This window comes from Felis catus, chromosome B1 (genome assembly GCF_018350175.1).
Source record: "Felis catus isolate Fca126 chromosome B1, F.catus_Fca126_mat1.0, whole genome shotgun sequence".
In the NCBI taxonomy this organism is placed as follows: domain Eukaryota; kingdom Metazoa; phylum Chordata; class Mammalia; order Carnivora; family Felidae; genus Felis; species Felis catus.
This window is the reverse complement of record NC_058371.1, coordinates 79,667,764-79,811,942: the sequence shown is the minus strand read 5'-3', so window position 1 is coordinate 79,811,942 and position 144,179 is coordinate 79,667,764. Positions and strand designations below refer to the sequence as shown.

At 37.9% G+C, this 144,179-nt stretch overlaps 1 protein-coding gene across 1 annotated transcript; it reads left to right on the top strand.

Moving 5' to 3' along the window:
* Positions 1-82,319: 82,319 nt before the first annotated feature.
* Positions 82,320-143,727, top strand: EDNRA (endothelin receptor type A). The gene is made up of 8 exons (XM_003984961.6): positions 82,320-82,899; positions 86,913-87,398; positions 114,883-115,010; positions 129,702-129,900; positions 132,999-133,151; positions 137,371-137,504; positions 137,931-138,039; positions 141,278-143,727. The coding sequence occupies exons 2-8, from the start codon at positions 86,979-86,981 to the stop codon at positions 141,416-141,418; spliced, it is 1,284 nt and encodes a 427-aa protein (XP_003985010.1). The 5' UTR covers positions 82,320-82,899; positions 86,913-86,978; the 3' UTR covers positions 141,419-143,727.
* Positions 143,728-144,179: the final 452 nt, after the last annotated feature.

The window sequence follows — 144,179 nt, the reverse complement described above, 5'->3', positions numbered from 1 at the left end:
AACAAAAGTAAGATCTAGTGAAGAGAAGTGACTTGCCCAAGTTCCTTAGCAAAATATATGACAAAAATAGGACCAGAAACCCCCAGTCCTCAGGCTCCCAGAACAGGGCCTTCTCCTACTCCATGATGTGGCAATAATTTATGATGACGTCTTCTGACATTTACACTTGGCTCAAGGACAAGGAGAAGATTTTGAAGGGATAGGAAATAAGGATCAAATAGCATCTTTTTCAGGGCCCTTGCAATAATAGAAATAGAGAATATTGTGAGGACTATTATCTATCCACCTGGCAGCTATAGAAGCTGGGAAACAGAAGGCCACCTTACTGCCCCACACTCAATTCCTGGACACTGGCAGACCACTGCTTCCTGTGTCAGAACCCAGACAAGCCCAAAATGAACCAAGATTCATGCCAACCTTAAAAGGTTGTAATAATCTCTTATGCTTATTTGAATATTACTTTTTTCATACCAAAATAACAATAGGAATCTAACATAAATGAAATAAAGACAAAATTACTAGGAAAAAGTAAAATATACTACATTTCATTAGACCCATTTCTAGATTTTTCTTAGATTTAACCTAATTTCTCTTGCAGGTCTATTAGAAAATCATTTTCTTCTGTTGGTAGAAATTATCTAGAACTCTGTTTCTTTGTTGTTGTTGTTGTTGTTGTTGTTGTTTTTAATGAGCTGTTTGGCGTTGCTCATCTATAATTCCATGGAGCATTTGCATGGGGAGAAGGACATCTGAGTAAGTCACAGATACTCTTAGGAGGATGATAAAGCTCTTTGAACAAGAGGTTAGTTGTTCAATAGTTAGAGGGCCTATCAGTTATTCATCTCCTTGTAGATGTTCCTCTGAGTTGAATAAGAATCTTTTAGGGAGTTTCATCCCAAAGCAAGCAGTATTGGAGCAGTAGGGTAGTACCTTGGTGGTGGTAAGTACAGAGACTAGGTTAAACTTTGGTTCCCTGATGACTAGCTTGATGACACTGGATAAGTTATTGAACCTCTCTATGAAATGAGACCAGCTGTCCTAATGCCATTATGTTGTTGCAAACATTCAGTGAAGTAAATACATGATTCTACCTAGCTCAGTGCCTGTATAGGTTATATTCTCCATAACAAATTGTTTTCTTCCTTTCCCTTTATTAAGGGAATCAAAGTTCTGGCTGTACTGTTGGAAAGAAGATTGTACCACAAACAGGTTTCACTGGGGCCACAAGGACTTTGGGAAGATTGGACCCAAACAGTAGCTCAGAAAACTGGTGAAGGAGCCCAAGTCTATCCAACATTAGAACCAAGATTTTTAACAGTTCAGACGAATACAATCAAAAGTGTGGACCTTAAAGGTGGAGGGTCTGGGTGGCTGAGTCGGTTAAGTGCCCCACTTCGGCTCGGATCATGATCTCCCTATTTGTGAATTTGAGCCCCTCATTGGGCTCTGTGTTGACAGCTCAGAGCCTGAACCTGCTTTGGATTCTGTGTTTCCCTCTCTCTCTGCTCCTCCCCCCCCCCCCCACCGCCCTCTCAAAAATTAATAAACATTAAAAAAATGTTTTTAAGTGTGGACCTGGGGCCAACGGCATCAGTATCATCCTAGATCTTCTAAATCTGGCTTGCTGGGGGGGGGGGGGGGGCAGTCGGGCAGGAAGCCATGATTCTACCAGCTCTTCAGATGATTTTGTTACATGCTCAAATTTAAGAAGCATTGTCCTAGAGAAAGTGTTACCAGCAAACCTAAAAGGACAAGAAGATAGAAACTGGGGAAACAATCCATTTTTTAGGGGCTCAAGTCAAGGAGATATTAAGGAAATAGGAGAGAGACAACTGGTATTGAGCCTCTAGGGAAAATCCTTAGATACCACAACAATTATGAATTTTATAAGTGCTTTTATTTACTTAACAAACATGAATCCACATGGTGCTTATTAATCTTATAACTATAAATGAGCCACTGAGTTTATTACCAACTGGCTTCGTAGGTCGATCCCCAAGACAAGAAGAGATCAACTGAAAAACCCCTTAAATAGAAAGAGCGTGCGTGCTTATTTTTGGTAACAAGTGAAGAGATGGGAAGATACCATCTTACTCAGCAGCCAGTCCTGGGAGGAAAAGAACCAATTTAAAATCTCTAGGGCTTTAAGGAAAAAACAAAACAAAACAAACAAAAAAAGTGAGCCATGGGACTGAAATCAGGGCTGAGACACAACCCATCAACCATAACTGGCAAGAGGCCCAGCAGCAAGGCCCCTTCTTAGGAATTAAACATCTGCCTGCTTTCACATCTCCACAACACGCTAAACTGTTAGCAAAAAGTTGTAGCATTCCACAAAGATCAAGGGCACATGACACTTAGAAGATTCAGTTCCACATGTAAATATTTACCAGTGACTTTCTTGGGGTCTACAGACCTGTTCCATTTTATTGGCAGCCGAATTCCATCATTTTAGTGAGCTGCTCTATTCTCCTAGAAATATGGGACGGGTGGGGGACAAAACTTGAAGCAACTGGGAAAAATGTATTACAGATATTTACTAACAGCCCCACCAGTGCCTCTAAAACATGGCAGCAGTGGGGGTGGGGGATGGGGGGTAGGAAGAGCATTCTAAAGTGGTTATGTCCATGTTAGAGAAATTTAACATTCTATAATGATCCACCAGGCTCCCAGCTTCCTGCAACTTTCTCTGCTCAAAGTGAAGGCCACTTAACTCTATTTCCAGGTTGAACCCATCCCCAGAATGTGGATCCAATATCATAATTAATCAGAAGAAACTGAGGGAGGTCCAGCTGAGTATCTCAAAAAGATATGCATTCTAGGTAAGCTTATTCCTAGACTGGCTTATAGTTCCAGTTATATTAACTTTGCCTTGGCCCTGCTCTTGTTGGCAGCTCCCTCCTTATGTTTTATCATATACTTACTACATGTCCGCCTTAGAGCTAAAATCTGAGCCCTTCCTTCAGGAAGCCAACCATCCACTTTTTCTTTAAAAAAAAAAATGTTTTAACCTTCCTTCCCAGGTAAGTAGAAGAATATGTATTCTGGCCAGAGTGGAAATTAAAAGCTCAATAGAAAGATTAGAAGATAAGGTTGATGAAATCTTTTAGAAAGCAGAGCAAAATGGAAAAAAAAAAAAGAGGATAGAAAATACAAGGGAAAAAGATAAAAAATGGGAGTACTGGTTCTGAAAATCTAAATACATATTTTTCTGGAAAAAAAAAGGACAGAGAAAATAGGAGGAAATCCATTTAAAAACTCAAAAGAATGTCCTAGAACTGAAGACCATGAATGTGACTGTTCAGCATGATGGATGAAAATAAAGCCACACCCAGGCACAGCACTGGGAAATTTCAGAGCCTTGGGTATAGAGGGAAGAGTAAGCACTGCTCCGGAGAGAGAGAGAGAGAAAAAGTCATAAATGGAGGAATCAAAAAGCAAAATAGCCTCAAATGACACAAAAGCAACTGAAAACTAGAAATTAATGGAATAATGCCTTCAAAACTCTGATGGAAAATTATGACCACCTGAAATTTCTATAAACAGCCGACCCATCATTCAAGTGTCAGCAAAATGCAGGTATTTTCAGATATTCAAGGACTCAAAAAATTTTGGGAACATGGTGAAGGCCTTAGGCATCAATAGTGGTAAGTACAATAATAAATAACCACATTTAAAACAAGACAACTCCAGGGAATACAGAAAGGTATGCAGTGAAGGGGGAAAAAAAGACACATGTGCATCATGCATTTATTAATAAAGTACAGAGATACTAACAATACAAACCTTTCTATTGACATAGCCAAAAGTATATTTGGAGGTCAGGGGGATAGGAAAAAAGGATGCGAGTAGAGTGTGTGTGTGTGTGTGTGTGTGTGTGTGTGTGTGTGTGTCTGTATGTGTCTGTGTGTATGTCTCTGAGTGTGTTTCTGTGCAGAGAGTGGAGGGAAGAGGGCTAAAATACTCACTTTTCAATGTGGAAAGCCAATAGATAATGTCTAAAACTGGAGAACAGAAATCAAGGAATAGAAATGGTAGCATTTTATTTGGAAATATGGGAGGAAATACCAAAACCAAAAACCAGCTGAAGTGTTTTCTTCTAGGGAAATGGAATTGGAGGATGAGGGAAAAGGAAATAATTTTTCATCACTCATTTTGTAGGGCTTTTTGACGCTTAAAAGTAAAGAATATAATGTTGACTAAAATAAACATGCAAGAGGTTGAGGGCCAGCCCAGATATGAAAGGTGACAGGACAGAACCTCAAGTTATAGCACCTTGATTCACATCTTAGTTAAGTCCCCCTGGCTAATTATGTGACCTTGGGCACTTTAACCCCATGAACTTCAGCCCTCTCAAATTAAAATGGGAGGTTACAGTGATTAGCACTGCCTGGCACACAATAAGTACTCTTCTGTTCACTGAACACAATGTAGAAGATCTACTATATATCAGGCACAGTTGTAGACATTTGGGATACATCAGTGAATATAAAAGATCCCTTGCCCTCGAAGAGCTTACTAGAATTAGGGGAGAGATACAGACAAGAAACAATAAAATACTACTAAATAAAGTATATAGTGCATGAAAAAGTGACAGGTGACACGTGCTATGGAATAAAATAATACAGGGGCGCCTGGGTGGCCCAGTCGGTTGGGCGTCTGACTTCAGCTCAGGTCATGATCTCACCATCTGTGAGTTCGAGCCCTGAGTCGGGCTCTGTGCTGACAGCTAGCAGCCTGGAGCCTGCTTCGGATTCTGTGTCTTCCTCTCCCTCCCCTGTGCACGCTCTCTGTCTCAAAAATAAATAAATAAATATTAAAATTAAATAAAAATAATAAACTAATACAGGGAGCGGGGCTCCAGACTGCAGGAGGGGTAGCACCTGCAATTTTAAATACGTTAGTCAAGAAAGGCCCCATGAGTCCTCAAGACTTTTGAGCAAAGATCTGAAGGAGTCGAGAGGTAAACCTTTCATATATTTGGAGAAAAGCATTTGAAGGCAGAGGAACAGCCCGCTCCAAGTGTGTAAGTAGGCACATGCATCACAAATTAGGCAAAGCAGGTGTGGGTTGAGCCGTGAAGGGAGAAAAGCAGGAGATGAGCTCAAAGAGGAAACAGGACCAGTGAGATCATGAAGAGCCTTGAAAACTTGAGCAAGACTTTGGCTTTACATAGAGTGAACCCAAGAGCCATTGCAGGGACCTTAGTGTGACATGGTCTGATTCGCCGAGACAAAAGTCATTCTAGCTGCCATGCTAAGAACGGAGCATCGCGGGGCAATGGTGGAAGCTGGGAGATCAGTAAGAGGTGCCTGCAGTGTTCCATTGAGATGGTGGTGGCCCAGACAAGCGGAGTTGGAGAGAAGTGACTGGATTTCCTGTACTGAATAGAGTTAGCTCTTATTATCAATTACAAATTAATGACAGAAATAGGAAGCATGCTACAACCTCCCAGTCTTTTTCGGAATAAAGAAAAACTATAAATGGAAAATCTAAACTGAAATGTAATATTATTTTGTCCTTATTATTTACCTTAACAAAATCTGTAAGGGATGCATTTCCCCTCAATCATAAAATCTCTGTTATTCTGTAGCTCTTGACATTTGTATACAATGTAAACATCTGGGATTCAAAAGGGGCCTTAGCATTTATAACAATGATACCACGCACACTACCTTATACAGTAAGTGTAATTTAGATACTGCTTAAATTAAGATTTATTCATTCACGGAATATTGTTAAATAAGGCATGACACTTCCCCTCAGATTACTTAAGAGTGTAATGAAGGAGAGTAGACAAACATAAAATTTAAGACACCTAAGAAAGAGGTTAACACCATAGAACTATACCTAGGGTTCAATTGCCCTAGGGAGTTCTGAGGACAGCAGTTATTCCTTTCAGCCGGGGGAAGACCAGGGGGTGGTATGTGAAAAGCTCCATGGAGGAAGTGACATCTGTGTAACTGTTTATATCTGGATATTACAAGATGAGGCAGAAGGCCTGGATATTCCTGGCAGTGAAAAAAAAAATTTTTTAAGCACCTGGGTAGAACATTTCAGTGTATATAAGAGGAACGATAATTTCTGAAGAGTCACTGGAATATAGCACATGGGAAGAGGAAAAATGGAAATTAGGGGAGGAAAATCAATAGACTCAACACTGCCAGGTAAACGACTCTGGAAAAAGGTCACCACGAGAATAAATAAATGCTAATGAGAATCCAGTTATCAGAGAATTGTTCTACTATGCCCAGCCTAGGCATTGAGCACTGGGCTGGCTGTGAATTTCCCGACTGTCAAATTCACAGTCCAAGATTAGAATGTGGGCAGAAACTTGGAGGTAAAATTTTAAATGCCAGCCAAAAAAAACACCAAAAAACCTACTTCCTATTTTAATTTCTTTTTCATGTAAGATTTCTTTATCTTTGGATGCTTATTTCTCTATGTTGCTTTGCTTTCTACCCAAAGTCAAGGAAGAAATGACAGCAATCTTCTTTTCCTCATCTCCTACATCCCTCTTTCCCCACTTTAGGAAAACGGCACCATCTAGATCTAATGACGAGCCTTGTGCTTTGTGCTAATTTTTACTTCAAGTCACTGGAGTCAGAAACAAAACCAAACCAGGACCTCATAAAACACATCAAAGAAAATGTTTAAATGCTACACGAAGTGAAATAAGCCTGTAGCCAGCCTCTGCATCTCAGTGAACATGACTTCAGCAATTTGGGTAAAGATTTCTGGTGTGTTCCACAAATCTCTCTCATGCCCTAATAAGTAGAAATGTAGCACCCACTCAGCAGGCTGCAAGATTTTCTACAACCCAGATTATTTGGAGAGCTCTCAGTTTTATGATGGAATTTTCCAGTCTTTAGCAGTCCCACAATCCCCATTTCTGCCAATAATAACAGCTAACATTCATTAGAACATACTCTGTTCTAACCGGCATGTACAATTTCATTTCATCCTCACAACTCCATGAGACAGGTGCATTCATTGTGTCCATTCACAAATAAGGAAACCAAGGCACACTGAAGTAATTAGCCATAAATCATAGAGCTAGAAAATAAGTGAATGAATAAATATTTCTCTCTCCCTTCTTCACCAAGAGTCCATAGTCTGTCTCAGCAGCTCTCACTTGATTCTTTCCTCTCCAGCAGGGTACTGTCCTGAATCTGGGAATGAAGTCCTCAGATGATACCTCAGTTGCTATGAGGGAACCCAGATTTGTCTCCTAACATGGGCACTGGCCAAATCATCTTGGCCTCTCCAGCTTTTAGACGTTTTCATTAAAAAAAAAAAAAAAAAAAGCCCTCTTAACCTTATCCTCTATCACCATTATTCTGTTATCTTACCAGAACTTCCACTATTTTATCTGAAGAGTTTTCCCCCACTGTATTTCATCATTTTCAAATGTCAGATTAATTTGTCACCATGTACACCCTTCTGGAGACCTTAACATCATGGTTCGTCAAGACAATGCCAGAATCCACAACCCAATCCAGACAAAAACCTGAGAATTAAAATGTCATTACCGGAATGGGGAGGAAAAAAGTCTGTTCTCCAGCTGCATATACATCTGTGTGTTTCTTTGCTTTTGACTTTGAAATGCTAAAACACTGCCACATGGAAAAGATTCATTGTTTTGTAGTTTGTGCATCTGAATACACAAGCATATGCTTGGAAATGCCTAGAGAACCCGGCCTTACAATGCCACCTAATTCTGTCAACATGCTCAGAGGCCTTGAATTAATTTTATACAAATTTACAGAAACTAGTATATTGCCCTTGTTCATAAATAAATTGATACTTTTTTTAAATTTTTTTTCAACATTTTTTATTTATTTTTGGGACAGAGAGAGACAGAGCATGAACGGGGGAGGGGCAGAGAGAGAGGGAGACACAGAATCAGAAACAGGCTCCAGGCTCCGAGCCATCAGCCCAGAGCCTGACGCGGGGCTCGAACTCACGGACCGCGAGATCGTGACCTGGCTGAAGTCTGACGCTTAACCGACTGCGCCACCCAGGCACCCCAAATTGATACTTTTAATTGGATCACTCATATAAGAAAAGTTGGTCCAAATAGCCCCAATTCTCCTATATATGTAAAGAATATTTTCTTAAAATTTGCCCTTAATCCTTTTTATGGAAAAAAAGGGACAAAGGAACATTAAGCTTTATTTCTCTAAATTGTTGTCACTGTACATACATAAATACATTTTTATGTCATTGTATCATGCATTCAATTGTTTTGTATTCTGCTTTTCCTTGTACCTAAGTAAACCTCATCCTTGCCTTTACATGGTGCTTCTTTGAGATGCTATTTCTGTTTACTACCCCCCCCCCTTTTGCTTTTTGGAGTTGTGTCTTATTTTCTCCTATTTTAAACTGAGCTATTTTTTAAACTTTTTAAATGTTTATTTATTTATTTTGAGAGAGAGAGAGAGAGCGCACGCGCACACGCGCGCGCACACACACACACACACACACACACACACACAAGTGAGTGGGGGAGGGGCAGAGAGAGGGAGACAGAATCCCAAGCAGGCCCCACACTGCCAGTGCCTACCGCAATATGAGCTCCATCTCGTAAACTGAGAGTTTATGACCTAAGCTGAAACCAAGAGTCCCACACTTAACCAACTGAGCCACACGGGGACCCTGAGCTATTTTTAATGTCATCATATAATTCACATTTTTCTCTTTAGGAATACCTCCATAGAGCACTAGCTTCAATTAAATTTTAGTTTCTTCTGAACCCTTTGCAGTGCAAAGGAAAAACTCCAAACTCTGACCTTACCTGCACTCTTTTCCTTGTAGGACTCCTTAGAGCCTGATCTGAACATCAATGCCACAGGTAGTCCCAGAAACGGAATGACCACCTCAAAATGGAGAAACAGTGTTAAAGCTTTTTCTTTTCTTTTTTTCCTTCAACTTTGCCAGACCATTCTCAAAAGGACTAAAGCAATTTACAATGCTGGTAGCTCTCTATGATTGTGGCTTTCTCAAGCCTACCAACCCCCATTGTGTTTTGCTATGATTATTGATTTATTATTTTTAAATAGGTATAAAATGGTTCCTAAATACTGTTTTAGAATGTAGACACTCGATTTTGAGCAAATCCATACTCTCAATTTTGTCACAAGCTGATTAGTTTTCTCTTTATTTTTATTTTCTTGTGAGTATATATACTTTCTTCTCATCTCCATATTGAATTGGCTTTTAATGCTGGTGTGACCCACTTATATACATTTATTTAGCACGTGTATAATTCTTGTATTATTTTAAATTACTTTGTTTTTTCTTGTACATACCAGATATATTTTGAAACAAATTTTATCTATCATTTTGTCACTCTGTTGTTGAGGGTTCAGAGATGTATCAAATTGGGAGCAGTCTGGGCCAGCCTGAGATGAATTGTACTGTATCTAGTTCTTATCTCTGTGTGGGCTATTGTGTGGTTTGTCAGGGGAAAAAAAAGCTTGGAATAGGTTAGAAAAAAAGGGAGGACTACATCAGAATCTTCTATCTTATCTACAATAATATCCTTGGGTTTCTTCAATAGTTAGGAATTTATTTTCTCATTATAAATTTCCTATCTGGTTCCAAAAGTTTGTAGAAAAAAGTTTACAGAGGAATACACACAATATGATGATGTCAAAATAGAAGTAGAATTAGGAAATTAGGCCAAGGGAAAATATAAATGGTTGTAGAACATCAAGGTCTCCTAAAGAAGAACACTTAAAGTTTGGATAAGTTTCTGGTGTCCTTTTTGTTTTTTGGTGCTTTACTTTTTGATAAATCTTGAAGTTTTTATTGTAATATGTGGTACATTTGTCAGTAATTCAGTTCTTCTCTATACCAACTGCCAGTTGTCCCTGCTATATTTAGTGATTAGCGTGATGCCATTCTTTCTTGTTCTAGTGCTTCTGATCTGTCTTTCATTCTCTTCAAATAGTTTATAAATTCTTCTGAAATTTCAGTGTAATTATGTTTTCTTTTTAGTCGAATTACATAGCTTTTTATAACATGGCTTATTTGCTAGAACAGTTTTAGATGTACAAAAATTACGAAAGATAGTACACAATTGCCATATACCCCTATCCAGTTTCTCTTCTTACTAAAACATTACATTAGTGGGGTACATTTGTTATAATTAATGAACCAGTATTGATCCATCCCTATTAACTAAAATCTGTGCTTATTTTAGATTTCTCAAAAGTTTCCCTAATGTCCCTTTTTCTGTTCCAGGGTGCCATCCAGGATACCAGATTACATCCAGTCATCATGTCTCCTTAGGCTCCTCTTTGACTGTAATAGCTTCTCAGACTTATTTTTGAGGAGTATTGGTCAGGCATGTTACAGAGAATCCCTTACTAGGAACTGAATTATGCCTACCCAAAATTCATATGTTGAAGTCCTAACCCTCAGTGTGACTGTGTTTGGAGATAGGGCCTGTGAGGAATCGATAAAGGTTAAATGAAATCATAAGGGGGGAGTTCTAATCTGTCTGGGCTGGCACTCCGATACGAATAGGAAGAGACACCAAAGCTCTGTCCCCACTATGTGAAGACACAACAAGAAAGCACCATCTGCAAGCCAGAAAGAGGGTTCTCCCAGAACTTGACCAAGCTGGTGCCCTGATCTCAGACTTCCAGCCTCTAGAACTGTGAGAAAATAAACTTCTCTTGTTTTAGCTTTGCAGTTTAATATCTTGTTTCTTTTATAATTTGATAGGGTTCATATGTTTGAATTTAAAACTATATTTTATTTTCAAAGCTATATGTATTACTTCAAAAAATCTATCAGGTAACATATTTTAGAGAAGTGTATTTTCCAAAGAACATACATTTGAAAATTTGGGGAATTTGGGATTTCACAGTTTTACAATATTGAGGAACATCTGTCAACTTTCTTCTTCTCTTAATAGTCAGTTTATGTTCTTTGTTTCTTGTGCTTATTTGGTTTGTATAAATTTCTAAATTAATCATTTAATTTGATACTACATTTATTAATATAAACTGGGAATGATAATATAAAAATAATTTAAAACATGTCCTCAAATAATCTTTTGCATTCCTGATCTTAACTAATTTTTTCTCTCTTTTCTTACCATTTAAAACGAGTTTTTAAATAAATCCTATGAGGAATTTACTCAATTTACTCATTATTTTGAAGAACCAAGTTTTATCTTAAATGTTTATTCATTTTCCATTTTATTCCATCCTCTAGGTTTATTTCAGCATCCCCTTTTGCAAGTACATCCCCTTTTTATAGAAGAACATTTTTTTGAGTTTATTTATCTATTTTGAGAGTGAGAGAGAGCAGGTGAGGGGCAGAGAGAAAAGGAGACAGAGGATCCCAAGCAGGCTCCACACTGACAGCAGCAAGCCCAATGCAGGGATCGAACTCACAAACCATGAGATCATGACCTGAGCTGAAGTTGGAAGCTTCACTGACTGAGCCACCCAGGCACCCCTAGAAGAACATATTTTAAGAATAGCTTATGCCATTCCTATAGGAAGAAAACCAAATAATATCCAATTTGCTTAGCATAGATTGGTCTTTTCTCCTGTAAGGGTCGTTAAGTCCATCATAACACATGAAAATGAATTGACCAGGGTGTAGCTAAGACAATTACAAATCAATAAACAATTGCCAGACTAGATATTCTATCACTGACTTACTTATCATTCAAATTCTGAAAAAAAAATTCTTTCAAATATACAGAAAAATGCCAAAGTCATGTAAAAGATTTAGAAGGGATGGTTGCATTGGTTCTCTGCCTTTTCTATAGCCATGCTTTCGAAAGGTTTATAAGAAGAACCAATAACTAGATTGACATTCAGGACTGACTCCTATCAGTCTGTCTACACAACACTACCAGGGCAAGAACTTCTCTCAGATCCTTGCTTCCAGATGTGACTCACCTCACTGAAGCTCAGCCAACCTCTCTTACTTTAAAGAACTTCCTTTCCTTCACAGTGCTTTCAAATTCTAATGAGATCTCCAGAAGTCTATTGCAAAATACCTGTGGCCCTTTACACACTTTCATCATTGGCTCGTAAACAACTCTTCTTTTGTCTTCAAACAGTCTACATGAGTTTCAAAGTTTATTTTTTTTAAGTTTTATTTGACTATATAATTCTAGAGGATTTTGTATTTTTATCTAAAAGCCGGAGTTTTGGCTTTGAAGAATATCTTTTTGTACCTAAAGATATCTTCAGTTTACATTTTTGCTGATCATAGAGCTGACAAGTCTTGTAACAAATAACAAGTTGTCAACCTGACTAATCTTTGTCCTTAAAACATGAGACGAATCCCAGTAGGGTCTGTGAAGCTTCTTAACTTCACCCTCATGCTGCTAACGATGGGAGGTAGAATAAACAATCAAAACGCACAATGTAGTAGGGTACCTGGGTGGTTGTCAGTTAAGCATCTGACTCTTAATTTCAGCTCAGGCCATAATCTCATAGTTTGTGGGTTCCAGCCCCACATTGGGCTCTGTGCTGATGGTGTGCAGCCTGCTTGAGACTGTCGTTTTCTCTCTCTTCCCTTCCCCCACTTGCATGTGCTCTCTTTCTCTCTCAAAAATAAACTAAAAAAAAAAGGACTATTAAAAAACACACACACAATGTAGCATGTACACATAACAGCATACTGACTGAGTAGCTTCCATTTTTCATCCTCTTTTACATTGCTGTTTTTGTTTTAAAGTAAAATCCCAGACATTAAGTTACTGCCTCCAAACAATGGGGAAAAAAACAATAACCAGAGTATTGCTTTTAAATAAATATTAGACTGAAAAACATCCAGCTCCAGACTGTCTAGAAGCCCCTGAAGGGCAGAAGCCAAGTCTTGCTCATCTTTGTAATTCCTCTCCTTTGGGACAGTCATAGATGTGGTTCTTCACTATTATTAACAAGGACTGGTTGCCACTACTCCACACAGTGCCTCCATAAAAATTAGAGGAAGGGGCACCTGGGTGGCTCAGTAGGTTGAACTTTCAACTCTTGGTTTCAGCTCAGGTCATGATCTCGTGGTTTGTGAGTTCAAGCCCCATGTCCAGCTCTGTGCTTACAGCACAGAGCCTGCTTGGGATTCTCTCTCTCGTTCTCTCCCCCTCCCTCTCTCCCTCTCTCCCTCTAAATAAATAAATTTAAAAAGGTTTAAGAATGCCAACTAATTTCAATTTAGTATTTTATTTAAATAATTACACAACATGCTTTCTTGGTAAATACATTTATTACAGCAATTCTACTATTTATTGTAACTGGGTCTCATTCTATAAAAATGGCCACTTGGTTCAACTATAATTTTTGTGATATTGTAGACCTTAGGCCATGTTTAATAAATTTTCAGTCTGAGAATAAATTCTCCACTGCCACCAACAGACTTAAATATAAACTGAGAACCAGGTAAGTATTGGGTGTGCAGTGAATTAAGGCTGCACGATCATGTCCCATCTGTTACTCCTTACTATGTTCATCAGTCAATTTCAATTATAAATTTGTATGTACTTGTAGTAATTCATTTCTACAGTTTTTCGAAGAATATATGTCATCTAGAACAGAAGTTAGCCAACAATGGCTCACAAGCTGAATCTGACCCACCATCTGTTTTTGTACAGCCCATGAGCTAAGAATGGCTTTTGCATTTTTCAATGATTAGAAAATTGTTAAAAGAATAGCATTGCATGACACTTGAAAACTTTATAAAACTAAAACTTCAGCATCCGTAAATAAAACTTTACTGGAACACAGCCAAGCTCTTTTGCTTATGTGGGGTCTATGGCTGCTTTTGTACTACGATGGTAGAGCTGACAAATTGAACAGAGACCATGTAGCCCACAAAGCCTAAAATATTTATTATCTAACCCTTTTGCAAACCCCTGACCTAGAACTCTAAAAAGGCTGTGATAGTCTTTTTTTTCTTTTTTAGCTTTTAAAAAATTTTAATTCTAGTATAATTATCATGCAGTGTTATATTAGTTTCAGGTGTATAATACAGTGATTCAACAAGTCTATAGATTACTCAGTGCTCATCTGTGATAGTCTTCTAATACTGAAAACCTTTAAAAATGATAATCTTATTGTATCATTATTACGTATTAGTAGTAATGGTTATATTATGACATTATTGCTGTATGCTATTATTTTGTATTATTATGATCTATATTCACTGAATTAATATTGCATGTTATTATTCTTTGTAAGTCTATACCATTATTCTATCTATCTACATATTTAGGTATTTCCAGTTACATCATCAAGCAGTTTCCCAAAGAGCATCACACGCTGCTTCTCACATAGTTTTTAGTGACACAATGCTATCAGTTGATTCTCCCTCACATATTTCACAAAGGTTTTCAAGTTTTTTTTACATTTACTAAATGGGTTTTAAATACAATTCAATGTTCAGCTGAAGTCAAAAAGTAGCTGGTTAGTTCTTGAAAGAATTAAAATTTAGTGGTGTCAAAATATTTTTTAACTATATTGTTAGCTACCAGGTTTAAAGAATGCACAGATAAGAGGATTAAAGGCTCTTTTGTGCAATCTGTTTTTTCTATATATACTTTTCATACTATCTGTCCTTAAGACATGAGGCTAATCCCAGAGGGGTCTATGAAGATTCTCAAATTATTTTTGTCTTTAAAATTGTATTTTAAACTGTTTAGTCCATAAGAAATGCACATAATTCTTTAGTTAGTTAACAAAATTCCAAACCAAGAATTGACATTTAGAAATATATGCATCTCTAGAATCCACAAATCTAATAGTAATTTCTCTTTATTCTACTTGGCATACATCAGGGATTTTGTCCAAAATAATTAAGTTGTGTTTTACATTTCTTGTTATCCAAACAATTCTGCTATAATTTTATAATTTTGGCTTTGTATTCCACCCCCTAAGAAGTATGATATGTTGCCAATGTTTGTATTCTGCGCATATGTCTTCTATGGTATTATAAAATTCTGCTATTGTTTCTAAAAAATACAGCAAATCACCATTGTCTTATTAAGTTTCTTGAATAATTCTCAATGCTAGACATAGCCTTGCCGAAACCTGAACCATACATATTAAGAGGTCCATCACAGAATGCCAATATTTTTCTCCTTTCCAAGTAATCTCTGTTTAGTACCAAGAATTATAACATTTTTCTATAAGATTTCAATTTTGAATACTTCCATTACTGTTGACCAGCATTTTCCTTTTTTCATGTTTACTAAGAATATGTAGGGGCTCCTGGGTGGCGCAGTCGGTTAAGCGTCCGACTTCAGCCAGGTCACGGTCTCGCAGTCCGTGAGTTCGAGGCCCGTGTCGGGCTCTGGGCTGATGGCTCAGAGCCTGGAGCCTGTTTCCGATTCTGTGTCTCCCTCTCTCTCTGCCCCTCCCCCGTTCATGCTCTGTCTCTCTCTGTCCCAAAAATAAATAAAAAAAAATAAAAATAAAAAAAAAAGAATATGTAATAAAAGCTCATAGTCATTTCACTCTTTCATTAGTGGATTTTTTTTCTATCCCAAGGCATTTATAATAGAGACAAAAGATAAATTGACTCGAGGTAGAATAACATATTCTAATCACTTTTGGCATTTGCAAGAACCTGCATATACTCATTTCTGAAATATTTTTACCTATTAGTGTCTTTGGGACTGTTATATTTTCTTGCAAGGATTGGATACTTTTCAACAAGAGTGGTATGTCTTTTTGTTTCATATTCAAATTAGATGACCATGAACCTAATCTGCAAATATAATATTCAGTATAATAAGTTCTTTTGTGTTTTTTCCTCTTCAAGGTATTCTTGAAATTCTTCATTTAGAATTGACACTGAAATGGAATTAACATCTGCTCCATTAATAACATATCTATGGTCCATTTTGCTGAAAATTATGGTTCTGAAATCCTTTTCTTTTTGTTCTGTCAGTCCACCTATTATTTCTCTAGAACATTTATTTAACCAACCCAAATTTCTCTTTAATTTTCTTTTCTGAAAATTTCCCAATTATTCATTATATGATACTAATAAATAATTTAAATTTTCTTTTCAACATCCAAGGGGAAATAGCATCCTTTTTCAAAAATGTGTAACATTTAAAAATATTATAAAACATGTCTCCAGATTTTTAGAGGTTAATTTTTGTAACAACATTTCTATAGTAACAAAAAAAAGCCAATATTATAACATAATTAACAAATTGTTACATGGTAATCTCTAATTGGTATCTATGCAAAACATACTTCGTAGATTATTAATAGAAATTGAATCATTACATAGTAATTTGTGTCATAAGAACTTGTAGATTAATTGGAAATTTAGCAGTACAATTTTGGTCCAGGAAACAAATAGCAGATGGTAAAAACTATAGCATATGATATCCATTAAGCCAGGGTACTAAAACCAATAGTGGATTAAAAAAAAAAAAAAAAAGATTTTCACCAAGATATTCAATAAGAAGCTCCTTGTTTATTTTTTTAAATTTTTTTTGTTTGTTGTTTTTTTTGTTTGTTTTTTGAGAGACAGAGAGAGAGAGCGCGCAAGCAGGAGAGGGGCAGAGAGAGAGGGGAGACACAGAATCTGAAATAGGTTCCAGGCTCTGAGCTGACAGCACAGAGCCCCACACAGGGCTTGAACTCATGAACCACGAGATCATGCCCTGAGCTGAAGTCAGACGCTTAGGCAACTGAGTCACCCAGGCGATTCATGAAGCTCCTTCTTTAAAGGCCCAGGTTATTGGATCAAAAAGTTTTATTGATTAAGCTCATTCCTCTTTTATAAGGTAAAGCATAATTATACATATCTTCTCTGTTATAATATGATACTGTAAGTCCATCTGTTGGAAATTTGACACACTATGCTGGCTTTATTTTTTAACTTTTCAAAAAATTTTTTATGTGTATTTATTTTTGAGAGAGAGAGAAAGACAGAGTGCGAGCAGGGGAGGGGCAGAGAGAGAGGGAGACACAGGCTCCAAGCTCAGAGCTGTCAGCACAGAGCTGTACATGGGCCTTGAACTCAGGAATCAGGAGATCATGAGCTAGACCAAAGTCGGATGCTTAACCGACTTAGCCATCCAGGTGCCCCCAATGTTGACTTTAATAAAGCAAAACTCCTTGCTGTCACAAGCCAGAAAATTGTCATAAAATATGCAGATCATCCATCTTTGGAGTGAACAGTTAGGATAAAATAATTTTAAAATTTCAATAGAAGCATGTCTATATGTGAATGGAACCCCATTGCTATGACACCCTATTGATTAGATTAAACACAATCTAATCAATGTGAACAGCAGCTATCTATAAGAAGAAACCTGGAAATATTCTCCAGTTCCTACTGACCATGTAGATAAATAAATATTTGTTGAATGAGTAGCACCTAGTGCCTAATTTGAACATTCATTTTTGTTTTCTTTCTCATCTCATCTCCATCCTCTTTCCCATTTTGTTTCTTTTTTTATTGTAAAGTCAACTTTAAATGTTATGACACAGACCTTGGAGCCTCAAACTTCTTCATTAAACTTATATCAGTGCTGAAAGTTGAGATTGTTCTGGGCAACATTAAGCATTTTATGCCTCTCAAGAAGGTAATGAGCCAAGCCCAAGCAAAGAATAACTTAAAAATATGGAAGATTGACTAGTCAGTTGTCTTGGAATATCTTTGTATGATGACATATGGTATCTATACTTGTGGTAATCATAGCATAACATACAAACTTGTTGAGTCACTATGTTTTACACTTGAAACTAATGTGACATTGGGTGCCAACTATACATCACTGTAAAACAAGAAATTAAAAATATGGAAGATTGAGTAAATGCTAATAACTCTATATATTTTGCTGGGTTGCCCATATAAACAGTGAGGAATACAACTCTAGGGATCTAAGAAGAGATTGATTTTTAATGTGAGACAATAGTAGGTCACAAAAAAAAGGTAAAGAGGTAATAATATGTCTCCAAGAGCATAAATTCAACCCTTAAAAGAATGTATTAAGCAAATGCAATATTCAGCAACTGGGCACCCATCCTAGGAGGAGAGATAAGCAATATACAAATTGAGCCTATATTGCTGGAATATGTGATATACAATGAAATAGACAAGGTGCTATGGGAAAATAAAAGAGAACAAAACCACTTTGACTAGGGAGGATGGTGAAAATTTCATTAATTGATTAACCGAATACTTACAGAGGAACTGCAATGTGCAGGAACTATTTTTAGTGCTAAAGCGAACGAAGCAGCAAAAACAATCACCCTCGTGAAGCTTACACTCTACTGAAGGAAGCAGACCACAAGTAAATAAAAACTAAAACATCTTTCAAACAGTGCAAAGTGCTCAGAAGAACAACAGCAGCAAAAGACAGGCATGTGCAAGAAAAGTGCAATTTTAGATAGGATATTCAGGAAGGCCTTCTAGGGAAAGCAAAGTTTTAGTGGAGCCCTGGAGGAGGCAAAGGAATAAGTCATGTGAGTCTTGTGGCTATCATGCAGGTTAAGGTAAATTTATAATTTTTGAGGGTTTAAAAAAAATACACAAAAGGACAAGGCCACCCTGTAGTACATGCCCAGGGCCCTAGGCTTCAAAACATCTGGATTTAATGACATCTGACCTTCTTTCCAGCTCTGAAACTCTCTGTCTTGGAAAAGGGAAATGCTTGTGCTAGAGTATGAATGGTGAGTTGGAGGAATGACATATTCAAGGCACAGCCTGAAGGCCAGTATGGCTGGGATGGAGGGGAAGTCAAATTGTATGGACAGAAAAAACAAGGGACAGATTATATAGGACCTCGTGGACCACTGTGAGGGCTTTCCTCCCAGTGACAAGGGAAACAATTAGAAGTTTTGAGCAGAGGGGCACCTGGGTGGCTCAGTCGATTAAGCGTCCAACTCTTGAATTTGGTTCAGGTCAGAATCCCACAGTTGTGGGATGGAGCCCACATCAGGCTCTGCCCTGAGTATGAAGCCTGCTTGAAATTCTCTATCTGTCTCTCTATCACTGCTCTTCCCTGCTCCTGCTCATGCTCTCTCCCTCTTTCTCTGTCTCTCTGTAAAATAAAAAATAACTTTTTCAAAGAAGCTTTGAGCAGAGAAGTGACACAGTGTGAGAACAGACTCAGGAGAAGCAAAGATGAAAACTGGAAGACCAGTCAGGCAACTATATCAAAACTCTGGACTGCCGGTGATAGTGGTTCAGACCAGGGTGACAGCAGTAGAGGTCCAAAGGGCTCATATATGAATACTTAAATTTCTCAACAAACATCTTTTGAGTACCTAACAGACGGCAGGTACTGTATCTAACCCAAGGGCTAGATTCAGGATTTGGAATCCCTTGCATGGACCCTCTGGACTTCATTATCAATAATTCCAAACTCTATTGAAACCAAAACTATCCCTCACTAAAATATCCCTCATTACTATTTCAGGCCATATTGACCTCCTGCATTCAGATTCCAGCCTATCGCAGACTACCTCTTGCTACAAACCACGTATGTGATGACTTGAACTCCCTCCTCTCCATTGTCCATAAAAGGCACAGGTGGAAACTTTCATAACACATTTGGAGGAAAGCACCCAACCAGCCCGGACACCTAATATTAGAGTGTATATGAAGAACAGTGCTGAAATATGAAACTCTAAAGATAGGCTTGGCCTGGGGGTGGGGGTGGTCACTGTTTGACATTTGGGCTTTATCCTTAGGTCAAGACCAATGGACACAGGTCTTTTACTGCATGTTTTTTAACCAGTGCAATAAATTGGATTATGTTCAGCAGATATTCACTCATTTTTCCTAGGATCATACACTTGGTTGTTTATCAGACAAGTTTAACATATAGAACTGCTGTAATCTTTCACAATGAAGGAGGAAGAACCTCATACATCTGAGAAAATTAGCCCCAGGCCTAGAGAGAAAAGTGTTTCCAGATCTTTTTGCATCACTTTTACCTGTGGGATACATTTGTTTTAAATAAATTTTTTGTGATTCTTCCAAAAACCATGTGCACGAATTATCACATCTACCTACAAGATACCAAATTTAGAAGTAATAAAACCAAGTACTAGTCAACTGCATGATCAGTTTTTAAAAAATGTCTTGACTGGGGCACCTGGGTGGCTCAGTTGGTTAAGGGTCCAACTTCAGCTCAGGTCATGATCTTGCACAGTTCATGAGTTTGAACCTGCTTGGGATTCTCTATCTCCCTCTCTCTCTCTTTCCTCTCTCTCTCTTCTCTCTCTCTCTTTCTCTCCATCTGCCACTCCCTCACTTTCACACTTGCACTCTCTCTTTCTTTCTCTCAAAATAAATTAACTTAAAAAAAAGAAAAAAGGGGGCGCCTGGGTGGCGCAGTCGGTTGAGCCCCCGACTTCAGCCAGGTCACGATCTTGCGGTCCATGAGTTCGAGCCCCGCGTCGGGCTCTGGGCAATGGCTCAGAGCCTGGAGCCTGTTTCCGATTCTGTGTCTCCCTCTCTCTCTGCCCCTCCCCCGTTCATGCTCTGTCTCTCTCTGTCCCAAAAATACATAAACGTTGAAAAAAAAATTAAAAAAAAAAAGAAAAAAGAAAGAAATGTCCTGACTGATTTGCACTAGATTGGAAAACTCACTGCAGTAAGAAGTTATATATGCCTTAGGCTCCCCATTTAAAATATGAAATTATTTTTTACAGAGTAGAGAAGCACAGAGATGCTACCTTAGAAAGAAAAAAGGAGATTAGGAAGGAAAAAGCTATTTTTCCCTACCAAAGACCTCAATATTTTAGACAGTAATGTTAGCAACTAATTAAGTTTACATGGAATAATAATAACAGCGACTCTTTTTCAAGTAGTTTCTATTTATAGGCACAAGCACACACAACCTATTTTAAATTCACAAAACCTTTTGAATAGGTATTATTGCCATTTTACCAGTGTCAAAACAGAGGCTCCTCAGCCAGTGTGAGGAGCTTGTCTGAACTCACACAGATAGCTACCATTCCTTGTCATCTTCCCATATGGAATCCACCAAAACATCTCACGTGGAACGTGGTCATCAGTACACTTTGCTGGACTTCAGAACATTCTCCACCCCCCACATTATAGAGCAACGCTTCACAGAAGAAGTATAGGACGTGGATTTTGCTATGGAGCTTGTCGTTCTAAATATTTGTTGATCAAGTGATTGCAAAGTTAAATGGCACAAGTAAAAAGTTATTAGGAAAAGATCATTTTTGCCTGTCTCAAAGTCTGAAATACCTCCTTTGACTAACCCTACAGACTCCCTGTCTTTTTCATGAAATGTCAACAAAAAAGAAAAAAGATGAGTATAAGCTACTTTGAGGAAAATGAAGATGAAACCACACGACACTTGAATAAAGTCACAGGTTGCTCTCTAAGCTTTTTCAGTCAAAGATTCTATATAAAAATGAGGTAGGTACTTTGTCTATCCCCCAACCAGCCCTCAGCTTATGCTGATAACTGATTAACATGTAATAGGTTGACCTCAGCTCCTCCTCTGAGCTTTCCTCTATGTGACTAGTGAGAACCTACTTTCTTAGGACATGCCCATGCTCGATCTTTCTTGGGCTCTTGTCCACATTTCACTAGCCTCAAAATTTAATGGCAACTCCATGATGAGAATATGAATCACACATGTTGAAGTTACAGATTCTCCAATATTCTTGAGCAAGCTAGGCCTTATGTTTTATTTGGCCCAGGCAGACTTGACTAAAGGGCATGCCTAATGTTCAGCGAATCTAAAGAAGAGCCGCCTTCTAGCCTTATAGTTTCCTTGTGGTGATGCATTAAGGTTTAAAATACTTACATTCTTCATTGTTTTTCTTATGCTCTTCAACATAAAGACAAACCCAAAGGTTTTGCCCACCTGATAAGTAATTTTTAATAATTATTCTTTACATCAATTCAATAAGAGTTCATCAAATTTATTTTTTTCATTGAATAGAACTACCAGCACAGCAGATTTTTCATGCTACAGTTGTTTATGTTGATGCTATAATGACAAAACACAAAGTACTGTATAGATCCAAAATAAAATAAAGCATAGTCTCCAACACCCTATGTGATAAGACCATGCCTTCTTTTGACCTTGCCCCCAGCACTCCTTTACGTGATTGTTCTTCCCCAACCACACCATCCTTTCTGTTCCTCAGAGAAATCGAGTTTGTTCCTGTTGGGGGCCTCGCCACCTTGCTGCTCCCTCTGCCTAGAACACTCTGCTCCCAGGTTAGATGTATGGTTTGCTTCTACTTGTCACTCATGACTCAGCTTACGCATCACACTCAGACCTGCTTTCCCAGGTCACACCCCCACACACAAAACAAGGCAATCACTCTCTCGTTGCAGGTCTGTTTTCTTCATAGCACTATTCGCTACCTGAAGTAGCTTGTTCATTTGTTTGTTTAGCTGTTATCTGTCTATCTCCCCATCTAATATAAGCAGTCTAAGAGCAAGGTCCTTCTCTGTCTTGCTTACCAATTTACTTCTAGAGAATAGGACATTTGCCTAACAGAGTACTCAATGAATATTTGCTGTATGAATGAATTAACAAATGAACAAATGTATGAATGAATGAATGGTTTCTATGAAAGTTGTAGCAGAGCCACTAACACTAAACATATCCCAGGAGTTATGACAAATCAGCAGTCTCCTACAGTGGAGATGAATAACTTGGAGAACTAGATTCTATCCTTGATACTCATCCTTATATTTAGCCAAACTCCAAACAATGAAGAAAAGAAAATTCTAGAAGAAACCATGTCTCGGTTTCTCTCCTTGTGCCAAAAGATGATATTCCTAAATAGAAGCCAACAAATAGAGACCCATCACGTAGTAGCTATGTACTTTCTTTCTTCATAAAGGGATTTTTCCATAAGCAAGCAATTCTTAGTTTTCTCAATTTAATGCATTCCAAACATTATTTTTGCAGTCTACTGGGTATAAAATTTCAACGTACATAGTTCATTCTTTGGTTCTGCTTAATCTTGATTCATTTCTGGACATTTCCATTTGCATATTCTCTCTCTCCCTCTCTCCCCTCTGTCCTCTACCTCTACCCCATCCTTTCCTCTCTTTTCTCTCTCTCTCTCTCTCTCTCTCTCTGAACATATGCCTAAATTAAAAATAAAAAGAAGGATTTATGGGCCATAAATCAAGCATAGGTATATCTTGAGTAATCTCTACAGTCAGAAAGACAAAGAAAATAATCGTGTTCCATTAAAAAATGTTGGAAAACTGAACTAGAAAGATGTCTCTTTTGCCTAAAGAAAAGCCACTCATAGTGGCTGCCTGACATTTTTTTTTAATTTATGGAGGCAAAAATATTTCTTTTCTACTTAGTGCTGTATATAGAAATTTAATAATTCAATAATTAAAAACTGGTTATACTTTTTGTTATCATTCAAACTGTTATAGTCATATATACAGTACATTTTACTGTTTTATGAAGAGAAAAATTTTAATATTTACCATTTATCTAAAATGCCTGTTCACCTAAAAATTCACAAAAATAGCAATATAAAAATTAAAAATTCTCTTTATTTAGAATTTAGAACATTCAAGATTTAATGACCAACATTTAACAAGTAGTAATAAGAGTGATAAAATAAATAAAAGACAAATAATTTATACCAATGTAATGTCTTCACATTTAGGCAATTTTGACAAATTGCCACATGGAAAAAGTTTAGCCGGTACATTGATAAAAAACATATGTGTATATGTACATATATATATATGTATATATATATATATATATATGCACTATGGGCAAGGAGTCAAAATTTTAATTACCTAGCATTTCCTCTACAGAATGAATTTCTCCAGCTTTAACATGCTTTATGCCCCATTTATAAGCTAACACTATAACCTGTCCCTAAGCTAATATTCAGATAAAATGAGGCAATCTGATGACTCAAATTCATCTTCCCAAACCCTTAGCCTTTGGCAGGCAAAAACCTAAGTGTGCTAACTAATCTTTTCAACCTAATCTCAAATGCATATAGCTGGGTTTTTGTTGCTTAAAAACTGCATTGCAAAAATGGCGTGATGACTTCCCCCTCACCACAAGAACTTCTGTGCCTATTTTCACTCAAAAAGTGCAACTATCACACGGATATTTTAAGACTAGGTCAGCCATTGTCATATTAGGCTAAGAAATATCAGATGGGGCCTAGTTGTGGCACTAATGAGATTCCCATCCCATGTAAGCCCATAATGTGTCTTCTCTTTTATACAGTTGTTCCCCCTTATCCATGGGGGATCTGTTTCCAAGATCCCGAGTGGACAGATGCCTGAAACCATGGATATTGCCAAATCCTATATATACTATGTGTTTTCTTATAATACATACCCATGATAATGTTTAATTAACAGATTAGGCACAGAAGAAATTAACAATAATACTAATAAAATAGAACAATTATAACAATATCCTGTCATAAAAGTTATGTGACTGTGGTTTCTCTCTCAAAATATCTTATTATACTGTACTCATCATTCCTCTTGTAATGATGTGAGAAGATAAAACGAAGTGAGGTGAATGATGTAGGCATTGCAACATAGCATTAGGCCAATATTCACTTTAGAAGGACCTGAGGACACTTGAGAAGGAGGAACATCCGCTTTGGGACATGTTGATCGTGGGTGACTGAAACCAGGGAAAGAGAAACCACAGATAACAGGGGGACTACTATATAGACTGACAGCTGGTATACACCTATCTAGGAATTTACATAAAGTAAGACACTAAAAAGGAAAAACAGAGAGTCAAAACCCTAGTGACTGCTTTTGGCTCTAGTCGAGGAATAATTTCTAAGATACTAACTTCTATTGTTGACTAGCCTTTAAAGATAGAGAACAAAATTTTTTTTCTGAAAGTAGAATAAACTTTCTTGAATAGTTTCAATTGCAATGAGGTTAACAATAATGTGAAGCCTCCTGGCTATCACTTTAACAGAAATGCATTAACCAAACATATTTCAAGTGTACACATTTCAAGTCAGTAACGTTTTGCCAATTAAACTGTCTCTTTATTAATGCCAGGACTCAGAGTTTACAACAAGTTTACCTTTCTGACAAGGGAAAGAACATGTAGTAAAAAGAACTGTGGAACTACTATGCTATGAATAAATGCCCAAGTGAAAATTTTTTACATCATTATTATTTTTTAAGGGAGAGCTTGGGATCTAAAGTTAAAATATGTATAGCTTACAGGGATGATATGCAAAATCTTTTCAATACTTCATGAAAGTTTGTTTTTTGGAATTTAATCCAAGTTCACTTAATTCAGTGCTAAGAAAGAAAACAGTAACTGACAGCCGGTTTTCCTCTCTAACAGGCCAAACTCATGACCAGTCATCACACAAATGCCCATTAATTTAGATCACCACTCATTGTGTTATGAGTTTAGATGGCACACTGGCTTGGAAGGGGTGGATATGAATGTGTTTATGTGTGTGTGTGTTGGGGATTTGCTGTCTTGAATTTAGTCTGACCAAGCAATAGGACGGAAGTCTCTGTACCCCTGGCTGCATTTTTGTGTAAGAAGGACCTCCACTCAACCTAAAGGAATGTGTTTGGCTTCTTGCCACCTCTTTACATGTATGTCCATCTGTGTTTAAGTACAAAATCTATCCTGCCCCTCAGATAAGCCACTCCACTAAATCTTATGGATTTTACTAAATATTAGGATAATTAGGACAATAGGAAGGTACACATCAATGTTACAATCTATATTTCCACTTAAGTTAAGAATTTGGTCATTCGGGTACCTGGGTGGCTCAGTCAGTTGAGCATCTGACTTTGGCTCAGGTCGTGATTTTGGGGTTCATGAGTTCAAGCCCACATCAGGCTCTCTGCTGTCAGCACTGAGCCTGATTCAGATCCTCTGTCCCCCTCTCTCTCTGTCCCTCCATCACTTACACAGGCTCTGTCTCTCTCTCTCAAAAATAAATATTAAAAAAAAAATTTGGTCATTTGACTCTATTGAGTATTTTGATACACACAGTGATGAGCAAACTATTCAGGGTCCTTATGTTCACAGGGCTTATAAAAAAATAATGCTAAAAGAGAAGTCTTATACCTTTTCCTAAATATATTTTCATCACAAGAGTATTTTTTCTTTATATCTTCAAATTAGTTTTTGGTTGAAGATCCAAGGATAGACAGTAGCCATTTGTCAAAAAGAATATGGAAATATCTAAAGCTGTCCAGAGAAGAAATGAACCACCTCAAAGGCAGGGCTTATAAGGTATACAGCCATGTGACTTGGGTTGTCAATCAGTCAGTGTTCAACAATGTAACTGAGTGACTTTTAAGATCCCAGTGAACCCTTTCTGAAATTTTTAAACTACTTTTCTAAATACAGAGTAGGGAAAATTGAAGTAGACAGCATGGAATTATCCCAACTGAAAGAAACAAAGTATTAGCAACTCATCACTGTCTTCTTTCTCTTCACTCTATTTTTTTAATTGGTCACTTTTCCATTCATTAATTCATTTATTTAGACAACAAAATTTTTAGCACTAGGCCGAACCCAAAAATTCTTCAAATGAACATTATGTCTTATAAAAGGTCCAGGGGCGCCTGGGTGGCTCAGTCAGTTAAGCATCCAACTTTGGCTCAGGTCATGATCCCACGGTTCATGAGTTCAAGCCCCACATTGGGTTCTGTGCTGACAGCTCAGAGCCTGGAGCCTGCTTCTGATTCTTTGTCTCCCCTCTCTCTGCCCCTCCCCTGCTTGCACTCTGTCTCTCTTTCTCTCTCAAAAAATAAATAATAAACATTAAAATTTTTTTAAAGGTCCATTTCTTGGGTTTTAAAATATATCTCCTTAATATACACTGGGAAGAAGTCTATATTTATATCTATTGGCTAATGAGTTTATGAAGTAAGGGATCTACTCGATAGGGGATGGAAAAGTTTCACTGTTATCCTTCAGAGAACAGTCTAACCAAGTTTGGTTTTCCTTTTTTTACTTTATTATTGTAAAATATAATACACATAAAGAAAAATGCATAAAACAAAAACTTAACAAAGCATTATACAACAAACACCCATGTATCCACCACACAGGTCAAAAAATACCATTCCAAATCAATTCCATCACTCACCTAAATGAAATTTTTCCTGTTTTTTATGGTAATCATTTTCTTGCTTTTCTTTAAAATCTTACCAACCACTATACATCCCTAAACACCATAAGTTTTGAACTTCATAAAGACAGCAACATACAGTATGCATTCTTTTGTATGTTTTTGGCAGCTTACTGATGGTGTGATTTGTCCATGATGTCCCATTCAGCTATAGTTCTTCCACTTTCTTTAATGAATAGTGTTACAATGTATAAGTACATACTATTTATGTGTCCTTTTTCTATTAACAGGAGCTTGGGATGCTTTCTCTTGTTGGGGCCATAATGAATCCAGCTACCGTGAGCATTCTTGGACATGCAGGACGTATGCAGGAGCATATGCCTTTCAATAGAAGTGTAACTGCTATGTCATGGAGATATCTTCAGTTTTAGAAAATATTGCCTATCTATTTTGTAAAATCGTACTAATTACATACCCACTAGCTATGTATGAGAGGTTTTGTTTTGTTGTTTTTCATTTTAAACATTCCGTTGGGTTTGTAGTGCTATCTCATTGTGATTTTAACAGGCATTTCCCTGATTATTAACGAGATGAATCACTTTTTTTATATGTTTATTCAATATTTGAATTTCTTTTTTTAAATTCTCCTTTCAAATCTTTTTATACTAGGTTGTCTGCATTTTTTGTGATTTGTAGTCTTTTAAAGTACACTGGATATAAGCTTTTTATTGGTTATAGATGTTGCAAATATCTTCACTCATTCTATGGCTTGCATTTTTCAGTCCCTTGGTGGGTATATACTATATGTAGAACTAAATGTATAACAGCATTAGAACAGGTGGTGGGAGTGTAATGAGAATTGTTTTCAGTATAATAATTAGTAAATTATGATATCAATTTAAAGAGGAAAATGATAGGATAAATGACATATTTTAAGCATTTGAATAGCCTCTAAAAATTAATGAAGAAATATAGCTAAAAAAAAGAGAAAAGATGTAATAGAAAAACCTTCTCAATTAACCTAAAAGAAGATAAAGAAATAACAAAAGACCAAAGAACAAAGGAAATAGGAAAAAAATTATAATTATACTTGGAGATTTTATTGCCCATTTTTCATAGTTGATTAAAGCAGGAGAAAACTTGGGCTATAAAAATTTGACCAATATGAGTAAGCTAACATTTATATAGCACTAAACCCAACAACAGAACACATATCCCTTTAAAGTGCACATGACATGTTCACTAAGATATTTCAATAAATTTCAAAGAATTGTTCTGTAACTGCAGTGGAACTGAATTAGAAATCAACAAAAATAAGATTCATAGAAAATCCTTAAGTATTTGAAAAGAAGACATAAAATAAGACATGCCTATAATGTAAACAGATATAACCACTGTGGAAAACAGTATAGAGTTTTTTAAAAAAAAAAACTAAACTAAAAATAGGGGGTGCCTGGGTGGCTCAATTGGTTTAGCATCAAACTCTTGATCTTAGCCCAGGTCTTGATCTCAGGGTCATGAGTTCAAGTCCCACACTGGGCTCTGTGCTGGATGTGAAGCCTACTTAAAAAAAAAAAAATTAAAAATAAAACTACCATATGCTACAGTAATTTCACTACTATTTTACCCAACTCAAACAAAAACACTAATTTTAAAAGATATATGCAAGCCTATGTTATTACAGCCTTATTTAAAATAGTTAAGATATGGAAGCAACTTACGTGTCCATATATAAATAAATGGACAAAGGAAACAACAAACAAACAAGCAAAGAAAATATAAACAGACTCATAAATACAGAGAACTGGAGGACACCAGAGAGAAGGAGAATGAAGGAACCAGTGAAATAAGTGAAGAGGATTAAGAGGTACAATCTTCTAGTTATAAATAAATTAGATGAAAAGTACAGCATAAGGAATATAGTCAAAAATATTGTAATATGTAATATGTAATCTGTAGTATGTATTGTAATAACATTAAATGGTGACAGATGGTAACTATACTTACCGTGGTGTATAATGTGTAGAATTACCAAATCTATATTGCACAAAAAACTAATGTAACATTGTATGTCAACTATATTTGAATAATAAAAAAATGTTTTAAGCTATATGAGTGGTCAATTAATACTTTAAAAAATACCCAGTATCATTAGTCATCAGGGAAATGCATAGTATAGCATAGCCACAATGAGATATTACTTCATACTTACCAAAATAGCTAAAATTAAAAAGACTGACGGTATCAACTGACAGTAAGGTTACGAGACAATCAGAAATACAATATGTCTGTCAGTGCAACATGGTACATTTTAGAAAATAGACAATTTCTTTTCTTTTTTTTAAATATTTTTAAAACTTTTATTTATTTATTTTGAGAGAAAGAGAGCATGCATGCAAGCAGGAAAGGGGCAGAGAGAGAGAAGGAGAGAGAAAATCCCAAGCAGCCTCAACACTGTCAGTGCAGAGCCCAAGGCAAGTCTTGAACTCACAAATTGAACCATGAGATTATGACGTGAGCTGAAATCAAGAGTCAGACACTTAACTGATTGAGCTACCAAAGCACCCAAAAATAGAAAATAGACAATTTCTTAAAAAGTCAATATATACTTACTTGACCTTTTAAGTCAATACTTTAACCCAATACTTTCACTCCTAAATTTTTACCCAAGAAAAAAAGAAAGCATATTTCTACAAAAGGAATTATATAAGAATATTTATAACAAGCTTAATTATAATACCCGAAAATTGGAAATAAACCAAATGTCCATCAACAAGTGAATGGATAAGCAAATTGTGTTATAATATTATAATTGAATACTTATAGCAATGAAATGTTATGAACTATTAACACCAAAAACTGTATAAATGGATCTCAAAAACACTATAGTGAGGGAAAAAGCCAGATACCAAAGAGAACATGATATTGATTCCATTTATAGATTCTATTTCTAGAACAAGTAACTCTATTCTTTGGCAATCAAAATTTAATCTAATTATTTGAATAGGGTAAAGTAAACTCCCTAGGTTGATGGAAATATCCTTGTTTCTTGGTTCAACTATAGTTACACGTTCATATACATTTGTCAAAACTCACTGAACTAAAATCAGTTCATTCTAAGTAAATTATAACTCAATAAAGTAGACTAAATTTTAAAAGACATATCATAGAAGGAAATTTTAGTAATAAATTTTAAAATAATGTGAACCAGATAATTATTTTCTTTAATCAAGAAACGCTTATCTCATTTTGCACTTTTTTTTTGAGGCAAAATTTATATAACATAGAATTAACCATCTTAAACTGTCAGTACATTCACAATGTTATACAACCACTAACTCCATCTTCTTCCCAAAAATTACCATCATCCCAAAATAAACCCCTGTACCCATTAAGCAGCTATTCCTATTGTCCCCTCCCCAACCCTTGGTAACCACCAATCTACTTTCTGCTTCTACAGATTAACATATTCTGGATATTTCATATAAGTGGAATAATATAATATATGCAATTTCATGTCTGGATTATTTCACTTACTATAATATTTTCAAAGTTCAGCCATAATGTAGCATAGATCAGTATCTAATTCCTTTGCCAAAAAAAAAAAAAAAAGATTTTACTTTCCAGTAATCTCTACACCCAATGTGGGGCTCAAATTCACAACCCCGAGAACAAGAGGTGCATGCTCTATTGACTGAGCCAGCCGGGAACCCCAGTAACTCATTCCTTTTTATGGCTGAATAATATTCCATTGTGTGTATATAGCATAATTTGTTTACCTAATCATCAATTAATGGACATTTGGATTGTTTCCATCTATTACCTATTGTAAATAATGCTGCTGAGAACATGGTGTAGAAGTACTCGAGCAACTGCTTTTGATTCTTTTGGATATAAAACTAGGAGTAGCATTGCTGGGTGATATAGTAATTCTATGTTTAACTTTTTGAGAAAACACCACCTATTAGAAAATAGACAATTTCACCACCTACTTTCCACAGCAGCTGAACCATTTTACATTCCCACCACCAATGTAAGAGACATCCAATTCTCCACCTCCTTGCCAACACTTGCTCTTTTCCATTTTGTTTGTTGTTTTTATGTAGAGCTATCCTAGTGGATGTGGAGTGGTATCTCATTGTGGACTTTCCGTTATTGTTATATAAAGTTTGAATACAGATTCATCAACTAATTTCCTTGCCAAACAATTTTTGTTGCTGTCTTGGTAAGGAGTCCCCCCACCCCAGGTATATGCCACTTTGTATCATTTAACAACAATAATGAAAATGATAATAGCTAATATTTACATAACGCTTATTGCTTATTAGTAATATTATTATTGCTGTTATTATTATTATCATTAATTTAACCCTCATTACTACTCTATGGGGTAGGTATTATTAGCTCCACTTTGCAGATGAGGACACTGGGGCACTAAGTGACTTGTCCAAGGTCTACAACCAGTAAATATTGGAGCCGTAATTCATATCCAGTTAGTCTAACTCCAGAGTTTATTTTTTTCTGTGGTTGCCAGGCTATTCCCCAAAATGCTTGAAGCCCCGTAGGCCTTATAGAAATAAGTCTGGGTAGCATAACTTAATTACAACACGTAAGTTCAAAATTAGGCACCCATGTTATATTTAAAATGCAAATGTGAGATTAACAACAACAAAAGGACTGTTGTTATGGGGTGCCTGGGTGGATCAATCATTGAGTGTCCGACTTTGGCTCAGGTCATGATCTCACAGTTCATGAGTTCGAGCCCTACATTGGGTTCTCTGCTGTCAACAGTGGGGACCCAGCTTCAGATCCTCTGTCCCCATCTCTCTCTGCACCTCCCCTGCTCTGTCTCTCTCAATAATGGAAGGACTGTTGTTATATATGCTCCCTGAATGCACTCTCCACCTACCTCTCAGGTCTACTTTATTGAGTTATAATTTACTTATAATAGAATGAACTGATTTTAGTGCAGTAAGTTTTGACAAATGTATATGAACACTCTCAGGAAGGGTCAAATACCCTCCATCCCAGCTGGCCAGGTAAGGGGAGGACCAAAGGCTGGAGGACCCTAGAGGTGGCTTTCTGCTACCTGTTATGCCAGCCTCTCGGAGGCCTGTAGGGGGCGCCATTCCATCTCACCATCTAGCAAGGATTTGGCTGTGAACTGCCAACCACCAACCACCCCAGGGAGCAGAGGAAAAAATCTGAGCAGAAAAGTAAGAAACTATCATCTTTAGCTTTCCTCTTTGGACCGTCTCCATTTTCCTTCAGGCCTCTGAGCACTGGAAGCAGCAATGAAATTTCGTGTCTCTGTGTAAAGAGAAAAGGGGTCAATTTCTCCTCTACCTCTGCAACTCAAAACTTAGTTCCTAAGCAGCAGCTCCTGATTCAGCTTCCGGCTGATAAAAATTCTTCCATTAACCTCACCTCATATTTTAGGGTTTCAGATGCAAAAGAACACTCTTTCAAATACCTCTCCATCCCCCCCAAAACACAATCAGTCTTCAAGTGATAAAAAAAAAAACCAGGTTTTTTTAAACAAAATTTTGAAAGAATTCATTAACAGCAAAAATCATGAACCACTGCTAAGAATGTGAGCAAGAATTACCACAAAATGACAAAGAATGACTCAGAAGGTTTTATAATGTTCTTGAATCCCCCAGAGGGTCCAGAGAGCCCTGAAACCTTTGCCTTTCTCATGCTTGTCATTCCTGCCTAGACTGACCAGTGTCGGGTGGTGTTCTTGGTGTGTGGCCCTCCTATCTGAGAGAACAGGCCTGCTGTCATGGCCCACCACTGTCCAGAAAAGAAGGAAACGAACATCTGGTGAGTGCCTACTATGTGCCAGATGCCATACAGAGCACTGTACAGACATGAGCAGTAGCAACAGATGAGAGAAGGGTCCTGGGGTCAGGCAGACCAGGGTTTGATGTTCCATGTCACCTCTTACCAGCCAAGTGATTTCATCAAGCCACTTAACCGTTCTGCACCTCACCTTTTTATCTGTAAAACCTAATAGCTCATATGTCATAAGACAGTGGGGAGGGCTGCATTAGATAATACTTGTCAAGTGCTTTGCACATAGCCTAGAATAGAGCAATTGCTCGAGCTAGAGTATTAGCTATTAATGGCAGCACTATCATTATTACTGTTACTATTGTTCCATCACCTCACTTTCTCTTCTTAGGCAAAGTCAGAAAAAAAACTCAGAATGGGAAGAACTTCTCAAGCTCTATCAGCTCTAAGTCAGCTCTTTCTAGGTTAATCCCAAGGGAAACTTTAGCCTGTAAGCTGTTCCATTCACCTAAAAGTGTCCCCGCCACCAGGAAGCATCTGAGTGCACGCTAGGCTTCAGTGCATTGCTCTTAACTTTAGCAATGCCTGCTCTATAATTGCTCAAACGCAAGTCTCTGTAGTTCTTTCTAAATTGTGAAAATAGGATTCAACCCCAAATGTAAACCTGTGCCACTCGCTGAAACAGTAAGTGCCATTACAACCGGTGCCACAGGTCAAGGGTAGACTCACTGCTAAAATAACTGACTGCCTCCTGCTAAGAGATGACATTGCTCCTGCACAGATAAAAATTCATCTCTAAGATTTCTCATCAATGATGGGTCAGTTGAAAACTTTTGCCCATTTTTAGAACAAAATTGGAATTGGCCTTTTATGGTGACTCAAAAGCAGACTGATAGTATCTGCAATTATTTGCTTCTTTGCATTTATGGAATTGCTGCTCCCCCAAAGCAGGTGGCCTGAAGCAAACTATGCCAACTGCTTCCAGAATAATCCATGTTTGTATGTTCACTCCCCCCACACACACTTCAAAAAAAAAAAATCTAGCAGGCACTAAACAGAAACAGGCACATGTAAAAAACAGGTCTCTGACGCATGCACTCCAGCCCACAGTAATCCAGATTTCTCTCCTCCCTTTCTGCTCAGTTTAATGTACAATTTTTAGCTCTTGTCTTGCTTGACTTTTTGAATACTTTCAGAAGCATTTACACTGTTGTGTAATGGAAACTTTACGGCTTAATGGAAACTGCCTCAACCCAGTTGTGACATCCTCCTCCCCAGCTTCTTTTGGCATCTCCCTGTCTCTGTCCCTTCATGGCTTCATCTTCCCCTGTGCTCCCCACTTACCCTGTGGGTATACCCTGGGATGCCACCTCAATGCCCATCTCCTTGCACTATCATGGCACATATAGCCTGCTACTAGGAGAAAGGGCATCTGAATGATTTCAACAATTCATGTAGAGAACATTCCAAAAACTTCAATCTTACTTTTTAAATAAAATATAAGCTGATATAATTACAAAAGCATTTATAAACCTAGAATAAGGCAACTTAAGATACAGTCTCTAAATCATGCCCTGTTTATAAGAAGAGAGGGAAATAGCCTAGCGAGAAAATTAAATTGCTACAACTTCTCTGAAAGCAATTTAGCAATAATTATCAAAAAGTCTTTACAATGTCAATACACTTTGATGCAACAATTTTATTTCCACATAATAATTAGGAATATGTGCTAATATTCATCTTTTAAACTCTTTTTAATGTTTATTTGTTTATTTCGAGAGAGAGAGAGCTGGGGAGGGTCAGAGCAAGAGGGAGAGCGAAAATCCCAAGCAGGCTCCTCACTATCAGCACGGAGCCCAATGCGAGGCTCAAACTCATGAAATATGAGATCTTGACCTGAGCCCAAATCAAGAGTCAGATGCTTAACCAACTGAGCCATGCAGGTGCCCCTGTGCTAACATTCATCTTAATGGTCAATTGAAAATGCATTTGAAATAGCCAAAAATTGAAAGCAGTCTAAATAATTCAATAAACAAAGGCATATCCATATAATAACATTAAAAATTTTAATGTATTATTTCACAAAAAAAGTTTAAAATAACAAACATATGTACATGTAGAAAACAAGAGGGAAATAAATGGAAAGAAGTCATATCCAATAGTAAGAATGATTGTTTCTTTGTGTAAGAAATGTGGATGATTTCTACTTTATTCTTTGAGTTTTTCTATATTTTCAAAATTCACTAAAATAGCATGAATTACTTTTATAACAAGGGAAAAATAAACTTTTTAGGGAATTTTTTTCAAAAAGAGGTTATATACACAAAGATGATATAATTACCATTCTCCTAGAATACTGACTCTTGTAAGATCCATACACTGAGACTATTTGAAATACAACATATTTCAGAAGGAGCTTTTTGATTAAATAGACTTTGAATCCTGTTTGAGATCAGTCTAGAGACAAACATCTAAGTGGAGATGTCTCACTTATTACAACTTACTATAGGTAAGAGAACAGCACCTGGATGACTCCAGAATTTGCCAGAAGATAACTTAGCTTTCTCAAACACAGTGAGATACATAGCGCAAATATGGCAGCCTTGCCTTTGGGATTAGAGCAGCATTATTTACCTTTTATCTATGTCACTAACTAGCTGGCTAGCCTGAGGGAAATAACTCAACACTTTTAAACCTCAGGGATTTTTAATTTGTGAAATAAAGACAAATCTTTTTGGGTTTTTTCTTGTGTTTTTTGTTTTTTTGTTTTTTGTTTTTTTTTGAGAGAGAGAGAGAGAGAGAGAGAGAGAGAGAGCGCACGCACACAAGCAGAGGAGGGGCAGAGGGAAAAAAAGAGAGAAGCTTAAGTAGGCTCCGTGCCCAGCGCACAGCTCAATGTGGGGCTCTATCTCACAACCATGAGATCATGACCTGAGCTGAAATCAAGAGTCAAATCTCAATCGACTGAGACACACAGGCGCCCCAAAGGACAACTCATACCTCACACAGTGTGGATGTAGAAATTAGTTGATTCTTATTATTCATGGATTCCATATTTGTGAATTTGCTTACCCACTAAAATTTATTTGTAACCTCAAAATCAATACAGTGTTTTCATGGTCACTCACAAATATGCTCAGAGCAGGGAAAATTTTGCAACATGACCCACACATTTCCAGCAAGGTTGAGTAAGGGATACTCTGCCTTGTTTCAATTCTCATCAAGGAAACAAATGTTCTTTTACAGTCTATTTAATGCCATGCTTTTCACATTTCTGTACTCTTTGTTAGTGATTTCACATTTAAAATGGCTACCTAGTATATTACTGGTGCTGTCCAGTGTCCCCAAGTGCAAGAAGGCTGTGATGTGCCTTAGAGGAAAAAAACATGTGTTAGATAAGTTTCATTCAGGCATAAGTCACAGTGCTGTTGGCTGTGAATTCAGTGTTGATGACTCAACTCTGTATGTTGATAAGGTATCTTTAAACAGAAACACACATAAAACAAAATTACATATGATTAGTTGATAAAAATGTTGTGACCAGAGTCTCATAGGAACCTAACCCTGTATTTCCCCTAGGAGCAATGGTTCAGTATTTGCTAATTCACTCTTCATGGCAAGTTTACAGACCATCACTACTGTGAATAATGAGAATAGACTGTATATACAATTCATTCCATGCTTTCCACAAATATTACATTAAGTGCATCATCAGCTAGATTAACACCATGCCTAGAATGAAGAAAAATGGGTAATCAATGTCTATTGAATAAATTTAATGTTGCCTTAAATAGAAACAACAGATGTCATAATACACCTATTTTTAACCAACATCAAGTTACGATTTCTGAAAAGCCTTAAGCATGATGGCTTTACAAACCTCCTTTGCCTGGGCTACAGTTGTTTGCAACAGTAGTTAATCTTAATTTCTCACAGGTCAATTTGCCCTTCAGTAACCAAACATTCTTACAAAGGAGAACATCCAAAACACTTTCAAAATTATGTTTTGGCCTAAAGGTAATTACTGATTCTCTTTATGGAGAGCTTTCTATCCATAAATAAATAAATAAATAAGAAAAATTAAAAGAAATATAGCTTCTTTCCAGCCTAATCCATTCTCCTACTGCAATTACAATGTATTTATTCGTGGTGATACACTGATTCTACAACATTCAACATCAGTTGAATCAAAAAAAGTAGCCAGGAACAAAGTTGTTTTTTAAAAAAGGGGGAAATATCCATAATCTTAATCTAACCATAAGGAATGTCAAAAAATTTTCAAACTGAAGAGCCTAAAAATGTGAGAGTCCTACAAAATACCACTACTCTTGAAAAGTTTCAAGGTCACAAAAGACAAGGAAAGGCAGAGAAATTGTCACATATTTGAGGAGCCTAAGGAGAAATGATAACTAAATGTGATGTATGATTCTGAGTTAGACCCTGAAACAGAAAAAGGACACTTTTGGAAAATAAGAAATTATAATAAAGTCTTTAGTTAAGGGGTGCCTGGGTGGCTCAATCAGTTAAGAGTCTGACTTCAGCTCAGGTCATGATCTCATGGTTCATGGGTTCAAGCTCTGCACTGATAGCTCAGAGCCTGGAGCCTGGTTCAGATTCTGTGTCTCCCTCTCTCTACCCCTCCCCCTCTCACGCTCTGTCTTTCTCTCTGTCCCAAAAATAAATAAACATTAAAAAAAATAAAGTCTTTAGTTAAAAATATTGTATCAATGTAATTCCTTAGTTTTGCAAATTGTGTCTCAGTTATGTCTGGTGTTAACACTACCGGAAGCTGGGTAAAGACTATGGGAACTCTTGGGGCGCCTGGGTGGCGCAGTCGGTTAAGTGTCCGACTTCAGCCAGGTCACGATCTCGCGGTCCATGAGTTCGAGCCCCACGTCAGGGTCTGGGCTGATGGCTCGGAGCCTGGAGCCTGTTTCCGATTCTGTGTCTCCCTCTCTCTCTGCCCCTTCCCCGTTCATGCTCTGTCTCTCTCTGTCCCAAAAATAAATAAACGTTGAAAAAAAAAATTAAAAAAAAAAAAAGACTATGGGAACTCTCTGTGCTAACTTTGCAATTCTTCTCTAAGTCTAAAACTGAATTACAAAAATTTTTAAACAGAGAGTAGGGGAGAGTAAGAAAGGGAAGAGATGGCTCATCTACATTCAAGGTATGAATACTGAACTGAAGCCAGGTTCGGCGGAAGGGATGGACACACAGCTACTTTGGGTAGTTGAGTAATCCCCATAAGGGCCCATTATTTTTTTTAAAGAATTGACAGGAAGTAGTTCTTTACTCATACTACATGGGAGGACAATTCTCCCCAGAACCCTTAAATTCCTGTCTCCTGGAGGATTTCTTCTAGGCACCCTGAATACTGAGCACACCTCCCGGACTGAAATGGTCCATACAGAAGAGTGACTTAGGAAGCCAGAGTTCTGAAAACATAGAGCCTATTTGAGTAACTGTTCTGCATCTGACAACTCAACATAAGGGCTATTTGTGGCATAACGGTGTTTTCCCTGGGCATGAACTTTTGCCTGAGAGACAAGTATCTCCAAATGTCCTTCTGTGAAAGCATAGGCTCTTGAGCCCCAGATCATGTCATAACATGACCATGACAATTCAAGGTCATAATTAGTACCCGCTACAATTTGTGCCCAAGTTGCTTTGAAAGCCTGTTGCTGTTTAAAATTTTGTTTTTCTATAATTACTGGAGATCACAATGGTTATGATCTGAACATAGAGCAAGGAGATATTATTCCTTTCCTGAAAATACATCAACACTGGGGTTTCTTACTCTGAAATATTGGGAAATTTATTTTATTTTTCATAAGTTCCTTGAGCCAGCCCTTCCTGACAGCCAGCTGGTGAGTAAGAGGCATTCAGATCTGACTGCAGAGATTTAACCGCCCACTGTGCATCTATATGATTTTAGAACAGTTGTCATAATCATATTCTGCATCTATCCAAAACTATGAGAGCTCAGAGCTATATGCCAAGGTCCGTCTATCAGATGCAAGAAATTCAAAGTACTGGCTTCAGAGTGTCACGAGTCATACTTCCTCAAACCAAACAAACAAACAAACAAACTCAAGGGTCCTAAATCTTAAGTTCTGCTTAGAAGAAATGCTCTAATTCTGGGACAGACAAGAGGCCTAGATAACCCAGGTATGTTCGCAACAATGATGGTGTAGGGCAGTAGCACAGCAGCAGTAGTAATGATAATGATAGGGAAACGCTAACACTGATCGAGCATTTACTGTATTCCAGGCACTGTGTTACGCACTTGATGTGTGCTGTCACTTGTAATCCTCCCCACAACCTTCTGAGGTAAATATGATCATTGTTCACCATGTAAACGATAAAGGAACTAAGACTTTATGAGGTTAAGTAACCTGCCAGAGCTCATAGGACTAGTAAACATAGGAAATGAACAAAATCGCCCTGACCCCAGAGCCTACCAGCTGAACCACACTACCCTGCACTTAGCATTGTGCAACTTGATACATTCCAGGGTTCCTTGTTACCCCAATTTCTGAATAAACATGACCTCTCTGAGGTGCTTTTAGGCAAAGTGAAGTGTTCAGAAACCACTTTAGTCCCTGGTCACTCTCTCTTCATGCCTCCCTAAATATACAGCTTGCTGAAGTCTCTAGTTGTGACTCCTGAAGGAGTCCTCATGGTTTCCAAGGCTTGAATTCACCAGGTAGGTTTATTTACAATGTTTAAATGTGACTGCCTGCTCCCTGGTCCTCAGGGTTAGCACTCCTCTAGGGATAAGAGCTAAAAGCCAGGAATAGGCTTGTTTTCTGGTCCTCCCTCTGCCACTAATTACCTCCCTGAACTTTGATAAACCTCTTTATTTCTATGGGGGTGTGTGTGTGTGTGTGTGTGTGTGTGTATGTGTGTGTGTATTTCATAGAGATATTTCAAACAAAGAAAACTGTTTTATCTGGGCATAAAAATAAATTTAAGTATTTACTAAACCAAACTGACTGAGTAATGAAAAATCCTGGGAGTTGAGATTCACTCTGAGGATCTCAAAATCATCTCACTCAGCTCAACTCTCTACCCTTGCTATCTACATTACAAACACCACCCAGTCTCTTCTCTAATAGACACTTTTATAGCTGTGGGCAGGCTGCCAGTCTGGCCTGGTTTTCTTTTTGGGAAATGTCTCCTACTTTCCACGAGATTCTATTGAGCCCATCCATCTGTTATCCCCTGCAGACACAACACTCAGGCTGACCAATGAGAATAATTTGTCATCCTGATACAAAAACCCAAGAAGCATTTGTCCAAGTCCTTTCCGAGGGATTGACATGGGTATTTCTTTTGTGCTTTGATTCCAAACTGTAAGAATCCCAGTGTTTGTGGCCACCAGGGACAGGTTGCTAAGGAGAGAGCCTAAGAATAAAACAGAGTAGTGACAAACAATACTGAAAGACAAAGAGAGACAGTGACAGAGATAGCAACAGGGACAGAAAGGTGACGAGATTCTTTGAACTCCTGGATCAAACTATGTCTGAAACCAGACCTACCACTTGAAGCTCCCAGTTAAGTAAACCAAAATATTCCCTTGTATATTTGGTTGTATGGGATTTTTGGTCCCATACAACTTGCAATATACAGTCCTAACCAATACAGTGGACATTAACAATGTCATGGATACCCAAGTCTCCTTCTTAATTCTTTGAATCTATTGTTAATTGTTGAGAAAGTGATAAAGTACGAAATAGTACCACTTCTCTTAAAAAAATAAATAAAATTCATGATTTCTCATGTACTATCCATGTGAAATGAAATTAGGAGATATAGAAAAATTGCAATAGTATGTTGGGTTAATTAAAATAATTAAGCCAAAAAGGCCCAGATGTGGTTAGCTTCATAAATATTGACTCATATTACATAGAAATTAAATGTGCGTATTTAAACCCCATGTAATCTCTAAAACTGTGAGTGTGAGTGTGTGTGTATGTGTGTGTATACCTATCACTGATTTCCAAATTTATGTCTCTCACTATGACCTCCCTTGCTGAACACCAGACTCATTTTTCCATTAGCCAACGGGACATCTCCCCCTCTGATGTCAATATGTATCCAATGTCCAAAAGAGAATCTGGTTCTCTTCAGAGTTTTCCTTTTCAATAAAAAAGAATCTTTTTTTTAATGTTTATTCATTTTTGACAGAGAGAGAGAGAGAGAGCGCACGAGCACGAGTGGGGGAGGGGCAGAGAGAGAGGCAGACACAGAATCTGAAGCAGGCTCCAGACTCTGAGCTGTCAACACAGAGCCTGACGTGGGGCTCAAACTCACGAACCGTGACATCATGAACTGAGCTGAAGTCAGACATTTAACCGATTGAGCCACTCAGGTGCCCCAATAAAAAGAATCTTTAATTCCCCAATGGCTAAGGTGCAAATCTTAAAGTTATTCTTGATTTCTTTCCTTCTTTCACCTCACATCTAATCAATAAATTTTGTTGGTTCTGCTTCCGGGTGTATCCTGAATCCCCCACCACTTCTATCTCCACCATTATGACCTTGGTCCAACCCACAACACCTCTCAGATGGATAATTACAGCAGCTCTTAACTGAGATTCCTGCTTCCACTCTCAGCTCTGTCTAGCCAATTGTTCGCACAATAAGCAAAGGGACATCTTTTAAAATATAAATTTGATTATGTCACACCTTTCCTCAGAACCCTTCCATGACTTCCCATCACAGTCACAATGAGGCCAAAGTTCTTATCATGACGTATAAGGCCCAAGATGATCTGGATCCTCACAACCACTGATGTCATCTTTTATTACTGCCTCTCTCATTCTATTCCAACTGCACTAGCCTCTTTGCTATTCCTACAGTAAAGTAAGCATGCACTCACCTCAGAGCCTTTGCACTCCCTATTTCTTCTACCTAGAATGCTGTACCCCTCAGTTATCTGTAGAGCTTACTTTCTTTCTTTATTCACGTCTCTGGTCAAATGTCATCTCATCCAAGAAGCCTTTCCTAGCTGGCCTAAGATCATCATCCCCTCTTACTCTCTAGCATTTACTCTGCTTTATTTTTCTTCATGGGTCTTATGCTATGACATTGTCATCATTTTCGTTTCCTTACTCTTTTATTGACTGATTGCCTTCTTTAGAATATAAGCTCCATGAAAGGCAGGACATTTGTTTTATTTATGGTAACATCTCCAGCATCTTGACTCAGGCAAAACACGAAGTGAGCACATGCTAAATATTTGCTGATTAATGAAAGAAGAAATATTTGTAACATTCAAGACAGGCAAAAAGTTAATATCTCCAATACATGGAGAGATGTCCCAATCAGTAAGAATTTTTTTTTCATTTCCATAGGAAAAAATGGGCAGACTCAGGCCCAGATCTTGGTGTTTAAATATGATCTTCCAGAAAAAGGAACCAGAGTTCCTTGGGAGAAGTGGCTGTCCAAGACTGGAGCACAAAAAAATACAAGATGAGCCTACATCGTTGTGCAGAACCATAAAAGAAGTACTCAAAAAATAAAAGGATGGGGTCATGTCAAAGAGACACAGGAGAGAAACGGAAGGAGTTCCCAGTAGCCAACCAAGAAGAATTTGAGCAACAAAATTAACATGGTATTAGGTTATAATCCAAAGTATAAAATAAGTATATGTGATTCCATACTGGTGTAAATAAATGGTTGAATATGTAAGTCAGTGGAGGGAAAGAGAGAAATCCTCCCTACAAAAAAAACCCCAAATAAAATATATAGATATTCTTCGCTGTTATGGGCTGAATTATGTCCTCCCTCTGTCCCAAATCCATACATTGAAGCCATAACTTGCAACACCTCAGAATGTGACTATATTTGGAGATGGGGCCTTTAAAGAGCTAATCAAGTTAAAATGGGGGTGTTAGAGTGGACCCTCATCCCATCTGACTAGTGTCCTTATCAGAAAAGGAAATTAGAACACAAAGACACCAAATGTGCATACACAGGGAAACAGCCATGTTAACACACAGCAAAAAGGCGGCCATCTGCACGCCGAGGAGGGAAGCCTTGGGGGAGACCAGATCTGCCAACACCTCAATCTCAGACCTTAAGCCGTCATAACTGTGAGAAGTAAGTCTCTGTAGTTTAAACCACCTACCTGGTCTCTGGTATTTGCTCTGGCAGTCCTAGCAAACTAATACACCTCTCTTTTCAGAGGCAGTGCTTCAGCCCACCCCCACCTTGAGTGTGGGCTGAACTTAGTGACTTGCTTCCAAAAAATGGAGTATGGAAAGTGAAAAATAATCAATTTACAGAAACCTGGCAAACACCACCAGAACAAAATGATAAAGGTTAATAGTAGCAGTGCTAAGTCATGTGGACAGCATGTACCCCTCAATAGGTTATGAAGGGCAAGGCATTCCACCTCTGGTAAACTTCCTCAAATCCTGTCATCGCAGCTGAATCATGAGAAAACATCAGGCAAATCCAAAGTGAGAGATATTCCACAAATATGTGACTAGTACTCCTCAAAACTATCCAAGGTCAAAAAACAAAGACTGCATGTCCAAAGACATACCTGGGGAGACTAAGGAAACATGAAGACAAAATGCAGTGGGGTACTCTGGATTAGATGCTAGGACAGAAGGATAATAGTGGACAAACTACTGAAATCTAAGTAAAGTATGAGGTTTAGCTAACAGTTATGTACTAATGTTGATTTCTTGGTTGTGACAATGGTACCACAGTGATGCGAAATGTTATGTAGGATATATAAGACTTTTCTGACTATCTTTGCAATTTTTCTGTAAATGTAAAATAATTCAAAACTAAACATTTATTTTCTTTCAGATGGACAAGGAGAATGAATAGGCAAATCACTAAAAAAATGCATATGGTCAAACTCCATGGAAATTATGGACAAACATAAGCAATCAAAGAAATGTAAATGGTAACAATGAGTTATTTTTCACCCATCGGAGTGACAATGATTTTCAAAAGTGATAATACCCAATGTTTCTAAAAAGGTGTGGTAAAATATGTAATTTGCCACTGACATCTAATGTCTTTATCAAGTACATACTTCAATTCATTTCCCAAGGAAATAAGCAGGCAAGTACTGAAAATAATAACTAGCATCTATTGAACATTTACAATGTGTGCAAAATAGTACATATGTATTAGATCATTTGACTCTGATGATAATTCTATAAGGTAGATAATATTATCATCTATAAGGATGATAAAACTAAATTGTAATTTTTATAACAATTAGAATATTTATTACAGTAAGGGCCTCTTCCAATGAATCATTCCTCTCTGTATCTATGCCCTTGCATAATCCCCTCCACAGTGACTCTGGGTTTGGCCATGTCACTTGTTTTGTCCAATGAGATATAAGCAAGTGTCACAAATAGAGGGTTTCCCTTTCTCTTTCTTCTTTTGAAATCTTGCCACAATGCTAAGAAATCCTAGCCTGCTAAGACTCAAAGTCAGTCAAGAGCCAGCACCAAGCACCAGACAGGGGAAGGTGGCTAAACTGAACAACCCAGCTATGGCTGAGCTCTCAGATGGCTTTAGCCACATGAATGACACCAGATGGGAGAGGGGGAAGACCCACCAAGCTGAGCCCAGCCCAAAAGTTTGGGCTCACAGACTCGTGAGCCATAAATGAACCACAAAATGGCTGTTTAAACCACTAGTTTGTTTTACAGCAATAGATAACTAATAGACAACCTTACAAGACTTTTGTTATAGCTAATTTATACATGAGGAATCTAACACTTCATTAAGTAGTCTGTCTGGTAAGTAGCAGAGCCAGGATTCACAGGGACATAGCTAATAATCTTAAAAGAACATTCTTAAACTCCGTGTTGCTCCACAGACCATTCATCTTTGTAAAATAACTGAAAAGTATTCAAAAGGGGTTTGTTTCCATAAATTCTGTTATAAATAGATACAATAAGTGATACAATAAACTACTGCTAATGATAGAATAGAATGCAATTATCCTCTCAGCAATATAAACCCATTGTTGATCTGAGAAGATAATCAGAGTTCACTTTTATTGGGTGTTACTACATGTCACACACTGTCCTTAGTGTTTTATGTGCTTTATTTCATTTGCTATTCACAACAGTTCTGTGAATATTGTGAATGGTTCTTATTTATTATTATTCTCAATTATTCCCATTTCCCATTTCCTTACAAATGAGGAAAATGAGTGCAGAGCAATTGAACAACTTGCCCAAGGTCCATTAGTAGCAAAATGGGGAGTCTGACTTCCAATAGCCGTGTTCCTAACCACAGCATCATGCTGTTTTTCCCATAATGTATTTTTAGTTGAGAAATATCAGATTATGAAAACAATATGTGTTTCCATTTTGGTAACAAAAAAGAAAGTGTGGGTGGCTGTGTGGCCTCTGTTTATGTAGGCATAGGAAAGAATATGGAGGAACTTCTAAGTGTAGAGTATCAACACTAGTTACTCCTGACTGGTAGGACTATGAGTGACTTTTCTTCTATATATTTTATGCATTTTCAGATTTTTTTTTTGCAATAAAAGTTTACAACTCTGATTATGGGAAATATACAACTCTTTTTAAAGGAAAACCTTAGCACTTCAATATTTAAAAATTATAAAATAGATTTTAAAATTTGCAGAATAAACGTAAAGTCCTATGTGACCATAGTAAAAATTACAAATTACTTTGTAGCTATGTATGGTGCTGGGTGTTAACTAGACTCACTGTGATCATTTTGCACTATATACAAATATCTAATCCGTATGTTGTACCCCTGAAACTAATAAAATGTTATGTGTCTATTACACCTCAATTAAAAAACAAAAAAAATACAAATTCAAAGTTAATTAAAACAATTCATCAGTTAAAACAATTTTTCTCATCAAATGTGCATCTTTTAAATGTTAATTCTCAGCTTGCAAGAGTCTTAGGAGATGCATATTTTCAGCTGCTGCCACTGGAAACATAATTGCCACAACCTCTCTGAAATTTAAGCTAGCAGTATGTATTAAGAAAGAATTAATATCACAAGCGTTGGTGAGGATGGAAAAAGGAACCCTTGTGCACTGTTGCAAACTAGTACAGCTACTGTGGAAAACAGTATGGAATTTCCTCAAAAAAATAAAAAATAAACTACCTTATAATCCAGTAATCACACTACTGGGTATTTACAAAAAAAAATACAAAAACACAGATTCAAAGGGATATATGTACCCCGATGTTTACTGCAGCATTATTTACAATAGCCAAACTATGGAAGTAGCCCAAGTGTCCATCAATAGATGAATGGGTAAAGAAGATGTGGTATATATATATATATATATATATATATATATATATATATATATGGCATACATATATAGAGAGAGAGCATATATATATAGTATATACATATAGTTATGGAATATTATGGAATATTATTCATCAATAAAAAAGAATGAAATAATGGGGTTCCTGAGTGGCTCAGTCAGTTAAGCATCCGACTTCGGCTCTGGTCATGATCTCACAGATCGTGAGTTCGGGCTTCACATCGGGCTCTGTGCTGACAGCTCAAAGCCTGGAGCCTGCTATGGATTCTGTGACTCCCTCTCTGTCTGCCCCTCCCCCGCTCACACTCTGTCTCTCTCTATCTCTCAAAAATAAATAAACGTTAAAAAAAAATTTTTAAAAGAATGAAATATTGCCATTTTCAACAACATGAATGGAGTTAGAGAGTATAATACTAAACTAAATAAGTCATTTGGAGAAAGACAGATACAGTATGATTTCACTCCTATGTGGAATTTAAGAAACCAAACAAATGAGCAAAGAAAAAAAAATAAAGACAGAGAGAGAGAGAGAGACAAACCAAGAAACAGACTCTTAACTATAGAAAATAAAGTGATGATTACCAGAGAGGGGGTAGGTGGATGGATGGATGAGATAGGTGATGGGGATTAAAGAATGCATCACTTATCATGTGAAAAAATACAATAAAATAATAAAATAAAGTAAATAAGCAAAAACAAAACAAAATAAAATTGCACAAAAAAGAAAGAATATTATATGAAACAGTAGCAATCACATCCTATTTATAATTCAACAAATTAAAAAAAACCCAAATTCCAACAATAAGAAAATGGTTCAGTGGGTAATGAAACATCCACATAATAGGAAAGAATATACACATTAAAAGTCCTGTTTTCATAAAATATTTAATAACATTCATTATCCCCTATTACTTTCTTTCTCCTATTACTTAAAAAGCAGAATATTGGTAAATAGCAATAATATCTATATGCAAGTAAATATGCGCGAATGAATGCGTAAATGTGCCCTCCCAAAAAAACCCTGAAATTAAATACAAAAAAAATTTAAAACATTATCTCTGAGTAATGGCATTTTAAGTAACTTTAATTTTCTACTGAATGATTGTCAAGTGCCTAGGACAAGTCCCTGTTGAAACCAGTTGACACTAAGAGGCATACTAAGTAGCATTCAAAGTCAGGATCTCTATCCCAGCTCTTGGTCTGGATAGCAACTGCACCTGTAAATCATGGCACACTGAAGGCCATCACAGGGGCAGCGCCAGGAGTTTTGCTGAGTATGATTAGAACCACAGTACAGATGAGGAATGATATTCCTGCAGTTCTCAAGAGAAGGACCTCACGAAGCTCCAGGTACTTTGGGGGAGTCAGATATACACTGGTTCTTCAGCCAGAGCACAGGAGAGTCTTTTTAAGCTTCTGCAGCATGTAAGTCATTTTGAAATTGAACCTATTAAAGAATAGCAACCACAGTACCTGCCACTAATATGTGTTTATATGAAACATACAAAACATCTGGGGCCAGATCTCCCTCAAATCATAACATCACGCTTTGAATGTGGCTTCAGTAACCAGAATCTTACATTCCAAGTGCTTCTTTCCCCTCCCCCCAACTCCAGGTACTTCTAACCTGCCAAGGCCACCTTCTAGAAGGAGCATGGGAGGCCTCATATTCTTTTGTAGAGAGTCAGGGCTACCTCCAAGTTAAGTATCATTATCTCATCTGTACAAATACATGACCAAGCCAGGATTCAAACCCGTCAGACTGCAAAGCCTAAGGTAAATTTTAACCAGTGGCCTATGAATGTGAAGAATTCTGTCTTCTCCCCATCTGCTCCCTATGGGGGGAAAGCATTGTACCAATATTTGATATAATGTGTACTTCACTGAGTAACAGAATGGATGAATCCATGGGTCTGATGGCAATTCCTAATTTTGATCCAAATTAACTAAATGATTATTTTTTAATTTACAGCCCCACTTTGTTACTTTGTTACCAAAAAGTAGCTTACAAAGATGCATAAAGTGTAGTAAGATAATATGAATTAAAATTAGGTGAAAAAGAAAAGCGAATACAATGGTAGGGACACGAAAAGGCGCTAGCTTCGAGGCTAACACAAAATCACACATCACCACGTCCCTCTATGTGCTTGGTATCAGCTCTTTTATAAAACTGAAACAGCATTTTAGAGTTGTGCCAAGTAAAACTCTAAGACAGTATGGTTTACTTCCTATTACCTGGTTATGTCCTAAAAAGACAGGACAGCTCTCCTGTATGCTGCTTCACATGACACCCATCATAGTAGCAAAAAAGGTCAGCAGTTTAGAACTGGTTTTAGAACCTGATGAACATGTGATCATGGATTGTGAACTAAAAAACCTTGAGATAACAGCAGTTATCTGACTCTTCTGTCATGCTGGTTGTAATTACCAATGTCCATAGGGGATAAAGATGTAATTTAAAATCAAGGAAATGCTAAATTCACCACCTCCAATGTCTGTCACATGCTGAAATTTTCAGTCCCCCAATTAGTGACAGAACAGAGCTAGGTCCATGGTAGTCACAAGTAGTATACAGCATTCAACATTTATTGTATTTAATGTTATTAATATGACACAACTGATTTGATTGATAATAAACAAGAAACCAATATAGATGTTGATTTCTGCTTTGGAGAGATTTTATCAATGACCTACATCACATAAGGTATCACAAAGCTCGACTACACACTTACTCAGGAACAGTGATTTTTCACTTTAAGGAAGCCCTAATACTCAGACATGCTACCCCCAGCACCAAGAAGAAAAAAAAAAAAAATCAGACATGTGTGAGCAAGTATAGCATCCTGAAAAATCAAAAACATATACTGAGGGATTCTACTACTTCCAGAACCAGGAATGGAGGCATGTAGGGAAGGTACTCAGAAGAAGTCACATGAGCAATTTTAAGAAAATCCTCCCTGCTTTCTCCTCCCTCCATCCATGAATTAAGACTGTATGGTTGGTTTATATCAGTAATTTTTAAATTTTAAGAAGTCCATGAACTGAGGATCTCTTTAAAATGTAGATTCTAATTCAGTAAGTCTGGGGTGGGGCCCAAGATTTTATACACGTAAGAAGCTCATACATGATGTGAATGCTGCTGGTCTGAAAACCTCAGTTACAAGTAGTACAAGTTTTTATTATATTTTTGTATCACTTATCACTAAGTTGATATATAAAAAGAGATTTGCTTTTACTTGGTACAACATGACTAGACTGAGGGATGTCCTGATAGCTAGTGAAACATTACTTCTGGGTGTGTCTGTGGGGGGCTTTTCCAGAAGAGATTATCATTTCAATCAGTAGGCTGAGTGAAGAGCATCCTCACCACTGCAGGTGGACATCATCTACCCCTTAAGGGCCTAAATAGAACAAAGAAGTGGAGGAAGAGCAAATTAACTCTCTCTACATAAGCTCAGATACCCACCTTCTCCTTCCCTCAGACATCAGTTCTCCTGGGCCTCAGGTTTTTAGACTCAGATGGGGACTATACCATTGTCCCCCTGCTCCCCTCCCCGTGCACGCCCCCCTCCCCCCCACCTCTAATTCTCAGGCCTTTGGATTTGGCCTGAATTACACCACTAGCTTTCCTGATTCTTCAGCTTGCAGAGAGCAGATGAGACTCCTTAATGTCAATAACCAATTAAGCCAATTCCTATAAAAATCTCCTCCTGTTGGGGTGCCTGGGTGGTTCAGTTGGTTAAGCATCCGACTTCCGCCTTGGCCATGATCTCACCATTCCCGAGTTCAAGCCCCATGTCAGGCTCTGAGCTGTCAGCTTCAGATTCTGTGTCTCCCTCTCTCTCTGTCCCTCCCCTGCCCATGCTCTGTCTCTCTCTTAAAAATAAAGAAACTCTAAAAAATTTTTTAAGCAAAAAACAATCTCCTCCTATATATATTTGTATATATCCTACTGGTTCTGTTTTTCTGGAGAACCCTAACTAATACACTTGAGTAAAAACAAACTATGAATTGATATTTGGAGACTCAATTCAATTCATAATGTGTGATATGATAACTTCTAGCCTTGTGTGGCTATTTAAATTTAAATGACTAAATAAAATTTAAATTTTCAATTTAAATTTAAATTCCTCAGCTACATTTGCCACATTTTAAGTGCCCAATAGCAGTATGTGGCTAGTGGCTACCATACGGACGGCATGGAAGAACATTTCCATTATCATAGAAAGTTCTATTGAACAGTGCTGAACTGGAGATGGTTCAGTTACCAAACAAAAATGTAGAGAATATAAGGTTTACTCCACTTTAAAACAAATCAAAAACTGAAATCTTGAACGGCTCTTGGTAAAACCCCAGCCATCCCTGCTCAAAAAACAAAACAAAACAAAACAAAAAACAACAAAACAAAAAACACCAAGAATAGGTCAGGACAACATGATACCCATTAATAAAAGCAGCTTACATTCCTTCTTCCCAGCAAAGGGCAGTACAGCTTAACCTCAAATGGAACGTGACATTAAGGGGCTAAAAGGGAAAGACGGTAACAGAGTTGCTGAAGCTAACCAGAACAGGCCCCATGCTCTGCATGCTTCATTCCAAAGCCATGTTCATGACCCTTAACTTTTATCAGTCAATCTCTTGACCTGATGGGGAAACTAATACCAGTGAGACAAAAGTGTGGGGGTGTAGAGCACAATTTTTCGCTCAGCTCTATCTGGAATACTCAACTCTGACTATTCAATGAAAGCAACAATAACAAAAATGAAACAAAACAAAACAAGAAAACAAAAGGATGTATTAGTCAGGGATTTAGATAGGCCGATAGATAAATAGAGATTTATTTAAGGAATTGGCTCACATGGTTGTGAGGGCTGTTGTGTCTAAATCTGTCATGCAGGCCAGAAGGCTAGAAATGCAAGGGAGAGCTGATGTAGCTTTGAGTATGAAGGCAGTCTGGATGAAAATTCCTTTTTCCTTTGGAAGCCTAAGGCCTTTAAGACCTTCAACTGATTTGTTGACGCTCATTTACACTAAGGAAAGTATTCTGCTTTACTCAAAGTCTACTGGTTTAGACGTTAGTCTTATCAAAATCATATCTTTAAAAAAATACCTCGGGGCGCCTGGGTGGCACAGTCGGTTAAGCGTCCGACTTCAGCCAGGTCACGATCTCGCAGTCCGTGAGTTCGAGCCCCGCGTCGGGCTCTGGGCTGATGGCTCGGAGCCTGGAGCCTGCTTCCGATTCTGTGTCTCCCTCTCTCTCTGCCCCTCCCCCGTTCATGCTCTGTCTCTCTCTGTCCCAAAAATAAATAAACGTTGAAAAAAAAATTAAAAAAAAATAAAAAAATACCTCCATGGCAATATCTAGACTGGTGTTTGACCAAACAACTGGATACCATAGACTAGCCAAATTGACACAGTAACCATCACAAGGGGATAAAGACTGAAATCTTTAGCTCCAGGTCCCTAGTATTTAGGGCCTCCCTACTAGCTTCCTTTCTGGCTACTTTCTTCAAACTCAATAGAATCACCAGTGGAGACTGTAATGTTAGTGATGCTGTAATAAAGGCAAACTTGGCTGTGGTGGCCACTTGTCACCTGTCCCACACCAGTTTGTTGACAATAGCAAAGTCTCCATGAACTTTCAGAATAGGATGCCTGATGTCAACACTGAGGATCGCTCTAGAACATGGGTAGCATAAGCATTAGCCTTTCTCCTTTCCCCAAACTGCCCCCTGCCAAAGCCTATGCAAGATACTAAAACTTGGGATTACCTTTTGCAGATTATACGACCACTTGGGAAATCTGGAAAATAAACCAGATGGTTGTCAACTACTTTGAGCATCTCAAAAAACAAGCATGACTGGAGGAGAAAACAATTTTCATTAAAAGAGCCTTTCCAGGCTTCTAAACCCAGCTTGAATTTTTCTGTGGGTTTGGTACATAGAAGAGAAGGAAATTTATTTACCTTCTAGGAAAAAAAAAATAATAGTAATTCTTCCAGACCATGGGTTTCATGGGCTATGAGAGATAGAAGTTTATACTTCCAATAGAAAGTTTGCTCTGCCCTTCACTATACCTGATTTTACATTCATAACTGATGAATATATAGCCTGAAGTGGTGTTATCTGAGCAAGCAGAAATTAAGTTATAAATCCATGGAAATCCTTCCTCCCTTCAATGATATTAGATAATCAGGTAGCAGGTTTCTGGACTGATTTTCTTTATCACTTATTTCACAGTCTCACCATATGAGTCACAAGCACTAACATCCAACTTGCAATCCAACTGCAGCTTTTTGCCTTCACCATGGCATGGTCCTTGGGGCATTTTTTCTAAGCATTCAGAAGTCTCTGAATTGTAAGTCCTGCTTATAATATTATAAGCTACACTCTGCATCTGGTTATTGCACAAGCCACCACTAACCTCCATGATTACCAGTTAATCTCAGCTGTTGACGGAAAAAGAGGATCAAAAATGCAGTTATGTAAATCCACAAAAGTATTGGTTTATTTCCAGTCTTGATCCAGACTTCAAAAGATTTCATGGACCAAACCCCACCATAATTGGATTTCATAGGAAGTATAAGAATTGTGTATAATTAAAGTGACTTAGTTTCCAAGAGTCAATGTAAATTCAGGAAATGAAACTAGTAAATTCATTCATATGAGAATATGTCCCTTCTACAGTCCCCGCCCCCCACATTTTCACATTCTAGGCTTCTATTCTGATACTCTCACCTACTATGTCTTGCATCCCACCTTCTCAAATTCATCCCTCCTTTTGAATTAATCCAATCCTTTTGCATTTATAGACTGACCAAAAGTCTATCTGCTAGGTCCCTACCATCAAATCCCCTATCTTCAATAAGCCTTCTCAGAGGTAATCACTTAGAATTCATATCTACGCTTCTGTACTTTCAGAATGCGTGGTCTTTACCAGAATTAGAGCCTTTATCACATTTCCGGTTAGGGATACTTGGGTGTCTTTCTCATTAATTGTGACCTCTGACATAAAAAGTTACTGTGTGTCATTTTTCTCCCCCAGCATACCAAATGAAAGTTTAAAATGAAATGGGATGGAATGGGATGGAAAGGGATGGAAGTAGCTCCAACGAGGGACAGCTTCGCAGACCCAGCTCAGCTGCTAATACAGCTTTTCTGTAGGCCCAGCGTTTCTGTGATGCAGCACCATGTCTTTAGCCCACAGGACCCCAAAGGCAGGGGCGAAATGTCCTTAGAGAAATGACATACAGATGTAGAAAAGAACAGGGCATCCAGTTAAGGGGACACATTAGCAAGTACCAGCTTGTACTCAGTCTCCCAGAGTGGCCTCAAATTTCCCATTATTGAAAGCAGAATCTCCACCACTACATCTGTCCTGGCCACATGCAAAGTGGTAAACTAGGACTACCCCCCCCCCCACCAACTATAACAAAAATAAGTTGTGTTTAAAGCTCTTCCATATTCATTACCACATTGCATTCATATGTATCCTGTGAGGTAGGCAGGTTAGCTTTATCTCATTTTATAGGTGAAGAAAAGGAATGTCAGAGATTAAATAATTTTCCTAAGGCCCCCTAGACAGCTTATGGCAGAGCTGGAACCGTAACTCAAGTCTTTTTGATTCCTGGTTTAGAAGTGGAGGTGCTGACCACACTCCCAGTGCTATTATGAGTAAGATTTCCAAACACTGACTACCATTTACTATTTCCACGCTGGACATTCTGGGGTTGGGGTGGGAGGGCAGCAAGAGCTCCGCATGTAGGAGCAGAGAAAGCTGAGGCAAGGAATGCAGGAAGTGGGGATAGTGCGACTGTGAGTGTGGGCTTTATTGTGTCAGGGAAATTCAGATTCCCATAGAATCTTTTCCCCTAGCAGCAGAAACTTTGCACTTTTTTTTTAATTTTTGTTTTTTAACGTTTATTTTTGAGACAGAGAGAGACAGAGCATGAATGGGGGAGGGTCAGAGAGAGGGAGACACAGAATCTGAAACAGGCTCCAGGTTCTGAGCTGTCAGCACAGAGCCCCACGCGGGGTTCAAACTCGCGGACCGCGAGATCATGACCTGAGCTGAAGTCGGCCGGTTAACTGACTGAGCCACCCAGGCGCCCCAGAAACTTTGCACTTTTAAGCCAAACCCTTTAGAGATCATCAGTAATTACAGTTTTCCAAGTCAGGTAAAAGGAAAGGACTCTACACTGGTATAGAGGAAAGAGGGAGCCCCCAGAACCCGCGCAGGAGTCGTTGCTCCGGCGAGGGGGGAAAGGTACTGTCCATTTCTCCAGAAGAAAGGAAAAGGCAGAGTCTTTTGAGCTCTCAAAATATGCAGTCTCGAAACAGTTGATCTTGAGAGAAAGTTCAAGTACCTCCTTGACCAAAGTCCAGGATGCTCTGCAACAGGCAGCAGCCACTTTTCGTGGATAAGATTTGCTGACCAGTATGCCTAGTTCGATGTTGTGACATTTTATGGGAATTACCCAAATACTGTGGTTACATGCTAATGATAGGCTGGGGGGGGGGCGGGGAAAGCGGTTCCAAAATGCAAGGTAAAGTTGTTCATAAAAACGTTTTGACTCTTTGGCATCTGGTATGAAAAGGGGAAGGAAAGCATATACATTAAGTCAATGTATAGCACATGGAAATGATACATCTGATAATAAGAGGCAAAATACCTGTTATCTCTACGTAAGATTTTTTACAATGCTGAACATAAACTGGAAGAAGAACCCAAGTAATCCTTAAGGTTGAAGGGAAAAGAAAAAACCAGCCCAAATGATGGAAAGAAATCAGTGAAAACTGAGAGTGAGGGAAAACAAAAACAAAAACAAAAACAAGGTTCTGCAATATGAATATGTGCTCATCATAAAAGGATTTTTATTTTGGGGGCGTCTGGGTAGCTCAGTTGGTTAAGTGTCTGACTCCTGATCTCAGCTTAGGTCTTGATCTCAGGGTCATGAGTTCAAGCCCTGCACTGGGCTCCACACTGGACGTGAAGCCTGCTTAAAACAAAACAAACAAACAAAAAAAACCCTCTGTTTTTTAACACAGGTTGTAGCAGTAACATTTCATAACTTTATTTTAAAGATTACCCCATTTTGCTTCAGTAGGCTTAAAATATATAAAAAGAGTTTGGCTTCTTAAATATGAAATATTAAAATACATAATTTATTGAGACAGTGGGACTATGAACACTTTTTAAGGTTAGACAATTCTAATATTGTTTGGAATATGTATGTGTGAATATATATGTGTATGTGTGTAATATGTAATATACAAAAATACACATCTATTATATACTTTTATATATTATATATAATATAATATAAAAGAAAATATAAAGAAAATATTCTTTTCTTTAAGATACTGGTAAAGAAAGATCTTAAGTAGTTTTTGAATGAACTTGTTTGGGTTCACTGGGCAAAAGAAAATAATAATTTAGCTAAAGAGACAAATTGATGAGAAGAATAAATGACTAGGTTGTCTATGTGAATTTTCTCCTGGCTGGTCCAAGAAGACAGATACAGAGAAGAGTGGAAGTGGTTCCTTGTCCTGACTACCTCCCATACCCACCACCCCCAGATGTCAGTCATTAAAAAGTGAAGCAGGAAAGAGCCGAGCCCTTTGATTTGGAAGAAGAGTCTTTGGAAAGCTGTAGGCCACAGCTAATTAAAGAGCCAAACAGAAAAACCACTACCTCCTTTCTGATAAAGAGGAAGAAATTAAAGACTTAGTTACAGGGTTGCTGTATAGAGTATGTGTGCATGTGTGTTTTAATGCAAAGTTAAATCAAGTTCTAAATTACTGTCAGACAGGGAGAACCTAGAAACAAATTTTCGACTTTGAAAAAAGTCAAAATGAATTATATTTTATCTGAAGTAATAAATCCACTATCGTTTATTTATTATTACTTCGTGCCTATTTGAAAGAGAGACAAAGAGGGAATTTGATGTAGCTTTTTGTTAAAGTTGGGCATAAATGCTCTTGGAATAGAAATTAAAACCAGAAAAGAAGAAAGAAACAAATGCTAAACCACAAAGGATAATACAGTTACTGTGACTGAGCTCCATGCTTGGCCCCAAGATTCTTGGCAGTCAAGACCAAAAGGAAAACACAGTGAGTTATATAATGCCAATGAAAGAAAGCATACAAATGCTTCAAGGGAGAAAACCTTTGTTTCTGGTAATAAATTTTTCAAAAGGCATTCATCACTAGATTAAACAATAATTGATAACAGTTGAGCTCTCATGGAAGGAGCTTGCATTTTTATTTCTTAAAGGTTGCTATTTTCCATCTTGGCATAAATGTATTATTCAATTCTTACCTATGGGAGGTTTATATGTATGCTGGTGATGCTACAATTACATTGTAGTAAAATGTAGAAGAACATGGACAATATGTTAAAGTCTTACTTTCTGTCATTTATTCATAAGCAAACCTTACCATTTTAATCAAAGCCAGATGCCAGTCCGTGGTGGCATCCAGGAAAATTGGTTTTTATCCTCAAATCTACTAAAGGGTATAAAGAACTGTATCTTCATAAATAAGTGAGCATTCTTCAAAGAATGGGAGGATGGAATAAGAAATAGAGCCAATGGGATTTTAAAAGAGCTCGGATATTTTACTATAGTCAGAGCTTTGTGGAGTGCAGTGGGTTTGTTTCCATTTTATTTTTTATTTATTCATTTTTTGAGAGAGAGAGAGAGACAGAGCATGAGTGAGGGAGGGGCAGAAAGAGAGGTTAGAGATAGAATCCCAAGCAGGCTCCATGCTCAGTGCATAGGCTAACTCAGGGCTCGATCTAACAACCATGAGATCATGATCTGAGCCGAAAGCAAGAGTCAGAGGCTTAACCGACTGAGCCACCCAATCACCTCTGTTTCCATTTTAATGTCAGAAGTGGGAGAATGGGTTTATGCTTCTTCCCTGGAATGATGGAGAGAAGTTTCTCTGTAAAAGCATACCACAGGCATCTGAAAAAAAGGCTATAGAAAAGATTAAGAAGTGAAAGATAAAGGATCATGCCAAGAGATAAAACAAGGGAATGCAGATATCAAGGGAAAGGATGTCAAAAGGCACTTATGAAGAGCACGAGAAAGAGATCCAAGTGAATTTTCCAGGAAAAGGTGAATTTTAGAGAGAAACTGCTGAAAATCCTGCTTTAAAAGCAGAACTCAAGAAGTAAAAGGAAAAACAACTTACAGAGACAACAGAAATTCTGGAGATCCAAGGGGTTACTTAGAGTTTAAGGTCTAGGATTCTGGAATATATCACATATAAAGTGTATGTTAGAAAATAACAGAATAATTACATCCACATACAAATTTTAAGCCTTGTAACTATCGCTGCCATAGCAAAAAAAAAAGTGGAAAGAAAAGAAATAGATACTATAGGTAATTCAGTAGGAGAAATAAGAAAGAAAAGAGAGAGACAAGATGAAAAGCAGTGGCACAGAGGGAAAGAGCATGGATGTGGAGGTGGGTTCACATGAACCTGAATCCCTGGTTCTGTGATATGGGACAGGTTACAAAATTTCTCTAAGCCATGGTTTCCTTGTTTGTAAAATGAGAATAACAACAAATTATGAGGAAAAGTGAATGGAACAGTGTGAAAAACACATAGCACAGTGCCTTCCACAAAGATCAACGCATTTATAGGGTTTGGGTGGGTGGTTGAGGGTGGGGACAGATGGTGAGTGATTGATGGATGGAAGGAAGGAAGGAAGGAAGGAAGGAAGGAAGGAAGGAAAGAAGGAAAATGAAATCCCTACTTAGAGAGACTTCAAAGAAACATAAACAGCCAAATAAGTTAGGGGAGAAAGCCCATACTGTTATATACTATTAGATGTATTAGAGTAGAAATTCCCCTTAGAGATTATGGATTTCAAATCCAATTTATAGGTAACTAACCTGAAGTCCAAGATCATATTAACTCAAGGTCACACTGCAAGTTTGCAACAGATCTCTTCTCTGGAAAAAAAAAGTATATATGTTACTGTTATTTTTTAAAAGAAAATTAATGTCAAACAAGGTTGGCTGATTTATTTATGGACATAAATAGGGGGTGAGCATTAGCCTTGGCTGGCCTGAATTCTCAAAATTTATAACCGGAATATTTTACTTACTTTTGGCCTAGTTACTTGAAGACTTTCTCCTAAATTTAATGAATACTGTTTTATATTCTACTTAAATATAAACCTAAAGAATCTACTGAATATTTTATTCATTATAAGACTGCCAAGACTGAGCAAGTAGCTCTTTGGAGTATATAATTACTACCTCTTTGTTACTTTAACCACTGTCTCTGAAGACAATTTAGCCCAGACATGTCAATTAATTCCAGAATCATTAGTTCTTGGCAGCCAGGGCTTCTTGATACCTTTTCTCTCATTCTAGCCAAATTCTAGAAGCTATAATCACAGAGATCCTTTTCAGTGCCCTATAACCTTGTTATTATTTTAAAATTGTAGCCAGAAAGAGTATTTCTCAAAGGAAAAAAAATGAGGCAAAAATTATGTGTTCCAGCCAATGAAGCTATTGTTGAACATTTATAGAGAGTACAAGAATATGTTTCAGCTCTTCTTTTCATTGTTTCAGAGTCCAAATAACTAAAAACTACTTGAAATGGGATTTTGGGTTATGTTTATTTTTTACATTAGCATATGGCATATCTACTCAAGTGACTTCATCTTAGGAAAATGACAGAGGTACTTGGTTCTATTTTTTAATTAGATTTCTTGACTTCTCACTTGGTTACCACTGTCAATCCAAGTCCAATCTGCAAACACTATGTTTTCAGGCTCTTTTAAATCCTTACAGAGAAGTGTCAGACAGATTTACCTATCCTTAAGAAGTTTAGCATCTAAATAAGGAGATGATACTTAAATAGTTTAAAAGACAATTACCAACAGATAGAAAAACATCATTCTGCCAATTACTAAATGAGTAATGCTGAGTTGAGAGGAAGGAAGTAAAATGGTTAAGGAAGACCATCATCATCCACATCATCACCATCATCACCATCACCATAATCATCATCATCATTATATCTAACATGTATAAAGTGTTTATTATATGCCACAGGATAATTTAAGTACTGTATATCCATTAACTTATTTAATCTTTACAATAACCTATGAGACATGTGACAGTATTTTCATCTACAGAAGAGGAAATTAAAGCTCAGAAAAGTTAAGTGATCTATCCAAGATAACACAATTAGTAAGAGTCACAGACCTGAGATTTGAATCCACACATTCTGGCTTCAGAGTATGAACCCAAAGGAGGCCCAAAGAAATAAAATTTAATCTGGATCGTGAAGGATGAATAAAAGCTCACTAAATGCAGTAGACATTAGTAGGAAAAGGTATGAGCAAAAGCAAAAAGGTGAGAAAAGTCAGTTTGCCCGGAGTAGAGAAATACAAGATTAGAAAGACTGGCCATTGGTAACAACAACAACAAAATCACTGAGACTTTTAAGCAAGAAATAGACATATCAAAATGACACTTTAGGAAGGTAAATCTGACAATAATGTGCAGGATGGATTCAAATAGCTAGAGGACTAGTTACAGACCTTCATGACAAGTGAGATTTGCAAGGGGGAGGAAGAGATGAATGAGAAACATTACAAAAAGAAGTATCATCTCACAACTGAATTTACCTGAGGGGTCAGAAAAGATGCAGAATCAAAGATAGCTCTGAACCTGGACAAATAGGAATATGATATCACTACTGACAGAAATTAGAGTTGATTTTACAAAGACAACAATGAACTAAATTGATTGTATTTCCCCAAGTTATTGGTTTTCCTACACAAATGATTCTTCACTGTATTACTTCTTTATCTGACAATCCATTTTTGTATTTCCCAAAGCTTACTCCATGATGCTCTTTTCTACTTTCCCAATCTTTCCCCTACAGACAGTGCACCCATTCTTGGGCTTCAATATTCATTTGTAAGTTCACAATTATTTTTTCCATATCTATATTTATTTATTCACAATTATTTATTCCATATCTATATCCAGTTATAACCTATCTCCTGAGTTCAGTATCTACTCTGGTGTGCTAAGGCTTCCACTTGGAGACACATCCACCATCTCATATTAACCTGTTCTCAAGTAAGTGAAGTAATGTTGCCTAAAAAAGCAACCTTTACTGCCAACCTATATGATCAATAGATCTTGATCCTTGCTATACATTAGATATAATTATGAAGGACTTAAAATCCACACATGACCACTTCATACCCAAGAATCTCCAGCAGAGGGTCATGAACATCCATGTCTGAAAACTTCCACCAGTCATCGTCTTGTGGAGTAAGGTTTGGAAATTACTAACCAATAATGTGATTGATCAGTAGAGGTACCGCTCAATGTCTGGAAAAAGGGAATTGGAACAACTAGGAGTTGGAGTTGGTTATAGAACAGAGTTCAGTTTCTTGCGTGAAACAACCCCAGCAAACCTGTAGAGGTGCTAGGATAGCAAAGATGAGAAATGACTCTTAAGTCAAGACCAGGGGCATTGGACAACAAAGTCATGAGAAATAAAGGAGGCATTGTGGGTTGCACCAGCAGTTCTGTGAATACAATTCCCTAGACCAACTGCTTCAGCATCACCTGGAAATTTAAAAATACAAAATCCCTCAACCACACCTAACCTACTGAATCTAAAACAACCGTAGGAGGGCCCAGCAATGTGTGTTCTAACAAGTCCTCCAAGTGGTGGCAAAGCACTGTAAAGTCTGAGAACCGCTAGTCAAGAATCTCAGAGAATGGACAGAAGGAGAGGACATGAGTAGAGAAGAGGATATCTGGAGGCCTTAAAATGTTTCGAGCCATCCTATGGAAACCTTATTAATTAACCATGCCCTATACTCCAAGGGAAGTTTCATCTACTACTAAAGGAATGATATTATACAGATAGTATTTTCTGACAGCAATGCAACAAAATTAGAAACCAATAACAAAGTCTGTAAAATATATATATAGAAAAGTAAACACCACACTGCTAAATAATTCATTTAAAAAATAAATAGTATCCTGGAAATTGTGAAATCCTTAGAAGTGGATGTCAAAAAAAATACTACATATAAAACTTACACAATGCCAATAGAGTGAGACTTAAGGGGGCAATTATAACCTTAAACATATACATTAGAAAAGATCAGGATTAAAAATTAATGAATTAGGTTTCCAAACATAGATAAAATATGCCATTTTCTAAATTTACCAAAATTAACTTGAGAAGAAACAGACTTGCAATCACAGTGTAAAGGGTTCTTGCAGCTCCTGGGTGGCTCAGTCGGTTAAGTGTCTAACTCTTGGTTTCGACTCAGGTCATGATCTCCTGATTTCATGGTTTAAAGCCCCACATCAGGCTCTGTGCTAGCGACACGGAGCCTGCTTGGGATTCTCTCTCCCTCTCTCTCTACCCCTCCCCCACTGTCACTGTCTCTGTCTCTCTCAAATAAAATTAAATTTTTTAAAAATATATTATAAAGGGTTCTCAAATTGAGAACCCCAGACCAGAAATAACATCACTTGGGTGCTTGTTATAAATGCAGATTCTCAATCCCCCATCATACCTACTGAATCAGAAACTCTGGGGGTTGGGCCTAGCAATATGTATTTTAACAAATCCTCTCTGTGATTCTGATGCAACTAAAATAACAAAGCCTACTCTACAAAGGAAGCTACTAAAATCATTTTCAGTGACTTTTATCACTGAAACACCAGAAAACTTGCTTATAATCATTGTGAAGATGTGAATGGATTTTCATAGGCAAAATTCGTGAAAGTCATGACAATGTAGATTGCCTAAAACATTTGGGAAACAATCGTTCCCACTTTGAAAGCAGGAAGATGGTATAAAAGTCTGGCATGCCCTATAGCCTGTACAGTTCAGAATGGCACCATAGTCAAGATACCTAATTGGTCCCATGTCCAGCTTTACATTCAGGGGCTGTGCAGAACATCTGAAAAGACAAAGACTTGAGGTTTTTATATACTTTTTGTGCCTGCTTGCTAATAGATGTTGTACATGTATGAGAATTTGCTCTGAAACAAGCTTTCATTGTAACCTGGTGTGAGATGGTGGAGGAATAGCAAATCTGACCTTGTCTGTCTTGTGGCTACCATTATCTACCAAAAAGAATCTAATGGTTCTACATGATCAATTAGTCTGGGCTGGTTTACATTAAGTGGATTTAAATGAGAAGGGGAAAAGAGAAATTGGAGTCAATGAGTATAGATAATCCTTCCAGTAATTTTATAAATGGGAACAGAAATTTAAGGGTATGACTGGTGTTGATGGGGTGGGGGCTGAAGTCAAGAAGGATTATTGCATTTGTTCTAAATAGTCAGTAAAGTAATATTCCTATCTTTTCTCCTTTTTTAAAAAAGATTTTTAATGTTTATTTTATTTTTGAGAGAGAGGGGGGAGAGAGAGAGAGAATGAGTGGGGAAGGGCAGAGAGAAATTCAACAGAATTTGAAGCAGGCTCCAAGCTCTGAGGTGTCAGCACAGGGTCCAATGAGGGGCTTGAACCCACAAACTGTGAGATCATGACCTGAGAAGAAGTCAGACGCTTAACTGACTGAGCCACCCAGGTGCCCCTCTTTTTTCCTTTTTAAAAACATATTCCCCCAATACATGGAAAGTTTCACCAAGAAAAAAATTAAGAGCTGGTGATGCTCATAAAAACTTTAAGGTATTTTAAGTTAATCCACATTTTTAATCTGTTACAGTCTACATTTGAATTTGCACATGTGTGATCTATTTAGCATCCAAAGAGTCTGGCATATTAGGAAGTATATTTAGACTAATAAAATCAGTTTTTAAATTTTTAACATTTTAGCCACCAAAACACAGAAGAGTCATGGGCCTTCCATTCAGTATCTCTTATTCTGTTCCACTTCTGTGGAATGCCATTCCCCTGCAACCATCACAAATAAACTTTCAACAGTATTTGTTCTTTACAGTATTTTATTTCCATAACTTCAGGTCACAGGAAGGTTGGATAAGAGAGACTGTTTGTTAATGAATCCTCTTTCTCTAAAGACTTAATCCTGATCATTAGGATGCTTGATTTTCTTCTGCAATAAAATATACCCCAGGTTATTTTCCCTGGTGAATTAGCTGGGCACAGATGAATTCTGAGTTTTCATGGCCTGACTTCAAAATGTTTTCTTTTACAATTCCCTACCTGGCAGAATTCTTAAACTGAAGACTGACACACAGACTGCTGGAGTGGGCATTCTGAATTAAAAAAAAAAAAAAAAAGTGAGTCTCTTCAGCTGACACTAGTTACTGTAAGGAACTAACCAAGGAAAGGTGAATCCTAATTATCTATTCTAGAGGAAAGCTCAGCCAGCGAAAATAAATTAAATACTTAGACCAGGACATTCTAAACATTTCTAACCCACTGTCCAGATGTTTCTATGAAAACATCTCCAAATTGGTTCCTTTTGGGAAGCATAATTTTAAAACATTGATGAAAACAAACCTCTACTTTTCATCAGATCTAATGAATTGTTCTACTTTATTAAACAAAGAACTTATTATTCTTCATTTGTCTTTTCCTCATACAAAAAGTCCTCATTTTAGTAAAAAAAATAAATGTTTGAATTCAAGTTGTCATCTCTCTAAAGAAGTCAAGAATTCTATTCATTCTTTAAATATAATCCTTGAAGATAGTCATTGGCAAAGTATGAGAATACTTAATGCTAACTTATACTTACCTAACTTTGGTTTCTTAAAAGACCTTCATATTCATTCTCTCGGCATCTGTGAGATAGGGATGGGTAGGTGTTACCACTGCCATTTTACATATAAGGAAACTGAGGTTCAGAAATTTAAGGGACTTGCTCAAGGTCCCACAGCTATTAAGTGCTAAAGGCAAAACCCAAATACAAAACTCCAAGCTCCAAACCCCATGGTCCTCTCATGACATTCCTTAGGTTCCATTTGAGTATCTAAGCAGAAGACAGTGGACCTACCAATAGCATCCATTTACAAGATGTTATATATCAATCCTTTCTCAGTTGATTTAGTGACTGAATTCCAGACTGGCCTTACTGAATGGACTCCCACAAGCACCACTGAATTTTTACTAAAACAACAACAACAAAAACAAAAACAAAAAACAAAAGAAACAAAACAAAAACAAAACCTTTCAATGTTCAAATAAATTCATGGTTCAAACATATTAAGGAGTCTAAAGATTTAGAAATGTTCAAAAAATATTTCTAGCCAATACTGCATTCATACCATAATGTTAAACAATAATAAAAAAAAAACCCTCCAATATTAACTTATCCACAGAGAAGGAAAAAGTATGCTTGTTAGAAAAGAGACTGAGCAAGACTAACAAAGTAATAGCAATTGCTATACAGAGCCCATAAAGCTTTCAGTTCAAGGCTAGACTAAACATACACGTTTACTTTTCATTCTTTCACAAACCTCATTTGAAATAAATACATACATATTTACATATGCTAAATATATATTCTTTATATGTAAATACATAATACAAACATATATTTATATGTTACATGTTAACATATAAATATATAACATAAATATATGTAAAGTATATATATAAATATATAAAGCATATATATAAAGAATACATATATATATGTATATATATACATACACACAAAATTAATCCCTAACAACACTGCAAACAAGAAAAAAACATAATCAGTAGACCAGAAATCTTGAGGAAATAAAAAGTAGATGAAGTCAGATGGATAGAAAAGCCAAACCAGAGAAAACTGCAACACACAATAGGTGTGGGAAAGATGGCTGTGAGAGATAGACATATTCATCTCTAAGGGCTCCATCAGAGAGAAACTGTCAGCTACGAATCTACAAATGTGGAGGGCAGACTAGAAGATAATAAATTAAGGAAACACCCATAAAACAGCTGAGCCAGCCATGTCCCTCTTCTTGTCTCTCACTGGGGTATTTGCTTCCAGAGGATCTAACTAGGCAGGGTTCCTTGGACAGGGCAAGAAATGGAAGCACAGCAGAGTCTGAGGTCATTCCAGACACTCACAATGAAAACACACACACACACACACACACACACACACACACGCACAAGAAAGGGACCACCTTTCACACCCAAACATTCCTTGTACTGGCAATCCTGGGGGTCTCTGCACAACTGCTCCTAGCTAACATACTCTAAAAGAAAGCAGATCTGCTTACACAGAAATTTTAAAATTCTAGATGAAATGCTATGTTTCTAGAAAACATAAATATTCACAGTTCCAAAAAAAGCTGTAAGCCAAAACTGCACAATAGCCATCAGATAAATTAAATACATGGGGCAGGGCAATAAATGTACACCCAAAAGACAATGGACCCAGACTGTTTCATGGGTAAATTTGTCTCAATAAAACCAATAATCCCTATGTACTTTAAATTGTCCCTAGATATTAAAAAAAAAAAAAAAAAAAAAAAAAAAAAAACACCAAAATCTCCCTGCTTCTTCCACAAGGCTGGCACAAACATATACAGAAACAAATGCTACTAGCTGGGTTCTATGGGCCACAACCATCTTGCCAATGATTATGTGTACATAGCATTGTTTAAGTTTATTTATTTATTTTGAGAGAGATAGAGAAAATGAGCAGGGGAAAGGCAGGGAGAGAGAATCTCAAGCAGGCTCCACACTGTCAGTGCAGAGCCCAATGTGGGCTCCATCCCATGAACCAGGGAGATCATGACCCAAGACGAAATCAAGAGCTGGCCACTTAACAGACTGAGCCACCAGGGCTCATTTTATGTTTATATTGAATGTAGATATTATGAGACCCAACATCCATTCTGTTACCACAGTCTGTGTTTCTTTCTTTATGTGCTTCTTTCTTTATGAGCCTCATCTACTCTACTTAAATTTTTTAACAAATTTGACTCCTTTAGGCATGTGAGTTCACTATTCTGACCACAGACCAGTTTCACTTGTGAATGTGAATTTTAAAATTCTTACTAAAAGATTAGCAAATCAAATCTAGCAAAGGGTAAAAGAGCAAAGCATTGTAACTAAATAGAGCTTATACAGGGTTTATCATGAGAAAATTAATTCACAGAATTCACTATATTAGCATATTAAAGAACCATTTGATAGGTGGAAACACACACACACACACACACATGCACGCACGCACACACCTGAAAATTTTGTATCCATTCCTGATTCTTTTGTAACTCTTAGTAAGCTAAGAACAACAACAAAAAAAAAACTTCCTTAATTTGATAAAGAGAATAAATCTAAAACATAGAGTAAACGACATTCTTAAGGGTAAAAGGTGAGAGAATTAATAAAAAGATAATCACTATTATTGAAAATTATTCTGAGTTCCTAGATAATGTAATAAGACAAGAAACCAAATGAAGCATAAATATCATAATGAAGTAGACAATGTTTTGCATAGTCATAGTGCAAGATAATCAATGTAAATTATTAGAATTGAGTTCTCTGAGATATCAAGATACAAGTACACCAAAATAATGACATTACTATAAATCAACAATAATCCATTAAATGCAATAAAAATTCATATTTATAACAACTAGCATTTTTATATGTATATATATTTTAAAATAATCAAACCAGAAAAGTATAAGAAAATTATTATTTTGGAAAATGCTTTTTAAAAATCTAAGTATCAAAATACATTTTTTTTAATATCAGAAGATTCCATTGGTAAAGGTATCAGTTTTTGCCAAGCCAATACCTGCAAATTGAATATGATTCTGACAAAAATCTAAACTATTTTCAATGGAATTTGAAAAGTTGATTCTTGAGTTTATTGTAACAGTAAATGTGCCTAGAAAAATAGCTTAAGAATGAAAAATAATAAGGATGAAAAATTTTCCCTGCCAAATATCAAAACAAACTATAAAGCCATGTTAATTAAAACAAACTATAAAGCCATGTTAATTAAAAATAATAAGGATGAAAATTTTTCCCTGCCAAATATCAAAACAAACTATAAAGCCATGTTAATTAAAACAGAGAATTCATGTTAAAAATATACATACATAGACATATACAAAGTTATAGACACATGTAGACACACACACACACACACACACACACACATACACACACACTGTCTCCAAAATACATCCAAAATTCACAATAGTGAAGCAAATATATGAAACAAGGAAATAAATGAGTCTTCCTGAGTTGTCCATCCTTAGTGTACCACAATCAGCAAGAGTAACCACTAGAAGCTAAAAATCTATGAAATTGTGCAGTTCACAAACACTTAAAATACACTGTGGAGTATTTATTAAAACCAAGTGCCTTGTAACTGGTAAGTAATTTTACATATAAACCCAATAGTGATAATCTGGTTAAAGATGAGCATTTTAGTTTGTTTTGTTGGTTTTTGAGAGAAAGAGAGAGAGAGAGAGAGAGAGAGAGAGAGAGAGAGAGAGAGAATGTGGGAGTGGGGCAGAGGGGCAGAAGGAGTGAGAGAATCTTTTTAAGTTTGAGAGAGAGCGAGCACACACACACGGGCACATGGGGGAGAGGGGCAGAGAGAGAGGGACAGAGTGAATCCCAAGCAGGTTCTGCACCATCAGCTTGGAGCCTGATGCAGGGCTTGATGCGACATGGGGCTCAATGTGGAGCTGGAACCCATGAACCATGAGATCATGATCTGAGTCAAAACCAAGAGTCAGATGGTTAACCAACTGAGCCACCCAGGTGCCCCACATTTTAGGTATTTTCATCCTGGGTTACAGTTGGCTTTATTCCTCAGAAACACAAGTATTATGACCCAATATCAAGGATCAAAGAAAACGCTTACACTATGAACCTGTAGACCAGAATTTCTCATCTGAACTTTTATAATTTGGGGGTATCTAATACTCAGTTGTGGAGCATTTCCCTGTGTGGCATCTGCTTCCTTTGGGCCTGGAGACTACTCAGTAGTGTGCAGCCTCATCTCAATACTGCTAACACAAAGTTCTGATTGGCCCTCTGTATTGCCCTGGCATTCCTGCATCACACCCTAGTCAACGACTCCCCCAGAGTCTAAGACAAAAGACAGTAATTTCATCCCTTCCATTTTTCCCAAACCTCCATCAATTCACCCTCAATCCACACTTCTGTCAACCACCAAAAGACAAAACTGCAAGCTGCAAAATAAAATATGTGCGTTTATTTAGGGTCTTAGAGACAGCAACTGGGAGACACAGATTCCACCAAAATCAAAAGCGGGCTTCAGAGAGACAAAAGAAGGTCAGAGCTTTTAAAGAGGAAAGAGGAAATTTACACAAGTTGTTTCAAACAAAACGTGATTGGTGCTGGTTCAGTTACACTAATCTATACGGGATTGGTTGCTAGGGCTAATGTTAGGCAGAAAGTTCATTTATGTTCATTTTAACACATAACAGATGCTTTGGCTTTCAGCTGAGTTCAGCAAAATTCCTAGAATTTCAGACAAAAGACGTGCATAAGCCCCACCTCCTCAATGTCCTCCCAGCTCCATTTTAAATAAACCTCTTAGTGATGCTTACTCCATTGTATTCTCTCCATTGTCACTTTTAACTAATGGCTTCAGGTCCTATTTCACTGAGAAAATAGAAGCAATCTGAAAATAGTTTTCTCATCTTTTTGCCACAAGTTCTACCAGCATTCACACATTAGTCCCCCCCTTATCCCTCGGGATTAAGTTCCAAGACCCCCAGTGGCTACTTGAAACCAAGGATAGTACCAAACCCTGTATATACTGTTTTTTCCTATACATAAAAGCCTACGATAAACTTTAACTTCTAAACTATATGCAGTAAGAGATTAACAATAACTACTAATAAAATAGAACAATTATAAACAGTATCCTGTAATAAAAGTTATGTGAATGTGGTCTCTGTCTCTTTCTCAAAATATTTTACCGAACTGTACTTACGCTTTTTATTCCTGTGATGATGAGAGATGATAAAATGCCTGTTTTATGAGGTGAAGTGAAGTGAAAGGCGCAGGGCGCTGTGACATAGCATGAGGCTACTATTGACCTTCTGATGATTCGCCAGAAGGAGGGTCAGCTGCTTTCTGTTGACTGTGGTAACAGAAAATGCTGGGAAAGCAAAACCACAGGTAAGGGGGGACTACTGTACCTCTATATTCAATCTTTTTTCCTGTTACAATAGGTAATCTCTCCCTGCTCCTAGCTATATTCATGTAATGATAATTAATACATACATGAATTTTATAGCCTTTGGTCATTCACACTTCCCACAATCCAAAGTGTATGTGCTTACATTAAGATCCCATCTTATTCCAGTTTTAGCACTACTCTGAGAATGCTCCATTTTTAAATTCTGATCTTATAGCCTGGTAATATTTATCAATACCAATAAAGTGAGGAATCCTGATATCTAATATCTGTCAACAAAGTGTTTGAAGGTCCAATGTCTTTGAAGGATGGAAGCTTTCAAACATCTGGTATCGAGCAAGCACATGCATAACTTTGGAAAAATCGAGGATGTTGAGGAGAGTCAAGATAAAACTTCTTTTATTTTTTAAGAACATTTCCAGTGAGAAAAAAAAATGTGAAAGCATTTTGTCAGGTATTTTTATTGAGTGCCTACCATGCTTTTTAGTATAGCTCTAAGGTAAGTGGGAGTCTTTAATAAGGTATGTAACATCCAAATTTACCATTTTTCCTTTGGGGAAAATAGGATCTCCTTACAATGATTTACCTTATGATGCAATTTGCAGAGAAACTGGTAAGATGAAATTTGCCTATACCTGCCCTACTTCTTTCACGGGAACACTATGAAGCTTATAAAAATATAGACTCTAAGTGCAATTTGAAAAAATTAAGTGAATTAAATGCAAACTATTATCAAAAAAAACTGCAGTTCTTACCATGGATATTTAATCCTAAGGTGGGCAGCATGATTACTGTATATGGTCATCCTTTTAGCTTTTAAAATTTCTGGGACCAGGGACTATATTACATCCTTTCCCATTTTAAAGCTTAAATAAGGAAAACTGAACAAAAGGAATATAATTAAACAAGCTTTTAAGTCATCTAGAAGACAGAGACCATGGAAGGCGTTCTAACGCCTGGAGTGATAAGCGAAAGTGGACTCAGCTGGCCAAGTCTGGAAGGCGCTACCCACGAGGTGCATCCGCTATCACAGAAGGATGAGTGGGTGTTTCTGAAAAGGAACTGGGAGCCTACTCTGGTTAGAGTGAGGGGCACTCCAGATGGCAGACAGGTGAAACTGGATAGCACTAGCTTGAGAGTGGTCAAATGTATTTGTCTGACTACATTCAGAGAGCACATAGGCTCATAAACAGGGCCTTGCCCATAACAGATCATAAATACAGACTAGTAGAATTCCATTTACAATGCTGATGGAGAGAGAAGACAGGAGTTTTAGTTTCCTGCAGTTCAGAGTAGACGATCATGAAAATCCTTACATGGTCCTGGGATGTGAGTGTGAATACAAGCTAGCAATACGATGGTTCTCTGCATTCTAGAACTGGTTCTTAATAAAGACAGAAATGAGGAGATGAAGCAGAGTCTTTTATATGAACTTAAGTTAGTTCCCCACCAGCTATCAAGGATAAAGAAAAGAAATGTTTTGGGGAAACATGGCCACAGACCAGAAATGAAGAAAAGAACATTTCCAAGAATAAAGAAAGTAAGGCCTCAAAGTAAAAGAGCTTAAAATATTATTAAAAACAATGTCTAAAACTTAATATCCTCAAAGCATGATTTCTTTGTAAGTCTCACTTAGACGGAAATTACAAAACTATAGCATGAATGAACTTCACCTGTAGTGACTAATATCAACATAGTATTACTAAAATGAGGAATAATGACATACAACCACATCCTTACGACTCACCTACATCAGCATTTCCTAATGTTACTTAACCACAGAATGATTTACGACTTATAAAATGTTGATGGAGCACCAACATTCTGACAGAAGATACTATGCACACTGGATTAAAAGAGGATGGCAAAAAATAAGTGCTTCAGGAAAACGTCAAAATTGAATTCATATGTTTGAGAAGAAAATAAACATTTAGTGAAATCACAAATAAATTTACCAGGAAAATGTTCTTATATTTTAGAGATAATCAAATATTTAGATGTGAATGTTATGATGTCCATAACTTACTTTAAAATACTTCCACAGAGAGGTGCCTGGGTGGCTCAGTCGGTTAAGCGTCCGACTTCGGCTCAGGTCATGATCTCACAGTTCGTGAGTTCGAGCCCCTCATCGGGCTCTGTGCTGCCAGCTCAGAGCCTGGAGCCTGCTTCAGATTCTGTGTCTCCCCGTCTCTCTGCCCCTTCCCTGCTCATGCTCTGTCTCTCTCTGTCTCAAAAATAAATACACATTTAAAAATAAATAAATAAATAAATACTTCCACAGAAATATGCACATTTATAAAGCCAACTGTGAACATTTTCTTTAAGTCATGCAAATGCAAAGATCAGTACATGAAGCGGCAAGTTGGAGCAGAGCTGTGGAGCCTGGAGTGTGGTGGTGTGTGCAAAGTGTGTCCACAAAATCCAGGCATTTCAAGCCACAGAGGGCAAGTGTTAAATGTTGTTATGGGCTGAATTATGTTCCCCCTAAAATTCATATGCTGAAATTCTAACCGCCAATACCTCAGAACGTAACTGTATTTGGAAAGGTAATCAAGGCAAGACGAGATCATATGGTGGACCCTCATCCAATATGACCCTATAAGAAGAAAAGATCAGGACACACACATACCCAGTCACACAGAAGAGACCATGTGACACCACAGGAAGGCTGCCATCTGCAAGGCAAGGAGACTCAAAGAAATCAAGCCTGCTGACACCTCGGGCTTCTGGCTTCCAGAACTGTGAACAGTAAGTTTCTGTTGTTTAAGCCACCTGGTTTGTGGTATTTTGTGACGATAGTCCTGGCAAGCAAATACAAATGTCCTCCCAAATGTATTCCAATCAGGAAGCTGTAAACAAAGGTCCTTGAGATGCTGCCTAATCTGTCCATCATCCTTCAGGCAGAGCCACCTCTACGTCTTCCAGGTGAGGGATCAGAAGAGTGTCTGGGGAAATAACCTGATATCCGTGAGAGGTGACTGTTGAAGGTGATACACCCTGAGGATGGAATCTTGGAATCTCAAGTCTAAATTCTTTACAACACCTGTCACCCAGTTTTGGATATCTATTGCAGAAGAGTGGTCTTAAAGCTCTGGCTGATGAATGAAGATGAAAAACTTTGGAAGGCTTTGCTACAGAATACACTGTATTAAACACTACCTCAATTTAGTAAGTAAAAATACATGAAAAGCTGGAAGTCTCCATCGTTTTTCTCTTTAATTCAGAATTGAGATAAGGTAATGAAAAACATCTTGGCAGCATTCTAAAGACATAAATGAGAAATTGGGAAGAGGCTTTGATTCAACCTTTACCTCACATACAAGCTTCCTGGTCTCTTGTTCACCTCTGTATAAAAAAATATAAGTGGAGGGGCGCCTGGGTGGCTCAGTCGGTTAAGCGGCCGACTTCGGCTCAGGTCATGATCTCCCGGTCCGTGAGGGCTGTGAGTTCGAGCCCCGCGTCGGGCTCTGTGCTGACAGCTCAGAGCCTGGAGCCTGTTTCAGATTCTGTGTCTCCCTCTCTCTGACCCTCCCCTGTTCATGTTCTGTCTCTCTCTGTCTCAAAAATAAATAAATGTTAAAAAAAATTTTAAAAAAAATATATAAGTGGAATTGTTTCTCAATAAAATTCCTTTTCCAAATTTACCAAGAAGTCTTGAAAAAAAGCCCAACGTAGTACATGGTAATTGTAGATGGTGTTGACTTTTCTTCCACATATTACAGAAATAAATTTAGCAGAAAGATTTATACTCACTACTTAGCAATGTTCCTGCATGTCTTTTTGCACTGTTTCTAATTACTAAGTTATTTTGAATGTGTGTAAAGCAGAAGAGTTTGCCTAAAGGCTCAGCTTGACATCCTTAGAACAATATCCCCCTTATTGCCCATCTCCCTGGCCCATTCTCCCTCTTCATTCCCTTTGACCTCTCTTGACCACCCACTCTTTCCTGTTAACTCTCTTCTTTCTTTGTGTCAGAGACACTGCCCTTCTTCCCTGCTTCTTTCTTTCATGCTTCCCTCTCTGTTTGACAAGCTTCTGGTTATTACTTACCCTAACTGAATGCTTTGTACAAGGCTCATCCTGGTTTCTTTGCCCTTTTCTTTTTCATATTCAGTCTACAAATGAAATGCTTCCAACTCATGGCTACAGTTCCTGATTACTATCCTCATTCAAGCCTGAAGGCCTCATCTAGACCCAGGCCTACAGTTCCATACGTCTTTAGATATCAATGACGTTCACTTGAATGTTTTCAAACTGCTTAAAAACTGAACTCATCTTCTTCCCACTTACATAAACCTCTCTTGCCCCTCAAACCTGGCTTCCTTTTCCTGGTACCCTAATGGATTCACTGTCAATCTTCCTCTCCTGGCCACTTTGTTCACACACTGTGTATGGTTACTTTTTTTTATTTAAAAGCAGAGTCCAGTAATTGTGACAGAGACTGTAGGGTCCACAAAGCCAAAGTATTCAGTAAATAACCCTTTACAGAAAATGTTCTCTGACCCCCTATCTAGCAGATAGCTCTATCCTAACCCTTAGTGGGTTACTTTAAAGCTATTTACATATTTTTCCCCCTATTAGACTCTAGACTTCTTTAGAATAGGGTCATGTCTTATTCGTTATTGGGTTTTTTAAATCTCTATTCCTAGCGTAGAACCTGGTATACAGTATTTACTCAATAAACATTGGCGAACTGTTTTGAACTCCCAATAGGAAAATTTAGAGTCTTTTTTTTTTTTTTTTACTTTTTCCTGCTTCATCCTCTAGATCCACTCTGCACTCTTTCCCCCCAAACAATTCTTGGTTTCATTAGATTGTTTGCAAAAATAGCTGCAATAGTTCTCTATTTCTATGCCCTTGGTTAGTCTTCTCCAAAACTGGCTCTGGGCTTGACCTTATTTGCTCTGGCCAATGGGATGATAGAAAACATGGTGCAAGAGGACACTTGAAGAATACTTGGTTACTGGGGCTTGCCCCTTCTTCCTGTACTTGGAACCCCAGTACAACCAGATGAATGAGCCAGGCTAGCCTGCTAGATGATGGAAGACACAAGACCCTGTGAATCCCTTGCTCCAGCCAAGAGCCAGATATGTGAGTGAAGCCATCAAATCCTACCTGACTGCACATACATGAGAAAACTCTACTGCATGAATGAGCCTAGCCAAGACCAACAAAAGAACCATACAGATGAACCAAAACTGCTGACCTACAACAGCATGAGCTCATAAGCTATTGTGGTTTTAAGCCAATATGTTCTTTGGGGGAAGGGGCTGTTATACAGCATAAGCTGGCTGCTATTTTTGTCTCCTTCATTTTAAATATCTCTAGGATGTGTGCCTTACTTAGACTTGACCAAACCACCAAAGCTGTGTCCATCGCCACTTTATTCCCTACCCTCATGCTTTAAACTGAGATGACATACTATAGGAGAGGAAGGAAAAAACTTTCCATCTACCTTCTAAGTTTTTTGGCAGGTTTAATAATCAAATTAACAATAGACAGATTAACTAGAGAAAAACAATTTGAATTACATACATATGGGGGCCCCACAAACACAATAAGACTCCAGGACAAACCAGACAATTGAGACTTACATGCCATCTTGAGATGAGGAATGGGGTAGGGACCTGGGCTTCAAAGAGGAGGAGGGTGATTAACAAGAGGGTAAGAAAAGCAGATGTTTGGTAATTATGCTTGTCCTGCCATTCAGATAGGTCATTCTGATTTAAAAAGAAGAAGAACAAGAAGAAGGAGAAGAAGAGGAAGAAGAAGAAGAAGAAGAAGAAGAAGAAGAAGAAGAAGAAGAAGAAGAAGAAGGAGGAGGAGGAGGAGGAGGAGGAGGAGGAGGAGGAGGAGGAGAAGAAGAGGAAGAAGAAGAAGAAAGAAAAGAAAAGAAAAAAAATATCTCTCAGTAGTAGCTCTCTTTCTGGGGCAGGCCCCTATGTAAAAATTTTTAGGCAGTTTAAGGGAGAGTTCAATTTTTTTTCTGGAGTCTGCTGCATTTTAATTGCCTTGAACTCAAAATAGTCTACATGCCAAAGTAGCACATTTTGGGGAGACTTGTTCCAAACCCCTTCAATACTAACCTGTCTTCTTGCTCCTAGTTTCTATTCAGATACATAGATTGTAAGCTCCACAAGAAATGAATTATAGAATCATAAAGCATAAAAAGTCTATAGATGATGTAATCTTGCAATTTCCTTTTACTTATGGGGAAACTGTCTCCTCTATGCATGTCCCACCACTGCATTTTGGAAGCACAGTTTTTGTAGGTTCACACCTGGAGAGGACTTTTCCCTTAGGATGAATTGTATCTCTAGTCTCACCCATATCTGATTTAGATGATACTTAGATGAGACTTTGGACCTTAGACTTTAGAGCTAATGTTGGAATGAGTTAAGATTTCGGGGGCTGTTGGGATAGAATGAATGTATTCTGCATGCATGAAGGACATGAATTTATGGAGTCTAGGGGACAAATTTTCTAAACTGAATGTTTGTTTCCCCCTTGAATCCAGATATTGAAGTCTTGTGATATTATGATTTATAAGGATTATAACTTGGTCGTTCAAATGACGAAAATATATGTCTCACATATAATTCATCTTTAACCACCTCTGGCTCACAGCTCCCCAGACCCTTGGAATTTCCTGAGCAATAAAAGCATATTTTGTTATAGTATTTGGTCTCTTGACCTCAGTGCCAAAAAAACACTTCAGATCCAGGAAGGTGAAATGAGTGTCTTGTTATTCATGACAATCGCCTTTCCAACACAATTGGGTTTATGTTAAAGAGGTGAGTTTTGGAAAGCAAATAAGGGTAGGGGCTAGTCACCAGAGGAACCAACCACAAAAAGGGAACTTTCAGTCCATGGCCTGATTTCCTGAGACTGAATCAATTTTCAAAGGCCAATAATGTAATCAATGATGCCTATGTAATGAAGCCTCCATAAAGACAAAAAAGGAGAGGGTTTGGAGAGTTGGGGAGTCAGACAGCTTCAACATTCCACCATGCTGGGCCCCAAACTCCACAAAGATAGAAGTTTATTTGTGCAGGACCTCACCATATCTATCTCTTTATTGGGCTATTGAATAGTAGCCTTTAATGTCCTTTGTCATAAATCAGTAATCTGGTGAATAAATAACTTTCCTGAGTTCTCTAAGCCACTCTAGCAAATTAATCAAACTCAAGCAGGAGGGCAATTTATAGGCAGTCAGTCAGAATGGCAGGCAACAACCTGGGTGATTGTGATTGGTATCTTACGTCTCTTGGTACTGAGCCCTTAACCTGGGAAACCCGATGCTATTTCTGGAAGGATGGTGTCAGAATTGAGTTGAACTGTCGCACATCTAGCTGGTGTTGGAGAACTGCTTGGTGGTGTGGAAAACTGCACCCTCAAACACGCCCTCCACACATTAAAATTGTTGATCAGAACCCATTAAGCCTTAACCTCAAATGTGATGGTATTTGAAGATGGGGCCTTGGGAGGTAATAAGGATTCGATAAGGTCACGAGGGTGGTTGGTGCCTTCATGATGGGATTAGTACTCTTATAAAAAGAGATACCAGGGTGTCTCTCTCTCCCTCTTTCTTTACCTCTGCCATGTGAGGACATGGCAAGAAGCCAGGCAGATAGCTCTCACCAGAAACTGGTGCCCTGATCTTGGACTTGCAGCCTCCAAAACTGTGAGAAAACAAATTTTTGTTGTTTAAACCACCCAGTCTGTGGTATTTTACTGTGGCAGCCTGAGCTGATGCAGATAATTAGTCAACATCCACTTGCATCTCTACCAACCCAAATTAATTGTTATTTCTATGTTTAAGAATCACTTGTACTGCCATCAGTTTTCTACAACTCACAGAGCTGTAAAAGAACTTAAAGGTGATGGAAGGCACAGATAACACAAAAAAATGCACTAGACAGGACACCTAGTGATCTTTTCTGCCAATTTCAAAATCTATCGTATTTTGCCCTGACATATCTAAAGAACAAACAATAAGCTAATTGTCCTTACCTCTCCTGTTCTGACGTTATTCCACAAGACACCTGCTGTCACCTCTTTTGATTAAGAGTCTGTATTCAAGCTTTAGGGATATTTAGTTTGTCTTATTACATGTGCAACCCAGAGTTCCTGAGCCCATACCAACCATAAGGAACATTCAAGAGTCAAAGTCACAGTGATGTCCTCACAGCACCCACCTTGGCCTCTAGTCCTCACTGGCAAAATCGGGACCTCTCAGGCCCTTCCTGTGCCATTAAAGGGATCCCTGGGGCAGTGTAGCATAAGCTCGGCTGTGGATGATTGCTCTCACAGCCACCTGAAGATATCAGATCCCCTTTCCAGCATTTACCTTGTAGCTCCCCAGATGCCAGTGATCTCCTTGGCCTTAGTCACAAGTACTATGTCACCTTTCTAAAGTCACCCATGTTACCATGTGAAGCTGCTTCTTCTGCTATACCACTCTCCTCATGGACAAACAAGGAAGGAACACATGAAAGTGAAAAGAGCTATCACTTATTGAGCTCCCATGATGTGCCAGACTAGGTACGTTACATCCTTTTTTTTTTTTTTTACTCATGTCATTTTTGTTTCTGCTTTTATATAAAAGTAAATTATATATACCCCAAAAGAATCTACAATATAAGACCATTCTTCTATATGCCAAAGATAATCACACTGAATAAAGTTCATTTCACATCTGATAAAATTAATAAGTTCTTCACAGCATCTAATATCTAGTCCAAATCTAAATTTTTCCAGGTGTCCAAAAAATGTCCCTTACAGTTGACTTCTCCAAACCAGAAGCCAACCCAGGATAGTGCAGCTGGTTGTCATCCTCCTTTAAGTCTCTTTTAATCTAGAAAAATACCCCTTTTTCATTGGCTGACTTGTTGAAGGGCTAGTTGTCCCGTAAAATGTCACACTTTCTGGATTTGTCCACTTGTTTCCTCACAGCATTTGTTACAATATCTATCTCCTACCTTTCCTGGAAACTGGAAGAGCTAAAGCCGTAATTTAAGTTAAACGGTTGTGACCAGATGGAATATGTCGTCAAAAGGCAACTAACATCTGCTTGTCTAAACATTAGTGATGCTAAAACTGAATGATTTTTCAGCCCTCCAATGAGACCACCAGCAGTTTACAAAACACTGGGCTACATTATGCATTGAGTATATTTTGATGAGATAACCTGCAGTCTTGACAACCATGTGCAACATTACTGCAGCGAGAAAACACTTTAGAATCTTCCACAACCCATTACAAGCTAGCATTTTGGAATACTTCCTTTTACAAGCAAACCGTCTATAGTGAATTTCAATTAAAAATGAAACTTACGGGGGCGCCTGGGTGGCGCAGTCGGTTAAGCGTCCGACTTCAGCCAGGTCACGATCTCGCGGTCCGTGAGTTCGAGCCCCGCGTTGGGCTCTGGGCTGATGGCTCGGAGCCTGGAGCCTGTTTCCGATTCTGTGTCTCCCTCTCTCTCTGCCCCTCCCCCGTTCATGCTCTGTCTCGCTCTGTCCCAAAAATAAAAATAAAAAAAGTTGAAAAAAAATTTAAAAAAAAAATAATAAATAAATAAATAAAATAAAAATGAAACTTAAACTCACCGGGCTTGCTTTTTCTTCTCCAGGCCAGTGATGTTGAGTCTTGACCATGGCACCGCCCAGTGTGAAGGCTGCAGTGACAGGCCCAGGTCTCTGATGCATCTCCCCGGTTTCTCCCCTCACAACAAGCGTCCCAGCCTTTCTTTAACTTTGTGGTTCTTCTCTGACCCCTTCATGTTTCCTTCCCCCAGGGGGCCCTAAAGGGAACACAACATTTTTAGCAAACACTGTGAGACTCAAATCCTTTATTGCATTTCAACTTTGAGAATCTTAAGAGTTAGCAATTGTGAAATGGATTTGCAAATTTGAATCAAGAAACTTAAATTCACAAGAACTTTTACCCCAAGGACATATGAAAACTTGGTTCTTAAGTGCCATCTTGAGTACTTCTTAATTTTCAGCAATTACTATTCAGGAAATCAATAATGATAATATGATGCTGAGAAAAGTCAATGTAACTACCATTACAGTAATGCTCCACTTACGAGCAGCTTGAACTAGAAGTCAAGTGTGATTAAGAAAGTCTTCTTGAAACCCAGAAGGCCTGCAAATCTGCATCCAACCTACCTTCCAGAGGAAAAAAAGAATCCTTGGAAATCAAATTAAGAAACATAGTCAAATGCATTAATTATATGCTCATTAAAAGTACATAGCAGGAATATAGAAGTGGGTGAGTAGGGGCACCTGGGTGGCTCAGTCGGTTGAGCATCTGATTCTTGATTTTGGCTCAGGTCATGATCTCATGGATACTGAGACTGAGCCCCATGTCAGGCTCTGGGCTGACAGTGCAGAGCCTGCTTGAGATTTTTTTCTCTCTCCCTCTTTCTGCCCCTCTCCTGCTCGTGCGCTCTCTCTCTCTCTCTCTCTCTCTCTCTCAAAATAATAAACTTTAAAAAAAAAGAAGTGGAGTAAGTATATAATGCCTTGTAAATGGGGCAAGGGGTTAGTGAAGTAGTTAATTTAAAGGAGAACAGATTTAAATCCACTGGAGTCATTTTCCCCAAAGTAAAGCAGAGAAGCCAAGAATATAAATCTCCAACAACTAAGGCAAGTTTATGTGTTCTCACCTAGAATGAGGCAATCCCAATCAGTTACAAAGGTATATCTACGCTGGTGATCCATGTAATACATATTTATTTATATTTGAAGATCTTTCTTAGAAGAAGCAGTAAATTTATTTTATAAACATATAGGGTAGGTATTATACAGAGGCAGATTTCATCTGAATGTCAGGAAGAATTTTTTTGTGTGGCAAAATATACATAATATAAATTTATCATTTTAACCATTTTTGAGTGTAAGGTTGTGGCATTACCTTGTGCAACCATCACCACCATCTATCTCCAGAACTTTTTCATCCCAAATGGATGCTCAGAAGCACATTAAACAATACATCCTCATTCCTCCTCCAACCCCCTACCTTCTGGCAACCACCATACTACTTTCTGTCTCTGGTTTTGACTACTACTCTAAGCACCTCATGTAAGTGGAATCATATAATACCTGTCCTTTTGCATCTGGCATATTTCACTTAGCATGATGTCTTCAAGTTTCACCTACATTGTAGCATGTATCAGAATTTCATTCCTTTTTAAGGCTAAATAATAGTTCATTGTATATATGTGCACTACATTTTATCCATTCATCCATAAATGGACACCTGGATTATTTCCAGCCTTTGGCTATTGTGAGTAATCTTGCTATAAACACAGTGTACACATACCTGTTTGAGTTCCTGTTCTCAATTATGTTGGGTATATACCCAGAAATAGAATTGTTGGATCATACAGTAACTTAATGTTTAATTGTTTGAGGAACTACCATACTGTTTTCTACAGCTACTGCACTATTTTACATTCCCACCTGCAATGTGCAAGGGTTCCAATCTCTAGACATCCTTGCTAACACTTGTCGTTCTCTGCTTTTCGGTAATAGCCATCCTCATGGGTGCAGAAGAGGAATTTTTAATAACTAGACCTGTGCCACAGTGGGGTGAGCTGTTCCCAGGATGTAGGGGCTGATCGATTTGCTCTACCAAAGACTGGATAGACTAAGATGTTCAATTGTACAAGCTGTGCACTCTCCAAGTGTGTCTGGTCACAGGGTGAGCAGGAGCTAAAATCCAGTACATGTTTCACCTTCCAAGGTGTGAACCCTCATATAGAACTGCCTTTTCTGGGAGGAAGCAATAACATTTTCTTCCCTGAAAATATTGCCCGCTTGCCAAGTCATGCGCTTGAAGGGGCACTTTTTTTCAATGCAAACTAAGCCACTTATTTATAAAAGCTATTGGTTATCCTGGCTGGCTGACTCTCTGTCATGGAAAGCTGTAGACAGAATAGATTAATGCACAGGGTAATACCTAGTCCAGTTGGACTAGATGACTATTAAGGTCCCATTCAATGGTGATATTCCGTGCATCTCTTTGATGGTTTTACAAGTTTCCCCCTAAAAATTCTTTGAAACTCCTTCCATTGACAGATGGAAGCAAAACCCTGTCACCTTGAATCTGGGATCAGTGACTGCTTGATAATAGAATTCTGCAGAAGTGACACTGTACCAGTCTCTAAAGCCCAGACCTTAAGAAACTGGCAGCTTCCACTTCCTGACTCTTAAGACACTCCTTCTTGGAACCCAGCCACCATGCTGTGAGGAAGCCTAAACCACTTTGTAGAGAGACACACATGGAGAAAAACCAACATTCGTCACCAAGTGAGTGAACTGTCCTGGAAGTGGAGCCTCCAGCCCCAACACAGATGAGCTGTCCCAGCCAAGCCCTGCTCAAACTGCAGATTGATGAGTAAAGTAAATGATTGCTGTTGTTTTAAGCCACTACTGTTTTAGGGTGACTTTCTTTAGCTGCAGTAGATAACCAGAACAGTCTGAAAGAGTTACCAGTGTTCCAAACTCACATTTCCACAATATGTCTCACACCAGTAGTGCAACGAAGGGCCCCAAGGGAGAGCCTTCTCTAAGGAGTCCTCAGTTTTCTCTTGTATGTCACAGGCAATGGCCTTTGTCCTTCATCTCCTCCCCTACTCCTTAACTTAGGATAAAAATCTCCATCATGGAAAGATGCCCGCTTTCTGCAATGTCTGCACCCTCCGTGTTGGGATTTCTTGAGGAATCGTAGGTTTCTCTGAGCCACACACTGGAGCCTTTCACAGACTCTCCCGCCTTGCCTTGAAGTGGTATGCAAGAGACAAGGTAGTAGCAAAACTTGATCCAGTAAACTGCTAAGTTTGGTTCTTGAACGCGATAAGCTTCAGAAGGGGCATACAAACCCAAGCAAAGGGGCGGGGAGCTCAGAGGAGACATCCAGCTTGGACCCCGGCTCTAGCCGCAGTCTTTCCCTCACGGATCAAATCTGCCCGTGAAGGGGATGGGTTTTTCAGCAAGGCCTTCCACAGTTCTGAGTCTTGTCTGTTGGACTATTCTCCTCCTTCGACTGCCAACCCCCCACTTCAGTTCTGGAAGGAAATGGTTAAAAGGCTGTTGCCCTTCAGGGCCTGGGAGGCAGCTGGGAGGGGGCGGCAGCTTTGTGCTTTATAGTGTCTTCCTCCTGGGAGGGCTGGAAGGTTGGGACGTTCTTGCTGTCCCAGAGTGGAGGCGAAGGTCTGGGAGTGTTTCGAGGAGAAGGGGAGGACAGCCGGGAGGCGTGTTCCCCTGGAGTTTTCTTTTTCTTGCGAGCCTTCGCGCGCGCGCGCGCGTACAGTCATCCCTTTAGTCTGGCGATTGCGGACGGGCGGTGGAGAGGCTCCGTCCCACTCGGTGGCCGGAGGCTGGAGGCTCGGGAAGACCTCCCCGGAGGAGCCGTGCCCAGGAAGCTTTCCGAAGCGGAGGCAGCTGTGCTTCCCGGGCTGCCGCGGCGTGGGAGCCGGGGACAGCCACCACCCACCCTCGCCGGCTCCGCTTCCTCCCGCCCAGGCGCGGCGCGCGGACCGGGCAGCTGTTTGAGCCCGCCGAGCTCCACGGTCGGTGCAACTCTTTCCTCGGGGACCCGAGCGGGGGTGGGGGTGGGGGCGCTACCTGGGAGGACTGGCGAGCCGGGAGCGTTTTCGCCCGGCGCCCTGAAGCTTGGCGACCCTTCGCACAGGGGCTGGCACCCACCTGCCCGAGGGCGCGTGGCGGGGCGGGCGCCTCTGTGGGAAGGGCGCGCTCCGGAAACTTTTGGGGGTTGGGGGACTGATCGAAAGCCCCCAGCCTCCCCAGGCGGGATTAGGATTTTTAGTCAGAGGAAAACCAACGGTTTTCCTTGGTCTCCCTTTTCCCCCAAGCATATGAGAACTTTGTGGAACATCACGCCCTCGTCGCTGGCTCCAAAGCCTACTTGCGAAGTTTGCTTCGCAGCCTTTTCTTACTCGCCTGCTTCTCCTCCTTGCACACCCGGGGTATGCCAAGGGTAGCCAAGGGCACTTGGTGTGAGGGACTGATGTGTTTTGGAAAACCCCCAGTGCAGCTAATTTGGAAACCTGCCTGTAGAGGTCTGGGCGTTGTGTTCTGTGCTCTCCTTTAAAGGGCACTTGTTGCCTTTCACGTGCAGAAAACAAGGGCTGTTTCTAGATAATCAGCCTCTGTTTACACCATCCTAATGGAGTTCCCGGATAGAGTTGGCGGCGGAGGGGGTGGGGTGGGAGGCACATTAAAGTCAGTTGTCTGTAAGGAGAGTTGCTAGTTTCTTATCCAGCAAGCAGAACCCACAGAAGACTAATAAAAAGTTCCTAGTTTGTTTGGTTTTTTTTTTTCTCTCCTCTAGTAGATATTCGTGGCCTCCTGCTCCCTCTGTGTTAACTAATTGAGAAACATCTTGGCAATCATTTCAGTAAATTACGTGCTCTAAATTTATGCCATTTTGGTAAGGTTGGAATTTCCAAATTACTAATTACAGGTGAACTTTAATCCTGAGAATCCAAGATGTTAAATGCTTGCAGTGTAAACCTAAGGATTCAGTCGTCTTCCTTAATAATAGCTTTAGAACTCCATCAAATTCTTAGCCCCCAAATATGAAGAAGGCTGAATCTATAAACTGTGTTTTTCAGGGTAGACCCTGAGATGCTTCACTAGAGCTAGATCTGATTGTGACCGAGAGTTCCAAGCACAGCATGACTTGGATCCACGGAAATGTGCTACAGGTTCATCCATGGAGGAACATGCATTTGAGAGGCTTTTTGTTTATTTGCTTTTGCATTTTTCACCCAATGATAATATGGTACCCACATATCTTTGGCAAGTATCCCTTAGCTCTGCAGCTTAATATGTGTCAAGAGCTGATGGAGATGTCATCATAAATGATGTAGCAGTATCATTGTGAGAAGAACAAGAAACGTGGCTTTAATGGTAGCTAGCTCACACTTTGATGAGAACCTATAGCCTTGGCCTCCATAGTTCCTGCCTAATCAGCTGACCAAGCAAACCAGCATGCTGATGTTCAAACACTAGTGGTACCTTTCCTAACTGGCATAATAGGCATGATAGCCAGGTCAGTTCACTAAATATCCTCCTAGTGGACTCTACTGGGCAAAGAGCCACTCCATTTCCAGGAAAGGACTTCTCTTTCTTATTTTTAAGGAAACATTACTGAAGGGTCCATCCCAACTGGGAAAGTAGGAGGCTGTAGTCATTAAATAGCACAACATACTGAAGGATTTCTTTTCTCTCATATCTATGATCTAAAGAAGAGAATGACAAGGTGCTTTGTTCTTAGAATCTTGGTCTCCACTGTAGAATGCAAGCAGTGGCATTTTGTAGATCTACAGTATTCGGTCAAGTATGCACTCCAAACTGTAAGAAGCAGGAAAAAACTGCAAACTATTTATAATTAAGCAAAGCAAAGTGAGGCATTATGCCTGTCCTGACACTCTTTGGCCATGAAGACTTCTTCAAGACCCACTTACCTCATGATTAAAATGGGAATATTGCCCCTGCCTACCAGAGTTATAAAGTTCAAGTCAGATAACAGATGCATACATAATAAATTATTAATATACATACAATGTTATTTTTTCACGTTCCCAGGAAAAACCTCAGGGGAAGGCAAAAGTATATGGTATTTACACCTTGTACTTACTTTAGACCTTCTGCACAACTTGAATAAATCTTATTTCATCGACATATTGAGTAAACCTAAGCTCTACTGATTTCCCAACATAACTGTCAAAATTCCTAAAAGCGGTTAATACCAACTATAAATAGGCCAAGAAAAAGGACACAATTTTTAAAAAACTACATTATGACCATATATATCATAGACACATGCCACTGCATTAATGAGGTTATGGTCTTCATTTAAAGAATCATTAAAAACTCACAGAGAAGAAAATTTACAAAATATTTAAGTGGGAGGAGCCATTTTTAATTTACCTTTGATTACTGTGTTACCACCAACCCCTCATTTCCTCCAACATCTTTTCTGTAAAAAAAAAAAAAAATCATTTATTTATTTTGAGAGAGAGAGAGTGAAGAGGGCAGGGCGGAGAGAGGGAGAGAGAGAATCCCAAGCAGGCTCCATGCTGTCAGCACAGAGCCCGAGGTGCGGCTCCAACTCCCGAACCCACAAGATCATGACCTGAGCTGAAATCAAGAGTCAGACACTTAGCTGAATGAGACACCCAGGTGCCCCTCCAATGTCTTTTAAGGATTAAAGTATCCTTCTGAGCAAGAAGGACCACTTGCTGTCAGCAAGTCACTTAAACAAACAAGAAAACAAAAAACGAAAACAAATGATCTTTTGGAAACAAGTAATCACCCTCCCAAATCTATTGTTTCATGGAAACTCTGGGAGACTGTTGAAACATTTTAGGTGCTAAGAAAGCACAAGAATGAGAGAGAGAGTGTGGTCTAGTGGCTAAGAGCTCAGGCTCAGAGTCCGACAAACCTGCCTTAGAATCAACATTGCCACTACCACCTGGGACCTGAAGGCTCCTTGCCTTTACTGAGCCTCTGGTCCCCTGTGTTTCTAGAGGAACTGTGCACCGGCCTCACAGAGGCATGGTGTGCATTAGACAACACCATGCATGTGAAGTGCTCAGCACAGTTGGTGTGACAAATGTAACCACATAGGATGTTTCAAAGAAAGCATGAGACAGATAGCCCTTGGAAAGCCAAATTCTGTGCCTGGCCTGGAAAGCCATTATTACCAGCTTCACTTGCTGGCAAGTATTAGGATAATAATTTCTAAAGAACGGAAGAGAGAGAGAAAAAATTCCTGTCAGAGAGGTGAATTGTACACATTAATCATCAAGATTTTCAATAAAATGAATATTTGGTGTGTATCAATTACATAATTTTTAATCGAAACTAAGATTGTTAAATGTATTGGTGGTATTAACCAGAGTTCTGATTTTAAAAGAGCATTTTATGACACTTTAAATAACTACCTGTGCTAGATTTTAACCCCATGTTCATTATTTACCATGTGTACAACAGAACACATTTTGGAATATTGAATTGTTAGTTACAGAATTTGCTAATTTTATGCCTTGATAACATGTAAATTTTACTCGGCAAATAATGCCTTTTCTCTTCCATTAATAAATAAAATTTTGTATCTCAACTCTTGAAGATTTTTGCAATTCAGATTTTTATCAGCCAGTGTAATGGAGAGAAAAAAGTAATTTTTGATCTACTAAAGGAAAAACCCATATGTCCTCATCCATATTATAATCTAGATATAATCATGGATGGAGATGAGAGAGAGAAAGAGAAGAAAGCAGAGGGGCGTAGAGAGAGACAGAGATAGAGATAGATAGAGATAGAGATAGAGATAGAGATAGAGATAGAGATAGAGATAGATAGAGATAGAGATAGAGAATTTGCCATAATGGAGCTTTGATCTTGTCTTTTTTCCCTGCCGTGGGATAACCTTACACAGATCTTATCTAATTACCAAATATATATTACTTTTTACCTGACGCAGTAAATAATCATTGACTACAATTATTGGCAGCTGGATTTTGTAACCAATTATTTTTCCTCCTTTCTTTTCCAGGTGAAAAAAAAAAGCAAGTGTATAAAGGAAAGGTAGTAAGAGACATTTCCTCAAATTTGCATCACGATGGAAACCTTTTGCCTCAAGGTGTCCTTCTGGGTAGCGCTGGTTGGATGTGTGATCAGTGATAATCCTGAAAGCTACAGCACAAACCTAAGTACTCCAGTGGATGATTTCACCACTTTTCGTGGGACAGAGCTCAGCTTCCTCGTTACCACTCATCGACCCACTAATTTGGCCCTACCTAGCAATGGCTCAATGCACAGCTATTGCCCACAGCAGACTAAGATTACTTCAGCTTTCAAATACATTAACACTGTGATATCTTGTACTATTTTCATCGTGGGAATGGTGGGGAATGCAACTCTGCTCAGGATCATTTACCAGAACAAGTGTATGAGGAATGGCCCCAACGCGCTGATAGCCAGCCTTGCCCTTGGAGACCTTATCTATGTGGTCATTGATCTCCCTATCAATGTGTTTAAGGTAGGAAGTAACCACAACTATATTTGCAGGTTTGAACATACGTTCTGATTCCAGAGTAAGAGAGTTGCTGCAGACCTTTGGAGTTTTAGTCTGTGTTTTTACTGAGAGTGATTTCTGCAGCCTTCAACTTTGGTGGCCTTTAACATTTTTATTATTTGTTAAGTGTTACATTTATTTGCTAACTTAATTGTTCACAAAATCGCGTTTTGGGGAAGACTGTTCAAAGTCACGGTCTTTAATGAAGGAGATTCTCATGCCAGCCCTGAGCTTGCTGAGTGGATGGGCAATTTGGGAAGAAACTGGATTTTTCTGAGACTCAGTTTTCAGGGTGAGATCTATTGAGCCCAAAAGATACTTAAAATAAGTATTTCTTCAGTTTCTGTAACCTTTTTAATGTGATGCCATTCAGTGGCCAGATAGCCAGGGTACATGTTGAAATGAAAGTACCTGTTTTATTTTGACGATCTGGATTGATGATGGAAGCCAAAGGGTATGCTGGCTTCCCTCAGTTGTCTCGGTGACTTAGAGATAGTGAGGTCCACGTGATCTCAGCTCAGTGTTGACCTTGTTGAACAGTGTCACTAAAGCCATTTAAAATAGGCCTCAGTTTACTGTTGCCTTCTTCATTTCTTCAGTTTACAGAGTTTTTATTCGTGGAGTACCCACTGTGTGCCTGCCCCTGAGCTAGGCAATAAGGATCCCAAGACAAATATGACAAAAGTGATGCCTCAGTGGGAGGGGAAGATAACTCACCCACTGTCACTGTGATCATCTTGCTTTAGGGACTGGTTAGTACCAAAACAAAGTAAAGCCCAAAGGAATTAGATGTTTCGTATTTGGTCTAGTGGTTGTGAGGGGAAAATGGCTGCAAGAATTCAAGTGAACTAAAATTCAAGTAAAATTACGTGGTCTATGCCAGATGTTATGGAATGTCTTTATTCTAAACCCAGGAAAAGTACTTTCCTCAGCCTTTCTTTTTTTTTCTTCTATGTCTTATCCATAAAAACAAAACTATTCTGAGCAATAATATTCTGAAATATGACTTTAAGTAGCAAGTTTTGTTTGAAGACATGATAAATTTTAACTAAGAGTCTCTCGGTTTCCAATAAATACACTTAAACTATGGCAAAATTATGCTCGCCTAACAGGAAAAGCGGTCATACAATGAAGTGCTGACAGTAAAGATGAAAACAATGATTACAGTCTCGAACGTTACAAATAAAAAGCATTTCAAAAGTACTCAAGTATATTGTTGGCAAAATTGGAGAAATTAGACAACAAATGATAAAAAAAATTATATGCCATCTCTTTTCACAGAATGGCATGAAAACATATGTTTTCTATTTGAACTTGAAATGGGATTTTAGAACTGAACTTTGATGCAAAACTGAAAATGCATAATTAACTTAAAATGTTTAGCACGTGCTATAGAACTTAAATTTTTTTAAAGGTTATTAATTTTCTCTTTATGAAATAATGTGTGTGAACACTAGGCTTTCTCATGACATCTTTCTTTAATAGATTTAAAGTATTTATATGACTCTTATTCAAAATTTTACTCTAGTAGTTATGTTGTAGAGTATTAAACATTGATTATTCATACTTATATACTAGTTAACCAACCCATCATGCCTCAGAAGAATAATTAACTATCTCTGAATTAATTATTCCCGTTTGGCCATTTGCAAAGAACATTTTTGGAAAACCAATATTTGAGACTGCTGGAAAAGACACTCGCTTATCTCTTTGAGGTGCTACCTGCCAGTCACTAGACTAAACATCATTTCTAGTCCAGACCAACACTTGAAGCCAGACCGTCTGGACTATCCCCAGTTGGTGAAAATTCAAATAAAACTTGGTTTTACATTCATATAACAATGGATAATAATTTATACATCCTCATTTGACCAAATGGTTCTTCCTTTTGGGACTCTAATACTTTATATCCCTTATTGTAGTTCTATACAATGTGGACAGTTTGACAGGCTTTTACATCGCAGGGGTACATTTGTGTAATTACTGTTTTTCTAAAACTCACATAATGAGACATTTAACCAACATTAATTTTAGAAAGTAAACCTTTTGGGTTAAAAAAATACATACATGCTTTAGTTATTTCAATCTTCTTCCAGAGGAAAAGAAGAAAACATTTAAGCTAAAAAGCCTCCCAGTATCTGGGGGTTATTTCTACCTCATTCTGTCGGTCCTCTTCTCTGAGCTGGGAGATGAGAAGATGTAGTTTCCCTGATATCTGCCCAGGAGAGTCCAGAGAAATCCTTCCTAGTGATGTGAGCTCTGGGCCTTCCTGCCTTTGGTCTGCAGCTACCTCCTGCTGTAAGAGTCTGATGCTTTGAAGTCTCACCTATCAGGCCTGTGGACTCCTCTGACCATGGCATATGCTGCAAGGCGAAGCAGCAGCTGTCCATCTCCCTTTACCATGGTGTTTAGTGCCAAGTGGCTCTCGATCTGTGAGCATGGAAGAGGGGGTCCCTCCACACCTATTTCCAAAAGTTTCCTAATCAATCTCCCTATCTTCAGGGTTTCTTTTCTCCAGCCTACACTGGTCTTCACTTCTACTTACCGAGTGTCATTTTAATAAAAATCACCCAGGAGCTTCCATGTTTAGTAGTCTAGGTCCTCTCCACTCTGACCATACTTTACCTACTTCCTACCAGCTGCCAATGTGCAGGCACAGCTCTTGTCAAAATGCCATCACTGCAGCTAACTAAATAACATTCTCAGAGGGGTGCCTGGGTGGCTCAGTCCATTAAGTGTCTGACTCGGTTTCGGCTCAGGTCATGACCTCATGGCTCGTGAGATTGAGCACTGCGTTGGGCTCCAGGCTGACAGCGGGGAGCCTGCTTGGGATTTTCTCTTTCGCTCTCTCTCTCTCTGTCCCTCTCCTACTCATGCTTTCTCTCTCTCTCTCAAAATTAATAAACATTTAAAAAAATAATAACATTCTCAGAGAGGCTAGGTCTAGTCACTGAAGGACTGCTACTGAGGCATTTACAGATCCTAAATTGAAAAATAAGTCCAAAGTTACATGTGTTGCATAAAGAAGAAATAAGCCAAAAAGTGGAGAGAGTCTCCTCTGGCCCTAGCTTGTACTCTCACACACACAGACATACTACCTGGTGATAAAATCAGACAATCTGAGACAATAAAATTCAAAGCAGAAGGAACCAAAGGAAGCAAATAAATGCCAGTTACCTTCTTGGTTTTCAAGCATGCAAGGGCCTTGCAAATGGCAATGTTGGGGAAAAGTTGTTACTAACATTATCAAAGGATTACTCTAATTCTTAATTATGCAAAAAGCATAATATCACTAATTATAAGAGAAGACTGACCAAAACAGGAGAGAGGAAGGGAAAAGAGTTACCGACCCTTTCAAATACTCACGTTTGTCACCTAAACTGATGATGGATTTTATGTGTGAGGAAATTACATTATCTGATATCCTGAATTTTCAAGAAATGCCCAAATTTAGCCAGTACATTGATCTGTGTATAAATTGTTTACATCCATTACAATGACAAAGCAATTAAAACCTTGTATCTTAGGGATACAAATAACCCCCAACTACTAAATGCCAATATAGGTTAGAACAGCAGAATCTAATAATTGTACTCTTTAATGATTCTTGAGATTATGTTAATGCCATAGAGTGCCATCTATAGGGAGATGGGTTATAGTTTTGAATAGAGGGGAACCTCTAAAAGTGATGTTTATGCATGGGTAACCAGCCAAAGCTTGGCATCATGTGCTTTCAGGATAACAGCTCACCCATGTTTGCACACAGATATGCCCATATGTGTACGAGGAAGTAGATTGCAAAGGATTAAAATGGTGACCAAGGGAAGAAGTGGAGTCCAATGACTTAGCATAGAAATCTCTCACACGCAGAGCTGGGCATTGAAACTAGTGATGTCGTAGATGATACTGTAGGTGAATAGTGTCTCTTTTTAGCATGTAGGGTAAAGCAGGTTTGTGAGAAGAAGCTAACCAGCAAGTGGCAGAATCTAGTAACTGATTGTTGGTTACTAATTTGGACCACTCTAAGCATCCACCTCTTATTGAGGACAACGATGAAAAATAAACAGATATAATTCTGTTTGAAATTATCAGAAATATTTTGCAATGGAAAGTCAAGACTCAATATGTTGCTCTGGCAGAGGATCTGAGCAATGTGGAAACCAGAGACGTTTGCTTGGAGCCAGTTATCTGCATATTCACACAGCCTTTGACATCTTGTGCAACTGGAATCCATTCTGTTGTTGGGGCAGCCATACCAAAGTTGTCTCCTGACACATCAAATCACCAAGGCAACTTTTGCCTAAAAAATAAATCACCACAACTTATAGATTGTGTGTCTCAAACATAGTAGTCATTCAGTAAGTGCTTTTTGGTATAATTTGATTTGTTCAGGGTCTTTACTGTTAAAATTGACTTCTTATCAGATTTCTCTGAGATCTTCCAGTTTAAATACTGATGGTACTGATGATTATGATGACAATTTGTTAGAGTGAATCTTCATTTATGTACAAGACACAGGAAATTATCTGTGGTCTACGCATCTTATTCCCCCAAATTGATAAAATTACCCACCAGATTATTGCCTATGTGATAATGATGGTGTCTCCCTTTTACTTAGCATCAAGCAAATAAAAACATATCCTTCTTATGTACTCCAGTAATAGTACTATAACCATAAAATTAGGGATTAAAACTATATTCCCTGAATTTTGATAAAGAAAAGTGTGTCCTTTGACCAAGATCTCTGCCCCTTGTTGGTGCATTGCAGCTAAATGTTTCCTATGGGGTAGCTCTGCCTCTGCCTTCCCTCCTGGGCCTCTCTCTGTACACATTCCTCTACCTCCCTTTCCTGGAGCTAACCTGGCCTGTCTGAGAATACCAAGATGGTCTCTCTACCTGGCAGATTTTCCCTTCAGGCCTCCTCTGGCTTATTCTGCTTTATTCTTCAGATCTCAGCTTAAACATCTCCTTGTCTGGCAAGTATCTATAACCCAAACTGGGTTAGTGCCTTTCTCATGCGCTCCCACGACACCCTGTATTAACCCTGAAATAGCATTTAACACACACTCTGTTGTATTTGCCAATTCACTTGCCTGTCTGCCCCACTAGACTTCAAGTTCCTTAAGACAGGCTGCCATAATTCTCATTTATCATTGTATCTCCTGCATCTAGCATTGTATCCAAGTTAAAAAATATTTGATGAATGAGTAAAATAAGAACATGTACTGGTACTTGCTTCTATAAGAGTGTTTTTCCTCCCATGCAATTCAAGATCTAAAAGCTGACTTCCTTTTTGAATTTATTGAATTTCTACTTTTTTCTTGCAAATGAGCAACGTCTCAGGGTCCATAAATCTGAGGGAAATGTGTGCAAAGCAGAGCAGCACATAACAGGGTCATTTTCCCCTTCTGCCTATGTCTGGACCACTGTGTTACCTTCCTCTCTCTGGTACATATAATCAATTGAGGACTCTTTTTTCAAAGTTTCTGTGCAATATGCATTCTTTGAGCATACTTGGAATTGTGGTTTTGATTGGAATATTAAACCTACACGTGATTTGGGATATCAAAATGAACATTCATATCACTAAAGATTTTATTTGCTCTTCAGAGAACAGGAAATAGGTTGAGTTTGAGTTTCTGGCGTTGCTAGGACACATGCGCATTGCAAAAAATTCATTATGCTAACTAGCTGATTTTAGAATATCTGTACACATAAAATGACAGAGTGATAAATTTATTACCCAATTTACTGTTTGTTATAAGGAAGTTGCTGTCTGGAAAGGCTTCAGAACCCTCTCCAACTCTACCTCCCATTCTGACTTTTTGTTTCCTGTGTCTGGGAACCTCATTGCCTTCTCTCATGCTCATGTTAAGTAATTATTCTCATGTGAGGTTACTCTCTTAACCCTCAGCATTTGGCTCACAGCACAGTTATTCCTATTTCAGGGAGGTGGGGGGATGGAAACCATCCATAACTGCAAGATTGTTCCCATGGCTGAGGAGAGAGAGATGGTTTCAGTCCCGTTCTCATTAGGAAGGTGTAGAGATGTAAAGAAACATCATGGCTGATGATACTCCCCCATCGAACCATTCAGCTCATGAAAGAGGCTGCTGTGTTCTAAATTTAACATAAAATAGTGAGGGCTGGGGAGGGGATGTAAATGTTGCACTGCTTCAAGCGCTTGCAGTACAAGCAGATGTTCGGGCTATTTCATTCTGAAATATTTCTATGGTGTCTTCATCTACGAGTTGCTAGGATATGAGTGTTATTTCTTTATTATCATACCAGGGTATGCAGTTGGTATAAAGAGTGTGCTAACTAAAATGAAAGAGGGTGGGGTATCAACTTCTCTGTGTCTGAAGTTGATTCTAAGACTAGAGTGATTAAATGTGGACTGTTCTAAGAAATTCTGTCAAAATAAATTTGATATACTGCCAGAAATTCTACAACTGCTTTCTGTAGCTACCATATTCTCCTGGGAGTTCAAATAACTGCTTTCTATAGCTACACTTTTATTTTTAACTATGTCTAGCTTTTCTTGGAAAAACTTTCCTACATTATAAAGTTAATAGTTGAGATTAAATTCGGTAACGGGACTAAATGTAAGTATCACTCCATATTAATTTTTGGTAGCCTTATTTTTAAATTTGAACATCAAAAATTTTACAAGACCACATGCTCTGAAATGTTTACTTAAACTTGGAAGGTTTGAAGTCCCCGGTGCTCCTGGACTCAGGAAGCAGCGATCCAAGTGTGCCCTCAGGAAGATTTAATCCTATTTTTGGATGTGCAAATTGAGAGGTTACTTTTAGAATTTAAACCTCTGTATGAGGTTTGTTGACATTGTTTCGCATCTCAACTTTTCCAACAACTTACTTAGAAAAGAGCGTCCGTAATGGAAGCTGGTCAAATAATTCTTCTCATAACATGAATCCTAAACATATGAGCCCTATTTTACTCTAGAAGGTAATGGGGATAGCAGTGGATTGGCCATTTGGTTACTCAGTGACATCAGCTCTTTCCTCTCTAAATGTTCTTCCTTTATCCATTCAATAATAGATAGTTACTGAGCTCCTACTATATACCAGTCATTGGGGAAATAGTAGTAAAGAAAAACAGACAATCATCCTTGCCCTCTTGGAGCATACATTCAAGTAGAAGAATACGACAATAAGCAAGTTAAATAAATAAATATCTCACATAGATCACTGATAAGGAGAAAAGCAAAATGGGAAAGAGGAATAGAAAGAAAGGGGGAAAGATGCTAATTTTAGAGTGGTGGCTAAAGAATGCCTCAATACAAGATAACAGTTGAATAAAAAACCTAAAACTTTCCACGCCACTATCTAAGGTAAGAGCATTCCAGCAGAGGAAATGGCAAAGGCAAAGTCCCTGAGGCAGGAATGTGTCTGGACGGTTAAAGGACCAGCAAAGAGGCCATGGTGGTGAGTGGAAGGGAGACAGTAGTAACATGAGGTCACAGGGATAGGCGGTAGGCTATGTGATGGGGGAAGCAGACAACACAGGGCCTAATAATAGGGTAACCGTATATTTTATCATTTAAACCAGGATACTCTGAGAGTGAAAAGAGACACTGTCATCAATAATTGCATCTGGACAATAGGCATAAACATGGATTGTCCTAAAAATACCATGTCCTAAACATTGTCACCCTACCTGTGCACCTTTTATAAAGCCCTTAGCCTTTTCCTCTGAGATAGAAAGCTTTTAGAAATTCAAGAGAAGATTAGTGACATGATTTGGTTTATATCTTAACAAGAGCATTCGCTCTACTGTGTTGAGAAGCACTTCCTGAATCAATGAAGGAAAAACATGCAATCTTAAAATATGTTATGTATACCAACATGTACTGTGAGAATAGTATTCCCTGAAGCTTAACTAGCATTTGCCCTGTGTCAGGCTAACTTTTTTGATCCTCACAACAAACCCATGGTGCACCACAACTGAGATACAGTTTTTAAGGATTTCCTCAAGGTTATACAACTAGCAGGTGGCAGTGCCGGGATTTGGATCCAGTCTGAACCCGGAGACCATGCTGTAGGACAAGCAGCCATACCACTTCTCTTCCGTATACCTCATAGGGCAAACTTTCCAGTCATCCAGATGCCATCCCTGGTACAGAAATATATTTTCAAAGACCATGTTCAAAGATAAAGTCAGACCCTTTTCTCTCCTCCATTGAATCCAATAACTTCTTCAGTTGCTTATTTAAGACAGAAGGAAAACATCATAAAGGAAAATGTGTATGATACAGAGACTGTTCTTCAGAATAGTATTTATGTTGTAAATCTTGCAGATTGCATTGGCACATCTGGTAAGCAGATTTTTGTATTCTATACTCATCATGTTGGTGAGGTCAACCAACAGAAAGGAACCAGAAAATAAAATAATAAAACAAAGGTTGAGCTCTTGATGAGCTGATTGTCTAGACATATACATCTGCTTATCTGCTCAGAGGGACACATTTTGCTAAATAGGTGTGTCACCCAGTTATTTCTGGGAGGGCCAGGCAATTTTTCAGTGGACATGAGACAAAAATGAGTGTTTGTGACTAGCCCGTAGTTTTATTTGGGGTGGAAACATGAGATTTTATTGCTAAAACTAAATGTTGCATTTCTAGACCTTCTTTCCTAGGTTTACCAGATGCACAGGAATTAAAAGGGGAATGTGGAACACAATGGATGATGTTTGGGAAATATGTCTCAACTGATATTTAAAAAGAAGCCAGAGGGGCGCCTGGGTGGCTCATTCGGTTAAGCGTCCAACTTCAGCTCAGGTCACGATCTCACTGTCCGTGAGTTCAAGCCCTGCATCGGGCTCTGGGCTGATGGCTCAGAGCCTGGAGCCTGCTTCCAATTCTGTGCCTCCCTCTTTCTCTGCCCCTCCCCCATTCATGGTGTGTCTCTCTCTGTTAAAAAATAAATAAAACGTTAAAAAAATAAAAAGGAGCCAGAAATCTTCAATTTGAAAAAAAATGTACATATGAAGTATATTATTTTGTGAAGTGGTCCATTGAATCTAAAACTAAGTAAGGAGTTTATTAATATCCCTAGTTATAAAAGCAACAAGTAAAGCAAATAATTACTGGACAAGTTAAAAATGTCCAAAGTCATTGCCTATCAGAGTATGAAAGGAATGGGATGGGCACACATCTCTGCCAAGTACTGAACAATATACTGTGCCCCATCCCACATGAGTTTTCTAGATGATGAGGCAATTCTGCTAAATGTACCTGGAAGGAAGGAAGGAAGGAAGGAAGGAAGGAAGGAAGGAAGGAAGGGGAAGGGGAGGAAGGAAGGAATAAAGAGAGAGAGAGAACCATCTCTGCTGCGAATTTTTAACTTTGTTTCATAAAATAAAAATGTCCTGAACACTCCAAAATTCTCCTTAAAATAATGTCATTTATGTCATAAATGCTGTTTTTCTGCATATTTCCATTGTTTCCCCAAATTTGATTTTCTTATAGAAAATAAACCTATGAAAATTAGGGGAATGTTACATCATTTAAGAGCCATAATACTGTGTAAACTTTAAAAAGTTTATTGAAGTATAATATACATCCAGAACAATGTGCATAAGTGTCAACTCTATGAATTTTCACAAAACGAACACATCTGTGTAACCAGGATCAAGAAACAGAACATTACCTGCTCCCAGAAGTCCCTCAGTCATGAATCACCCTAACTCCCAAGGCAACCACTTTCCTGACTTCTAATGGCATGAATTTGCCTATTTTTGTATTTTATATAAATAGAATCATATGATATATATTCTTCTCTGTATGGCTTCTTTTGTTCAACATTACGTTTGTGAGAGTAACCCACATTGTTGTGTTGTAGCTCATCCATTCTCATTACTCTATAGTACTTCCTTGTCTGAGTATGCCACAATTTATCCACTCTACTCTATGTAGGCATTAAACGGTTTCTAAAATTGAGCTAATATGAATAGGACTTCTATGGAAATTCTCATATGCATCTTTCTGTACATACATATGCTGAAATATATATACACACATACACATATATGACCTACGTAGGTATATATAAAAAGATGTATGTAATATTTGCATATCAAAATATACCTATATATTAAATATATTTTTATATAAATATTGATTATAAATCTTTAATCTAAATTTTGATCAGTAATTTTGGAGAACTATACCAGGGCATGGTACACTATTAAGAATTAGGCAGCAATGCCTAAACAGGAATTTTTTTCTAATTCTGAATGCTCTAAAGACCTGTGTGGCATATGTGTGAATTGTGTTCATTGTAATTCTTCTTTGGCTTTCAAACAAATCTGTTATCTGCCTCCATCATGGATAATCCCCACATCAACTCACATATTTACTAAGTGTCTATAGAAAACACAAATCTAGGATAACCATGACTTTGAGTGGCACACATTCTGTTTGAGAATACAAACATACACAATCAAATTAGCCTAACTGCCAGGGTAATCTTATACTCTGGTGTTTTGTTGAAGTTTTTGAGACCACCAAACATGCACACACATGAAAAGCATTTTAAAAGTGAAACACCTATTTAACATTTTCTTTAAAAATAGAAACACTGCCATTTCTCTTTCTCCCAAAGGAGTATCTGCAGCTGAAACAAAATTAGTCAAATTAATTTCAGGGGATACAGAAATAAGGTTTCAGCATTTTCCATTACTGCTATAATAAATGGTTATTTATTTAAAAATATTCAGGGGTGCCTGATTGGCTCAGTCAGTTAAGTGTCCAACTCTTGATCTCGGCTCAGGTCATGATCTCGCTGTTCATGGGTTTGAGCCCGTGTTGGGCTCTGTGCTGACAGCATGGAGCCTGCTTGGGATTCTCTCTCCCTTTCTATCTGCTTCTCCCACTCTCTCTCTCTCAAAATAAATAAAAAACTTAAAAAAAAATAAAATGTCTAAACACACTATGAAACACAAATTAAAAAACAATGATTGCAGACAGTAAATGTTATGAGAGTTTAAGTTAAATTAATGAAATTTTCCACACAATCTCTCTGAGGTTATTTTTGTTAAATGACATATCTTGGGTGTGCCAGTTGCTAGGTAAAACTTGGAGGTTTAGTTATAATCTGGTTACTACTATTAAAATAAGATTGGTAAGGGAAGGTTGCTATAGAAATTTACCAAGTTGCAGCTTATGAAGACAGAATAAAATCCCTCATAATATCATCCACAAGGTTTGCATTGCAGCATCCCTAAAAAGAAATTTTATTTGTCAAAACCACTGACTCAATTTCAAATGCAACTTACAATGGTCTTATAGCGCAAATAATACATACTCCCAGAAGGTATTCAGAAGTGAGTGAAATGTGTGTGAGCATTGGGTTTTGCAATATTATGAATATGCATTTAAACTTAGGTGATTTGTTGAAACTTCTCCTGCTTTTTGTTCCATGGAAATAGCCTCATAGGAATATTTTCATTGGTGTTATAGAGTGACCTTAAAATTGCCTCCATCTCCTGGGCCACCATCAAGGAGGGGAAGTAAATTTGGAAGTACTATACACTAAAAGGGATATTCCAGAGCTTCATGTGCAAGCACTGAGTGCTCACCATTTCTGCTTTCTCCTCATTCTCTGGCCCAGGGGTGGGTCTACGACCAGTGGGCCAAATCCAACCCAACACCTATTTTTGTAAATGAACTTTTATTGGAACACAGCCATACCCATTACTTAAGTAAATCATTTTGACAGACACCATATGGTCTGCAAAGCCTAAAATATTTGCTATCTGGCCATTTACAAAAACAGTTTATCAACCCCTGTGGCATCTCACTAACTACCCTGTTCCTGCCTTTCATCCCTGCCTCTCACTCTCCTCCATTTTGTTCCATAGTAGGTCAAAGCTCAAAACCTTAACTTCAGAAATATTAATATGTCTTCATAACCTTTGATATTTTTAAGTGGCTTATGTCTCCAACTCCCAAAAAAGTAAATGGGCATAATCCCAGGAAATTAAAATTTTTTTAAATGGTTTGTAATTGATCTTAAATAAATCACTTGATCTCTCAAGTCATTATTTTTGTATGAAATAATAATGAGGGACCCTAATCCCATGGAGTCCCCTTAGGCACAATGATGCATGGTAGGCTTGCTCCTGAAGTGACTACTAACATCAATTAGAAGAACACCCGGGGTGCCTGGGTGGCTTAGTCTGTTGAGCGTCCAACTCTTGATTTCACCTCAGGTCATGATCCCAGGGTCTTGGAATAGAGCCCTGCAGTGAGCTCCATGCTGAGCATAGAACCTGCTTAAGATTCTCTCTCCCTCTTTGCCCCCACTCCTCTGCTCCTGCTCTCTCTCTCTAAAAGATAAATAAATAAATAAATAAATAAATAAATAAATAAATAAATAAAATCATTAAAAAAGAACAGGCAAGGGCTGTTATTGTCTCTTTGTCTCCCCCATTTAGTTATCACACATCAGAACTCTGGCCTCATTGAGGGTCTTGGTGACCAGGTATCCATGAAACCTATTGGATAAATCATGCATTTCTCATCAAAACTGAATAAGTTTTAAATTCTTTGTCATGATCTTAGAACTGTTCATTATCTTGTCTTTCAAATAATTAAGATCAGCACTAAACCAAGTGACCAGATCTTTCAGCAATCATTCATGTTTCAGTTAGGAAAAAGAAGTAAAGAAGACTTTTGCATTTATTTTAGGGAAATATCATACAAAAAAAAAGAGGTACTCCCTAAAGATTTTAAAGACAAAAACTTTACATAACTTGAAATTATTGGATCAGAAAATCACTGTATATTTATTTGGTATGCCACTTAAATTACATGGTCATATGTAATTTACATACATACTTTAAAATAAATGAATGTTTTTATCTCTGTTCTATAAAATTCAAGGAATTTTTCTTTGATAATGGATGAAGGGCCATGTCATAGACAAAGGGGAAAGTGGAGAAAGGATAAGAAATACTCTGTGTTCCTTTTTTATACAGAATGTGTGTGTGTGTGTGTGTGTGTCTATGTGTGTGTGTGTGTAATTTTGTGGTACAGATATTCTCTGTATATATAGTCCTTTTCTCAATTGTTGGGGAAAAGAAGAAGTTGCTACAGGGGATGGAGGAAAGAAGACAGAGTTGGTGATGGATGCATCCCTGGGACTCAACTCTTAGACACTATGTAATTCATCAGGTAGACAGAAGACAGTTCATATATATTTAGGAAGGGAAGGAGAGAAGCAGGGAGCATAGACTCTCAGAATGTTAGGAGTCAACATCTTTAGTTCTGACTGTGTGACCCAGAACACTGAGCTATTTACAATCTTACTGAGATACTAATTCAAACTGGTCTTGTGTTCAGGTTGATATAATAAAAGCAGCTCTCAGCTGATAGACCAGAGTCTATCTCTACTGTGGTTTTGAAATTTTTTACTTATTTGCAGTAACTCTAACTCTCATGAAATGATAAACATTTAAGTTTGTGGAAATGGTCCAGAAGAGAAAACTGGTACAGAATTGAAGACATCTAATAACATGTTATTTCTCTGCCAGGAATTTTGGATAAATGAATGAGTAGAGAAAAGTAAGTGCCTTAGGGCTTAATGTTTATCATTCAATCCCTTTTTAGGTTCCTTGACCCTCAGTGCATCCCCTCATTCCGTTCAAACTATCTCTTCTCTGCTAAAGACATCCATGATCTATGACTAATGGTTAATTTGGAAAATTTCATGTTATGTATATTTTACCACAGGTAAAAACAATTTTGGGGGGACACCTGGGTGGCTCAGTTGGTTAAGTATGCGAATCTTGATTTCAGCCCAGGTCATGATCTCCCAGTTTGTGAGTTCGAGCCCCATGTCAGACTGTGCTGACAGCATGGAGCCTGCTTGGGATTCTCTCTCTCCCTCTCTCTCTCTGCCCCTCTCCTGTTTGTGCTATCTCTCTCAAAATAAATAAAGTTTAAAAAAAGTAATTTTTTAAAAACTATGAACTTAAATGAAAATGTAAAAGTATAAAATTTTAGGGACAAAAAGAAAGAAAATCTTTGGGATCTAGGGCTAGACAAAGCATTCTTAGACTTGATAGCAAAAGCACAATCTATAAAAGAAAGAATTGATAAATAGAACCTCCTCAAAACTTAAAACGGTTACTCTACAAAGAACCCTCTTAAGAGGATGAAAAGAAACCTACACTAGGAGAAAATATTTGCAATCGCCAAGTCCAATAAAGGCTAGTATCTAGAATACATAGAAAACTCTCAAAAGTCAACAACAAAAAAATCCAAGTAGAAAATGGGGAAGAGATACAAATAGAAATTTTACTGAAGAGGACATATAAATGACCCAATAAACACATGAAAAGATGTTCAACATCATAAGCCATTAGGACAATGCAAAATGGAAACCACAGTGAGATATCACTACACACCTGTAAGAATGACTAAAATAAACATACATTGCTGTGAGAATGAAAAATTGTAGAACCACTCTAGCAAAGAGTTTGGATGTTTATTATAAAACTAACCAGGGACACCTGGGTGGCTCAGTTGGTTAAGCATCTGACTTCAGCTCAGGTCATGATCTTGCATGTGTTCAAGCCCCGCATTGGGCTCTGTGCTGACAGCTCAGAGCCTGGGGCCTGCTTTGGATTCTGTGTCTCCCTCTCTCATTGCCCCTCCCCCACATTTCTCTCTCTCTCTCTCTCTCTCTCTCTTAAAAAAAATAAAATAAACATTAAAAAATTAAAAAAAGAAAAACTAACCATGAAATTACTGTCAGACTTAGCAGTTGCACTCTTGGGCATTTATTCCAAAGAAATGAAAATTACATTCATGCAAAAACCTGTTCATGCATGTTTATAGTGATTTGTTTGTAATAGCCAGAATCCAGAAACAACTCAGATGTTCTACAGTGGGTGAGTGGTTAAATAAACTATGGTACATCCGTTTCATGCAATACTGCTCAAGATTAAAAAGGAACAAGCTATTGATATACATATATATAATAATTTGGATGAACAATTTTGGATGCTGAGTGAAAAAGCCAATCTCAAATGATTATGTATTATATGATTTCTTTTTTTTTAATTTTTTTTTCAACGTTTATTTATTTTTTGAGACAGAGAGAGACAGAGCAGGAACGGGGGAGGGGCAGAGAGAGAGGGGGACACAGAATCGGAAACAGGCTCCAGGCTCCGAGCCATCAGCCCAGAGCCCGACGCGGGGCTCGAACTCACGGACCGCGAGATCGTGACCTGGCTGAAGTCGGACGCTTAACCGACTGCACCACCCAGACGCCCCTATGATTTCTTTTATAAAACATTCTTGAAATGACAGAGTTATACAGATTGAGGACAGATAAATGGTTACCAGGGATTAGGAATGGGAAAGGGAGGGGAGGTGAATGTGGTTCTAAGAGGACATCATAAAGGATCCTTGTGGTGAAGGACCTGTTCTATATCTTGACTGGTGGTGGATACACAAACCTACACATGTCATAAAATTGCATAGAACTAAATACAAATGAGTAACATTGGAGGGATATGAATAATATTGCTGGATCATATTAATATAAAAAAATGATTGTACCAGTTTACAGTCCCATCAGCATTACATGACAGTTCCAATTTCTCCACATGCTCACCAGCACTTATTATGGGTCTTTTTAATTATAGCCATTCTAATGATGCATGGTGGTCTCTCATTGTGGTTTTAATTTCTGTTTCCCGAATAGACTAAAGATGTTCAGTATTTTTCATTTTCATGTTCTTATCTATTTTTATATCTACTTTGGTGAACTGTCTATTTAAACCTCTTATACTTTTTAATTTTTGTTAGTCTTTATATTTTTTAATTGTAGGAGTTTTTTTATATATTCTAGACAGAAGTCCTTCATCAGATACATGATTTGCAAATAGTTTTCTCGCTCTGTGGCTTTTCTTTTCATTTTCTTAATGGTGTCTTTTGAGGAGCAAAAATTTTTAATTTTGACTAAATACAATTTATCAAACTTTTATGGATCACGTTTCTGGTGTCATATCTACGAAATCTTTGCCTAAGCCAAGGTCACCAAAAAAATTCTCCAGTGTTTTTCTCTAAGTTTTATAGTATTAGCTTTTGACATTTAGATCTTTGATCACAGTTTTTGCGTAGGATATGAGGTAAGCATCTAAGTTCATTTGTTTGCACAGGCATATCCAATTGTTCCAACACCATTTTTGAAAAGCCTCTAGTCACTGAATTGCCTTGGCACCTTTGTCAAAACTCAGTTGATGATCAATGTTAAGAGTTTATTTCTGGACTTTCTTTTCTGTTCCAATGACTTCTGTGTCTATTGTTTTGCCAGTACCATCCTGTCTTGATTAACTATAGTTTATAGTAAGTTTTTGAACACATATTGTAAGTCCTACTTTGTTCTTTCATTTCAACATTGTTTTAATTTTTCTAGATTATTTACATTTATATATAAATTTTAAGATAAACTTTTCTACTTCCTTCAATTTAGATAGGGATTATATGGACCTTTTAAATGAATTTGGAGAAAATTGCCATCTTCACAATATTGATTCTTCCAATCAATATTGGAATTATCAAATTCCAATATTGTATTATCAAATACAATAAACATGTATTTTAGATCTTTGATTTCTCCATATTTTGTAGCTTTCAGTACATGTCGTACACTTCTTTTGTAAAATTTATTCCTAATTTTGACACTACTTTGAATGAAGTTGTCTCTTAATTTCATTTTTGGATTTTTGGATTTTTCAGAGCTGGAATATTGAAATGCAACTGGTGTTTGTATATTGCTCTTGTATCTTGTGACCCCGCTGAACCCCTCACCATTACTCTTGCAGCAGCAATTTTTTTTTGTTGCTAGTGTGTGATGGTGAAAAATACAATGACTATTAAAACAGTTTGGTGCCACTGTCTCTATTTGTGCTAAGGGAACCAGCAGCTTTACCCACCATTGCTTTTGTACCAAAAAGGCAAAAGGCAGTAATCTGCTAGTGTTCTCTTGATCTTACAAAGGTTCTCAGGGATCCTCAGGAGTTGCAGACAACACTTAAAAGAACCACTGATATAGATGATCTCTAAGTACCTGTCCTAAGTCTGAAATTATAGAACTTTAAAAATCTAAGATAATGTTCTTTACCAAACTTGTCTTAATAACATTTGATTAAATAGAATTACCCTACAACCCAGCAATTGCACTACTAGGTATGTATCCAAAGGATACAGGAGTGCTGATTCAAAGGGGCACATGCACCCCAATGTTTATAGCAGCAGTATTGACAACAGCCAAAGTATGGAAAGAGCCCAAATGTCCATCAACTGATGAATGGATAAAGAAGATGTGGTATATATATATATATATATATATATATATATATATATATATATATATAATACTCGGCAATCAAAAAGAATGAAATCTTGGCATTTGCAACAACATGGATGGAACTGAAGTTCCAGCTAAATAAGTCATTCAGAGAAAGACAAATATCATGTAATTTCACTCACACATGGAATTTCAGATACAAAACAGATGAACATAAGAGAAGGGAAGCAAAAATAAAAACAAGGAGAGGAACAAAACATAAGAGGCTCTTAAATACAGAGAACAAACTGAGGGTTGCTGGCAGGGTGTTGGGTGGGGGAATGGGCTAAATGGGTGATGGGCATTGAGGAGGGCACTTGTTGGGATGAGCACTGGGTGTTAATATGTAAGTGATGAATCACTAAATTCTATTCCTGAAATCATTATTACACTATATGTTAACCAACTTGGATTTAAATTTAAAAAATCATAAGAGAAAAATTTAAAAATAGCATTCGATTAAATGGCTGGTTTTCATGACAGTTAATATTCTTTAGACAAGTATAAGCATCGCTAAGTAATCAAGTCTAGAAAAGGAATCTTGATGTCACTGTAGGCTAATTACATTAGATTCCAAATGTATATGTTTTCTGTTCTAGGTAGCACTAAAAATAAACAAAATGCTTACACTAGAGATACAGCACATATCAAATATCAAGATTAGAAGCAAAACTAGCTTATAATCTATTGGTCTTGACTAGCACAACCTAATGTTATATCATTTCCAACTAACTATAAGTAAGACAAAATAATAATCAAACTCACTTTCAAAACTTTTTTAAAAGCCCTAATTTTATACTACTATTTATAACAGACCCTTGACTGGAAGCTTAAAATAGCTACTTGCCTACTATTTTTTCCTGCATTTTATATATAGTCAGGATTATGTTTAAAATATGATGCTTATAGCTCACTGACAAGTGTACTGTATATTTTAGCTTTTCCCTAGAGAGTAATAAAGTATTGTTGATTCATTCAAGGTAAATAGTCTCAATGGTTCAATCTATGGGATTCCATAGGTTTTGACATCCTTAATCCTTTTGGGTAGGAAAAAAAAAGGCAAAAGGACTGAAACAGTCACTGATTGGAAAAATAAAAGAGAATTTGGAAAAAAAAATAATTATGTAAAATGAAGGGAAAGATTAAGCTAAGATTAGGGATAAATTGAGTTGATAATAGTTTTGGAGAAACCAGTTATAGATGGAGTTTTGATGTGAAAAAAAAAAAAATCACACAATTTCTGAGCAGGCAGAGAATTTAGAGATAAGAAATGTTGCACCAGAACTAGATTATTCAGCAGAGGAGGGAAGCAAGCCCAAAGATTTCTGACAGGGCTGAAGCTGGAAGTCAGGATTTCCAACTTCCCCTTTAGGATGTTCCATTCTTCTCTCTTCCCATTAAATATGACTTTTATGGTTTTAATACTCTCTATACCACACGTAGCACTTCCCAGAAGACAGCCAAGCTTCTAAAACTTTAATGGCAAATTGTTAAAATGCATGTCATTCGTATGTGAAGTATTATTACATGACTGGTAATTCGGACATCTTAGGTATGTCTTCCTCTTTCACTTTATGTGTCAGCTACTGGAAATCTTGAAGTTTTATTGTCTAATGAATTTCTGTTATTAAATATTTAAAATCACCTGAACCTCTTGTACTGTAACATGTCAGCTTCAGCATCAACTTTTTTCCTCCCAAAGACACAAGAGTACCATTTCTTCATGCTGCATACCGTACATTAGGTGGGCCATTGTTTCTGTCTACACATAGGATAATTTCTTATGACCACATGTCATATTTGACAATGAAGAACTAACTCCAGTTCTTAAGATTTTGAAGAACTCATGAATGACATGAAATCATTAAATAAGCTGCATGCCTTCAAATATGCTATTTGTTTTCCCTTTTTCCTACTTATCACCAATTCTTGATAAGTCTTTTGTAGCTACTCCCTAAATCTGTATGTGGAGATCTCTACCAGTTTGTTTTGTTTTGCTTTGTTCTGCTTTGGTTTTGCCTGCAGCTTTCTTTTAAACAAGTACCAACATGTACTTGCATAGAGACTGCTGATTAAAAGAAATAATAAAACATTTTCATTAGGTTTTGTGCCTTGTTTTGTGTCCAGGTCAGAGCACTTATGGGCTATAATTAACTATGCTTACACTTTGTTACGAGAAAATGTAAGTCTCCACTCATAACACATGTGTGAAATCTTTTCTCCAGTCAGGAAAAGCTAGGGGTCATTTTTTCCAACATAAATCTTCTCTCTGTTATGAATTAAGTCTTAAAGTATTGGCACATATATTTGGCACTAACGTGTGTAATTTTGATATTGAGTCCTTCTAATGTTCCTCCTTTAAAGAATTTTAATTCTTCTCCATCATTCTCCATAATTATCCTTTGGTTCTACCCATGCAAAATGAGTAGAAGTCTCAAGGCCCCTGCTTCTAGACTGGTATCCTTACAGCAAACAGAGTTATTCAAAAGAGACATTTCTTTTCATTCCAACGTCCAGGTAACTGAGGCTGTTGAGGATAGGAAGCCCATGTCTTGGGGGAACCATCTTTCTTCTAAGGAAAAACCTTCGTGACTTTGGAACTCTGATTTCAAAAAGTATTTTTCCTCTTCCCCGCCCCCACACTCCTCCACCTGGTTGTTGTTAACAGCTATGTATCTCAGATTCTAAAAAAGTTATGACTTCAGCAAAAACGGAAACACTGAATATTCAACAGTGTAAGATACAGACAGCGAGGAGTAGCAACAATCCCATGTTTCCCATGGAAGTGCAGAATAGTGGGAACAGTCTCTCATGGGAACTAACATTTATGATCTGTGACAGGCCAGGCCCTGTTCTAAGTGCTTTGTGTGGATTAGTTCATTTCATACTCACATGCACCACATGGCATAGATTCTCTTTTCATGTCCAGTTTTTTCTGAGGCCACAGTTAACTTGTCTAAATTATGCCAGGCTTAGGTTCCAGAGCCTGTTTTCTCTGCCATGGTGCCATACCACCGTCTCCTTCTGTTGAGCTCCCACAGAACGTTGCTTACAGCTCCTTTAGGAACTATTATGTCTGTTCATCTTCCAGGTAATAATTTCCTTGAGAATGAGGTCTTTTGAGCTTGTGTCATCTTCCAGCACTCTGCAGCTGGTGACCTGGATGATCCTTCTTCACATTCTCGTGGAAAAACAGGACAAAACGTAGAGACTGATAATGATAGGCTGTGCAAATATCTCACATTTCCAGATACTTACTTCTGCTAATCCCTCTGTATGGATCGTCTCTTCTGTTGCCCACAGAAATCCCCTGACGTAGCTGCCATCACTGTCTTCATTTTCTAGAGGAAGGAACTGAGAAGCAGTGAAGTTAATCAACATGTCAATGTCACACAGCAACATAGCAGAGCCTTAAGTCCAAGGAGAGCTTCAGGGCCCACGCTCTTAACTGCTCTGCCAGGCCACTTGCTTTAATTAGAAGTGCTTCTCCATCCCCCTTGGTCACTGAGGGCACCCAGCACCAGAATTGAGAACATTTATGGAGTTGCTGCTATGCTCTGCATTTGTCATACACTTCAAGTTTGGGGCTGGTCAGGAGGCAAGAGGAGCCTGTCAAAGGAATATGTGTATGGATAGAGCAGAGGCCATGGATTTTACTTCATTTATCTATATGAAAACTCTGCCTCAACCCTGAAGCAATTAAAACATAAAGGAAAAGAAAACTCCATGCTCAGTCATGCAGTGATTTATTTTATTGCATCTGATTTGAGATTTGCAACAGAGAGCATGTTTTCATTAAAGGCCTTTCCTGGGCATTACAGGCATTATAATTAACTCAGTCTGTGCTATTGGAAGATATTCTTGTTTACTACAGATTCAACTATTCAACTTCTACATCCCAGCCCCTCCCCCAGCAAGAAAGAAAACCGTAGGACCTCACGTTTTCAACACTGGTACCTGGTCCATCGTGTTCAATTCCAAGTGACACTACAATAATTCATGTTGAGGAGAGGAGAATATTTAATTTGATATTTTCAGCTACTATAGACTGTGTTCATAAATCCCTCGCTCCTGTCTAGAATGGATGGAGTGGTGTGAAGGGAGGAAAAGTATCCCTCAGCCGCACCGGATGGGCTGGAAGGAAAATTAGCACACAGAACAATGTGCCACTGGTTTTATTTATCCCATTATTAAGAAGCCATGACAATAACAAAGTAATGTCCAAATAATAGCATTAAATGGCAGGAGATAACATCAGGAATAGATAAAGAGGGGTAAATTCATTTCTGTTATCCTTGTTTTCATTAAGTTGTGCATAAATGGGACATTTCCATGTATGATTACCAATTATAGCAGTCCAAAGTAACTGATGTTTATGTAGTGCAGATTCAGTTTGCAGAATTCTTTCACATGTATTGTTCTTATTGAGCCTCTGAGATGGTCATCATATCATTGTTGGAGGAATGCGAACCACCCCATTTAACAAATACAGAAATGAGACTTACAGGGGTTTACCCAAGGTCACACAGGAACAGGTAGATCTCGGACTTGAACCTGAGTCCTCTGAGTTCACAACCTAAGTTGAATTTAGGGGAAAAATAGCCTTTTTCGGTAGCGCCAAGCTGATGAGATCTGAAACATTAGGCTACAACATGAGGGTCTTGCGTAACAGTCAAGCCACCTGGTACCAAACTGTACTTGTACGTACTGAAGCCTTTAGGGACTACTGGGGTGAAGGGGCAGTGGGATGCTGTCCCTAAACTACTGTGATTTTTTAATTTCATACGTTTATTTTATAAACTATTTCTGCTTCTCCCCTATCTGGCTGTCAGCTGTCAGTTTTTGTTGATCACTGTGCTTCTAGAGCAGTGGTTCCCCAAGTTTGGTTGATGGAACAGCACTATCAGCATCACCTAGGAACTCGTGAGCAATGCAAATGCTAGGTATCAACTGTACTTCAATAAAAAAATAAAAGAAATAAAATAATAAAAAAAAGAAATGGAAATTCTCAGGCCTCATCTCAGACCTACTGAATCAAAAAGCTCTGGGAATAGAGCCCAGCACTCTGGTTTAACGAGCCCTCCAGGTAATTCTGATGCTTTGAAAGCTTGAGAACCACTACACTAAGCAATGATTCTCAAACTTGGCTGTACATTGGAAGCACCTGGGAGCTTTAAAAACTACTGAGGCTTGTGTCCCAACCCCAATGATTCTGGCTTATTGGTCTATAATATGGTTTTCAACCTCAGCACTATAGGCATTGCGTGCTGGATAATGATTCACTGGGGAGGCCTATTCTCTACCAGCTAGATGTTAGTAGCCTCTGTCCTCCAACACAATTGTAATTACCAAAAATGTCTCCAGAAATTGCCAAATGTCCTCTGGGGGCCAAATTGCCTCAAGATGAGAAGTACTAGTCTAGGGGCATGGCCCAGGTACTGGGATTCTTAAAAGCTCCCTAAATCATTCTAATGTACAGGCAAGACTGAGAACTATTACTCTGGAGAGTTCCCAGTAGTGAGGAGCTCTAGATGTGCAGTGGACTAAGGAATAATAAAAGCTAAACTTTATAGCATTGAGTATAAAGAAAGAATAAATCAACCTGCAGTGAAGAGTCCAGCAGTTTGCCTGTAAGTAAAGTACATGAGCTCTAGGGCATAAATTTCACGTCAACCAATGGGCTTCTTACATTTTTGCTTACTTTCCATTTGTTATGTTCCAGAAAACTGACATAAACAGGTACATTGCACATAACTAAAACATCCCAACACAGTAGACGTTGCTTTGTACTAAATATAGTGGTGGACAGAGATCCTGCTTTTGGATCTAGTCGTTCTAAAACAGGGTGCTTATGAGCATACCTTGTGGTACAAGTCCTTAGGTAAATCTGGTTTTGACAGGCTAAAAATGCAGCCTATCAATTTTATATTGACTTTGACATAATCCAAATCAACCACACACATACATACATATACATTCATATTCAATGTATACATTCATTTCTGCCATTTTAGAGGTATTTGAGTTTTCAGGTGATGATCAGGGACTTTAACAACATATATTTCAACTGTGGAAAATCCCCCAGGCTAGAATCAAGGAAAGGATCCTTCAGTAAAATCCATACCCAGCAGATTGCCCTATGCTCCTTCAGCGATTGTTCTGTGGTGTTCCTCTGTATCCTCTTGAGAATGAGATTAGACCATGGGACGCACATCATGTTCAAGTGTCTGCTCTGTGGCGCTTATCAGGCTGGATAGTCTCATCACAGCCCAGACTGAGAGGTCTCCAAGCACAGAGTTTCTGGCAGCTCCTGTTTAACCTGAAGTCTTAAATAGAACAGTATTCTCCCACTTCCTCAAACGACTCATTCACAGGTGTGTGGTTTCTTTCAACGTGAGGAATGGAAATACTACACTGGGATGCTGATAAACAACTTTTAAGTAGAAAGTAAATTACAAGATGGATGTATTTTCAGGGCAAAAGTGGTACTAATTTAAAAATATGAAAATATTGGCTTCAGTTAATGAGTTGGGATTATTAATTCATTCAACACCTACTATGTGCTAGGACCTGTGTGATGTCCTTGGAAGTTATAAATATGAGGGTTACATAATAGCATAGGCCCTTATATGGCAAAAATAAGCTATGACTGCCCCAAGGTGCCTAGTTAACCCTTGAACCAATCTAACTTGTCTGTTTGTCAGACTAGTTTGGTTTTTCTTTCAATGAAGTGATAGTAGCTTGTTAACATTAATGAAATCAACCAGTTCTTTTGCTCTATAAGATTTATCTTATACAGTTGCCTATCTTTTCCTATCCTAGTCTAAATTCTTTCATGGATATGCTTTTAAAAATCCAAACCTTTTAATTAGACAATAGAACTGCTTACCAAAAAAGTAGGCAAAAAAGATCATAAAAGACTGTTAAAAGGTATTATTTCCATATGTTCCCACTTTTTTTTTTTAAGGGCATAGGAAGTTTTCTGGAAGAAAACACACTTAACAATTAACAATGGATGCCTTTGGGCAGGGATTTTAGGGGCCTTGATTTTAAGGGAGACTTGCTTTTCATTACAAGTTTTTATACAGCTTTTTACCATTTTAAATCTTGTGTTTTTAATTTTAAATGCTAGTAAATAACAGAAAGGATGCATTCCCAGCAGTCTTTCAGAGGTTCCAAAATATCTCTTCTAAATAAGAGAAAAATAGGTGAGCTACACTCTATGCCTCTTTGATTCCCTCTTTTTTTTTTTTCTTTTTTTGTATATGCTTTATTGCTAAAACAGAGTGAGCTGAGACTTGGAATGTAAAATTACCCCCACACTAGTTCCATGAAGAAAGAGATTAATAAGCAGAACCTGTTTGAGACCGGGTAGTTAATGGGGGCCTCTTTGAGGAAGCCACCTTTAATCAGAAAAGGAAGAAGTTGCCGCAGGCAGTGGCCTAATTTCCCCTGGCTACATTAGGACAGTTACTTTCCATACGTTCTTTCAGAATGAAGTGGATATAGGTTTTAGAAGTCTCCTTGTGATTGTCGGAAAATTTCCTCCAATGATTTCTTTCATTTCCCTTTGTCTTTAATTCCCAAGAAGAACCAAGGTCCACTCCAGGAGAAAAGAAAAGATAACAACATACATAACAAAGCATCTCCTTATGTCAAAGAAAGACAATTCTATGATCTCTTTGGTGCCCACCAATTCTATAGTATCTTTCCCTTCAGTCCTTCCTCTGTATCTACCCCCATCTGGCAAGCATGAAAAAGGAAAAAACTCAAGGGCCAGAAAGAATACATGCTCAGTTGTGTTTTTTTCTGTATCATTTTTCTTAGCACTTGTCATTTATTCCCTCACAGGACCTCAGAGTCTCCCTTGTTAAGCAAGAAACATCCTTTTCTCTGATTATTGGATGTGTCAATTGGGAAATCTATCTATGTGGATTTCAGGATCCTCTGTTTCTGAAATGAACCAACTGTAACAGCTAAATTACTCCAAAGCATATCCTATAACAATCCCTACACATTTCATTTACATCTCTGTAATACTTCAGTGGAGAATTACACTTGCAGGACAAAATACTAAACTCTCTATAAAAAGTAGTTTTCAGGTTTTCTTTTCTTTATAGGGAAGAGTCATCTCAGAAATAGTGTTTTGTGTCTTGCATCAGCATTAACAACCAGCAGTCAGCAATGGTATAATTTTTTTTTTAATTTTTTTTTTCAACGTTTATTTATTTTTTTGGGACAGAGAGAAACAGAGCATGAACGGGGGAGGGGCAGAGAGAGAGGGAGACACAGAATCGGAAACAGGCTCCAGGCTCCGAGCCATCAGCCCAGAGCCCGACACGGGGCTCGAACTCACCGACCGCGAGATCGTGACCTGGCTGAAGTCGGACGCTCAACCGACTGCGCCACCCAGGCGCCCCTGCAATGGTATAATATTTGTTAGCTTCATGAAAACTGTCAGAGTTTAGGGCAATGTTTCTGTGAAGGCCCATCAATTGTTCTTGGACAAAAAGTTTATGTGGAAATTCTAAGAAGACACCCACCAAGACTGATCAGAATGCAAGGAAAAAGAGATGAGAGGCAAAATTGGATTAAGGACAAGGTCCTTTCAGCAAACTATTCAAAAGAAAAGGAAATGTGTTTTAAGTGTTTAAGAGAGACTTTCTGGAATAAGTCATACAAGGTCTTAGCCATAAAAATAGGATTTTAGGGGTGCCTCGGTGGCTCAGTCTGTTGAGTGTCCTACTGTCACTTTCAACTCAGGTCATGATCCCAGGGTCGGGAGATCAAGCTCTGTGTCTGGCTCTGTGCCCAGTGTGGAGCCTGCTTGCGATTCTCTCTCTCCCCCTGCCCCTCCCCCGCACTCATGCTTGCGTGCATGTGCTCTTGAAGAAGAAGAAGAAGAAGAAGAAGAAGAAGAAGAAGAAGAAGAGGAAGAAGATTTTAGAGTGCCCTATATTACTAAATTCAAAATGAGTATCATGTTAATGGCCACATTGACCATGAAATTAAGCCTTACATAGTCTTTTAGAAATGACAGAACAGAAATTCAAAGCTCAACTCAGAGTTACTAAGGCAATAGGTACTTTGCAAAAAAAAAGAGAAAAAAGCCCCATTTATCGAGTTAGTAGGATAGTGTTTCCTAATGAGTGGAGTAGGTTTCAATTCTGAGTTACTAAGCAAAAATTAGAAGGGAAATCAATACCATTTTTACTCTTGAAAAGACATCAAGTATTCAGCAGGGACTTCCCTTTTAGGTAGCTGAGCTATTATTCAAGCCCATGCTTTGGGTATAATGCCTAATTAGATAAATATCAGCAACTCACAGGGGACTTTATATTATTGCTACTTACCGCAGCCACTAGAGGGTATCCATCCTTTCCTTCCAACAAAGGTTTTAAATTGTCAACATAGAATAGATTTGCCTGCAAATGCCACAAACAGATCACAGTAACCACCTTTCTCCATATGATAAAGGGAAGTTTAAGCCTAAATAAAGAAAGGCCACTTGTGACACACTTAGTGAAACAGAATCAGCCCTGTAAGCTAAATTCAAAATGACTTTAGGGTGTTAACCAGCTAACAAGTCAGTGCATCCTAAACCACTTCCTTCTCCCAGGATTCTCCATAACCTCGCATTCAGAGCCTTTGCTGCTTGTCTGGATATAACATAATCTTCCAGCGCTGCTACTTGAAAACAAGCTTTACTCACGGTTTAATAAAAATAGGTAAGAAATGACTGCCTGCTTCTCATTCAAGCTGTCACCCAAACCCTAACCTTTTGCTACTCTTTGAAAAGTAGGCAGTATGACTACTTCACATAAGATCAAAGGTTCATCTCTTCTATTATTGTATTTATCATTCTCAACATTTTCCCAGATTAAAAAAATGCTACGGCTTTAAAATATTTTTTTTAACTATAATAATATTCTATAGCTGCCATGCTAACTGGAAAGCATAATGAATAATGAAATTTAGAAGTTTGGAAGATCATTAGATATGTAAGTGTCCATGTATTCCATGCCAGCTCTGTCATTTCTTACCGTGGTGTCTCCTTTTTTCAGCTGCTGGCTGGGCGCTGGCCTTTTGATCACAATGACTTTGGCGTATTTCTTTGCAAGCTGTTCCCCTTTTTGCAGAAGTCCTCGGTGGGGATCACCGTCCTCAATCTCTGCGCTCTCAGTGTTGACAGGTAATGTGGTTCTTGCCCTCTACTCTTGTTACATTTAGAAAAACATTTTCTCAGAAAGAAGACAAAAAGCCTTGAGAGTTGGTGGCCAGGACAGTTGTTAATTAAAATATCAATAATTAAAGTGAATTAAAATATCAACAATCTTGCCCTACTGTTGAGAATTGCTTTACACATTTGCTGGTTATTAGCCATCTTTAGTGCAGGGGATTTGTATTTAGAGCATTTTGCCAGTTATAGCTATTTGGTACCCTATGGCAACAAAGGAAAAATGAACATATTAGATGGAAGGAACTTTGGAAAAGGAGATTTTTGGACATGCAAATCCTATATTTTCAATGGTAGATTTCTCATTAGAAAAAAGAAGATACCATTTAATTATATTTATAATGCTTGATTACTTGAGCTGAGTGGTGAGTACATAATATTGTTTTATTCTTCTTCTGTGTTTCTTTGAATGCCTGAAATGTTTCATAATTTTTTAATGTTATTTTTTAATGTTTATTCATTTTTGAAAGACAGAGAGAGACAGAGCACAAGCAGGGGTGGGGCAGAGAGAGAAGGGGACACAGAATCTGAAGCAGGCTCCAGGCTCTGAGCTGTCAGCACAGAGCCTAATGTGGGGCTCGAACCCACGTGAGATCATGACATGAGTTGAAGTCGGACACCTAACCGAATGAGCCACCCAGGTGCCCCTGGAATGTTTCATAATTTTTTTAAAAAGGGCAACAACAGAAGCACCCCTTGATCAGATTCTGAAAAACCCATCAAGTATATCTTTCTGGAATTCTCCTCAAACATGGATGTTAAGACTTCTCTAAAGGAGTACTTCTAGATGGTATTTTCTTTACTGTCTAATTTTCATAGCAGGATCTATAAAAAGTGATGTTAGGAACTTTATAATACATTCTATGGCGTCCTTTTATATTGAATATTATCCTATGCAAATGTTCTTTAATGACCTATTTAATTTAGAAGAGGTTTCTATTTTTTCTGTCTCACACTCTGGTAATAATTCTATCAGAGCACCTGAGTCCCATCATTATAGACATAAAAGACTCACTTTCTTAAAGAACATTTAAGTTTTTACAGATATCCTGTTATTTGTCATTTGCAATTAATTTCGGGGACCAAATTGTTATTGATAAAACATAAAAAATACTCGTTCCATTAGGAGTTGAAAATTATAATGGTATTCTTATTATAAATTTAAGCCTGTAATAACTGTGAAACACAAACCAAAATGTTTAGTAGTGTTATTAAAAATAAATGTATTGCGGGGTGCCTGGGTGGCTCAGTCGGTTAAGCGTCCAACTTCTGCTCAGGTCATGATCTCGCAGTTCATGGGTTCGAGCCCCATGTGGGGCTCTGCGCTGATAGCTCAGAGCCTGGAGCCTGCTTTGGATTCTGTGTCTCCCTCTCTCTCTCTCTCTGACCCTCCCCTGCTTGTGCTCTGTCTCTCTAAAAAAATTAAATATTAAAAATAAATAAATAAATAAATAAATAAATAAATAAATAAATATAAATGTCTTGCAAAAAAATGTAATGCTGAAATTAAAACACAAAAATTCTTTTAGTAGTTTAAAACATAGTGATGTGTTTGACAAAAATGCTGCTACAGCAATGGTAAACACAAAGATCAGAGATCACTTCTCCCTTATTAGTAGGATTCTCAGTAATTTCTAAGAAAACCTGAGGTCTATGTAGTTTTCTTCTGCATCATATCAGACATTAAGGGCTGCAGTATTAAAACATTTACACGGTGCAGGTGGCCACTGTATCACTTCCACCTGACTAAATAATAGACTGTGTTACTTGTGGCCATCTCCTAAAAAGTTGAGTAAGCATTTATAATCTGGATTTTATTCACTAATGAATTCTCACTCTGCTGCTCCTACCCTAGCATTCCACTAACACCATTTTCCTCTTGTATCCAAAGTGTCGTACTATCTAAAAATTAAAGCATTTAAATTGTATATGTGACATGACTAATGTAAAATGTTTCTTGTATTTGTCAAGTTGTATATTTAGAGATATAGCTATATAGTCTTATTACAATATTCAATTAAATTTTTAATTATAATATAACTCTAAAATCCACATGGGGAAAAGATATAAGAAAATAATCATGATAGTTTAAAAAACAATTATGTTTCCTACGTACATACTCTTCCTATATAATAGTGTTAAATGTTATAAAGCTACAGTATTTAAAGCAGTGTGGCACGTGCATATAAATATACTGAGAAAGCCAGAAACAGGTGTTACAGTGTATGAGAACATAATACAGGCCGAAATCACTTTTGTAATGGAGAAAGGAAAGATCATCAATAAACAGTGCTATTTAGTCATCTGAGGGAAAAAGCATGTTAAAGTCTTATCTTGTATTGTATGTCAATAATAATATTTATAATAATTACCACTTGTTGAGTACTAGTATGTACTGGGCCCTGCTAAAAATACAGAAATTAGTTTACTTAATCCTTACAACACCACCTTGTGATAGTACTGTAATTATCCTCATTTTATAGGTGAGGAGTCTGAGGTTGAAAGAGGTTAACGAAGGCCATTTGGCTACCAAATGTTGGAGGCAGTAATCAAATATAAGTGGTCTGCCTTTTTACCACTATGCTTCAGCATGTAAAAACTCAAGCCATATAGAAGAAAATAGACTAATATCTTTTTGATCACTGGAAAAGGAGGGCTTTGGAACTTTAAAAAGATGGTATAAATTCTGAATATAATTATTAAAAGGATTTCAGGAGATAAAGTTTGAAAATATGAATATCAAACATTCATAAATTTAAAAAACAAATATAGCAATAAGCTGGGGGAATATTTGCAGCAAATACTTGTAGCAAAAGCTACAACATGTTAATATTCTTGGTAATTAAAGAGGCCATACAGATAGTCATTAAAATCATAAGACTTCCATATAAAAAGAGCACGAATATAAAAATACCAATGAAGAAGCTTGAATGACTAATTAGCATATTAATAATGTTCATGTAATCAAAGAAATTCTAATTAAGAACATGTTTCTTAATATCTGGTGGGAGTACAGATTTAAACACCCCTTCAGGGGCGCCTGGGTGGCGCAGTCGGTTAAGCGTCTGACTTCAGCCAGGTCACGATCTCAAGGTCCATGAGTTCGAGCCCCGCGTCAGGCTCTGGGCTGATGGCTCAGAGCCTGGAGCCTGTTTCCGATTTTGTCTCCCTCTCTCTCTGCCCCTCCCCCGTTCATGCTCTGTCTCTCTCTGTCCCAAAAATAAATAAACGTTGAAAAAAAAATTAAAAAAAAAAATAATAAACACCCCTTCAGGGGGGCACCTGAGTGGCTTAGTTGGTTGGGTGTCCAACTTGGACTCAGGTCATGATCTCATGGTTCGTGGGTTTGAGCCCCACGTCGGGCTCTGTGCTGACAGCTTAGAGCCTGGAGCCTGTTTTAGATTTTGTGTCTCCCTCTCTCTCTCTCCCCCTCCCCTGCTCATGCTCTGTCTCTCTCTCTCTCTCTCTCAAAAATAAATAAACATTAAAAAAATAAAATAAAATAAACAGTCCTTCAGGAAGATAAAATCCTATGTACACTTTTGCCTTCTGACCTGGTAATTACAATTTTTAGGATTGATTCTGAGAAAACATTCCAAACAGAGAATTCATGCACAAAAATTTTCTTTACAATATTATTTACAGCAAAATACAGGAATCTTATTGTTCCATGTTAGGCCAATGGAAAGGAGGTTATATATAATTGACATGTACAGGTATATGAATATAAAATTCCTTAAAGGAAACATGATAAATATTATTAGTAGTTATATCTAGGGATGGGGATAGGTTTTTGTAATGTTCTTCTATGAGTAGGAAAACAAATCTGAAAGTTTATTTACTTCTATTACCTATTACCCATTTTCCCTATTTATTCTATGCCATTTTATGCATTTTATTTTTTCTCATTTATGCAGCTCATTCCTATGACTGGTGTTCTAAATCAAGACTAATTTTCTATGGGCAGGCAGCTCTAAAACACAAGCACATATAGGCACATAAACATGAACACAGAAGTTTGTATACATGGAGAAACACATGTATATGCCCAGCCCAGAGTCTCTTCCATCCCTATTGTTGCCTTTACAAAAACACCATCATATTTGGGAAAAATAGCATTTTATATCAAAATTAAACTTTGTCTCAAAGGCTCTAAAAACCAGGATGATAATGAGTGTTAGGAAAGAGGAATTTAGCATCGTAAAAGAAAACTACACCTCTGAGGAAACATCTAACTAAAAGCCAAAGCTAGATAAGATTAGCATATTACAAAAAAGAATGAGAAATAAAATGAAGACAAGGAGAATTCTTGTTTCCTATAAATAATAAAAATTTTTAAGATATCTAAGTATAATCCCCTGATAAGCATTAATAAAAGAAGAAGCCAAGAGAGAGGAAAGAACTAATCATCAGGGAGGTGCAAATCAAAACCACAATGAGCTATCACCTCACACCTGTCAGAATGACTAGTGTCAAAAAGACAAGAAACAATTAGTGTTGGTGAGACTGCAGAGAAAAAGGAACGCTTTTGCACTGTTGGTGGGAATGTAAATTGGTGCAGCCACTCTGGAAAACAAAATTGAAATTCCTCAAAAAACTAAAAATAGAATTACTATATGATCTAGCTATTCCAGTTCTGAGTATTTATCCAAAGAAAATGAAAACACTAATTTGAAAAGATACATGCACCCTTATTTTATTGCAGCACTATTCACAATAGCCAAGATGTGGAAACAATTCAAGTGTCTATCCATGGATGAATGGATAAAGATGTGGTATATATAAACAATGGAATATTAGTCAGCCATAAAAAAGGATGGATCTTGCCATTTGTGACAACATGGTTGGACTTTGAGGGCATTATGCTAAGTGAAAAAAGTGAGACAGAGAAAGACAAATACTTATGATCTCATTTATATATGGAATCTAAAAAACAAAACCAGCAAAACAGAAAAAAAATGAGCTTAGAGATACAGAGAACAAATTGGTGATTGCCAATGGGCAGTACGGGTGAGGGTGAAATGGGTGCAGAGGGTCCAAATTATTTCATAACTTCCAGTTATAAAAGAAATAAGTCATGGGGATGTGATGTACAGCATGATGACTGTAGTTAATACTGTGATGCATATTTGGACATTGCTAAGGGAGAAAATCTCAAAAGTCCTCATCACACACACACACACACAATCCTATAACTGTGTGTGGTGATAGATGTTAATTAGACTTATTGTGGTGATCATTTCACAATTTATACAAATATTGCATCATTATGTTCCATACCTGAAACTAATATAATGTTTTATGTCAATTATACCTCCATAGAAATAAATAAATGTTTCACTGTCATCCTTGTGATTTATTTCCTTGTTACAAAATTTAGAGTCTTTTTGTGAATAGTGTTATGTGGCATGGTTTAGTAGTCCCTTTTATATTTTATATAAGTCTATGTCATAAGTTTTTTGTTGATGAAAATATTATAAGGTACTTACCCCTAGTGACATACTGTATAATAAATTATCCTAGATTGAGAAGCATAATTCATAATTTAGTTCAGCAGGGGCTCAGGCAGGAATGAGGTGATGGACAGACATGATGAATAAGGCCCGACTGCTGTCCCTTAGGAGTCTTCACGCTTGTGAAGGTGGCAACGTGGAGACATGAGAGAATGAAATATTTGATGAAGGTATTTAGGCTATGGGATTCCTAAATCACCTAAATCATCAAAACCCTGCCTTCCTTCCCAAGTTTACATTGTTCTGCCCTCTCTTTCTTCCTTGAGGGAATCTCAGGGAACCATTTTGCACAGCTTCGTTCTCCCCAATAGAAACTCTACCTCTGAAGGGGGTGGACAGCGGGGAGAAGGTGTGGGATCACCTCACCTTACCACTTCCTCCCCACTCCCATCTCAGGCATGGAGAAAAATGAAATAAGTGTTCCATCACAAACGATCAGTTGTATATCAAATAAAATGTTCTTGGTTAAAAAAAGAAAAAAAATGACATCAGGCATCTATTTCATTAAGACTTGGGCTCAGTTTCAAATCAAGATCATGAACCATTTAAAATTCCACTCCCACAAAAATCTGCCTTAACCTAGGAGATTTTCCTTGGTAATAAATGCTTTGTTCCCTGGGTCCTTTCTTTATGATTTTTACATTTCATTTGGTACTGACTCTAAGTTTTGGGATCTGAATATAGGGAATCTCTTTTGACATTTCTATTTCAAAAGCTTTCACACTAGAGAATGAATCATTCGCACTTAATTCCAGAAGATAAGATACTATTTGCTTTGAGTCTCGATTTGGTGGCGTTATATTCTACTAAAAATAAAAAAAAAAAATCCTTCTTTAAGAAAATAAAAATAAAACAAGAAGTAAAAAGAGGGAAATTGGAATCTATTACAAAACAATTTACAGTTTGGGAATCCCTGCTTTCCTCTTATGAACTGAATCAAATTTATGGCTCAGGAAGAGTTCCCATTCTTTTCTAAATATATTTTAAATAAAAAATGATGAGAGGAACAACATATTCAAGTTCTGTATAATTTCTTTTTTTTTTCTTCTTTGGGAAGACAATATAATAAAGAACGTATTTCACAAGTTGATTTACAGATTTAATAATCTATAATTTACAGATACAGTAAGAAAGGAAATGTTTTCCCACAACAATGAATAATAAAATGAAAACAACTGGATGAGAAAGATACTTGTAACTGATGTTTATGAACAGAAATTTTAGCCCAAAAATATGTATGCAAGAGAGATATTGGTTAATAAAGGCAACAGCTACTTTCTAGTGGAAGCATGGTTAAAGAATATGAATGTATGGTTATGTAAGAAGAACTATATCAAATGTTATTCAAAAGTTAAGCTTCCAGAAGAATTTCAAATTTTGTGAATTAGAGCAACAATGAGGTGTCATCTTAACTATAATTAGTAAAAATAAATCAATTTATTTATTTTATTTTATTTTTTATTTTTTTTTAATTTACATCCAAATTAGTTAGCGTATGGTGAAACAATGATTTCAGGAGTAGATTCCTGAATGCCCCCTACCCACTTAGCCCATCCCCCATGCCCACAGTGCCTCCAGCAACCCTCAGTTTGTTCTCCATATTTATGAGTGTCTTCTGTTTTGTCCCCATCCCTGTTTTTATATTATTTTTGTTTCCCTCTGTACAATTTCTTTTAAAAAAAATGTTTATTTATTTTGAGAGAGACAGCAGGCATGCGAGTAGGGGAGGGGAAGAGAGAGAGAGGGAGAGAGAGAATCCCAAGCAGGCTCCACAGAGCCCAACACTGGGCTTTATCCCACAAACTATGAGATCATGACCTGAGCCAAAAATCAAGAGTCAGATCCTTAACTGACTGAGGTTACCCAGCAGCCCCTGTACGATTTATTACTTTAATCGATTATTCAATGAATACAGAAAACTGAAAGATGAAAGAAAAAAATCTACCTTTCTCACTATCAGCTTTCAATCTGCAGAGGATAAACAAGAGAGTAAGAAGAAGCCCATAACTTGCCCCAGAAAGGATGAGCCTTCATGGTTAATATCAACTATGGACCTGTCTCAGTTCTACCTTTTCACTAATTCCTCTTCAAATCTAGCTCTTACTGATTTTTACTTTGCATCCTTAGTCACTTAAGAAAAAGAAAACCAGAATTTCAGAGAAAGATGGAGGAAATTTAGAAACAACTTTGACCCCTCTTCAGATTTATCAGTGAACATTTTTTTTAATGCTAAGGTAGTGTACTCATAACACCAGCCATTACCAGTAATTAAAGTAGGTGTTTTTGTATGCCATAAGTGACAAATTTCAGATGTTACTTTGAGTTTGTCTGAGGGGAAAAAAGAGGGGGCAGGGAAGGGAAGAGGGATTCAATGCTGTTCTTTGTAAAGTTAACTGTCTTGTTTAAAGTGGAAGATGACAGGGTCAGACCAGTAAAAGGGTCTGGGTACAGATCCAACTTGTAGTTAAAAATTGCCTGTGGAAGGAGACTGTAAAAAGATAAAACTCTTTTAACAGCTGCTCCAGGAGTGATGTATAATTAGATACCTGGAAAAGTTGCAGAGACCTAGTGATAAGGCAGTTTTGTTTCATAAGCCTCAAACTCAAAAGCCAATGTCAGTTCTTCATCCCAGCCTTTTACATAATTGCTCAGTGGTCTCTATGATGTTCCCAAAGGTTTGTCCTAAGTCAAAACATGAAAGTGGTTTTCTGGAAAACCGGTTTTATTTAGACCTTGGACTTGGTTTCTCCTTATTCTTGTGCTGTTCTGATTGTCCTTTGCTGCATGACAATAGGGAAGACATGTAAGAAGAGCCAGAAGAGGGAACCCAGGGACCAGACACAGACAAAGCCAAATGCTGACTATAGAGCATTTGGCTCTATATTTGGGGGTCTGTTCCCCATTGCACATAGTTATTTGTTCTTTTATCTTAATTCTGTTGATAAGATCAAGTGACTGGATAATTTTGCTAGCTTATTTTTCTTTTTTTGTTTTGTTTTGTTTTTGTTTTTGAGAGAGAGAGACAGAACACCAACAGGGGAAGGGCAGAGAGAGAGAGGGAGACACAGAATCTGAAGCAGGCTCCAGGCTCTTAGCTGTTGGCACAGAGCTTGACATGCGGCTCGAACTCACAGACTGTGAGATCATGACCTGAGCTGAAGTCAGAAGCTTAACCGACTGAGCCACCCAAGCAACCCAGATTATTTTTCTTTGATAACAACCTACCTAACAAAACCTACCTAACCTACCTAACAAAACTTAGCAGCTTAAAACAACCACCATTTTATTATTACCTCACCATATGGTGGGGTAGGAATTTGGGCAATTCTTATGCAACTTGTCACTTTGACTGGGGTCTTCTGGTGGATTTCATCTCGTGGCTCAGCTTGTCTCTTGGGTACAAGATACGTGACTAGCTCTTTGGCAAGAACAAATGGAAGTCTGAGCCTAACTCCCTCTCATGTAGTCTGGCACCTCTTAACACATTCTCTGAGACAGGCCCAGGGCTTCAGGGTGGAGTCGCTGCTCTGCTCGGAAGCCAGGCCTGAAACCCACAAAGCATCCTTCAGCTCTACTCAGTCGGTCCAAGCAGTCACAGGCCAGCCCAACTGAAAGACTCTGCTGAAGAAGGATGAAAGTACTCACTGCTATCTTTTAATCTACCATGCCTGGTTTCTCTTTAAAATTCTTCCTGCTGAGGAGACTATAGATGCTGGAGAGGATGTGGAGAAATGGGAACCCTCTTGCACTGTTGGTGGGAATGAAAACTGGTGCAGCCACTCTGGAAAACAGTGTGGAGGTTCCTCAAAAAATTAAAAATAGACCTACCCTATGACCCAGCAGTAGCACTGCTAGGAATTTACCCAAGGGATACAGGAGTACTGATGCATAGGGGCACTTGTACCCCAATGTTTATAGCAGCACTCTCAACAATAGCCAAATTATGGAAAGAGCCCAAATGTCCATCAACTGATGAAAGGATAAAGAAATTGTGGTTTATATACACAATGGAATACTACGTGGCAATGAGAAAAAATGAAATATGGCCTTTTGTAGCAACGTGTATGGAACTGGAGAGTGTGATGCTAAGTGAAATAAGCCATACAGAGAAAGACAGATACCATATGGTTTCACTCTTATGTGGATCCTGAGAAACTTAACAGAAACCCATGGGGGAGGGGAAGGAAAAAAAAAAAAAAGAGGTTAGAGTGGGAGAGAGCCAAAGCATAAGAGACTCTTAAAAACTGAGAACAAACTGAGGGTTGATGGGGGGTGGGAGGGAGGGGAGGGTAGGTGATGGGCATTGAAGAGGGCATCTTTTGGGATGAGCACTGGGTGTTGTATGGAAACCAATTTGACAATAAATTTCATATATTAAAAAAATTAAATTAAATTAAATTAAATTAAATTAAAAAAAATTCTTCCTGCTGAAATAAATAAATAAAAATAAAATAAAATTCTTCCTGCTGGTATTTTGCCTCCAAACCTCTGCATGGAAGTTAGTTTGTCTATCATATAAGATACATAAATCGTAAAGAAACATTACAAATGATTGCATTTGCTGTTAATTAACAATGTGCATAGGTAAGGGTAGAAGTGACTCTTACTGGAAGTGGCAACATGGAAGGGAAAATAATAAATTCCAATGTAGACAAGTATCGATAGGCACTTGGTAGAAATTACTGAAGTACTGAAAGTACTTCAGTTACCTTTTCCTTCTCTTGATTCAATAATCCCCCTCAAGATAATTAATCCAGGAAAATCATTCAAAAAGAGAAAAAAAAACTATATATACAAACATATTTATAAATGTGTTATTCACAACCTTGAAACACTAGAATTGATGTGAAGTTAGGAGAAATATTTAAGTCAACTGTATCAATATCCAGTTATACTGTGTAGCTATAAATTAATAAATGCCATGCTTCTGTAGAAGCATAAGGCCATTTTTTATCATGAAAAGTAGATAAAGCTAAAAATAAAATTGTAATTGATATGGTTATAATATATATTTAGATTATGCTTGTGAGAATAGAAATAGGCAAAGAATAAGAAGAAATAAAAATAGATTTTGTTGAAGTGGTTTTTTTTTTAATTTGTTTTATTTCATCCTGTTTTAAAGTACACTCAATAATAAATATATTAAAATTTACTTACCATCCCAGGCCATACCTCAAAAATTCAAAAACATGCATTAAATGCCTTTGGCCTTGGAAACATGTAGAAATCTATATATAGATATACACAGTAACAAACATCTTTACATAAATAAAATGCGTAATTTATACTTTTATTTTGGCATATCACATGACAGGGTACAAGGTGATGTCGTGGGAAAAGACTCCCCTGGGTGTTGGCAGACCAGAGCCCTTGTCCGGGCTCTCCACATTCACAGGAGATGAGGCAGACAATATAGTAACACTCCAGTCCTCAGGTTCCCAACTGGTAGAACATGAAGGGGAGAAAGATCACCCCAAGAGTCCCTCATGGTTTTTTAATTATTTGCTTCTAGGATTCTAAAAGTATTAGCTTTTTGTTTGTTGTCTGTCAAGGCTGCCTTAAAAAGTAAGAAAATGCTCAGAATGTAGTGTGCTTTATTGGCTGATAAAGATAAATGCATGGCCAGGAAACAAAGACATTTACTTCGACAGATATTTATTTGGCACCTATTGTTCTAGGTATCGTGACCAACATATAAAATATCTGCCCTCATGGCGCTTATATTTTAAAGACAAGGGTGGACAGAGACGATAAATAAAATATTTGATTGGTCACATGGTAGTAAGCGCTATGGAGAAAAATCAATCAGCGTGAGCAGGTCAGCGTAAGTCTGTAGGGGAATCTGGCAATTTCAAACAGGATGTTCAGGGAAGGACCCTATGAAAAGCTACACCTGAGTAAAGGAAAGCAGATGAGGAAGCAGCTCTGAGAACACCAGTAGGCATTCCCACTGGGCTGGAAACTGCTGGGGGATTTGAACCGAGGGATGACATGAGGGACTTACATGTTAACAGGCTCACTTTGGCTGTTATGTTTGGGATAGAATGAAGTAGGACAAAATGGATGAAGGGAGACTAGTTAGGAAGCTACTACAATAATCCAGGTGGGATGGTAACAGGAGAGATGGTGAGATGTGGTTGCATTTAGGTGTATCATGAAGGAAGAGGTCACAGGGTTTGCTAAAGAATTGGATGTGTGATAGCAAAGGGAAAAAGAGGAGTTAAGGCTAACTTCAAATTCTGGTCCTGAGATGGTAAGGACTGAAGAGAGGGCAGGGTGGAGGTCATGAAAGGGACCAGGAGTCTGGTTTGGGTAAGTTCGAATGCCTATTAGATTTCAAGTGGCCATATCAGTTAACCAGTTGGAAAGACAAGTCAGGAGCTAGAGGCGGGGTCCTCGGTTAGACTTATAAATTTGGGAATTAATTATCAGTATATAGAAATTTTAAATGATGCTAAAGCCATGAGACTGGATGGATCACTAAAAGAAAGTGTGTTGATAGAGTAGAAGGGAGGACCAAGGACTAAGGAGGAATCCAATGCTAAGAGTTTGAGAAGTGAGCAGGTTCCAGCCAAGGAGATGAGAAGAAATAGCCAGCCTTATCAGCTGGAGAAAGACCAGGAGAAATGTAGTGGAAGGCAAGAGAAGAAACCATTTCAAAAAGTAGACATCATTTCTGGAATATCAGCTGTTAGTGGTTGAATCTACACTTGCAGATTTTCTTATGGCAAGTGAAAATGTCATATGTGTCCACTAGCTCCATTGAAGGATGTTTATAATCACACCTAGTTAGGAGAACATATTTATGGATATGTGTGTTGTATCATTATATTCTAAATAGAAATTATGTTTGGAACATCCGGTATTTCTTATCTTTCACACCTTTCCCTACCCCCATCATCACAAATGATTATTTCTAATTAACTCTTACAGTTGTTTTCTCATGTCATGTAAATGTCATCAAAAGCAATGTGATTACAAATAAGAAATAGTCTAATTCTCAGTCATGTGGGTTTGCCACACTATACACTAAAAACTACTTCTATTTATTTTAAAATGTTGAATTTACATTAGATTATAGACGTGTAATAATTTGAGGACTCATGGCATACTACAAAATGAAGCTGCTTTGTGAATACACTCATCATAAGAACATGTTGACCACATTTTCCTTCTCAAACCACCTTCTATCTCCAATCCTGCCTAATAAATCTTGCTTCCTTACTCCCTTAGGAGATAAAGCACTTTATTTAAAGCACCTTTCCTGATAGTTGATCTAAGAGAAGGGGAAAAGAAATAGATATAACTCACTGACAGCCTCGGGATATAGACATCCTGTCTCCATTCCTTTTAGCTTTTACTGGACATCAGGCTGCCAGTCTAATAAGGCAACAAAGAAAAGTAAACAGAAATGAAAAGCAAAATAAATAGCAGTCTTTATCCCACTGGAAATAACCATAAATTTAAAAATGCAATCTTGGCTATATCGTAAAAGGATTTTCTTGGTTTGTTTGCATAGCTGTATTTTATTCAATTCTGAACTAATCTGGACTTTTTTTTAAGATTCTTATTGTACATCAATCTTATTTATCCTAAAAATCTTTTGCAAAAAATATTTCTTCAGCAAATTGTGCTATATGTGTGCCATATGGCATCGTCGTGCATACCCAAACTATAAGTTCTAATCTACAGTGGAGAACTAGGTAGCATAATTCCTAAGACCTGTGTTTTCACAGATGTACCTTGTAGATGCACTGAGACAGCACAGTAAATATAAGTGATAAGAGTGATTATGGGTAACGTGTAGTTTGCCTTGGCTTTACTGACAAATCTTTGACATTAAGTCATGTGCCCTACAAGCCCATGTGCACCTGTCCCCAATGCCTCGGTCTGTTTTACAGTCTTCTTCTGGCACTATCTAATGAAAGCTATAAAAAGAGAATGTTTACTTTCCATTACAACAGCAAAAAAAATTTCAAGAATGAAGCCACAGAAATACCAAACCATGTCACAGGTCCCATCTTAATAGTAAGCCTAAAAGTAGTTAGCACCAGACCATCACCTCAGGTCAGAAACACAGACTTTCTGAAACCAAACTTTCTTTAGACTTAACATTGAAATGGGATCACTGGGGCACCTGGGTGGCGCAGTCGGTTAAGCGTCCGACTTCAGCCAGGTCACGATCTCGCGGTCCGTGAGTTCGAGCCCTGCGTCAGGCTCTGGGCTGATGGCTCAGAGCCTGGAGCCTGTTTCCGAATCTGTGTCTCCCTCTCTCTCTGCCCCTCCCCCGTTCATGCTCTGCCTCACTCTGTCCCAAAAATAAATAAACGTTGAAAAAAAAAAAAAAAGAAATGGGATTACTATCACAAAAAATATTAAAGTAGAAAATAAACAATTTCTTAATGCCAGTTTGTTTTTTGATTGACATGATTGTCCAGTAACATTTATGTTCTACATTTTTCTATGAACCTTTCTTTTCTATTAGATTGTAAACCCTAAAGATTAGGAACCAAGATATCTTTAACTCCACTTTATCTATTTTAGCTCAGGACCATAATGGGAGATAGTCATTCTTTGACTACCAGGTATACAGTGAGAGAAGAAAGGAGAAAATGATCAGCTATCTATGGTCGTATTCATTTAAGGATATCTAGATCCACTTCATAATAATGTTTCAGGTTTCTTTTTTTAATATATAGAGAGGAGTAAGATATTACCTTAACAAGTACCAGCAGCTTTCACTACACCTTCCATCATCCAGTTTTTTCCCCCAGCTTAAAAAACATAGGCACATTTATCTGATGCTGCCCCATTATAAGCCATCACAAGATTTTCCTGAATCCCAAATGAAGACCTCAGACTCAGGCCTGCCAGACACCTGATTCCCAAAGGGGTGGAACTCTTAATGGTTCCACTTACTTTTCAAATCAGGACTCACAGAAGGGTCCTTATTTTTCACATCAGGACTCACAGAAAGTTCCAGGACTCATTGGAAAGTTCCAGTGATTGGTCATTGGCTAAGGGGAGGATCTTTCTAGCATTTATAATTTTTTAAATGAAATAAATTTTAAATTTCCTAACAACTAGGTTCTGCCTCCATCCCCCCCACCCCCACCCTGCTTTTGTTTTTCAGGTACAGAGCAGTTGCCTCCTGGAGTCGTGTCCAGGGAATTGGGATTCCCTTGATCACTGCCATTGAGATCGTCTCCATCTGGATCCTTTCTTTTATCCTGGCTATCCCTGAAGCTATCGGCTTCGTCATGGTGCCCTTTGAATACAGGGGTGAACAGCACAAAACCTGTATGCTCAATGCCACATCAAAATTCATGGAGGTATGGAGAGTTTAAAGGAAATTGGGGAGGAGAGGAGGTCTTTATATATACTTTACCATTGCCAAGACTTGTTGATATTTTTACAATGCCCAGTGTGACTTACTCTGTTAGTTCAGTCCCATAATTACAGCAACTATTTTGTTTTCACTCTTATATTAGAGCACAATTGTAGACACAACTCTAGTTTTACCCCAAACAACTCAGCATCTGAAACAAACTTACTCAGAAAGATAGATGGGGGGGGGGGGGGGAGTATATATATACACAGTGCTATTTGTTTTTATAATAAGTAATACAGCACAACAATTTCCATCTGATGGGCATGCTAATATGTATTTTATGTTATTTGGGGAAATGCACATTCCTCACACTTTTTTAAAGATAGATTTACTAACTTAAAGTAGGAAGTTATACTTCATGTATTTATATTAGTACAAATTCTATATGTAATATACAAATAACAAATTTGCAGAACTTTTTAAAAAGTGTTTTAGTTCTTTAACAAATTCAGTTGTTGTTTGATATATCTGACCACATTCATGTTTTTTTGAAAAGTTTAATTACATAACTGAGTGTATTGGGAAACATGTTTAAAATGCATATTTCCTTTGCCAAACTAGTCAAATGTGGACTGGGGAGGAAAAGGAGAACCATTTCTCTTAAATCAGCATAATTTAGTGCTTTGATGTAGGTTTCATGCAGCTCAGATTCCACATTTAATCCTTCACAGACATCTCCAGGTATGTTTTCCTAACTTGAAAAATTCACAAAATTAGTGGTTTTACAGTTGACCAGTTTTCCTGCATTGGAAATTCTTCTTTTAAAATTAAAAGTACTCATGAAAACTGCCAAACTGGCGATGTTAAAATTAAGGTCTTCTGTTTATCTACTGACCTTTTTATTAAGTCGATGTCCATAGTGAAAAACAAAGTAGCAGCAGGAGGTTATCAGAATTTGGGCAGTGCGAATAAGCAATCTAGCTATTCCCGACAAAAGTGTTAAAGAGAAGAGGCTTAGTATAGGAATGAGCTCACTAATCAATTGAAACTAGACAAAATGAAATGGGCTACTTCACAACAACCGAGTCTCTCTTCTAGAGTGGGCAAGCAAAGACTAGCTAGCTACCTAAGGGGATTACAATGAAAAGTATGAGTTCAAACTGATTGTTTTTTAGATTTCATCCAACTCTGAAGTTTTCATACTCATTCTCCCCCAGCTTGTGTTCCATTCTTTCCTCCTCAACTCTGCCCTAACCTAGAATGGAGGGAGGTCCCTCCATACCCTGGCTGATGACATTAGTTCAAAAGAAACGTGTGACCCCTTTCTCTACAGGCCTCTGCCATGGAGGGGGCAGGGGACTCCATCGAGACCCCTCAGGGGTCAGCTTCCAGACCTTCTGCAGCTGCTTCTAGGGCATTCACACCCAGGCAGCAATGCATCTGGAAGAAGGAGGTACAAGTGAAGAGAGCGCTTAAAGGAGTGTTTGTGTGCACTTAAACAAAGAGTTCTGATTTTTTTGTTCTTGTGTTTTGTTTTGTTTACTTCAGTACGCAAATCTTTCTACAGTGTGATGTGGAGAGGGAAATACTTGTACAAACAGATCTGAATAAACCAAGTCCCTTGGTGTAGTTTGCACTAACCTTAGGATAGAATTCAGGGGTCTGTGAACTTGAATGGAAAAGAAATTACATATTGATTTTCACTAACTTCTAACTGAAATTTATCATTTCCTTCTATTATGAATGTAGGCAACAAACCACAGTCATATTTAACAGAACCATTTTATTTCCACTAATGGAAGTAATACACATTTTCATAACATAACAGTTGGATAATCTTGAAATACCATTTCTGTTCATCATTATTTCAACTTCTGATGGTTATTAGAGCCACCATTTGATTTTTCATTTAATTTGTTAATAAACACCTAGATCAGAATTTTAATATTTTGATAGCTGTGTTTCAACATAATTGGCTACCACTGTAATCTTATTTTATTTTATGCATATAAAAGTTTATTCTCAGAAAGGATTATAGTCTTCACCAGACTTCCAAAGCATAGAAACAGTTAAGAACCTCTGCCCAGAACTTTTTTTCCTCAGGAACCATTTATAGATTATTTTAATAGACATGTTATAAATGTAGCCTACTGGGCCTCTTTCTATATTCAGCAACTGTCCGGTTTTTCACAGAGCAGCATGATTATTTTTTACTGTGGGAACTGAGATAATACAGGAGGCTGCATTATCCTTCGTAAATAAACAATCTGGAGAAAGAGTATAAGGAAAAGCATTTCTTCCTAAGTCGGTGATTAATTTAGTGGGAGGAAGAATGCAGATATAATTTTCTAATTTCCATTTTGTAGAGTACTAAATTTTCTCCTTTAAAAAGACATAAAACTTAATAATACTAGTATTTACAAATCCTGCCCACAGAGAGATAATGCTAAATAGGCCTTCAGATAAGATACTCTGCCTCAATAGTTTCCAGGTGATAAGCATTAAGAGCTCGAGAAAGGGCATGGTTATTGATGGCTCTAACTGGCTGGCTGCAAGGTCACATAGCAAGCATACCAGGCAAAGGGTTAACTCCCAGTAACCAGAGCTACATAGATAAGCCATTCATAACCTTCGCTGTTACCACACAAGATATTCACATTAAGTACACTTTAACCACAAGAGTCAAAAGTAAACTTGGCACTAGCAAAGTTTTGAGGCTCATCAATAAGTAAAGATAAATACATATTCTATCTATCTCAAAATCATGCTTTATGAGCTTTGGGAGGGAACTCTTCTTCTCGACTAGGGCTCTCCCACTGTGTTATTAAAACCAATTTCAGTTTATAAAAAGTATCTTTGTCAGGATTATTTTTAAGTGCAATTTCTTCATGTGCTACTAGAAAGCGAGGATCATTTTTGGATTTTCCATTGGATTTTGGATTTTCCATTGAGTTTTGAGCACCACCCCCAAGCCCTTTACCACAAGTGTGAATGTAGAAACATATCTACAAGCACGAAGATTTTGAAGCTACCAGAGCACTGCCCAGTAAATTTCGATTACAATGCACCTCCTATTCTCTCCCTTTCTTCACCCTACAGTTTTACCAAGATGTGAAAGACTGGTGGCTCTTCGGGTTCTATTTCTGCATGCCCTTGGTGTGCACTGCAATTTTCTACACCCTCATGACCTGTGAGATGTTAAACAGAAGGAACGGAAGCTTGAGAATTGCCCTCAGTGAACACCTTAAACAGGTAAACCTAATAAGATCATGAAAATTTGGCCAAGACTTATTTGTCCCAGACAACAGAAGGTCTATAAATAAGTGTATTTATTTAGCATATTTACCCTGGTTTGCTAAAAATAAAGTCTTATAACTGTTTTATTTATAGTTATAGTATTAGAAAATTCTTTTTTTTTTAATTTTTTTAATGTTTTATTTTTATTTTTGAGAGAAAGAGACAGAGACAGAGCACAAGTGGGCAGAGAGCAAGGGAAATACAGAATCCCAAGCATGCTCCAGGCTCCAGGCTCCAGGCTCCAGGCTCCAGGCTCCAAGCCATCAACACAGAGTCCAATGTGGGTCTCAAACTCACAAACCACGGGACCATGACCTGAGCAGAATGAAGTCAGATCCTTAAAAACTGAGCCACCCAGGCGCCCCAGTATTGGGAATTTCTTTTGTGAAATAGAGAGTCTGCCTGTAAAACAGGTGGCCTGGAGGCAGGGCCAAATAGAGAGGAACTATTCATTTAGTTTGCCAAGAGTATATTGAACATGTGTGTTTGTGTGTCCGTGAATTGAACTGGGCTTGGAACTGTGCCAGGACACAAAGAGGCATAGGACTTTCTCCCCTAGCAGGCTTTGCAGTCTTGGTGTAGAAATAAAATACAACATGAAAAATTTAGAAAATAGAATCACCAAATATGGTAAAAGTAGCCTATGCTGTAGAAAGCCAAGGATGATATAAAGACAAAGTCAAAAAGACGCTTGTCATGGATGAGGGAGATCAAACTGTTCATAAAGAGTAAATGGGTTTGATGGGGAAGAAGAAGACAGAGGGCATTTCAAGTGGGAGGACAGGAGTCTAGTTAGAACATGGCACAGGCACCACGCATTTGGGGAGTGGAAAAAAGAGATGAACCTCACTAGAAAACCATCCAAGGTAAGACTCAGGATAGGAAATGGGATTGGGTACATAAAAAGAGGTCAGATTTTGGATAGCCCCAAAATTTTTACATGTCAATAGGAGGCTGCTGTTGGTTCCCTCCCTGCCCTCCCCTCCCCTCCCTCACTACCAGGAAGCAAACAGAACATGTACAGCCATGGACTTTAGAGGGCAAACCTTTACACTTATACTTGCTGGCTCTGTGTTGTTGGGCAAATTGCTTAATCTCTCTGAATCTCTGGGTCTTCATAAAATATATGCAATAATATCTGTACCTTTCTGTACAAATACTGATTCAGTTTTAAATTTTAAAAAATAAAATAGGGGTGCCTGGGGGTCTCAGTCAATTAAGCAGCTGACTCTTGATCTCAGCTCAGGTCTTGATTTCAGGGTTGTGAGTTCAAGCCCCATGTTGGGCTCCACACTGGGCATAGAGCCTACTTTTAAAAAATTAAACAAAATGTATATAATAATACATCAAGAGGATTACCTAATGCATGTACAGTGTCTAATAGAGCCCAACTCATAGTAAGTACCCAGAAAATGCTTGATATATATTAATTCAAAGAGTAAAACTAGGACTACAGGTAAATTCTCCGTCTCAGCAGAGAAGTGGATAAGAACACCCAACCGCACCAAAAGATCATGAATTGTTGATGAAGCCTGTAAATCTGCTCTCTACAATTACCATACAAAAGCAACATTCTTCATCAGCAACTCTTCTCAACTATTGTACTGATTTTTCTGAGTCTTCAGCTTCTTATCTATAAATTGGGCATAATTGTATATGAATCAATATTATTACAAAAATCAAAGGCATTAGGTGCATACATGTACTTTGTAAAATCCTTACATGCCATAAAAATAGTAGCTATATTTTTTATTAAAATTTAACGGAAAATTATATTGAGAAAATTTAGTATGACTTTGTTCAGGCATGAATGTTTCAAGTGCTCCAGATGTGAAATATATCAAGCAATTACTGTGTTTCACTCCTGCAGTGGAGGTAATTAATTAGAATAGATTTGTAGAAAACAAAAACAAAAACAAAAACAAAACCCCATAGTGTTTTTCAATGTTGACTTTTTCATTAGCACCATGATTGAGTGTTTAAGCTATGAATGGTACCTGCTCTGAAAATAACTGAATAGGGATTGGTCACAATAATAGGATGCTCCTTCACATTTACATAGCATTTTATAAGTTTCCAAAGAGTATGTCATTTGCTTATTTGATTTCTTCCAAGCACCCCGAGATATAAGCAGGGTAGATGTCCGCATAAGGGTGGTTAAGCGATTGGCTTATCCAAGTGGAAATTAAAAGCAAAGACTTGGTCCTCCTACAGTAGTCACTGCCTTTGTCACAACCAAAGCTGTAGCAGTTTCCAACAGCAGGAGAGCAAGCCTACTGGAAGGCTTTCCATGGGGGCTGTAGGGAGCTAGCTCTCGGTGAAAGGGCATGCCACCCTTTAACTAGTATCCTATATAACTCTGGTCTTGCTTTCTGCATGGTTTCCTCGAATTTCTCTGTATTATTCTTTCAACATCTTTTATCAGTTAGGGATTGTGTTTGGATGCTGGTAGCAGAAAACCCAAAATAACATTGAGCAAACCAAGTGGAGATTTCTTCTTTCTCCCACAGGAAAAAAAAAAAAAAAAAAAGTCACTGGTTCAGTGTTCAAGGGACTCAGAAGCCAGGGGTCTGCTGTTTTGCTGACTTTTCCTTTAGTATTGGAAGACAGTAGCTACAACTCTACCCTTATATCAGATTTCCAGGCAGCAAAAAGGGAAAGAATATAGATCATATTAGTGTGTGTGCATCAGAAGGAGTACACTCCACTTTTAAGTAGCTTTTCCAGAAACCTCTTACAATGATTTCTACTTGATCTCAGTGGTCCAACTGTGTCAGGTGGCCATGCAGATGATTAGCCCAGGCTCACCTGCTGACATAATAAAATCACGGTTCTGACTGATAGTGAGGAAAACAGGAGAATAGATATTGGTTAAGCAAATATCAGACTACCATACAACATATTACCTTTTGAATGATCATCCTCTTTAAGGATGTGCTCAAGGGAGATAACCTTTCCCCCAGTACCCAGTACCCTCCTTTTCTCTTTTTCTGGTCACATTGTCTTCCTGTGTACACCAAAGGACCCTTTAAAATAATCCCCTATTCCTACAGATTGGAACTCTTTATTTTCTCAACCATTGCTTAGCTTATATGTTCTCTGAAGCCATATCCCAGCTATCCCACCCAATAACTCTGGAAGATTAAAGAACTCCAGTCCTTTGGTCTAGAGCAGCAGTTTGTGACAGCTGCCTTGAAATCTTCTTAAATGGCTCTATTAATCATGTGGGTTTATTGTAGGCTTCCCATACTTAATGTTATATGCTTTGGGTTGAACCAGCGTTACCCTTCCAAATCCTGTTTTCAATCAATTTTATTTTGACATTAACTGATCCCAGTTACAGACGAGTTGCATTTTATGTTCCTAGTTAGGCTTTCAAATGCATGTGTTTTAATGCTGAAGCATAATGCACACAAATGACTGTTGCAGATAATTCCTAACCTATGATTTTTCTGGTCTACACAAACTCGAAAGTATGTAAACCTTCAAAGTGAAGTCAGTCCAGGGTCAACATGTCCCACTTGTTCTAATCATCATTGCTGATAATCCTTTACCCTCATCCCTCTGTTTGCAAACAAGATGTCGTTGGAAGCTATATGTCATTAATAAAAGAATTTTAGAAGCAAAAAACTCCCAGTGCTAGCTTTCTTCAACAGCAAGAAATGGGGGAAACACATTGCTATTGACCTTTTCTCTTTTTCCTACTTATGTTTTCCAAATATCTTCATAGATTTGTTCCTTTTTTATAGTTTATAGTTCAGTCACTTTGACTGCCATGCTGTCATTAATGCTAGCTACCCATTATGGAGGCTTTTAGCTAACCATCTCCCCCATATAGTCACACACACACACACACACACACACACAGAGCCACAGTGTTGGCTCGGCTCCAGCTAGTTCCCATTTCCCTGACATCTAACTTCTATCCTGACCCTAATAACCAGTTTCAGGCCACCATCCTTCCTGGCAGCCACCCAAAAGAATCATTAGCAACTCCTTGATTAGAAAGTTGGACTCTAAATATTGAAGAGATAGAGGCACTGTGAGGTATGCTGTTCTGGCTCTTTTTTAAGTAATTCTTTCTTTGCTATCTACAACTTCCTTTGTATAGTTCTTTCCTCTGGTAGAAAAACACTAAACTTATTGTACTTTTTTTCCCCTCACTTTCCTTTAGCGTCGAGAAGTGGCAAAAACAGTTTTCTGCTTGGTGGTAATTTTTGCTCTTTGCTGGTTCCCTCTTCACTTAAGCCGTATTTTGAAGAAAACCGTGTATGATGAGATGGACAAGAACCGATGTGAATTACTTAGGTATGACCCTGTGTACTCATTAGGAAATTGGAGTTTCCCTAATTTGCACACTTATAATACTTTTTACCAAACCACCTAGTCTATAGCCTCATTAGCCGTGAAAATTAAAACTGCCAAGTTGATTATTTTTCTTGAGCTGACATAGCCCATGACTGATCCCCAAATTTGTGCAAGCCGTAGCTTGGCTTGTGGCTCCCCTCCTGAGGCTGTGAATAATGGTTTGAGCTAACCAAGTGGCAGGTATATCTGTAAATGTTCTGCAGAACTGAAACTGCCATTTAAACAAGCACTTTAAAAAAATTCTGACTGCCACCTATAAGAAATGGCTCCTGGGCAAGAAAAATGCTTATTCTAGGGATAAATGCTAGCTAGCAGATTTAAAAACATTGTCTTCTAATTATTCTACACTATTTTCTTTTGTTCTAGTTTCTTGCTGCTCATGGATTACATCAGTATTAACTTGGCAACCATGAATTCATGTATAAACCCAATAGCTCTATACTTTGTGAGCAAGAAATTTAAAAATTGTTTCCAGGTAAGAATGTTTTGCACGTATTTTTTAAGGACAACCAAATGGTTATATTAAGTAGCCAACAAGCATGGCTAATTCTAGTAGAGAAGTTAAAATCATATTCTGTTACCTAGAGAGTCAGATTGTTAGCATAAAGCAATATTGTCCAGATGTTGGCGAGGATGCGGAGAAAGAGGATCTCTTTTGCATTGTTGGTGGGAATGCAAGCTGGTGCAGCCACTCTGGAAAACAGTATGGAGGTTCCTCAAAAAACTAAAAATAGAACTACCCTACGACCCAGCAATTGCACTACTAGGCATTTATCCAAGGGATACAGGTGTGCTGTTTTGAAGGGACACATGCACCCCCATGTTTATAGCAGCACTATCAACAATAGCCAAAGTATGGAAAGAGCCCAAATGTCCATCGATGGATGAATGGATAAAGAAAATGTGAGAGACATATACATATATGTACATATATGTATATATACACATATGTATACATATGTACATATATGTACATATATGTGCATATATACATATATATGTATATATGTATACACATGTATACATATATACATATATATGTATATATATAATAGAGTATTACTCGGCAATCAAAAAGAATGAAATCTTGCCATTTGCAACTATGTGGATGGAACTGGAGGGTATTATGCTAAGTGAAATTAGTCAGAGAAAGACAAAAATCATATGACTTCACTCATATGAAGACTTTAAGAGACAAAGCAGATGAACATAAGGGAAGGGAAACAAAAATAATATAAAAACAAGGAGGGGGACAAAACAGAAGAGACTCATAAATATGGAGAACAAACTGAGTGTTGCTGGAGGGGTTGTGGGAGGGGGGATGGGAAGGAATCTACTCCTGAAATCATTGCTTCACTATATGCTGACTAATTTGGATGTAAATTTAAAAAAATAAAAAATGAAGTTAAAAAAATAAAGCAATATTGTCAGAAAAATTGTCAGAAAAGCAAGATCAGTTCAGACAACAAAATACTCAGAGGTATAAAAAAGACTAACTTAATAATATGCTAATTTAGTATGCTGCTTTAAAAAGAAATGCTCAAGGGGCGCCTGGGTGGCTCAGTCGGTTAAGTAGCTGACTTCAGCTCAAGTCATGATCTTGTGGTCTGTGAGTTCCAGCCCCACGTTGGGCTCTGTGCTGACAGCTCAGAGCCTGGAGCCTACTTCTGATTCTGTTATCTCCCTCTTTGTCTGCCCCTCCCCTGCTTGCTGTCTCTCTCTCTTTCAAAAATAATAAACATTAAAAAAAATTTTTTTTTAAATACACTGTTTTAAAAAGAAATGCTCAAGGGGCCTTTGGGTGGCTCAGTCGGTTAAACATCTCATTCCTGATTTCAGCTCAGGTCATGATCTCATAGTTCATGGGATCTAGCTCTGAGTCAGAGAGATCCCTGCATGGGATTCTCTCTCTCTCTCTCTCTCTCTCTCTGCCCCTCCCCTGATCTTTCTCAGGCTTGCTCGCTCTGGCTCTCTCTCTCAAATAAGTAAACTTTAAAAAAAAAATTTTTTTTAAAGGAATGCTCAAGGGGTGCTTGGATGGCTCAGTTGGTTGGGCATCCAACTTTGGCTCAGGTCATGATCTCACAGTTTGTGGGTTCGAGCCCCGCATCGAGCTCTATGCTGACAGACTACTTCAGATTCTGTGTCTCCCTCTCTCTCTGGCCCTCCCTCACTCACGCTCTGTCTCTCTCTCTATCTCAAAAATAAATAAAACATTAAAAAAAAAATTTTTAAAGGAATGCTCAAATGTGAGCTCCAGGCTGCATAGAATACATAAAACCTATTCATGCTTTTCATTATCTTAGACTTTAACCACAGTCTCCAACAAAATATAAATTCTGTTGTTAAAAACAATCTTGCTAAATGCTGCTTAATACTATATTTAATAATAGCCTCTTCAAGGAGAGTAAATGCTTATTGCCCTGGAAATCTGAACTAATGTAATTTCATTCAAAATCAGTTTCCTTATGTTCTTCAAACTTCCTTGCAGCTAAGCTAACCCACGTCCTCCAGAAGCTCCATGCACCAAGGTGTCATTTCTGCAGTTCCTGGGATGATTTAGCATACAGTTAATTCTAACTGGATTTTGTTCTCTTTGGCCAAGATGTTTAACTTCAGTTTATGGCACATACTAGGAAGAGTAGGGTAGAGGTCAAGGCTGCAGATCGGGAAGCAAACAATCTTGATTTACACCACAGCTTTGTACTTGCTAACTGTCTAACTCAGGTCCAGGTGGTACCCCTCCTGCCTCCTCAGTTTGATCATCTGATTTTATAGATTATCTATCTCATGGGTAGGATTCAGTGGGCTAATATATGTTAAGCACTTGAGACAATAATAAGCTGTCGGTATGAGTTTATTATTATTAGGGGTAGAGAAGAGAGGAAAACCACAATGACTGCCCTCATGTAATTTGCAATCTAGAAGGAGACAAACATATATTTACCAAAGAATCATACAAATAGATGAATCTTGGCATGGAAGTTCTAGCCAACACCTTTTTGAAGTCTACTTGATAATGTTTACAAGTCATGAAATGCTATAAGAAAGATTCTGCCCAAAGAAGGATTGACTAAAATGCTGGTCATGATAATATATAATCTGGAGTTAACATCATTTTGATTAATTTACATACTAATTAGAGGGAAAGGAAAAATCAATGTACAAACTCTCAGAAATTAAACATGTCTTTTGACTGATCTGCAGAAAAAGGTAGCATATGCTGGAGAAATCTAGAGTCCTGGGTTCTAATTCCAGTTCTGCCTCTTTCTCCCCTAAACCTCCCTGTCCTCATTAATAAAATGAGGAAAATAGCACCTACCACCTAAGGTCATTATGAACATCAGATGAGGTGCCCCATGCAGGTGGTGCACACTGTGGAAATGCCAGGCCCCTCTGGACTCTTCCCCATCCATGCCTACCCCAAGTCATGAAACATCTCCCTCAGGCCAACACTGCCTTCTCTTCCTCTTTGACTTGGTGAATAAATTAAAACAAGAAACAAGGGATCTATTTTTCCAGCACTAGACTGGACAGTTTAACTTCTACCTAGAAATTATAGGCTCCATACTCTAGATTACTGTTCAGGCTCACATTCTGTCCTCAAATTTGTATGGCCATTTCCCCCTTGTTGGTAGGAAGGCAAAGCCTCTGTGTTCTGCTGGGAATGGGTTGGTAGGCTCATGTTATTTAGAATCTGTTCTTTCTCCCAGTCTTGCCTCTGCTGCTGCTGCTACCAGTCCAAAAGTCTGATGACCTCGGTCCCCATGAATGGAACAAGCATACAATGGAAGAACCATGAACAAAACAACCACAACACAGAGAGGAGCAGCCATAAGGACAGTATTAACTAAACAGCTTAAGAAATATTAATCAATATTCCTTCAAAGTCTGTTGAAGAGAAAAAAAATCACGCAGCAACTGTGTTTCCAGAAATCTTTTCTCCAAGTCTTCTCCCATGATGCAACCCCAACCCCAGAAAAATGCTTTCCAAAACATCAGAGGGTGGACTGGTTTATAGTCACAAATTCAATGAATCTTTCTTCTTTAATTTATCTAATTTACATATTCTGCATGTTATATTCAGCACCAAAAAATGTTGGGAGTTAGCAGGGAGAAAGGAGACTGTTCAATTAAACCAGAAGGATATTTGCTACTTTTGCATGAAAATAGAGTCTCCGAGTACTTAACAGCTTCCATGGCAGTTCTGTGGAATGTTCCATGAGAACTGGTCATAATGAAAATTTTGCAGTCTTGACAAGGTTTTCTTTTTTTTAATTGGCCAAAGACAGTAAGATGAGCAATTAGGTTAATGTTTTTCATGTCACTTTTTTTATTTTTAAAACATCAATTCTCAAGCTGCGACAAATACAGCCACTTAAAGCACAGACTGATATCCACATGTGGCAGTTTAATAGCTGCTATTCAAAGAATTGTTAAGAACCTATATATATATATATATATATATATATATATATATATATTTTTTTTTAATGGTGTTTCATTACAGGAGATCTGGAGCATATTTTTATGTTAAATTTTAAAATAATGCTTGAATCAAATAATTCTATTTTTTGCAAACCCAATCTTTTTAAAATGTAGATATTTTGTGTAAAACCAATGTCATGTACCAAAATGTAAATGTACAAATCATTCAACTATACCCAAGACTTCCAGTGGAATGTATTGAAGTCTAAAGCACACTTCATAGAAAAAGATTGAATCTTTTTTGAAGATTTGGAAATTTTCACTGAGACTTTGTTTTTTTGGGTCATAGTAACATGTGTGTGTATGTATGTGCATATAGATGTACATATACATATATGTATAATGTATATAGATGTAGACATATCTATATACATTATACATATCACTTCATATTCTCTTGACTTCTCTTAAAATGTTAACTGGCAGTAAGACTTTTTTGGTCATTCCCTTTTCCATATAAGAAACAATTTCAAGGTGGCCAACTGAGTTTATCATGTCAGTGAAATATAATTATCCCCAAATGCCACCATGAACTTACGGTTCTTCACTTCCCTGGGTTTCCAGTATGAATCGAAACACCTCCCCCACCCCTGCTCCTTACATGGTCACCATTTCAAAGGGCCCACAGTGACTTTTGCTGGACATTTTCCAAGATGTTTACAGACTGTGAGTACGGCAAAAAACCTTTTACTGTGTGTATATAAATATATATAAACAACTGTACATTTCTTTTAGCCAATTTTTCTGTGATTGTCTTTATGGAATATACTTGTGTGTGTGATATATGCATGTGTGTGACAGTATGTATGGACTTAATGAAATCTAATAATAATGCCCTGTAGTTGTACTACAGCACACACTCTGAGTGGGTGGAATCTAGTGGTTGTTCATCATGACAACTGGCCTTAGTTTTAATAAATCTGTGTTCACAATCCTTGTGACCATGTTGCCATTACAAATGGAATATGAGAGGCAGCATGAAAGAGGATGCACCGTGGGTTGACAATAGGGTTTGTTTAATTAGTTGGTTGGTTGGTTGGTTGGTTGCTTGTTTGGTTTGATAAAACAGTATTTGGGGTTATACTTTTTCCTGTGCTAGAGCAAAAATCATTCAATTTTGAAGTAGTATATTGTCCTGGTTCCTCAACTCAATGTGCTGATGAGACTGACAAGAGGTCTGATGTTTCTATCAGACTTCACCAGATAGATTGCTGATGATAAATTACCTAAGCTGATTTTTGGGGCTATATTTTAGCATAGTCATGTATAAAATGATATCAGGTTCCAGCTTGTGCCATTGCAGGCCTCCTCTATGTGTGAGCAGTCAAATTCCGTTACTATACTGGTGAATCACATACAGTGATATATACCTATAATATAAGCCATAGTTCACATCATTTTGTTTAGACAATTGTCTTCTTTTTAAAGATATTTTGTCTCTTGCATATTAAAAATGCATTTTATAAGTTCAGAGAGTCATAGATTTCTGAACAAAACACAGACTTCAATGTGCATTTTATTTATGGACCAGTAAGTAACCATGATTTACTAACAGGAATAGTTCCAATTTCTACCTTTACCACATCTTTTCAAGTAGATCTGTAGAAATGAGCCAGAAGCCAAGGCCCCTGCATTGGCAGTGGCCCATAAGTATAAAATAAAAGTTTACAGAAGACTTGCAAGTGTCTCTTCATTTTTACATAGTTTTACATAGAAAATGTTGATTACGTGATGCCTGTTGCAAACTTCTCCCTAGTAGTAGCCAGGCAAGCAATTTTACTTTCAAACAGGTACTTCCTATTCTCAACCTACTTTGTTATACTAAACACTTAACTCTTTCATTCATTCCTTCATTCACCTTTCCAGTAAGTTTTAAGCATCTACTATGCACCAGGCATTCTTCTAGGTTTGGGGGACATAGCAGCAAACAAAACAGGCAGAGTCCCTGCTCTCATGGAGCCTGCATTCCAAAGGAAGGAGTTGGACAATAAATAGCGTGTCAGGTGGATATCTGGAGGAAGATACTCATATATACCTACATGCTTATTTAACATCTCCAAATGAATGGCTAACAGACATACTATATCTAAAACTAAGCTCCTGATATCCCTCTAACCTGTGCTGCCG

What these genes read in the sequence shown, in the direction of transcription:
- EDNRA (XM_003984961.6), top strand. Translation starts at nt 86,979, where the DNA reads ATGGAAACCTTTTGCCTCAAGGTGTCCTTCTGGGTAGCGCTGGTTGGA. An exon ending in TCCCTATCAATGTGTTTAAG is followed by an intron (nt 87,399 to 114,882) that starts GTAGGAAGTAAC and finishes TCCTTTTTTCAG; the next exon opens with CTGCTGGCTGGGCGCTGGCC. An exon ending in TCAGTGAACACCTTAAACAG is followed by an intron (nt 133,152 to 137,370) that starts GTAAACCTAATA and finishes ACTTTCCTTTAG; the next exon opens with CGTCGAGAAGTGGCAAAAAC.